The sequence below is a fragment of the Paramisgurnus dabryanus genome, chromosome 20, assembly GCF_030506205.2.
Source record: "Paramisgurnus dabryanus chromosome 20, PD_genome_1.1, whole genome shotgun sequence".
In the NCBI taxonomy this organism is placed as follows: Eukaryota; Metazoa; Chordata; class Actinopteri; order Cypriniformes; family Cobitidae; genus Paramisgurnus; species Paramisgurnus dabryanus.
This window is the reverse complement of record NC_133356.1, coordinates 10,037,110-10,157,568: the sequence shown is the minus strand read 5'-3', so window position 1 is coordinate 10,157,568 and position 120,459 is coordinate 10,037,110. Positions and strand designations below refer to the sequence as shown.

Sequence of the window (120,459 nt, the reverse complement as noted above, 5' to 3'; positions counted from 1 at the left end):
GAGAGGGAGACCACAGGAATTCAGATCTGGAGTGAGGTCTTCCTGGTGGACAAACCAGATGGTAGCAAGGTAACATAAGCAACTAACATTTCTGTATAAACATGCATTTTTAAATTATATTGGGTAATTGTATTTCGGTTCTCTACACTAAGCAATTTAGTGAGGATATCACCAGTGTGTGTAGTAGTCATGCGTTTCTTCTTTTCACCTGTAGGTGGCAGTGTTGCTAATGGACACACAAGGGACCTTTGATAGCCAATCCACTCTCCGTGACTCAGCTACTGTATTTGCTCTCAGTACCATGATCAGCTCAATGCAGGTAGTAAATACACAACACATCCCAAAAACCTGTTATCTCAAAAAACTTCATTCACCATGGTAACAACATATAAAACCCTAGCATATTTTATAGTAAACATTTACATTTATGCATTTGGCAGGTGCTTTTACCCTAAACGACTTATGGTGTATTCAGCCTATGCATTTTTTTGTATGTGTGGTCCTGGGGATTGAACCCACGACCTTTGCGCTGCTAACGCAATGATCTACCAATTCAGGTACATATAAACATCTCTTATCTTCTCTTCTAGGTGTATAATATCTCTCAAAATGTTCAGGAAGATGATCTTCAGCACCTGCAGGTATGGAGTGGGTCCTTTCTTTATTGTCTCCATTTTATAAAGCAGTAAAAGCAGAGACTGTGTGTTATATAAGTGTACTTCCACTGTATCAATTCAGTTTCAATGCATTGACAGATGCTTCGAGTACATCTGCACTTATGTTTCTGTTGATCTGTGTAGCTTTTCACTGAATATGGAAGACTGGCCATGGAAGAAACATGTCTCAAACCATTTCAGGTATTTGCAGTATTAGTTATTACATTCATAGCTAAAGTCAGTTTGTTACTTCAGGATTGTGTAGTTTTATTCTGTAATGTACAGTCAACCCCCCTAGGAGATTTTAAAGGAGACATATCATGAAAATCTGACTTTTAACGTGTTTAAGTGCTATAATTGGGTCCCCAGTGTTTCTGTCAACCTAGAAAATGTGAAAAAGATCAACTCAGTAAATTTGGCTCCCCTTGTGATGTCAGAAGGGGAAAATACTGCCCCTTAATCTGTACTATTCAACCACAGCACTGCCATTTAGTGCAGAGATCAGCTCATTTGCATTTTAAAGGATACATCAAAAATGGCACATTTTGCTCACTCCTAAAAAAGTGTCAATTTTAACATGCTATAATAAATTGTCTATATGGTATTTTGAGCTAAAAACTTCACATACGTATTCTGGGGACACCAAAAATTTATTTTACATCTTAAAAAAGTCTTGTGACATGGCCCCTTTAAGTAAATATTTCAATAATTTAATAGCACATTTGTATGTTTATATATAACAATAAATATTTTTGTTATCAAGTGTTTTATTTAGATCTTTTATTTTAAAATTATTTAATTGTAATTTTTTTTACAATTACAATATTTTTTCATCAACTAACGAACCCCCTGCAATTCTATCCCAAACCGCTAAGGGTTCCTGAACCTGATGTACGTTATTTTTATGAAGTCCGTATTGATAAATATATGTTACTTATCATATCTGGTGTTATTTCAAAAGTCCTTGATCTTTCTTGTGCGGGACTGGAGTTTTCCATACGAGTTTCCCTACGGACAGGAAGGAGGAATGAAGTTCCTGGAGAAAAGATTAAAGGTAAGAGGCCTTAAACTATGACGTAACGGAAATTAATCTTTTTAAAACAAAGAAAAACGGCGCTAAGACGTCTACCTCTACGCAGATCTCAGAGAACCAACATGAAGAGCTACAAAACGTGAGGAAACACATCCATTCCTGCTTCACCAACATCAACTGTTTCCTTATGCCACACCCAGGGCTTAAGGTGGCCACAAACCCACACTTTGATGGCAGATTGAGCCGTACGTTCACAGGCCCACACTAAACAACAGATTGTAGCTACAATGCAAGATACTGAGAAGTATAAATGTTTAAATTCATTATATTTGGTTTTCAATCAGTGTGATGTGTGTCTTTTAGAGGTCGATCAAGACTTCATCAATAATCTTCAGGTACTTGTGCCGTGGTTGCTGCGCCCTAAAAACCTGGACGTGAAAGAGATCAACGGAAGTAAAATCACTTGCCGTGGACTCGTTGAGTACTTCAAAGTAAGAATTGAACATGAAAATAATTTAGTAAGCAGACGGCTCCAGGCCGGATCTGCACCGGAGCCGCTGACTTAGGCGAGGATCCGATGCGGATCCGGCCCAGAGTCATCTTCTGTCTAGGTTAACAAAACCCTAGCATTGTGTTCACAAGCATTATGTAGCGTTGTATATACATACAGATATGTATCCGATTTAGGACAACGTATGAGTACTTCAAAGTAAGAACTGAACACAAAATTAGTTTAGTTAGCAGACGGCTCCAGGCCAGATCCGCACCGGAGCCGCTGACTTAGGCGAGGATCCGGTGCGGATCCGGTCCAGAGTCATCTGCTGTCTATGTTAACAAAACCCTAGCATTGTGTGCACAAATTGCGCATGAGCAAGCACCTCAACTAGCTTTGTCCTTCACTTTTTTATACAGTTTACATTTTTCTATCAGTCTTGGGCTATGCTCACACTGCATGCGAAAGTGGCCCAAATCTGACCCATTTCTGATTTCCTTATGACAGCAAAAATCTGATTTTTTTCAAACCAGACCAAGGCCACTTTTATATGTGGTCCCAAATCGGATACATCTCTGATGTATTGCAATGCGACTTCAGTCTGAACAGCCATGTCGCAATTTATCCGACTTTTACGTCATTGAAATGCGATAGATGTCACAATTTTCCGCTGAAGGAGGCGGGAAGATGACGTCACGTCGTCTTCTGCGCATACAGGTTAGAGCTGTAATCGGGCCTTAAAAGTTAGGCCCGAAATGTCCGGAGCCCGACAGAATGCAGCCCGAACCCGAACGTACATTTAGATTGACAGCTATTTAAAAGCCCTAACCCGTTTACAGCCCGACATTATTTAAATGTGCGCACACACACAGCTTTTCTCAAGAATGAGAAATTTACACAGGTTTTAACATTATTTATTCATGACTAATAATCTACACGCCACTTGGAAGTTGAAACAAAGAAATAAAATAAGTCATCTGTAACATTGCAACATCTCATTTTAAATAGGCTTATGCAATACACTATAAATATGCCAATAAAATTATTATTTCTTAACGAATTAAATTAAGATAATACATTCTGAAATAAGATGGGTATTTGGCAATAACGAAATTAAGAGAAAGGCTCCGCGGGATTTGCGTCGGCACTTCTCTCCATTACTGCCAACATTAGTCTATATCCTCTGTCTAAATTATGTATTTAAGACTCGATTCATATTTAGTTATACATTGAAAAACCTACTCACCAAGATTAGGCTACATGTTTTTGATGAGGAAAATCATTAAATCCAATCCACTGTAAATGAATTCAGCGCGATCCTGCGCTACTGATTGAACTTGACCGCTCATTTACCTCACAAAGCCGGAGCGCAAGCCCGAGCCCGCCCCGAGCCCGTGTAAAATGTTAGAAAGGAAGCCCGAACCCGCCCGAGCCCGTCGGGTCCCGACGGGTCCCGTCGGGTTCGGGCAAAGATCTTCAGCTCTAATACAGGTCACTTGAGGGCCATATACGGTTCACACAAGATTTAAGTGATAATGTGCAAAACAGTCAGATTTCTGCAAAAAGATCCGAACTGTGCTTTAAAGGTGCAGTGTGTAAATTTTAGCAGCATCTAGTGGTGAGGTTGCGAATTGCAACCAACGGCTCAGTCCACTGCCCAGCCCTTGTTTTGAAACGCATAGAGAAGCTACGGTAGCCGCCACCGAAAAAACATGTCATCTTCGGAGACAACTTAGCAAAAAAGTGTGTTCGTTAAGGGCTTCTGTAGAAACATGGCGGCACAAAATGGCGACTTCCATGTAAGGGGACCCTCAGTGTATGTAGATAAAAACGTCTTATTTTAAGGTAATAAAAACATAACGGTTCATTATAAAAAAAGGTCTTCATACACCTCTGATAATATAGTTTTGTATATTATTTTGCATTTCTGTCAAGAGATCCTTCTAAAAAGTACACACTGCACCTTTAAGACCTTCAGTGTGAACTAAGGCTTGGAAATTTGAATTAAGCAGCTGTTTATGATTATAGGCATATATCAAAATTTACCAGGGGGAGGAGCTGCCACACCCAAAATCCATGTTACAGGTATGAACCCTTTACCAAATACATTCCACATCTCAGTTGGGATCCACTAGGTGACATTTTTATGCTGTGCGTATGTGTGTACAGGCCACAGCAGAAGCGAATAATTTGGCTGCAGTGGCTGCCGCTAAAGATCTCTACAACAGGAAAATGGAGGAGGTGAGTGTGCATTTATCTCATCCATATCTGCTTATATTTTTTAGCTCTTACATCCACTTTCTCTTCATCAGGTGAGTGGAGGAGATCGCCCGTTCCTTGCACCGAGCGTGCTGCAGGCGCGTCACCTGGAAATCCGAGAGGAAGCGTTGACGGTATTCCGTACGGTGAAGAAAATGGGTGGGGAAGAGTTCAGCCGGCGTTACCTGCTGCAGCTGGAGGCGGAGATCGACGAGCTGTTTGTGCAGTACATCAAACACAACGATTCCAAAAACATCTTTCATGCGGCACGCACGCCCGCGACGCTGTTCGTGGTCATCTTCGTAATGTACGTGGCCGCAGGGATCACCGGGTTTGTGGGCGTCGACGTCATCGCAAGCATCTGCAACATGGTGCTGGGCTTCGCGCTCATCACTTTGTGCACCTGGGCTTACATCCGCTACTCAGGAGAATACAGAGAACTTGGTGCGGTCATCGACCAGGTGGCCGGAGCTCTGTGGGATCAGGTAAAACACAGCTGCTGACCACCTCTAATGCATTTCTATATGCAAATAGTTTGTTGTCAATTGCAAGCCGTTAACGGTTTTCCTTTTCTTTGTGTTGTAGGGAAGCACAAATGAGGTGAGGGTTTAGTCTGCACAAACTTTAATATACATCAACAAAGTTTTTTTCGGATTAAACTGTGATTTTAACCTTGCTCTCTCTCTCCATCTCAGGCTCTGTATAAGCTGTACAGCGTAGCAGCAAACCACAGGCAGTTGTATAACCACGCTTTTCCCGGACACCAAACCGCCCAACAGCCTGAAGAGAACAAGAAACACAACTGACTGCATGCCATTTCACACAGGCGCACTGTGGACAGTGACAGTGGAGCGTACAGTCAGAGAGAGAAAGAGACGGGCGACGATGCTGTACTGCTACGAATGCAGCATATAGCCAAAAACACTCACCACAACATCACCCTGCATTCAAGCTCAGACCCACAGACGCCAGAGAGGTCAAAACATTGCACATCAGAATCCGACTTCGCCTGGAATGCCTTGAGTGATTCGGTTTGAACCTGCTGTAGAAATTCACTGTATTAGTTTTGGCATTCATGTCTGGATCATTTCACGGTCCGTTCAGTGTAAATAATACTGTTTCTCTCTCTGACATACACGTGAAAGAAGTCTGTTCTTATTTTGTAATGGATGTCGTATGTTCAGTGCTATTTATAAGGGAATAAAATACTACATGTTTAAAAATACAGTATGGTGTTATTGGTATCTTCCGCTGTACTGAAAGAAGAGAATGCGTGAAGACTCGTGTGATATAGCGTTCCAGTAATAGTGCTTCCGGACAGTTATTTAGGCATGCCTGTAAAGACAGTATACAAATATACACATATCAGGGTTCCCCACGGGTCATGGAATTTCTGGAATATCATGACATTTTTAAAAGTCTATTCCAGATGTTGAAAGTCAGGGATTTTTTTTTTCATTGAATTTTTGAAAAATCATGAAATTTTAAAAAGTCTATTCCAGACATTGAAAGTCAGGGAATTTCTACATTTTGTCTTCATGGAATTTTTGAAAAATCATGAAATTTTAAAAAGTCTATTCCAGACGTTGAAAGTCAGGGAATTGTTTTATTTTTTTGTCATGGAATTTTTGGAATATCATGAAATTTTAAAAAGTCTATTCCAGACATTGAGAGTCTGGGAATTTAAAAAAAAATTTTCATGGAATTTTTGGAATATCATGAAATTTTAACTCTGGAGAACCCAGGAACCCTTCTCTTACCATCAATTAACATTGGCCAAATTTGACATGTGGGTTCTCCAGGGTTAAAAAGTCTATTCCAGACATTGAAAGTCATTGAATTTTTGGAATATCATGAAATAAAAAAAGTCTAATCTAGACATTAAAAGTCAGGGATTTTTTTTTTAATTCATGCAATTTTTGGCATATCATGAAATTTTAACAATGGAGAACCCAAGAACCCTTCTCTTAACATCAATTAACATTGGCCAAATTTGACCCATGGGTTCTCCAGGATTAAAAAGTCTAGTCCAGATCTTGAAAGTCAGGGAATTTTTTTTGTCATGGAATTTTTGGAATATCATGAATTTGTAAAAAGTTTATTCCAGACAATGAAAGTCAGGGATTTTTTTTTTTTTTGTCATGAATTTTTTGGAAAATCATGAACTTTTAAAAAGTCTATTCCAGACGTTGAAAGTCAGGGAATTGTTTTATTTTTTTGGTCATTGAATTTTTGGAATATTATGAAATTTTAACCCTGGAGAACCCAAGAACCCTTCTCAGCATCAATTAACATTGGCCAAATTTGACCCGTGGGGTCTCCAGGGTTAAAAAGTTTATTCCAGAACTTGAAAGTCAGGGAATTTTTTATTAAATTTTTTTGTCATGGAATTTTTGGAATATCATAAAATGTTAAAAAGTTTATTCTAGACATTGAAAGTCATGGAATTTTTGTAATATCATGACATTTTAAAAAGTCTATTGCAGATGTTGAAAGTCAGGGATTTTTTTTCCATTGAATTTTTGAAAAATCATGAAATTTTAAAAAGTCTATTCCAGACATTGAAAGTCAGGGAATTTCTACATTTTGTCTTCATGGAATTTTTGAAAAATCATGAAATTTTAAAAAGTCTATTCCAGACGTTGAAAGTCAGGGAATTGTTTTATTTTTTTGTCATGGAATTTTTGGAATATCATGAAATTTTAAAAAGTCTATTCCAGACATTGAGAGTCTGGGAATTTAAAAAAAAATGTTCATGGAATTTTTGGAATATCATGAAATTTTAACTCTGGAGAACCCAAGAACCCTTCTCTTAGCATCAATTAACATTGGCCAAATTTAACATGTGGGTTCTCCAGGGTTAAAAAGTCTATTCCAGACATTGAAAGTCATTGAATTTTTGGAATATCATGAAATAAAAAAAAGTCTAATCTAGACATTAAAAGTCAGGGATTTTTTTTTAAATTCATGGAATTTTTGGAATATCATGAAATTTTAACAATGGAGAACCCAAGAACCCTTCTCTTAACATCAATTAACATTGGCCAAATTTGACACTTGGGGTCTCCAGGGTTAAAAAGTTTATTCCAGACCTTGAAAGTCAGGGAATTTTTTATAAAAAAAATTTGTCATGGAATTTTTGGAATATCATAAAATGTTAAAAAGTTTATTCTAGACATTGAAAGTCATGGAATTTCTGGAATATCATGACAATTTAAAAAGTATATTGCAGATGTTGAAAGTCAGGGATTTTTTTGACCAAGTCATAAAATATCAGGGATTTTTTGTAACTTTAAATTTTAGTTCAAAATGTAATCTGCTTGACATTAGCAATGCCTTTTCCAAGCCTCCACTGATTTCAAGTGAGACTACAATCTAAACAGTCGTTTATTCATTTCACACATTTAAGCATTTTTTAATAAACTCACAAATGAACACTATTAACACATCATGGCAGCTCTGACATAGGTCATGAAAATTCTGCTTTTTAGTCACCAAAGGTCAGGGAAAAGTCAGGAAATTTGACATTTGGCTTAGAGTGGGAACCCTGACATATAAAAGCATACTTTTTATTAATGGCACAATATGTAAGATTTTTGTAATGAAATATCCAGAAACCACTGTGTGATATATTTCATGCAGTTTTACACTTACATTATCCCAGAAGTTCCTAAGGATTTGTAAATCCAGAGAAATTCCTATTTTAAATAATGGTTCGTCCCTTGTCTTTGTCGCATATGAATAACGTGATATCCACGCTATCCTTGGTTTCCGCTTGGAAATTTCTGGATGGTGAGAACAATATCTCCGATCATCTTCACCTTCATTATTTTTTTAAAATGCGGTAAAAACTTATGTTGTATATATTGTGCCCTTAATTTCAAATTCCCCAAAAAAATCCAAGCACATGGTAATGACTTCTTTTCCCAGCCTATGTTAAGTTTTGCTATGGATTTTAGGGCTGTGCAATGAATTGTTTTGGATTTTCAATTTCAATTTTTGATTCAAACTTTTGAGGCAAAACAATTATTGTGTGATTAAAATATTAATTGCGTGGTGCTAGACTGATGTAAGGTACTTTCGAATGCATCCTTGCTTTGACACATGTAGCCTATTGCAACACTTAATAAAAAGGTTAAATTATTTCATGTTTTCAGTCACAGAATAATCATATTAAATAAAAAAAAGCGAATTGAAAGCGATTTGATGGACATCTCTCACAAATACAATATAAGGTCCTGGTTTATTTGGGGTTGATGCTCATAAAAGATTTTACAAACTTTTATCCATAATTTTTATAAACTGTAACTGAAAAATACACTTAAACAAACCAAAATGCCACAAATGACTTTATCTTAAATCCATGGAAGATTAATCTTTAAATAAAGAAGACAATACCTTAAAGGAATCCACCAACCTTAAAAGGTAAATCTCACAAACATCTGGGTCATATTTCACCCAAAGAAAAAGTTTTCTATAGATGATGAAGCCTTAGATATCCTTGATATATTTAGGACCTTTACGATTTTTTATTATGTTTTCATGATAAATAAGTTTAGCATAGTATTTATTTTATGGCTATTATTTTCTGCTAACCAGTATGCATTGTGTACAGTATGAATAATGTGTGTCATGAAAATTCACAGTGCAAAAAATCCTAAAAGTGCTAAACCTTAAGACTTCAAACTTGATATTTTGTGAGACTCCCAAAACTAAACCAATGAGGCGAACCGGACTCGTATTAAACGCACAACATTTATAACTGTTGATCGAGACTGTCTATAAAGAGTCCCAACATCACCCGCCACTTGCAGGCCAGCATAGGCAAACACACAATCGCATGCAAACAACACACACAGCTGTACAAAGGCTGAAATCTACAAATGAGTCTTCAGTTCCCATCAGGCCTTTATGTAGCATATCTTTGGGCTCATGTTTTAAGCTGAAAAAATAAACTGCATAGGCATAGATAACGCTAAAGGTGCGTCTCTCACATCGAGTCACATGTTCTGAGGAAAGTTTTTGGTTGGCTGTTGTTGAGCATACCACTGCTGGCGCTGTTTGCGCGTGTCGAGTTCAGAGAGCAGCGCTTGCCGATATGCTTCGTAGGATTTGACAATACATTCCAGCTCCTTCATAAAGAGCAGCTTTAGCATCCCCTGATAAGTGTCCAAATCCATCAACTGGAACAGCTCCCACTTCAGGATGTGGTCATACCTGAGACAAAACAAACACATTATTATAATACAGCTGAAGGTTAGTGCTACTGGCCTTTAAACCACTGTGATGGCTTCCAGGAACCTAACAAGTTAAAACTTTCAAAGGGACACTCCACTTTTTTTGAAAATATGCTAATTTTCCCACTCCCCTAGAGTTAAACATTTGATTTTTACCGTTTTGGAATCCAATCAGCTGATCTCTGGGTCTGGCGCTAGCACTTTTAGCATATCTTAGCATAATCCATTGAATCTGATTAGACCATTAGCATCATGCTAAAAAAATGACCATTATATTTTTCAATATTTTTCCAATTTAAAACTTGACTCTTCTGTAGTTAGTGCCCGAAAATAGACCCCTGGCATTGAAAGTTACTAAGGGGACTATTTTCGGGCAGTTTGTAATATCATTGCGCCTCTTGCAGCCATGTTACCGGAGGTAAGTCCTTGATTATTACGCCAGAATGAGAGTATAGTTCCTTATCATATTTGCCTAGAAAATCGCAACTTTATTTTCTGTCGCTCTTAGTACACAATGTAACTACAGAAGAGTCAAGTTTTAAATAGGAAAAATATCCAAACTCTTTGGTTATTTTTTAACGCAATGCTAATGGACTAATCAGATTCAATGAATTATGCTAAGCTATGCTTAAAGTGATATCGATAAATGCGATATTAAAAATAAAAGTGATATTTTTGCATTTCTTTGTCATACTTGCAGTAAAAACACATCCATCTATGGGTGTGGCACTCACTTTAATGGGGCTCTGGCATACACCTGCAGCCAGTCTGGGATCTCAGCTGTGTGATATGGGTTTGCTGGTACCAGTACAGCTTGGTTTCGTTCTGGTGGGCGGGGCTGATAAGTGACTGGCGGAGGAGGAGGCTGGTCATAACGTGGAACACTGAGATTGAGAGAGAGCAAGAGTTGGAATCTGTTTATGATCTCATATAGTGTTAAAATGACCTTCAAACATAAGACTCTCTCACCTGGGTGCGCAAGGATGTCTGTACTGGGCACGTTTGTTGATATGATCAACGTAGTACACTCCAAACTCGGCTGACTCCACTCTCTCCCAACCTGGTGGAAGCCCCTCCCTCTCCAGTGGATGGCTCCAGTGAGTAGTGTTTGTGTTGTGATCAATGAAATACTTCCTGCCTCGAATTGTCCAATCAACAGTCCAGCCAGGAGGAAGGACCGCCTCATCCCCGCTCATAGTCGTCAGATTGCCAAGAGATTTAGCTGGCACACGCCCAATTGCTACATGAACACATCAACAGAGATTAGGTAAGAAATTCACATTAGAAGCAGACGTAATATTTAGTATGAAATTCCAACTGTAAAAGTAAAGGAAGTCTTAGAACAAATATAAAAAGGATCACAAGTAAAACACACACAATGAGAGTTTCTCTCAGGGTAAAGCAAATTGCAACCATGAAAAATCTACATTCCTCTCGCTCTCACACATAATGAGAAATACTGCAACATAGTGACAGCCAAGAATGTGTGTGGGTGTACCGAACAAAAAAATGCATATATAGCAGAAAATAATGTAGAAAGTATGCGTTTGAGGAAAAACTGTGTGTTTGTTAAGCTGGAATGTGTGGTGACGTGAAGGAACCCATTCAATCTCTTCGTCTGCTCTTAAATATCAAGGATAAATTCTAGATAGGGTTGTACAAACTAGCTGACTAGTGACAAGTTTCCAGCAACAAGTCCTTTGTCTGTCTATGTTGACAAAAGTCTATATCAAATGGTAGAGTATTGAATTAGCAGCGCAAAAGGTCACAGGTTCGATCCCACCAAACACACTTGCTGATATGGCATAAATGCTAGGGGTGCACCGATAAATGCAGATATACACTAATAATACGTGGCCGATAACTATTCTGAATCGCACAGCCGATGTTATTCACAGCTATTCATGTACTACGGCTTTTAATCAGTAAGTCCTTATCGATCTGAAATCACTGTTAGTTTGAATCGTATATATATATATATATGCATTAAAAAAAAACACTCATCAAACAATCATTATAAATATAAATATTTATCTTGAAAATACCTGAAAAAGTTTGAAGAACAGCAATATAAATATATCCTTAAGCAATTTCCTGGAGCTGCGTGTCACAGCTGCGTGTGTATGGTTCTTCGTCTGCAGCGCATATTTATATATTAGTGCACCCCTAATAAATGTGTTGTAAGTGTCTGCCAAATCCATACATTTAAATGAACTACTTCCCCGCCATTGAGGATTTAACTCGTCAATTAAGAGAAAAAAACGCTTTCCTGCCAATGACGAGTATTTCCGGCTTTCTGCAATACCACAACTTATAAAACCTGGAAGTATCGCCCTAGGGCAAATAGCTGTATGTCAGTGTAAGTTTTGAGGAACGCTCTGCATCTGATCTCTATCAAAAGTCTTTCACAAAAATGGATTTATATTTTTGATCAAAATTTGGTGTTTTCTGAAGAAACCTACCCATATTTGAGAGGTTATAAAAAGAGGACTAGTAGGATGAAACTTGTGTGTTTGAAAACAGAGGGTCTGTTCTTTCATTTGATATATTGTATGTTTATATATTTTAAGAAGAACATTAAACTTTTGTGAAAATGCTGGCTAAAAACTTTTTTAAAAAACACTGGCGGGGAAAGAGTTACGTCTGCATAAAGATTATTCGCAACTAATCGTTTGCAGAATAAAAGTTTTTGTTTACATAATTTGTGTGTGTTTACTGTGTATGGGTGATTCTCACGAAACCATTGAAACACCACGGCACTAATGATTTTAGCTATAAAATGTGTAATATAGTAATATATTAAAAAGCATCAGAATTAACACAATACTGTGTTCTACCTTGCACAATGTGTGATTTCAACATAAGAATTTATAATTTGTCAATTTTATCTCATTTTCTGCTGAAATTCTCATTACCGCAATGTGTCCGGCTGTGTTTGAACATGCGTTATGCTGTAATTTAAACATATTAACACAAAAATATTTAGAAAAAAAATAAATGGATGTTTTCCTAGACTACTTTAGATTACAGAAAAAATATTTACTGAATATTCATGTATAATAATAATGAAGAAAAATTAGGAAAATGATGTGTCCATGCCTGATGTTCTCATCCTCCGCAACACTTTTTGAGAACAGTTTAAGCACACATACAGAATTTTAATAAAGTTTGATTTTGAGTGACGTGCGTCTGTTGAAACCGTCTATATATAAATATAAATACTTAATATATTTTTTATTTATGCATGTGTGTTTATTTATATATATACATAATTATTATACAGAGTACAGACACATATATGATGTAAACAAAAACTTTCATTTAGCGATTAATCGTTATGCAGCCCTAATTTAAATGTGAAAATTGTGCATGACACTACACAGCCAACCAGAGCCAATCAGAACAGTTTGATGTTCTAATATACAGAAACACGGATCCTATCCATCACAATGGCACAAAAAGAAGCTAAGCAAACATCAATGTGTCCTGTTTGGATAAACATAAACATGGGGCGGAAAACAGGATCTTCTCACTGCAGCTGTGTACTCTTGCCTATGACTCATGGGATCGCAATACTGACAGGAGCGATTCTCCCACGCATTGACCTAACATGCTACAGTACCACATACTTGCTGTCTGCGGCCTTCACTTGTGTGTGTCACACCATATGGTGTCCAATTTGTCATTTTAGGTTTCGGTCGGGTGCCTCCCTTTATTGCCACTATGCTCATTTTGTTTATGAGGGATGAACAAAACACACAGATGTACTTTCTAGTAGTGTATTTATAGTAAATATTCTCAGAACTTATTGTCATGTCTGCCATTCTACGGTGGACCCCATTATAGTACGAATGAGTAACTGGGGCATGTGAATCTGAAAATAAATCGGAGCTCACTGGATGATGTGGTACTCACCCGGAGGTGGGCGACTGTGAGGCTGGGGCGTCTGGGACTGTGGAGGGTTTCGTGGGTAATTAAGGTCATTATGCTCATAGTATCTGTAGTTTTCATTAAAATGGTCCGGCCTGTGCGATCGTCTGGCTTGGTTATTGTAGTATGGCTCAGGTGGGTAGTAATACGGACCACCGTCTCCGTTTTCTGTTACCGAAGCAGTATCGCTAATGTATGAGGGCGATGAAGGTGTGTAATCGTGATGAAAATGTGGTGGGGCAGAAAGACGATTACTCTCTCTACGTGAGACCTCGAGGGCCGTTCGGGTCGGTGCATTGCGCAGGAAGCTTTTGGGGCCACTGACATCCCCTACAGAAGCGGAGGAATATGGGCCTGCACCGGACGGAACCACAGGCGGAACCGGCTCCACTAATGGTGCTTCACGCCGAAGAAATGTTGGATGCCGGATAAATGAGGGCATCAAATCTGAGGATAAAATGAAACAAGGTGTAAATAGATGGAAGTCAAAACTATTCAGTATGGAATGAATGTTTAGGATAAAGCTCAGAAATACATTATGCCTATGGCTCAAGGGTAGAGCACTGTGTTAACAATGCAAAGGTCATGGGTTCGAGTTCCTGGGGACACACGTACCAAAAATAAATAAATAAACATACATAGACTTTGTATAAAAATGTTAACCTAAAATTATGTCGTTCTGGCAAATAGAAACACACAAAGTTGTTTGTTTATTTATTCACGTGATGCAAAAAAAGTTGCTTCAGCGGTGCACAAATAAAGCCCCTTAGGACATTTATAACCAAAGCCTGTTGAAAACTGTCCAGAAACTGGTAGTCTTTAAATCTATATGACTTAATTTTGTTTGTTTTATAGTCCAGAATTTAGTTTGGCATGTTGACAAAAGTTACTCACTTCTTAGCAGCGGGGACGTTTCTTTCTTCACATATTTGCCCTGAACTTCGGCTGGTTTGGACGCTTCGTTTTTACTCTTCTTTCTGGAGAGCATCGTTAATCGATTCTGCACCGATTCGACTTCGGTTCCATCCTGAAATCCGAACCAAGCTTCGCAATGACACGCAAAACCAAGTCCATTTCGCTGCGTTTAGCGCGACAGCTAATTTGGAGTAATCATGGCTACAGTCTGAAAACAAAAACACCACAAAGGCGATTCGTTTTAGTTTGTTTTTAGCGCTGCTTTTAGAACATTGCGAACTTTATACGATAGATTCGCGTTGTTTAAGTTTAAAGCGCACGAAAAACTTTTAAGTTACCAGTTGAATCCGTCCAGCCCAACCCAACCTTCAACATTTTCCCTGATCCCAGATCAGAGCTCACTGGATTGGTAACGCCTCTCTCTGCCTGATCCTATATGGGCTTCTCTGGACACGTAGGTATTTAATTGCCTCACTCAACTGTATTTTCATATGCAAGAAATTTGATTGGCATCGCAAAAAAGCACATATTGTCACCTAATAAAAAATATCAGCGCACAAATAATCATTTTGTACAACTATGCTCGACTTCATGCCACGATGCGCAGTTCGATCTCCTTATGACACCTAAGTACCGCGAGAGCGAATCGAGTCATGCTATGCTCTCGCGGTATTTTGAAGTCACCTGTCGATTGTTCTGCGCAGCGGCGCACGAAGTGACTGGATTTCTCTATTTCTGCTTTCGCCTGATCCCAGATCCCCTCTCTGAATGCAGCCTGATCCCAGATCAGATCCCTTTCTCAGCTTTGTTGTACTCAGTTCCAAGTTAGCAAAGCATTATGGGAAATTTTGCGACGCTTGCTTGAAGTCCTATGACTTCTTTGTCATTCAGTGAGCTATGTGATGGATCAATTTACGTGAATTATTTCTAACTTATATATACTAACTAATAGTACATATATAAGTATTATATATACATAAGTAATATATATTAGTTAGTATATATAATTCACGTACAAAATATATATATAATATATAAAAAATAAAATTGTATTAGTTAGTATATATAATTCACGTAAAAAATAATTATATATATATATATATATATATATATTATATATATATATATAAAAAATGAAAACTCGTACTCAGCGTTGTCTAAAACTACTTATTTATTTTGTTTGAAGAGAAAAATAGTTTTATTTTAACAACGATGTGTTACATAATTAACACTTTCAAGTATGTTATTTACATAACAAATAGTGGTAAAGCATAGTTCATACTTCACCTAAGGCTGCATTGCAATCCTGAAAATGTAAGGGCACATATTTTAAGCAATTTTCAAATCTTAAATGTCTGTAATTCTCAGTGCGTTCCTCCAAAGCATCAAAACTTGTAAACAGGGCCCAAAGTGAGAGGCGCCTGCCGTGAAACTTCATAACCAGTCATTTTCCTCTCCACATACAAATTATAGAGTATTTACCATGATGCTGACGTCTCTGAACTCTCGGGGTCTGCTTTACTTCACATAAATATTTTAACAGCCTCCCTATTGTCCATATTCACAGTGCTCATTACATACAGTATAATACAGAACATAAATGAAAAATACATCAAATAAATAAACCAAACAAAATTATAATAAAACTTAAGAGATTATGTAATGTGCAATAAAAAATAAAACACTGATTGAAAGACAACAACAACTACAAAAGACAAAATAAACAGTGGGGTATTTACTCTGATAACAGGGCTTAAATTAAAGTTACTTACAGTTTAACAGTAATATTCTGGCCTAATCTTATAAAAACTATAAAAGAAAACTATTTAAAAACAGATTTAATTAAAATAGTCACCAAATGACTATTTAAGCTACGGTCTTGCTTAAAAATCGAAATATAGCACATAAGTCTTTTACAGTCTTTGTATGTCCCTGAAATTAGTGTTCACTATTTTTCATTGTATGGAAAAGGAGCCATTAATACTTCATCCCTGACGTGTTAGATTTGGATCTCTTACTACTTGCAGAGGTAGATGTCATAACATCAAAAAGCATAATTTTGTTGCTCTTGTGCAAATCATCTGCCAAAAAAAAAAATCAAAAAATGTATCTCCGGCAATCTAATTAATGGAAAGAAATGTCAAATTTGGGGTATACACAAACAAAATGTGAAGTTGACAGTTTGTGATATCTTACATAACACTTAGTAAACAGTGCTGCATTAGGAGCGTGTAAAGTGGTAGGGCGCAGGGGTCAGTGGGGAAGGGCCAAGGTCACGGACAATCTTATTGAGGCTGGATATTTTCTCCTCAAGGAGGAAGTTCTTCTTCTCTGCTACTTTCTGACGCTGTTCGGTCTTCTCCAGGGCTTTAAGGAGCTGAGCATTCTCCACGTACAGGTCTTTGATCAAGACGTCTGCTTCGCTGTTTCTGGTTAACTATAGAGGTGAAAAGAACCGAATGGAAGAGTTAGGAAATTTGATGTGGTCAACCATAAACAAATACATTTAATCAAATAAAAATAAATGCTGAAAAGCAGGGAGGCTTAACATTTTAGGTACCTGTTCTTTCAACTGAGAGACTTTTTCCTGAAGCAACAGTTTGAGGTTCCTGAGTGTGACCTCCACTTCTCTCATCCTCCCCTCCATATGTAATAACGCTACTTCCCGCTCGTCCTGGAGGTCATACAGAGCAAAAATCAGATTCATGACACACTACGAGGAATCAAGATGCTCTTTTAGAATTAAGTAAATAAAATGTTATTTGTCGAACCTCCTGGCTTTAAAAACTAAAGTCATTACTATGCATCACCATACACTAAAATAAATTATATGTGAAAAAGAAGATAAGAACTAAAATACACAAGGCACAATATTTACACTCAATTCTTTATTTAGTCTCAGTTTTACGTTTAAAAATAAGAACCACATACACATCAACAAGTCACGGTGCAGATGTAAACAAAGTAAAAAACTTTAAAATCAAACTAATAAAATAAACAATAAATAAAACAGAAATAAATAAACATTATTCATTATTTATAAATAACTACATAACTGAATAAAATGTATAATTCAGCACAAACAGAGGTAGATAATGTAATTGAGATGTGATCGTTATAAATAAAATAAAATAAAATTAAGTAACAAAAATAAAGCAACGTTTATTTTAAAGCATCTATATCAAAACAATTATTCTTAACTGTGATGCCATAAACACAATACTGCTTATTTCACACAAAATGCATGGAGTTCTCAGAACAAATTCATGGCTATAGATTTTACCGCTCTCGAATGCCACAGGTTTTTAGTTTCAGTCAAAATCTTGGCTTGTTTTATCTTACAGCATGGCAGCAAGAGGACCACTCAGCTATGCAGCACACTGCCACCTTGTGGCACATTTAAGTGTTTATAGCAGTCAAGCTAAGTTACATGCTAACTCAGACAAAAACATTCACCACCTAAGAGTTGACCAGCAGCTCAAACACAACAAACAGCAAAAGGTTCATGATTGGGGACACAAAGTAAAGGTCAGAGTTCAAAGTGGCAGTGATGTCACAGGTTGTCATTCTCTTGTGGCAGTCGATAATGATGTCACACCTGCAGAGAAAACACATGCACACTGCTATATATACGCATGGCTTACTCTATATCCAAATGTACAGTGTAAAAACACCTGAATAACACTTAACCGGTATAAATACATGACCATTTGGACATTCACAGAACCCGCATGCAACACCTTTTACATCAACGTTGTAGGGGACGCTCTAAGACTGCTCAGCAACACCCAGCATACACACAAACACACAACCCAGTGGTGCACCACATGCCTCCTATAGTGTGAAAGCAACCAGAAGCACCTCACAGGTACAAGAATGTTTTCTAGATCAGAGACACAGACGATCCCAAGTCACCAAGGGAAACCTGAACCTGAGACCAGCACAGTAAAAGTTCCCCAGAGAGAAGTGTGCCATATAAATACCCCATGACAGCACCTCCACTGATCCATGGAGAAATCCAGTGTGAGATGAAACAGTGCGTTACCTGCATGTTGAAGTCTGGGCAATCACTATGGTGCTGGCCTCGCTGTTCCCCAGGCAACTGTAGAGGAGATGAAGGCAAGACTGCAGCCAGCTGAGCCTATTGGATCAGAGAAAGCATTTTTTTAGAGAAAGAAATCATTTCTTTTGTGAATGCATACTTTGAAACAATTTTAATGCATGTTTAGACATCATTGTGTATAATGACAGTTTAAATTACCTTGCTTCGTGTTAACACCAGCTGTGAATGAAGAGCCTCCAGTTCTCGTTTCAAGGCCGATTTGTCTTGATCTGCGCTTTTCACCATTCCCCTCTGTTTCAGACTCAAGGCCTCCAACTGACAGATCTAAAAAAAAAAAAAGGATCATCAAATTTTTGCACACACACTTCATGGTTGCCATGATATCTGGGTTGAACCTGCTCTGACCTTCTCTTTCGCCGTCTGGAGATCCGAGCTCATCTCGTTCATCTGTCTCTTGAGTCGCTGGTTCTCGTCCATTAGAGAGGCATGCTCCGCCTCCATCAGCCCAGAAAGCTCCGCCCATATTCGCCTCCCTTGCTGCTGACCAGCAGACACAACGGAGACCTCCAACAACTGGTGTTGAGGGTGAGAGGAAGGAAGAAATTATGTTTAACACTGCAAGGTTTCTTCCAAAATATGCAAAAAGCTGTGAAAATTGATTTTTGTAAAGGACTTTTGTTAGAGATCAGATTCAGAACAATAATCAAAACATACACAGTTTTTACTGTTTTTGGATCAGTGGATGCTTCAGTGTTTTATAAGTTGTGTAAGAGTGCCACCTAGTGGATAATATCAGATAAGAAATATGGATGGCAAGGAAGCGTTTTCTCTTATTTGACTAAATAACTCATCAATGGTGGGGAAAGAGTTAAGTGTCCACACCAAACTAAAAATGCCACATACTCATGTCCTGACTTCTTACCTGCTCATTAGCAGATTGCAATTGTTTGTGAAGTGAAATCACTTCCTGCTTGAGGGCATCTCTTTCCTGTTGTGTGATGCGTAGGTCAGATTTGAGATGAGAGTTCTGTTGAGTAAGGGTCTGTAATGATGACTCCAGCGACATGATCTGACAGAGAACGGAGAAATGTAATGCATCTAAAATTTGGAGCCCAATCCACATCAATTTCAATGCATTTCCAACCCCCAATAATGTGGACTTGTTTGTGTTTTTGTACCTTTTCTATGCACCGCGTCAGTTCAGCTCTAAGCAGCTCCTTCTCTGTTCGGGATACAAAGTCTTCCCGATCAAACAACTGGAACAACTGCTTAAAGTGAGCAAGATGTCAAATAAGATAAATGTTATAATGTTTCTAAATGCTTTGCAAACTCTGTGCTTATTATGTTAAAGTTTAAACCTTTAAACCCTACCCCACTCTTCTCACTGGCTGGGCTGTGATCATTGTGACGCCTCACTTCCTGGCTAAAATGTCGATGATCTGCATTCAGTTGTAATAAGGCATTTTCTTCCTCTAGCTGTTGCCCCATGCGCCGTGGCTCAGAGAGCTTAAGACAATAAAGTGTTTATTCAAATGTGAATCATAGATTTTTAGTTGATATAAACTTTTTGATAATGGAACCAAATCTCACCTGTCGTCTTAGAGCTTGGGCCGCTCTCTTCCCTTGCTTCATGTGCTGCAGTCTGGAGAGAGACTGGTCATGTCATTTAATGTCTCTAAAACAGGACATTTAGGCTTTGACAAGTTTTTGCCTTACCGCAGGTTCTCATGGTTCTCTCTCAGGTCCTCCTCCCTTACTGTTGAGATCCTGTGCTTCAGAATGAAGTTTTCTTTAGCCAGGCGACAAACTTCACTCCTAAACACAGAATAAATAGTTAAATCTGTTGGGTTCACCAAACTGCATACTTAACTGACTTAAAGGTTTTTAATTATATGATTAGGGGTTAATAACCATCACTCCCATCAAGGTCTTTTCACACCAAGTCCAAATATGACAAGCAACTTTTAAGAAACAAAACAATGCATCACTATTGACACAAGAGTCCAAGTATTGTCCAAGTAATAAAAATAAAGGTAGTAAAAACAGAATCTTATACACAATCATATTGGGGTTGTTTGAACAATCTATTAGTCTGTTAAGCCTACAAGACGCTCCGTGTTTATTTGCACTAGCAAGCATGAATATGCATTGTGGAAGCAAGGGTTGGTTCAAAGCAGGTACACAACAGACACAACTGGAGTAGAGTTTGGGGCATTATGAGGGTAGGTGTGGCTCTATCTTTACATGTGGCAGGGTCTGAATCAAGCACTTAGCATTAACTGTGACCAGCAGGGAGAAACTGGGATGAGGAGGGTGCCACACTTTAAACCATCACAGTACCTCCGTTCTTGCATTTGTTTCTGAATCCTGACAGATTTGCCCTGCAGATCAGCAAGTTCTCGACGTAATCCAGAGTTCTGCTCCTCAATTTCTATACTAATTAACTCCTGTTCTGGCATTGCAGCAATCCTCTCCTTCAGTTGGGTGTTGAGCTCGTTTGAAGAATCTGAAATGTCAGAATCCCACTCTTTGAGCATCTCATCTTTTTTGAGTTCCTGCAGCGTCTTTGGTTTACAATTCTTAGCTCCCACTAGAGCAGACTCCTTCAGGACAGATGCCTGCTGCTTGTGGAGGTCCTGGATTATGTGCATCTTGCCCTCCAGACTCTTGACTCTCCTATCCAGTTCTCTGTTGGACTCTGCTAGCTGCAGATTTTCACAGATGCTCTGCTCAAAGGAATTCTTTAACTCAAGAAGTTCCACAACTGTGTCCAAGGATGCTTTTAGCTCACAGGGTTTTGGTTGCACATATGACCATGTGATATTTTGTCCTCTCTGAAGGTCCTGCAGTCGGAAGCTGATGCGGTCTGCAGCCCTACTGTACAGCATCACCAATTCCTGAAGATCCAGTATTTCCTGCCTGCACATACTTCTCATATCAGCAACCTTGTCCACCTCCATGTCCACTAATGTTAGTGCACAAACCTCTCCCACAAAATCCTCAAACTGAATCTCATGTCTTGCAATGCTGCTATCATCCTGTGGTTTATCCCGTTCATCAGGTTCAGCTGTAAGTTTACTGCTATATTTGGTGTGTGCACCTGGAGATTTTTGGTGCTGCAAGCTCTTCTGGTTGTAAGAAGCATCAGCCTCTGCTGAGATGGGAGTTTCTAAAATACCAGGAATGTTAACTTTTGACTCTTCATGCTTACCAGCTGATGCACTGTCAATGCCTTCTGTTATTTCAAAGGCAACACCACAGATTCTTGTGACATCCAATAAAACGTCCTCAGTCATTTTTAAAGTGTCGTCACATTCAGAAACTTGAATACTACAGATTTTTGCCCTTTCAAACTCTACTGTAGTCTTGTCTTTGATGTTCTTTAACTTTGTAAGATCCTTACAATCAATTTCATCTAGAGCTTTTGTGCCATTTCCCTCTACATTTTCAGACTCTTTGTTTAATACATGAATCAAACATTCATCCAGTTCATTTTCTTTCTTTTTTTCTGAAAGACTGGCACAGTCAGAGCTTTCGTTGTCTTTCCTGGTTGATTCTACATCATCTGTGTCATTTCTTATCAAAGGTTTATCATCTCCGCAAGAGTCTGAAATGGTAACTTCTATAACTCTAATCTCTGGGCAAACTTCATCCATTTTACCTGCTGCTTCATCATTGTCAATGGCCACAAAATCCTCTTCAGCACAACAAAATCTAAAATCAAAGTGCATTTCTGTGGTGTTTTTTGTAATATCATCAATGCTATTAAAGTTCTTACTAGTGAATGAGTGTGTTCTTGTTTCTTCTTGGATCTCTTCTTTATCAGTGGATTCTTTGTTGGTTTCTTGGGTAGGTTCATCAGAGAGTACTAAAATTGTTTCTTTAATGGTTTCTTCTTTGGTATCTGCAGAGACTTCTACAGGCGTCACTGTGCAAGGTTTTGAGAAATTAGTACAGAAGTCTTTAGAGGTTCCTGTCAATAACGCCAACATTTCCTCCAATTGCACCACTCTTAATGCTAACATGTCTTTTTCATCAAGCAGAGCCATTTTCTCCTCCTCCTTTGCCATCACCAAAGAGAAGCTCTCGTTTAATTTCCCTTTCAGGTCGAGACGTTTATTTCTTAAGTCTTCCGCTGCCTGAAGGAGGAGGTCCTTACCCTCCTGGATTCTGCTTTTTAGCTCCATACTCTCAGAGAGTGAAAGTCCTTTACCTCGCCTGCTCTCCAAAGCCGACAGACTCTTCTGTAGCTCCATTCTCTCTTGGAGGAAGTCTTCCACGACCTGCTGCATCATTGCCTCCAGCTCAGCAGCTTTGTGCTCGGCTTGTGCCATCAATAGATCTTTAGCCTCCATGCTCTCCTCCAGGTGGTCGTGCAGCTTGTTGAGTTGGCTGCTAAGCTCTATTTCTTTGGATTGAGCAGCAATGATACAAGTCTCCAGCTCAGCCTTAAGTTGCAAATTTTTGCGTGTTAGAGATTTAAATTCTTGGGCGTACGTGAATTCAAGTTGCTGATGCTCCATTTTAAGCTTCTCCTGCTTGATGTCCAGCATCTCTTTTAACAGATTCCACTGTTGCTCCGCCTCCTGGGCGGCAGCTTCTGACTCCTCTGCCCGGTGGACAAGGTCTGCAGCATGCTGTTGCTTAAGTGCTGCGATCTCTCCTTGATAGTGTTGCTCCAGATTATATACATCAAGCTGAAAACGTTCAGACGCTGCCTCCTGGTCAGCACAGAAACGGGCCTCCGCCTCTTTCAATCGCTGAGAGAATTGTTTCTCCAAATCTCTCCTGCACAACAGTTTATAACATTTACCTGAAAGAAATACTCACCCACGTATATGGCACATTTATAGCAAGAAATCTAAACATTTCTCTTCTATTGTAAGGGCCTACCTTGTGATACCCACTTAGATGTAGGTTAAGGTTAGTAGTTTATCCATTTACACCTATGCATTTGGCAGACACTTATCCAAAGTAACTTACAGTGCATTACAGGGTATACATTTTAGCAGTAATTGTGTTCCTTGGGACTCGAACCCACAACCTTTTATACAATGCTCTACTTATTAAGCTACCCATATGGACATAAAAACAAATTTAACATGCTTTACCTCTCCTGTGCAATATCTGTGCGTAGATTCTCCAGAAGGCCGCCGAGTCTCTCCCTCTCCTCACTGTGTTTGGCACTAAGCTCTAGCATGGCCTGCCTGTGCACCTCCTCCATCCGGCATTGCTCCTCTTTCAGCACCTTCTGCCACCTTCTCTCCTGCTCCTCTCTTTCTCCTTGCAGTCTTTTTCTCTCCTGTTCCAAACAGACCTGTAGCGCCTCCTCATGCCGTTTCTCCAGCTGAGCTCTTTCTCTCTCCCAGTGCTCCATCATCATGTTCTCAGTCTCCTCCTGCTGTGCATGAAAGCATTCTTTTTCCTCCTCCAATCGCTGTAGGAGCACATCATGATGTTCCTTCTCTAAACGCTCATTCTCCTTATCCCACTCTTGCCCAAGCCTCCTCTCTCTCTCCATCCTCTCCTCCAACACAGCCTGCAGTGCCTCTTTACTGACCTCCTCTAACTCCTGCTTCTCCCGTTTCCACTCCTCCCTTAGCCTCCTCTCTCTCTCCTCCAGCATGGCCTGCAATGCCTCCTCACTACTCTTTTCTAATGCTTGCCTCTCCTGTTCCCACTCCTCCTTGAGCCTCTTTTCCAGCTCAGTGCACTCTTGTTGTTTTCTCTGCTGCACCTCCTCAAGCTTAGCCAATAACTCCTCCTCATGTCTCTTCTGCAAACACTCCTGCTCTAGTTTCCACTGCTCTGTAAGCCTCTTCTCCTGCATTTCCCTATCTTCTTGCAGTCTCTCTCTTTGCTCCTGCAGACAGGTCTCTTGCATCTGCTGGTGCTTTAATTCCATCAGGCTAATCTCGTCAGCATGTCTTCTGCTTTGCTCTTCATAAGCAGTCTGTTTCTTCTCCAGAACCTCCACTTGTTCCTCTAGCTGCACTGCACGGCTTCTGGCATCCTGAGTCGCCTGGGTGAGAAAGCTGATCTCCTGCCGATGGAGCGCATGGACAGCAGACAGTTCCTTCTCAAGCGTGTGCACTCTTTCTAACTCGCTTGCAATCTTCTCCCTCAAAACCTGCATTTCCTGTTGGTGCTGCAGGGAGAGATGACTTCTTTCTTCTTCTGCTCGGCACTGTTCTTCGTATACCTACAGATCGGATCATAGAAAAACCTTTATAACCTAACCCGAATGCAAAGACACTATAAGGCCTCTCCCTATGAAAGCATTCATAGACTGCAGTTTAAACTATTTATTTTTACGTTTTTGTGTGCATCCCTTACCATGGCCCTGACGCTTTCGATCTCTCTTTGGTTCTGCTCTAATAACATCTCCGTCTCAAGACTCATGTTTAATGGCTCCTGCTGTAGAGGAACTACACATACAAATACACAAAAAACAGCAATGCTAAATGCACGTAAAAAGAAATCACAACAGTAAGAGTGCTATCCATACGTGTGTGTGCATGTTACCTGGGTCAGGGTTTGTGTTGGCCAGTTCCTCAGACAGACTTTGTCCTTGAAGTGTTGAGGGAGTATGACCTAAAGTCTGATATTCCTCTAGCTGTGCCTCCAACTCATCTATACGATCCTGCAACTCCTACAATATACCATATGCGTGAACGTAAGACTCAGTGAAAAACATGCAGAATGCAGAAACGGAGAGGTTACTAACCCTGCATTGTTCCTCATAGCTTCTGCGTAATTGCCTCAGGCGGGTTTCCTGCTGGAAGAACTCAGCGCTGTCTAAATCCAAATCACCAAACTATACACACAAATAAATGAAGCTCATAACAAATCCAGCACTGTGTATATGCTTATGTTTGTACTGATCAATTTGTCTGTGCTTATGTCATTACCCTCTCTTTCAAAACACCATCCAAGTTTTTTTGCAGTTTGTTTATCTGGTTTTCAGCATCCACCAGTTTCTCTGTGCTATCGATCAGCTCTGCCTCCATACGGCTATTCTCCTACACAACATCAAGGGTTCAGACCAAAATATACATTTATGATTCATTGTGATTCAAAGGTGATACAACACGTTAAATACAGTACGAACAGTTAGAGTTTAGCACAACAAATTTTAAAGCTGAAAGGGTTTTTTGCGAACTTCCCAAATATGACAACCTACATATGAAACATTGTCACATCAGTTCCAGTTATTAAAAAAATATGCAAAGAAAACTTACTTAACCTTTTAACTGGCGCAGCCCTTTTTTGAGTGGTGGGGGGTAAAAAGGTAATGTACACCTTCAAATTAATAACTCTTGGGATTTTTTTTGCTCTAGAAGCCTAATTTTAACGTTTTTTTTTTTACGGAAAGTATCTGGAGGTGAAAATATAATTGTTTATAGCGGTTTAAATTTATTTGTAATTAATAAAAATGCAATATAGTATTATTATTTTATACATAAAATTATCAAAAAACTGAGGTTTGTGTTGGTTTCTGCTTACTCGTGTCACAAATGAATAAATTACTGCATTATTATTACTGAATACTGATAAAGGGTTTTGAAATATGAAGACTACATTCTTAGACCTTTCCAACAACATATAGTTTGTCGTGATAGATTAAAGGCTCTCTAAGCGAATATGTTCGACGTCACTTGTTGTTGATATTTGAACTGTATTCAAACAAACGGAGCGTAGCTAACTCCTCCCCCTCCATTCCGTGAACGCGACCAACTCCCACCCCCAAATCCTTCTTGGCGTTTATTGGCTGTAAAACTTCGTTTTGTTTCGTGGTGCAGGTTTGGCCACTGTGTGTATATTGAAGTTTGTAGAGCCTGGGCTGTCTACAGAGATCGCGTTTTTTTACAGTTTGATCAGCGGTCAGGTAGCAAGCAGATAGTGAGGAGATGTGTGCTGTATGTAACAAAAAATGTTTTATGGTCTAAAATGCGTGAATTCGCTTAGAGACATTTAACATTTACATGAAAAACATTGAAGTAAACTTAGGTGTGTCGCTCACGGGACAGCACCAGTTACGGGTTAAATGTATTATCAAGATGAGATGCTCCAACTATCTGGGCAAACTATCCATATGCATGAAATCTTACAGTATTCAGTGAAAAGTGCAAATTACTTTAATAGTGAGAGTTAGCTTCTCTCGTAGGAAGTTCTCATCTTCTTTCATCTTTCCAATTTCTTGTTCCAGCTCTTCTCGTTGCTGATTGGCTTGCTGCTGCACAAGCTCCACCTCTTTACCTAACTCCGACCTCAGAGTGGTCATACTTTCTTTATATTCTTGCTCCAACTTCCTGTGCACAAACATGACAAACGTATGACTATATGTAATCTCACATATGCACCTTCAATACCAGAACAACCATTCTGTGTCACTGCAGGTACATAATACATTACATTACAGATGTAAGCGGTCTAGCTGGCCAGATGAGAGTCAAGGTGAGAGGTCATTCAAATAATGTGGGTTTTTGCGAGTTCAGTTACATATAAGGAATGTGCAAGTGACTAAAAGCAAAAGGTTACCGTAGATTGTGCTCATTATTGCGTTCAATAGCAGCATGATGGTCATCGACTTCGGAAGCCAGCTGAGATTTGAGCTTTTCTGCGGTCTCCAGATCAAAGCGAATCCTCTGCTTCTCGCGCCTTTCCAGTTCAACACACTCACTTTAACACAAAGAATTATGATATTGTAAGAAGGCTTCGGTTCTGATGGTTGTAGAATCATTTAGAATAAAGGGCCATTTACACAACAGTGTTTTAAACCGAAAGGTTTGGCTGTTCATTTAGATTAAGTTACCTCATCGTCTGTCTAAACAAAACTGTTTGATACTTTACCAGCTTGATTGTTCGTATTTATCGCTCTGTAGAAGAATGTGTATATGTGCAGGTGTGTAGTGTTTTTTTAAGTAATTAAAGTAGCGTTCGTTAGTTGGTTGGAATAATAACCTAGACTGAGATGACGCGAGTCTGAATAATGGCCCAGACTCATCTGGAGTGAAACGGAATAATCATCTAGAGTCTAGACTGATCTGGAGTGGGTCTGAGTACTAACCTAGACTGATCTGAAGTGAGTCTGAATAATAAACTAGACTAAATGAATATTAAATATACAGTCTGAAATGACTCACATTTACAATAATTTAATGATTACTTATTCATGCATGTTTGAAGACGTGACGACGTGAAGGGGGAGCATATTTATATGTGTGTCAGATTTAGTTGATAAAAAACTTCCGCATAGGAAACACTTGACTTGTAACCTCGCTCAGGATTCCTCAGGAAGCTTCCCAACTCCTGGTTCCTTGCGGTGCTATAAACCCATTTGTGCCTGATGCTACTCGCCAAAACATTACATCTACCGCCGGTTACTGCATTGCACAACTCTCAAACCTCCTACCGGCTGCTGCGTGGCACAGCATTTTGTATTCGCCATCTTTTTAATTAATTTGAGAATGTTTTTAAAAAAGTGTGTGTGCCAAGAGAGCATGTTTTAATAATAAAACCTGAGATTCTTACCTTTAAAATGCATTTTATTTCATGTTTCTAAGTGCTACAGAGGGTTAGATATTACGTTTTTTTGTATACGTGGACAATTCTTAGTATTTTTTCTGAAAACCCTCAGGAGATAAAGGTATTTATCCTAGAAAAAGATAGGTTTTTATAGGCGTTTTTAGCAGGCATTTAGGAGTAAATGGGTAAAATAATTGAGATGTCCTACAAGGAAGCGAATCTTGATCGGTTTTCGTGTCATAGGATGTAGGAGCAGGAACAACGACGAAGCATATTGAGAAGCACCCCTTTAGTGAGTTTTAAGAGTTAAAATGAGCATTCAAGTTATCAGATACTCACAGCAGATATCTGATTTCTGCCTTAAAGCTCACTAGCGCCGCCTGGTGGATTGAATTCTTGGTGCTCAGCAGCTCGTTTTCAAGAGCAACAGTCAGCTCAGACAGATTCACTTTATCCTCTACTAAATCCAAAGCCTACAGACAGACACACAAATGCTTGTCACCAATATCCATGATTAAGCATTAACGGTGTTTCGAAACTCTGTGTAATTTGTGTTTGTGAGACCTGCAGGATCTCCGAGCTATTGTCCACTCCCTCTTCCATCCACCTGTACAGCAAAGTTTCCACAGGTACATGCCCCGATCCATCATCCAAAACCGAAAACAGCTGGAGACCGATTGTACTGCTCAGAGCACATGATATTCTGCGGCCTGACTCATCAAACTTAAAATAGAGAGAGAAGGAAGTTATTAAACTATGTTTAGCGTGCAGGCTATTTCGGTGTGTATGTATGCATATAGTTCTCTATACTTTGAAACCAATTTGTTCCTAAAAGTGAGGGAAATCTGACAATATGCCATTTGGGGACTTTGGCATTTCCTCATTTGTAAAAACGAATACAGTTTGCGTTTTCTGTTATGGTTAATGTATAGTTATTAACATTAGCCGTAAATAAAAACAGTTGAAAGCCCCATTCAGACAGATAGCCAAGCGTGTGTCTGTGTTACCTGAGTGGAGTGGTGTCTCTTTAAATTTCTGTATGGCGTGGATGCTGATGGTGTGGGTGGTTTGTTGTGGTTTATAATGTATGACACAAACTCCTGTACATCCATTGTACTTCCATCAGCACACTGCGCAAGATCCTCACCCAACTAAGAAAAACACAGACAAAACTGTATGTTAAGCAGCTCCTTAACCACATCTACTAACCTCTAGATCTTTGATCTCCTCTCAGAGTGCATGTACCTCAATGCCTATGTGCTGGCAGAGCGCGTGAAGCTGTTGAAGTGTGGCTGTACCATTTGTAGGTAGAGAAAGCTCATGACAAGCATTCTGTAAACGCTCCTCCAGGTCACTGAGCGGAAATGCATTGCTGCAGGGTGTGCTGGGTTCATCTGGGTTCCAGAGGTGCATCTGACCTGCGTGCACATGCACACCTGTATAAATCTCAGGCATGAAGGTAAGGTGTTTTGGGATCTTAACGGTATGTCAAGTATAAACTCACCTTCTGCTTCAAACTCTTCAGAAATGCTCAGGTCAGCATTCCAGCGCTAACATAAAATAAACACAAAAGGCACAAATGAAAACCTATTTAGACAAGGTACTGTTTTTATGTATGGTATACTGAATATTTATTTGTATAAATATTTTTATTTTATAAATATTTTATATATTTTTCAAATAGTAAAAAGGTAGTTTAAAGGATTAGTCCATTTTCTTAAAAAAAATTCAGATTTACTCACCACCATGTCATCCAAAATGTTGATGTCTTTCTTTGTTCAGTCGAGAATAAATTATGTTTTTTGAGGAAAACATTCCAGGATTTTTCAAATTTTAATGGACTTCAATGGACCCCAACACTTAACAGTTTAAATGCAGTTTAAAATTGCAGTTTCAAGGACTCTAAACGATCCCAAACGAGGCATAAGGGTCTTATCTAGCGAAACGATTGTCATTTTTTTTCTTGTCAAAAATGACAATCATTTCACTAGATAAGACCCTAATGCCTCGTTTGGGATCGTTTATAGTCCTTTGAAACTCCGTTGAAAAAAACTGTTAAGTGTTGAGTTAAGTATTAAATGTTGGGCTCTATTAAAGTCCATTAAAATGAGAAAAATCCTGCAATGTTTTTCTCAAAAAACATAATTTCTACTCGACTGAACAAAGAAAGACATCAACATTTTGGATGACATGGTGGTGAGTAAATTATCTGGATTTTTCTTTTAAGAAAATGGAATATTCCTTTAAGTGTTGGGGTCCATTAAAGTCTGTTAAAATGAGAAAAATCCTGGAATGTTTTACAAAAAAAAACAAAAAAAAAACTTAATTTCTTCTTGACTGAACAAAGAAAGACATCAACAATTTGGGATGACATGGTAGTGAGTAAATTATTAAGAAAATGGACTAATCCTTTAAATATGGTTTTCTAAAAATATTTAAAATGTAAAACTAATTGACAAATAACATTTCTGACATATTTACACTTCAAACAGCCTTTTTACAACCTATACTAATGCTGCGGTGTACACACAAGAAGTGAATTTAATTATATGAACAAGTAGACTACTTAAAAGTTAATGCAAAGATGCGAATACATATGAAATTGCACCATGTGATGCAAATTACACGAATTGGGCGGCGCCAATTGAGCTGTGTTTCGCTTTTGGTCTGTACACAGCATAATGCTGGGCAATATACTAAAGTATTAAAGGCGGGGTGCGTGATTTTTGAAAAACACTTTGGAAAGGGAGTTGGGCCAACTACCACAACAAACTTTTAGCCAATCAGCAGTAAAGGGCGTGTCTACTAACCAACATCAATGCCTGGGTTGCGCATGTGTGGGGTGGGTCTATAAAAAGAAGGTCCAGATTCAAATATTTCTCCTCTAAACATTGTGAATGTTTCACCAAATAATGATACAAATACAGAGGAACAAAAAGCAAAACAGAGATATATATACTTCAACATCGAGCTATGTCGTGTACCGGCAATATTTAGAAAGATAATGAAAGATGAAGAAAATTTTGGTTACACATACTGTATCAACATCTTGAATCTGCAACAACCTTGCATGCTTTGCCGCAAGGCTACAAGACTAAAAAGAAACCCAAATCAACTTTTTGTCTATTGTTGGGTCTGCTTCAGCATGTGTGTGTGTTCATATGTGCACAGAGTCAATTTCTGGGGGTGCAGGGAGCAGATGGAGAATACGTGCAATGGAATTCAAGGGGTGGGGAGGGGTCATTGTTCATCGTTGACCCTCCCATCACCTCCAAACCCATCACCCACACATCTGCTGCTTAGAAAGCAAAGGACTCTTCACACATTAGACTATCCGCGCAGCAAGGAGTATTAATGTGCACCTGCTGGAAAGCGTGGCCAGAGATGCACACAAAAGCTCAGGCCCACGTCAATTCAATAACAATCTTTTCAGCACAAGCAGTCATAGGCCGATGCATTGAGTGCTTTAAAGCCACTGGGAGACTCTGAAATCTCATTAACTCAGTGACACACTTAAACTCTGTCAGTGGAAAGGGCAAAAACACACACGTCCACATTAAGAAGAAGAGTCTGTCTGGTTCAGAATTTGCAAGGGACATAGTTTGAATTTTTTCTGAAGGAAACCTTCAGCATTATCTATATGTTCTGATATAAATGATTCCACCAATACCACTAACAGAGAAGAATGTGTCCTAAGACCACATGAATGACCTCCGTGAGTCTTTGTGTGTTTATTACCTCACGTTTCCTAGGTACAGTCCTGTCATCACCTTCTTCTCTATCTTCATCCTTCTCATCTTCATCTTCAGCCTGCGTATCCAGATCAGTGTGGGCGTGTATAAACTCTGGAGCAGAACGACGCCCGTAGCGCTTGCCACCCTGCACAAACCGTGGCTGGACTTCTGGGGAATCTGGGAAAAGTCATCTTGTCATCTTTTTGTTTTTAATGTACCATGCTTACCTGTGATTAAGAATTTATGGAGTACAGATGAAATATGAATGCCATGTTTTGCTTGCTGACCCAAGGTCACATGTTGTGTAAATGTTGTTGACAAAATGCTGTTTTTAAAGCAGATGAGAGAGATGAGATCAAGTGCTTGGAAAAGAAGTGTTTTTAAGAAAAAACATTTGGAGTTTTGTTCAAATTCCTAATCCTAAATAATAAATTATGAGGCATAACTTCTGTGTTATGCTGTGGACATGGAATGGTGGAGAATACAACACCAGTAGAAAACAATCCAATAAATTTAGGAAGGACCCAAGCCATATTTGGGGACCAGAATCCTATTGAAACTTGTCTGAGGGCTCTATTGATTTGGGTCAATAAGCAGTAACTAGCAACCACCAAATAAACCCTAGCAACCACATAACAATGTGCCCTGTGCAACCACCCATAACAAGTTAGCATTGTGGTGGTGTTTTGCACAGACAAGTAATTTTCTTTATATAATTTTCAGGTGGTTTCCTGGACAGGGATTACCTTAAAGGGATAGTTCACCCAAAAATTAAAATAATGTCATTATTGACTCGTAAGACCTCCGTTCATCTTCGAAAACACAGTTGAAGATGTTTTACATTTAGTCTGAGAGCTTTTTGACCCTTTATTGAAAATCTACGTACGGTAAGATCTACGTCCATGTCCAGAAAGGTAATAAAAACATCATCAAAGTAGCCCATGTGACATCAGTGGGTCAGTTAGAATGTGTTGAAGCATTTTTTTTAAACTTACAGCGTGCGTCTCCCTCAGACTGTAAACGAAGCCTGGGCACACAAAAACAAACAAACAAACAGCGGGGGCGCACCAGATAACACGTCAGTCGCGTCACTGCAGTCACATGACTTTAGTCTCACGCATGCGCTTCACAACAGACCCAGAAAAGAAGAATAAAAAAAAAGTGACTTTATTCAGCATTTATTGTTGGACCAAAATGTATTTTCCATGCTTCAACACATTCTAACTGACCCACTAATGTCACATGGACTACTTTGATGATGTTTTTATTACCTTTCTGGATATGGACAGTATACCGTACGTAGATGAACGGAGGTCTTACGAGTTTGGAACGACATGAGGGTGAGTCATCATTAATGACATTATTTTCATTTTTTGGTGAACTATCCCTTTAAGCTAGGACAAGACCTTAGTTTAATTAGGAAATATAACTAGTTTTCGGCAAAACAAAGAGCACTGATGTATTTAAAGATATGTAAATGCAAGTTGTTTTCAGTTTGGACAGCTCTTGCATTTATTTTAGTCTAGGACTACTCTAATCCCTGTCCGAGAAACCGCACCATAATTTATTAAATATTTCATATTTGTTCCCAACAAAATTATGGAAGTTTTATTCTGTCGTGAATTGATCCATAAAGTGAGTGATTCATTATTAATGGTTGTCATAATGAGGAAGAAGGGGGTTTTCATTTTCACTCTTACTGTTTCCAGAATAATCCTCCTTAATCCAGATTTAACATCATGTCCTTCCTTCACTCCCTAAGCTCATGCTTTCTTGCTTTTAATACATTTATTTCTTACATCAGGATTTCTAAATGCAGAGAAGCACTATCTGATCAAACCAAAGTCTCTCCTGGTATTATATGTTGATGATTTTATCATCTTTACCTGGTTGTTCAGGACATTTCTGTGGCTCTTCTGTGTTTGTATTTGACAATACAAGGATCAGCGCATCTCTAAATTGCTCAAAATCAACCTGAAAAAAATAAATGAGTATAGAATCAAAAAAGTAAATGAGGGAAACAATTAGCGTCTGACGTCTGTGCATCTCTTACCCGAGCGCTGAGCTGGTCCTGTAGCAGTGCATGTAAGAGCGCATTCAGTGCATTGTCCTCTAGCTGAAGGGCACGACAGAGATCGGTCAGTTCTTCAGAACACAGAGATCCCGAACCGCTGCCATCAAAACTCTCAAACACCTCTTTTAATTGTTCCTCATACTGATCCCTCGCTCCATCCATCAGCCTTTCCTACAGAAGTACAGAGAGCAAGAAATTCAGGTATTACCCCCTACAGATTTAGCTTATTTAGGTAGATTCAGCATTATGCTTACAAACAACTATCAATGCACAAACAACCATCCGACAGCAGAGTCAAATGACAGACGAGAGCAACTATGAGCATTAAAACGAGAGCACACACACATCAGTGACTTTACCCAGAGAGGCTGTGTTGGCTTTAAGCCATTAAAGGACCAAAGATTTTAAGATTTATAAGTGTGTTTCTGTACTAGTACTTGAACCAGAACATGACACCATGTTTGTAGGATAAATTTTCAGCAAACACAAATGGTTAATCTTTACATAAATCCAATGCAATTCCCTTAAGATATAAGTGTCTGTCAATTTTTCTATGACATTTGTAAACCAGACTGACAAAAGATTAATTTAATAAAAAAAGGACATCTAATTAAATATTTCTGAGTAGGACATACCTACAAAAAAAATGTAGATATGGCTTAAGTTAAAACTAAATTTTCCTTGCTTTTCCATGTATAAAACAATGTATTTCCTTATATTTCTAAGTTTTCAATAACCATGAGCATTTTACAATAGAATTTGCATAGCAAAGATGAAAACACAAAAAGGAGAGCACGTTCAATACTAATGCACTATTCCTGACTCACACAATCCCCACTGAAGAGGAGATCTGCAGTCTAAATGAAGACACAGATGAAAGAGGCCATCATGAGGTCACACAAGCTATGATGACTGAGATGAACACAATCAAACGCATGGGTAGTTAACAAATAAACCATAAATGTGTCATATGGTGTGAGACAGCAAATATTGAAGACAAAACTCTCTCAACTCTAACATTAAGATAAATCTCTCTCAAGCTATTTGTATATCATGAGTTTTATTCCCTAAATTTTTGCTATGTCACACCATGTGACACATTTACATGTCAACTACCCACGTGCACACAAGCTGCTGCAGGTGTCTTTTGTCTCAAGGTGCTCGGATACGTCTTAAAGGCTTACAAACATGTATAAGTGTGCATCTGTGACTATAAGTTTCATTCTTTAGTGGATGGTGCACACGCACACAAAAGAAAGAGGGAGGAGTTTAATATCCATCTGCTCCTTGTCAATGACATCACCAGCAGCACTTTAGAAGGACGTCTGAGTGGACAGGTGTCTCTTTATTCAGTGAGAAAACAAGCACAGATCTAGAGTCACTTACAAATATGGATGAGGTAATATTGTCTAGCTCATGCAACTGATTTTTAGGGGACCTTGACCCTTTGTGAGGGCAATTTGATGGCTGTATAAAAAAGTGTGCCATTGATTTATGAGTTTAATCAATTAACTTAAACAAAAAATGTCTAAATAATCATGACTGATGTATTAAAAAAAAAAATCAATGTAAAAGACAAAAAATTGTGTTTTAAAGATTCTTGGGTCCATTAATTTCTATAGCATCTTACACTGTAAAAATTCCTTGTTGCACTTTAAAGTTTAATCAACTTATTTATCAAATCAACATATATATTTATTCTACTTTAACTTAAAAATTAAGTAAAACAATTTCAACAGTTATTAGAAGTTATGTCACCTATTCACAGGTCAAAACTCAAATAGTATGTTATAGAATTGACTTGCAAAAAAAAAAAACAAGTTGTTTTAACTTGATGAACGTGATTATTACTGGAAAAAAATTACAAAAATATTTTTTATGAAAATAACAGAGACAAAGAGCAATTTCAAACCAATGAAATTTGTTTTTGGCAAGCATAAAATATTTTTTTTTACTTTAGGACTCTTTTCAAGAGTGGAAATCACATTTTGAAGTAACCTGATATTTCCTCAATTACTTAAAAAAACCCACCAGAAAACATTTTAAAAGTATGCAACACTTAGTTAACACCTACATATACTTAAAAAAACATATATAATATAAATATGTGAATAATATGCTTTTTCTACCACAATGTTTAATATGTTAGGCATTTTTGTTAGTTTCTGTGGCATTATCATCTCCAGCCCTGTGTAGTTTAACATGACAAATTCACACTTTATGGGGTGGTTTCCCGGACAGGGATTATCTTAAGCAAAGACTAGACCTTAGTTTAATTAGGAAATATAACTAGATTTAACAAACATGCCTCACTAAAAACATCAATTGTGGGCATTTTGAGGCAAAACAAAGGGCACTGATATATTTTAAGATATTTCAGTGCAAGTCTTTTTCAGTTTGGACAGCTCTTACATTTATTTTAGTCTAGGACTAGTCTAATCCCTGTCTGAGAAACCGCCCCTTTATAATGCTACATTTCTCCATCACTACTCAGCTAGTATACGGAGACAATAAACAGCATACAATAATAGTAAAATACTCGATAGAAGCTACACAAAACTCCAGCAGTGAGAAGGTTATGCCAGCAGGCTGATACACAAAGAGCCTGTCAGTAGATTGATAGTAAGATGCATATTAAAATGAACAGATGGTTTCATTCAGCGACAGACACAACATTCATTCCAATACAGTCGTGCCTTGCTAGTTTTGCTCAACCATTATAAAACACTTCCACAACCTGTTGAAAACTCAAACTACTTCCCTCTTCACATGACCACAGTTCTGCAATCTTAGGTCAGCAGTCTGAAACTGTGACTTAGCAACACATACACAGAGCAACATTTAATACATCAACACAACATATCACACACAGTTAACTTACACAGACCAGTGTCACGTTTTAAAGCCTACCCTGCTTGACAAAAAATACAAATGATAATGATTTCCATTAAAAGTACCATATTCTTTATTCGGCACGTTTTGAGTCTTATTCCAGTTCCTCTCCTCCAGACAACATCCCACCCACAGAACCCAACACAGATGTAGACATACACCATCATTATAGTTTTCATTAAACCAATACAAATCCATAGTAACCAATAAATCCAATAAAATTTCTGTGGTGGTTGTCATTGTTTTCTCTTTTTAATGGTATGACTAAAACGTACCCTTATAACCCCTCCCTCTCAGATGTTTGCGGTATTGTGTGTATTAAAAAAGGAAGGAAATAATAAATAATCACAAACAATGTAACGTTAGCGCGCTGACATAAAAGTTGTGCTCGACTTTCAGCTTTGTCAGATCAAATCACCACACAAACGCCAACAACTAAAACCAAAGACAATTTTTGATGAGCTCATAAATGGGTCAAATGGATGCGACTGATGTGTGGTAAAGTTAAAGTTGAACCCGTTAGAACATACCAGGCAGTATCACTGATGCACGCGCTCACTCTCCGTTATTCAGCTCTCAGTCCATGTGTTAGATCGCTCGCGTTGAACCGGACCTGCAGGTTTGTTTGGATCTAATGTCGGAGCTGAATCTCTGGATCTGTAATCTAACCGCTGAGCGCCCTGGTCACAGTGTGCATGAAGTTCTAATGGGTTGGTCACTGAGATTTTGAAAGGCCCTGGAGGAGGAAGAGGAGGAGACGAGGAGATGCGGAGTGCGCAACAGCGACACCTGTTGATGAGAAATCTCTCATCACTAAAAGATTTGTTGGCCTGACCAATGACAATTTTTTTTAGATATTGAAACATAAAATTCAACAAGACAAGACATCTAAAAAGATAACACATTTAAGAAAGTTGGTTTACATTACACGGAGAAATTTAAATAAAATAAAAAATAAAATATAGTCAAATAGAAATAAATCAAAAAAAGAGAGACAGCATATCAGTTTAATTTTCTTTGGTGTATAAAAGTGTATCTGTAGATCATACAAACCTTCAAACAGGGTTTAGAATAATTTCTATTACTTTAATAAATATGACATTTTCCAGATAAAATCATAAAATTCATCATAAAATTGACAGACGATTTTTTTATTCAAAATAAAAGATAACTTCTTTGTTGTCTTCTGTTGAAAATGTATATATAAATCTTCCCAGAATTCTTTGGAATGAAAACATTAAAAAAGATGTAAAATTCTTTCAGGCGGATCTGAACGAAATTAACATTTTTCATCAATATCCATACATTTTGATAAAGTATAGTTGCTAACATAAATATTATGAAGAACTTTCAGATGCATTTGCCGAAGTTTTTTTAGATATACAAAATCAAAAGGGAAGTAGGAAAGTTTTTCCAAATATTCTCTGGAAAACAACTGTCCTATAAAAAATTCTGACCAATGACAAGTATTGAGAGTGCAGTATTACCAGTCGTTGCTGCGCAGACCGAACTGCGTATGATGACACCAAAGTACCGCGAGAGCAAATCAAAAGCACAAAGCTCGCGGTAATTTGATGTCATGCGCTACTTTAAGTCAAAAATGTTTCCAAGACATGTTGTTTTATGAGTAAATATGTTATTTTATTTCAGCCCACTGTTGAATACACTAATAAATACAATGCCAATTTATAATGCGCTCCATTACAAACACCCTTAAAACCATTACAAAATTCTTATATGGAGTATATTTTAGCCAGTAAAAGCCAACACGTCAGAGACCATTAAACAATTACTCAAAATTTCAGTACATCTTTTCTCTATTGACATTTTAAGTAACTGCTTGAAATGATTAATATGCCTTTTATAACAGATAAAACATTTTATTTTCACGTTCATGCAAATTGGGTAGCCTACAATTGTATCATGTATTACTTAGTTCTTTGCCTCCCATCTATTTTAATTTTATCTCATTTTTATTTTTTACTACTTTATAATTATCAATATACAAACAATACAGAAACAACTGACTTTCAAGTTAAATTAAGCATTTATTTGTAGATTATTGTCATTTTTTTGTTTAATGCATTACTTAGTCAAGCAAGAATGTGAACGTTTACAGAAGAAAACAAAACAGGGTCTCCATGCTAGGTAACTGCTGTAACAAGATCTCATGATCCTTCAATACAACTGATATGCGTTTAGATCTTGCGTAGGGCACGGGCCGTTTCCTCCAGAGCTTCACGTGGTTCACTGGGAGGAGGAATCTTCAGGTCTGTAGGCTCCACCCCCCAGATCTCAGTGGCGTACTCTTTAATGGTGCGGTCACTGGAGAACTTTCCAGATGCTGCAATGTTCCTAATTACCATCCGAGTCCATTCTTTCTGATCCTGACCGGAAAAGTAAGAGATGTCTTATAATACTCCCACATTAAAAGTAATAGTTCCAAAAGTAATTTTGCTACATGCATGTTTACCTTATACAGAGCGCTGACTCTCTCTTGACATTTGACATAAGACTCATAGTCTGCGAAAACCTTAAACCTGAAGAAATTTTTCAGAAGATAAGAGTCTGTAAAAATTTAAGAGAGAAATGTGTGCATACAGTATGCGCATATTACCGATCATGATGGAACAGCATGTTGATAAGGTCACTGAACATCTCGGGATGTTGTGGTGAGTAAAAGCCACTTTTAATCTGATCCATGGCCTGTTTCAGCTCTGGAAGACTCTGATAATATTTCAAGGCGTCATAGCTATGCAAAAAATATACAGTTTATTTTTTCACACAAGTACAAAGTAAGTGCATAGTAAAATATCACTACATGCATTTATTCAGTCTCTCATTACCCTTCTCTATCCATCTCGGCTACATCCTCCACCCTCATGCCAAATATAAAGAGGTTTTCCTCTCCAGCTTCTTCTGCCATCTCGACATTGGCACCATCCATAGTACCAATGGTCAAGGCCCCATTCAACATGAACTTCATATTTCCTGTTCCGGATGCTTCCGTACCCGCAGTCGAAATCTGCTCGGAAAGGTCGGTAGCTGGGATGACTGCACACCAAAAATAAATACCCAGAAATGTAAGACTTTTAGCCACAAACATTTGTGAGAGTTTATGAAAATGTTATTTTGTTTAACCTTTTTCTGCTAGTGATACCCTGTAGTTCTCCAGGTAAATGACTTTTAGTTTACGGCCAATAACAGGATCGTTATTGACGACATCAGCGACAGAGGTGATCAACTTAATGATCATCTTTGCCATGTGATATCCGGGAGCAGCCTGCATGCACACATATACAGTAAACACACATACTGTAAAGTAAAAAAAGAGCCGTTTATGTGTTCAGAATATTGTTTTGTTTTACCTTGCCACCAATGATCACAGTCCGTGGTACGAACGATTTGTTGGGGTTTCTTTTGATCCCTGTGTGTAAAAAAGGAATTATGTTGTTTACAACCTTTGCATTTATGCATTTTGCAGATGCTTTACCACAGCGATTTAAACTATGCAGTTTATTATCATACAGTATACATGCCACGGGATCGAATACATAAAAAAAAATAAGTGTTTGCATTTCAGTATATTTTCGTTTTGGTGTACGTACGGTTGTACATAGTGATGATGTGGAGGCAGTTGAGCAGCTGTCGTTTATATTCATGGATTCTTTTCACATGGACGTCAAACAGGGATGAAGGATTTATGTCCACTTTGTACACCTTCTCCAAGTACTGTGCAAACTTCAGCTTGTTATCCTGTCCAAACACAAACAAATGTCTAGAAGATATTGTGAAAAATGTTAACCAAAAATATCTGGGGCACCAGATCTGATTGGTTACAAACATTCTTTGGAATATCTTCATTTGTATTCAGCAAAACAATAAAATTTAAAAAGTAAATGAGTGAATTTTCATTTTTTTTGTGAACTATCCCTTTAAATGTTTTTTTAAAAACCTCCTAAAAAAATTATAAGACATAAAAAAATGACAGAACTTGCACCCCCCAGAGTAAATGTGTTTTATTATAAGTTATGATATTTTGATTTCAAACCTAATGTACTGGAACTCAAACATTGCAATCTTCCAATGCAATCAGTATGACCACAGGAAACCCAGCAGTGAACATTTATATGATGAAATTGATGGTGTGTTTTCAAACCTGTTTGACTTTGGAAACATCTCTGATGAAAGTATCATCATCAACTAAATTATTCAAGTTCTGCAGTAGATTCAGATCCTTCACAAATTCTTCACCGATAGCCTACAAACACACGACACACACAAATAAAACATAAAATGAAACTATGGATGTGTTATGAAAAGAGATTAAATTTGACTGTGCCTGACCTCTGCGATCAGATCAGCGAGTCCAGGGTTGCAGAGGAGCAGCCAGCGTCGTGGTGTGATCCCGTTTGTTTTATTCTGAAACTTCTCTGGTTCCAGCTCACAAAAGTCTCGGAATCTAAACGATTAAATGCAATTTTAAGATCACTCCTTTTGCATTATTTTTTTTTAAATTTTTGTTTTCATAAATTCTGTACATCGTTTTGAACAAATTATATTTTGTTCTACTAAAATGAAAATGCAACACAAATTTACAGAGAGAGGTGTAGCCTACACATCTTTTTTGATGATTTCGGAGTGAATCTCTGCGACTCCATTGACTTTGTGTGACCCCACAATGCAGAGATGAGCCATGTTTACCCTCTTCCCCCCTCCTTCCTCAATCAAAGACATCCTGGAGATCCGAGCCAGATCATCTGGAAACAGAGATGCTATATGCTACAAACACACAGACACACACACACACACACACACACATGCATGTTAATGTGGTGTGTGCTATACATTATATGAGATCATAAGCATTTGTGAGTGTATACAAACTGAATGGATAATCTAACTTAAGAGATTTTTTCGATTTTTTTTTTATTATGAAAATGTTAAACATGTGCTTTTTCCTCACATCCAGATGTATTTGGTTGATCTTGTATATGATCTGCAGGTGTCGGGGTAAAAGTGTCTCCATGAGTTCAACTGGCCAGCGCTCCAGAGCTTCAGGAAGAACTGTGTGGTTGGTGTATGCGAACGTTCGCCTAGTAATATCCCAGGCCTAAACACATACACAGAAAACGTTTTCATTACTTTAAATACTTTTACTGAGCGTACTGAACATTAAATAAATATCAGACAATTTCAACTTACAACAAGTGCATCATTATGTCTTTTGTATTCTTTTTATTGTGCTAATAGAAATGCACGCGTTTAGTGATACTATAACATAATTCATAAATCTTACAGTGTCCCAGTCCAGCTTCTCAATGTCCACAAAAATCCTCATGAGCTCAGGAATGGCCATAGCAGGATGAGTATCATTCAGCTGAATGGCAACCTGACACACACACATACAATCGCACACATATTGATTCATATACATTCCCTCCTTAAAGTTTATTCTGTAATGAAGAGCACTATTGTATTGACTAGTGTGAATGAAAAGTGCCTTTCACATTTATATTTCGCTCTGAAGTGACCAAAATACATTGTGGAACAGCAATTCTGCAATGTTTAGTGCGCAGTGCTAGTATTTAGTATGCAGTAAAGAGTAGACCTTATCAGGAAAGCTGTCAAATGACAGCGGTGTAGAGCTGCTCCTCTTTGAAGTCTTAAAGCGTCGGATCACATCCTGTAAAGTCGCTGCCACTGCAAAATATTCCTGCTTCAGACGCAGCTCCTTGCCTTCAAAAAACTACAGAACCCAGAAATACCAGAGTCATAAAACTACAAAAGAAAAAATTTCAGCATAAATTTAAACAGACATAAAAAACATACATTGTCATTGGGATAGAGGACACGGGAAATGTTCTCAGCCAAGTTTCGGTCCAGAACTGCCTGAATATAATCACCTACATTAACTGTGAGAAAGGGAAATGCATCATTATTCAAAATTCACATATAAACTCCAGTAACACTCATAAACTATTCTTTGACTTTATAGTGATTTAATAGAAGAAGAACTTGCTAATTACTTTTAATCCTACAATACACAGATGTAAAAAGCAAATGGCACTGGATTGATAAGCCACTGTGAATGACTCACAGTCTCGCAGGTTGAAGTCATTGGGTGCTCGTGCAGACCACAGACGCATGGTGTTCACAGTGTTGTTCATGTAGCCAGGAATAGGCGTGTCGTATGGCATTGCCAGAATCACCTACAACACAGCCATGCATCACAAATTTGACCACGTGTGTTTGTGTGTCTGTATTATTGTGTATATGGCTACCTGTGTGTCAACCCATTTAGGCTCTGCTCCCTCTTTTTCCTCCACACGGCCGTAGAAATGCACCGGCAGCATGAACTCAGGACGGGCCTTTTCCCATGGGTTACCATACCTCAACCAATCATCTGCCTCCTCAACCTAAAATAAAGGGCATTTAACCAATTACAAGAGAATATCAGGACATGTACATGTTATAGTCAGTGTCAGCTCTATTGACCTAGGATAGGCTAAAGTCTATGCATGTGTGTGTACTGTATTTCACTGCACAAACACACTTGCATTATCTTTGATCTCTATTTGCAAGCAAATTATGCTGCAGTCTTTTATCAACAACATTCCCATTGGTCCAATATTATCAGCTCTACAACAAGCTCACATGCCAAATATGCACTAGGCCAGTGACCACAAATGCAATGGACTCCTGGCCTACATGCATTGATTTTTAACCAAATACTGACCTATAAAGTGCTGCAACCTGTCTGAATATATTTTGAACTATACTGTGCAATGCAAAGTGAATAGAAAATCTGAATCTGAAAGACATTTTATGTTTTTATGTTTTTCACCCCTCATTTTAATTATAAAAAAAGTTTTGTGCATGCGTTTTCTTCACATCCAGATGTACAGTATTTGGTTGATCCTAAGTGTTGGGACAATAAGAGAACAATTACTATAGATCATGCATTAAATTCACCTGCCAGCCATCTTTGATTTTCTGGTTAAAGATTCCATACTCATAACGGATCCCATATCCATAAGCAGCCAGACCCAGAGTCGCCATAGAGTCCAGAAAACAAGCTGTGGATCAGTGATACAAACACATTCACAGTTAATACCACTGAGTTATAAAAAACAATTCTGGTCCAGAGTATTTTACTTGTCTGGAGGTATTTCTCTGGTTGATGCAGAGTATGTGTACATGTGAGTGTGCAAAGAGACCTGCTAGTCTTCCCAGCCCTCCATTTCCCAAACCAGCATCCTCTTCCATATCCTCTAAATCCTCCATATCCAACCCCAACTATGCAAAAAAAAAAAAAATGTATCAGTCGATGTATAAATGTATAGACAGATGGATAAATTTGGTGTCTTCTCTCACCTGATAAACAGCCTCATCACAGGCATTCTGCAGCCCCAGGTTAACCATGGTGTTCTGGAGCGCTCTACCCATGTAGAATTCCAGGGACAAGTAATATACACGCTAAAAAAAAACACATTTCACAAGTTTCTGTTTTTCCTTATGTGTCTACTACCTGCACTAATAATGTTTGTATTTAGTGTAAAGCTGTGTTGCAACAAAGCAAAATTGCACAGGGATATACAGCATACAACATTAAAAAAGGTAACAACACTCATCCTCTATAAAGAAACTGAATTTTCATTTTTATTCATATGCATTGGTGATTAGGATCTGGATAAATAAATAAATATATACATGCTGGGATTGGGAAACCATGTGCAACAACGAATAAAAAAGTAATAAATAAATAAACAAACAAATAAAATATAATTTTATTTTTTAAATTCCTTGTTGCACAAAGGGGTGATTTCCCAGACATGGATAAGCTTAAACCAGGAATAGGCCTTAGTTTAATTATGAAATATAACTAGTTTTAATAAACATGCCTTACTAAAAACATTACTGGTGTGCATTTTGAGGCAAAATAAAGGGCACTGATGTGTTTTAAGATATGTCAGTCAGTGCAAGTTGTTTTCAGTTTGGACAGCTCTTACATTTATTTTAGTCTAGGGCTAGTCGAAACCATCCCTGATTTTTTTTCTTTTTTCAATTTAATCCGTTTGAAATTATCATTAATTTAAACTTTCTTGACTACTGAGGAGATGCTATAAATTGTTAAATAAAGTCTTAGCTTTTCAAGCTAATTCAACTTTATTTTTATAATTTATAGCGACCTACTAGTCAAGAAAGTTGAAATAAATAGCAAATTTCAGTTAATTATTAAAATTATTAATTAAAAAAAAAATGTGCAACAAGGATTTTTTATATACGGGGAGGTTTAATTTGTATAATGGCTGTGAATCAATGAGTTGTGGATCACTGTTATTTAACCCAAATCTGTTGTTGACAGTTTATTTATTCGATACTATTTATTGCGTCTATATTTCACAACTATACTATTTAAACACGCCTAATAAAAATATAAATTCTCTAAATTGTTGCCAATTCAGAAATGTCAAACAACAACAAAACGATCATTCAACTCGAGTCCTCGTGAATCTGCGTAGTAGGGCTTCAGAGACCTGCGTCATGTAAAACTCTGTGTTGACAGTCGCAGCCCTTTTGAATATATTAGGAAGTTTTATTTTGTTGCCAGTCCTGTAACGTTTGTTTCGGACTCACCTTCGGGTCGGCCTCATAATAAAATTGTTGTGTCCGGATCCAGCGTCCGACTAGGTGATCACGCACTGTGTGCGCGAGCGCGAAATAATAATCGCGTGGTGTGGCGACGTTTCTATCCTTCACGAGGGTGAAGTGCAGGTGTCGGTTAAAGCCTTTTTTCAACTCCGCCACATTTTCCACGCCGACAATTCCTCTGATGCTGATCTGTTTGCGTTTCTCCTGGTCCGTCAGAGGCTTCGACATATTGATAATCACCCTTTAAAACCAGCGAGCGGTGCAACGACACCAAGCGCTTTATAGGAGAAACCGAGGGAGGGGCAGAATTCTCTATCTCTCTCTTCTTTTGGACTTTTTGACCGTGACTTTTAACCATTGGCCAAGTCAGAAAAATAAAATAAAAACGTTTTTCTACATTCTAACAGTTTAAATGGTATAATTATATTGGTTTAAATGACTTTGTGGGTCTTTAATGTGTTGGGTCCTGTTGGTGGGATTTTATACACTGCAAAAAATGACTTTCTTACTTAGTATTTTTGTCTTGTTTTCAGTAGAAATATCTAAAAATTCTTAAATCAAGATGTATTTTCTTGATGAGCAAAATGACCTAAGAAAATAATACTAGTTTTTAGACAAAAAATATACAATTTAAGTATTTGTGCTTAAAACAAAGCAAAAATATCTGCCAATGGGGTGAGAAAATTTTACTTGAATTAAGTGTTTAAGAAAAAAGAAATCTTATTTCACAATTTTTTTTTCTCACCCCATTGGCAGATAATTTAGCTTGTTTTAAGGACAATTTCACTTTAATTGTATATTATTTGTCTTAAAACTATACTTATTAACTTAGGTCGTTTTGCTCATCAAGAATTTTTAGATATTTCTACTGAAAACAAGACAAAAATACCTAGTAAGAAAGTCATTTTTTGCAGTGTTTGACAGTCAGTAAAATACTTTTCAGCAACTTGTAGACTTGTATTGGAAAATGTATTAAATAACATGTTGTAATGGTAAACAGCAGATGGTTAATAATGCCACATATAGGTAAATAGAAAAGTTTTTGCAGGGTAATGTTTTTGTCACGTGAACAACAGACAATTGTATGTTTTACCTAATCCAGTTTATTGAGATAGAACTTTACAGATAACAACAATTCAGACACATAATAATAACAATAATAATACATTTTATTTCTTATATTGGGAATAATTTATGAAAAAATACAATTGATTTACAAATGGGTGAAATTTATCCCAAACATTCAGATGTTTGTTGAGCATTTAACTACTGTTGACCAACAAACATATACTAGAGTACAGCACCTGCCCCTTATTTTAACCCCACCAGTGGGATCATTTTAAATATCTGTTAATGCAAAAGTACATCCTTTATGTAAACTAATAGCCAATGCTTCAAGCAGCTACGCTGTATTCTGTATCATATAAAGTTCTTTCTTTTGGATTTGCAGCTATGCTGTTTCATATTGCAACATTTTCTGACATTGATAGTAAGCAGCACCAGTTATTTATTTAGCATTTGCGTTTAGCTTTGAGACAGCAAATGAAATATATAATACAAAGTGAACAACAAAAGTTTATTCATTCTCATCTCTGCATAATATGCTATCCAAAGACAAGGAAATGGCTGTGTGTGATTATGGCCGAAATTGTGTCCTCAATCTGTTCAACAAACAACAAATTCAGTTCATGCTGGCAATGTCCCATATGGCCCATTTTGTATCTGTGTTGTTCCTCCAATGTAGTATGCAGACAGTATCAGTGGGATCTCAAATTGCAATCCATAACTTTATTAAGGAACACCAATGGTCCGATTCACGATCTTACATTTTCTTTGATGTGTAAGTGTGTGTTAACAATATGCAAAAGGTACAAACCCCAAAGTAAACAATGACGCGAGTAATCGTCTCCAATGTAAATCTCTTTTCTTGGACTACAACAAACACACGGATTGTAGGCAACAGTTTACTTCCTGGGATTGGTGATGTAGACAAGACCGACATTATCATCATTCCTCCCGTTTGGACTCATAGCCTGTAGGTTAACTCCTGTTAGGATTGCATTGTGCACGAATCTTTCGAACATCGTAAAGAGCGTCCCATTGACGTCAGAGGTATTCAGGCCAATTACAATGTACAGATTAGCTGGCCAATCAGGGACACAGAGCTTTTCAAATGCGTGTGTTTCAGGAAAAGAATGAAATCTGGAGCTACAAAAATGTACGGTATGTGGAAAATTTAAATTTAAATAAATTTAAAAAATGTTTTTTAAACCATAAACCACGCAAACACATTGCATTATACCAAATACACAAAATAACATTGTTTTTAGCAATTACATAGGTGCTCTTTAAGATAAGTAAAGTAACTCTGTTTCAAACAGAGATGGCGATAGAGAGTCAAAAGTTACAGTTTGCAGTTTTAAAGGGATAGTTCATCCAAAAATGAAAAACAAATACTTTGAAAGTCAGTGAGTAACGTTAACTAACTGTGTGCTTACCATCATTTATCAAAATATCTTTTTTTGTGTTTAACAGAATAAAGAAACTCATGCAGGTTTAGATCAGTGTGTAGGTGAACTATCCATAAGGCGTATGAGTCTGATAAGGGTTGGGTTTTGGTACGTGTTTCAACCGGTTTGAACCATGATTTGGCACAGGTAGGATTTGTGTTTGGAGAAGTTTTGAGATAGGGCTTGAATTTAGATTCAAAGGGTTTTAGGAGTACGCATTTGCAGCATTAGACAAACTCAAATATAGATTCTGTCCGCACTTCTATTGGTTCAAGACACCACCATGACACCTTGCAATAAAATTCTGTGTAATGTAAAAATTAAGGTTTAGCACACCAGTAACTTATTTCTTAGCTTAACTTCACACAGAAGATTTTCTCATAAAACAACAGACAAATCTGTTAAGATCCAGTAAGCTCAGAGTTCACATCCATGAGCACCTTTTTCATAAAAACAACAACAACAACATCATCAATAATAATAATAATAATAATAATATCTAGAAAAGAGTAACAAAAACATGAAAGAATTTTAATATTAATTTACCTCACACACATCAGGATCAGAGTTAAGCTTAATTTAGGGTTTGGTTAATCCTGAACCTCACATATATACCAGGTCCAGTTACATTTCACAATTCTCAGACCTATTAATGACTGTCAGCAGCGATTCCCCCACCAAGCACTCACTGTATCTGTGTGTGTGTGCCTGTCTGTGCGTGTGTGTGTGTGTTCTTATATAAATGTGTATCAGCTTTGTGTTTGCACTCTTTAGCAAACTGATCCTGCAGGATCAGACTCTCCCGGTGTATAAAAATCTGGAATAGGCAGCCCAGAATGAAGAGTCACCTATTAAAAGAAACACACACATAAATCCCTTTAAGGAAATAATCCACACTTTACAACATTTAAAGCTCCTCCCCCAGACAAACTTACATTTTTATTGACTGACGATCGGCAGTTTTACCACAATAAGGTGGGACTTTCATTACTAGACCATTGTAACAGAAAAGCCCTTTTAAGTAAAGAACCAGTTACCTGAACGTTGCGGTTGAGGCTTATGGCTGGGTAGTACATGCCCTCCAGTGTGTTAAAGGCAACGGGTCCTTGTTGCTCATCATTAATCAAAAACAACAAAATCCCACGAGAGAAATCCAGCAACACACCCACAGTCGCTCCTTTGCCTATTCCACCATCCGTACTGAAAAACGAAGAAGAGAATCATAGAGTTGAAATATGATGCACTTATTCAATAATCTGTAACACTTCTATGCATTTATGTCATACTGAATATTTCCACTGAAACAAGAAGTTATGGCAGGACATATTGAGTGGCTCCTCCTCCTTTTAAAATAGCCAATAGCGTTTAGTTTACCTCACAGCCTGGAATCTGATAAGAAGCTGAAGTGCAGTATGTGTCATAAAAATCACTGATCTGTAGTGGCTGAAGTGAAAGATTGTAAGTTTTGAATGCCTATAACTGTCAGTGTTTTGGTTCACAAGTTTAAAGGTATCCCTAAGATTAACATATTCATACTTAAAGCCAGAAAACGTTTAATTTTGATTTTATGGAGACATTCAACCTGCAGATCTGTTACTCTTCACCTCTCCTCACTACATTGTGAATATCATTAACCAGCAGCAGATGGCAGTAATGTAGTGCTGACTCTGTCATCTATTTGTATGTGCCTTGCTTAAAGGCACACTCCACTTTTTTGAATGATGATTTTTACCTTTTTGGAATCCATTCATCTGATCTAATCCATTGAGTCTGATTAGACCATTAGCATCACGCTCAAAAAGACCAGAGAGTTTCAATATTTTTCCTATTTAAAACTTGACTCTTCTAGTAGTTACATCGTGTACTAAGACGGACAGAAAATTTAAAGTTGCAATTTTCTAGATAGATATGGCTAGGAATTAGTTGTAATAATCAAGGACTTTGCTGCTGTAACATGGCTGCAGCAGGCGTAGTGATATTACGTACTGCCCGAAAATAGTCCCCTGCCATTGAAAGTTACTAAGGGGACTATTTTCGGCTGCTGCGTAATATCATTGTGCCTCCTGCAGCCATGTTACAGCAGCAAAGTCCTTGATTATTACGCCAGAATGAGAGTATAGTTCCTAGCCATATCTGCCTAGAAAATTTCAACTTTTTATTTTCTCTCGGTCTTAGTACACAATGTAACTACAGAAAAATCAAGTTTTAAATAAGAAAATATCGAAACTCTTTGGTTATTTTTTAGCGCGATGGGTGACCAGATTTTTAAAATGAAAACAGGGGACATTTCCTAGTTAAATGGTCAAAATATCATTAAAATCTCATTTGTTGTTATCTATAATTAAAAAATGGGGACAAAATGTTTTTTGAAAGTTTTCTTCTTTTTATTGTTGTGGGTTCACTGCAAAAAATGACTTCTTACTTAATTGTATTTTTGTCTTATTTTCAGTACAAATATCTAAAAAATCTTAAATCAACATGCATTTTCTTGATAAGCAAAATCCCCTAAGAAAAATCTAGCTTTAAGACAAAAAAAATTTTTAGTGAATTTGTGCTTAAAACATGCAAAAAAATATTTTTCTTGATTTAAGTAGTGGTAGATTTTTTTTTTTGCTTGTTTTAAGCACAAATTTGATATTTTGGTCTATAAATTAGACTTATATTCTTAGGTAATTTTGCCCATCAAGAAAATACATCTTGACTTAAGAATTTTTTATATTTGTACTGAAAACAAGAGAAAAATACTAATAAGAAAGTCATTTTTTGCAGTGTTTCTAATTCAATTAATTGAACAATTTCTGTATCCTAAAAATCAATTTTTTCCCGTTTTTTTACAAAAGAGACATACCCCATCAAAAATTACTTGTAAGGTACTACTTCAGCTGATTTCATAACATTGTAAACGTGAAGAACAGAAGGAATAGTGCAAAATGTAAACATATTTAGCCTACAAAAAAAAAAATGCTCCGTAACATACTGTGATCAGTTCACCTCATTGGTTTATTATTTTAATTTAACATGAGTATTTAGTACCTTAAGCCACCATAACTTTAACTGTTTTCATATCTTATGATAACTTGATTGATGATAACAAAGAGTATAATGACGCTTTCTCGTGTGTCTCGTAGTAAATTCTTCATTGCTAAATCAGTGGCGTGTGCAAGTAATATAGCTCGCGGCCCCCTCTGCTGGTGAAAATAATCATTACATGATTGCTCCGGTCTGGTACTACAAACGCTATGTTGATCGGGTTTTTCAGTGTATTTGCTGGTTGTTTTGGACATGCTGTAAAACGGGGACATTTCCGGGGACAGCTTCAGTCGGGGACAGAACACCAAAAAACGGGACTGTCCCCGGAAAACGGGGACGTCTGGTCACCTTATGCTAATGGACTAATCATACTCAATGGATTGTGCTAAGCTATGCTAAAAGTGTTAGCGCCAGAGACAGAGATTGGCTGAATGGATTCCTAAACAGTAAAAATCAAATGTTTAACTCTAGGGGAGCTGGAAAATTTTCAGAAAAAGTGGAGTGTGCCTTTAAAGATGATGCATCCAATTTCTAGTGCACTAGACTTAGCCAGTTTTGGAGATAAGACTTTTGGTGTAATTCATAGGCCATTTCTTAAACTGAAGGCTGCATCCTTCGAAGGTCGCATATTTAGGCTCCATACATCATTAAGCTTGGTTTATTTTTAGTTACCTGAGCATTACATTCGTAAGTCATAGGCATATTACAACAATTTACTTTTAACTTAAGTATAATAGTAAACTTTATAATTCTGAAATTAGTCTTTATGATGTATACCCTCCAAATGCAGCCTACAAAGGATGCAGCCTTGCGTTTGAGAAACGGCCTATGAATTATACCAAACGTCTTATCTCCAAAACTCCACCCTAGAAAGTCATGTTAGGCCATCAAAGCTGAGCACAGGCCAATGATTATTATGCAGAGAGCATATCTGATTAAAAAAGTGTGGGTTGCTGCCTGACTCTTCATAGCTGTTTACCGTGCCCAAGGCTGTCGCAGTGACAGGTATGATATCTCAGGACACCTATTTCAGTAACATCTGTCAAAAGGCCTTTTATGCCCTCCGAAGCTTTGAAAACAACGTTCAGACCACCACGCCATCTGAAGACATTGAATGTAGGAGTATTTCAAAGACAAACAGAATGAAATAAAGTGCATGTTTACTGCAACTGTGTGGGTATAGCTGTTATATTGCTTGCTGATGGTGTAACTATGATGTGATTTATGAAACTGTAGCGAGCGTTGTATTTTCTATGCTCAAGAGCAGTGACGGCACTCGACTTTTGATAAATGATCAGTGGTATATCTCCACTAGGAATGCTTTCAACAGACGATCATGAGTCTTCTATAAGACACACTTTTAATTATTCATTATAGATTAAAAAGTAGTTTCTAAAGAGTCATTGTGCAAACAATGTGAATAAAATCTATTACAGCAAGGAATACTTATTTATTCTAGCATCTGTGGCTATATTCATGGCGCAAACTGGTTTATCTACAGTATACACAGTCAGTCTACACACAGGTTGGGGAAAGACAATTTGGCATCTCCAATTTCCTAACCTGCTGTCTTTGGACTGTGGGAGGAAACAGGAATAGCCAGATTAAGCCCACGTTGACAACGTGACAATGGGAGAACATGCAAGCTCCACACAGAGAGGCAATTCAATGCTCAAACTAGGGACCTTCTTGCTGTGAGGCAACAGTGCTACCCACTGAGCCTCTGTTCCGCCCCTCAAGGGATATTATTTATTATATAAGCGATATGAAGTGATTAAGACAATTAACTTGCTTCATTTGAGATTTAAATAGCATCCATTTTGTAACGAAGGGCAATAAGACCCATAAAATGGTCTCAGCCAAATACTAAAATTACCCAATGATCTAGTCACCCTCAAGCAATCCAAGATTCTTATATCCATCATCTTTCAGACAAACACATTTGGAGTTATTTTAGTAAATCCCCTTGCTCTTCCAAGCTTTATAATGGTAGAAAACAGGGATCAGGAGTGAGCATTTGTTGCCATGGGTACGTTGCATAGTGACTCCAAGATAGTAGCTAGCTAGTTATTATAGTTTATAAAGTTTTAAAATATTTATTTTTACAATAACCTATAAGTCCTTTATTAACGCATTAGAGCCGTGTGGATTACTTCTGTGAAGGATGGATGCACTTTTTTGGGCTTCAAAGTCAGAGTTGTTCCCTAATCCATGTTTGCTCCCATTATAAGCTTGGAAAAGCAAGAACATTTACTAAAATAACAAAAAAATTTGTTTGTCTGAAGATGATGGACATATGCATCTTGGATTGCTTGAGGGTGAGTACTTCATGGATAATTGACCTATGGCCAAGCCACGCCCCCAAACACGATGAGCCAATCATAGTGCACATAGCTAACCCAATACACTCAGACATTCTCTGCTTACACGTCTATTGAAATGCATTGCCGTTGGTCAGTTTTCATTCGTTTTTATATGTTTTTTTCTTGTAATTTTAAGTTTAAAATGGTCAAATGTTGTGCATGGGGTACATGCAACTCCGACACTAGGTATCCCGAGAGGCTGGGCAACGTTGTGTATTTTTTACCCTTTCCCAAGCCACATTTCAACCGAGATAACGTTAAGTGTCTTCTCTGGATTAAGTTATGTGGTAGACCACTACACCAGGATGTCTACATCTGTTCTGAGCTAAGTCAACAACGTATTTGAACATTATCTTCAACATCTCTAACGTAACGTTAGCCTAACATTAGAAAACGTTAACGTTAGCTTCTAGCTGCGTTGTACATCATGTCACTTAGCTTCATTAACGTTTCTGTAAATAACCGAGATAACAAATGTTATTTGTAATAGCAATGTTGTGCTGAATGATTCATGTAAATACTGTAGCACCAAACTAAGAGAGAGGAACTCTTGGTAAAGATGGTAAAAGAAACGTATGCAACTTAAGGGGGTCGCACACCGGACGCGCAGCTCAGCGCTGCGGCGTTCTAAAAAAAATCGAACACATTGTTTTCTATGAATATACGCACACTGGTGCCGACATGTGGCGCCTGTACGCGCACCCAGCTACAACTCAGGAAGTTGCTCAAATCCCTTTCATGCCACAGAGCGCCACTTACATAGTTTAACAATAAATAACATCATATTTGTCCCAAATCATTTACGATTACCATTGGCTGCTAACGTATATTTTGCATTTTGAAGTAGACGCTTTCTGACTAAGCTTGAGCTATTTACTGTAATGTGCACTTTCCAGTGTACAATACCTCCGAGTTGTCCTAGACGTGACTCGACGCGGCGCTAAGTTGCGTGTCCGGTGTGCGACCCCCTTTAGACATGTACATTTTTATTTAGTTTATCGCGTTTAACTTTAAAGTTTTTCATCGACCTTCTCAACAATACAATTATAAATATAACCCTCCAATGCATAGGTAAGGCCCTTTTGGTGATTTTGAGATGATATATAGTCTTTCTGTCTCCAAAAATCATCAATCGCCTCCTGTGAGCGCCTATCACCGAATGTTGATTGTTTGTCCGAGTGAGTGGAGGGGCGTGGCTTAGCCATAGGTCAATTGTGATATTTGGCTGGAGTATCGCTTTAAAGAAATCCCAAAACAAAAAAATGTATGCATTTTAAAGGGCACCTATTATGCAAATCCACTTTTACAAGGTGTTTGAACATAATGTGTGTTGACAACCACCCCACGATGAAAAAAATCCACCCGCTCCTTGTTTTTTAATCCCCATTAAACCAAAGCAGTCTCATTAGACATGCCGTTTTGATTCCCTTATCAATGTGAGGTCACATTGATTAAGCACCGCCCACAGTCCTGCATTACCATAGTTTCCACCCTCAGCCAGTTGTACTCTGTCTACTAGATACTATTGTCTCAGACTGTATTATTCAGATCTATTTTAAATGTTTGTAAGGAAGTGAGGAGGTGTATCTCATTTGCATTTAAAGGTACAGAGATTAAAACAGCACGTTTTTGTTCCCACCCTAATAGGGGCATTTTGGACATGCTAATAAATTATATGTGGGGATTTTGAGCTGAAACTTCACGGACACATTCTGAGCACATCTGAGACTTATATTACATCTTGTAAAAAGGCCATAACAGGTGCCCTTTAACGAGTAACTGTGAACCTAAAAGTGACCTGCATGATAAATGTATAATGTCTGCTTTTGTGCTTTTTATAGAAAAAAACCTCAAGCGCAAAAAAACAATCTGGCTATCCATACCGGTTGGTGTGTGAGTTGTTATGCATGAACCAAGAGCGGTTGTTGTCCACATACATGGCCCATGCTTTATCATCCTTCCCCAGCATCACGTCCTTCATGACATCGCCTCGGGCGATTCCAAACGCAGGGTCAGGGTGGTTGTCATAGCGATCGATGGTCATCTCCCAATAGTGCACACCACGGGAGAACCCAGTGTTGCCCATGACGACACGGTCATCGTAACTATTGCACGTCACCGTGAGGTTATCGTTGGACAAGATGATGTCAGGGTGGGCAGATGCAGAGTCAAAGGTGAACCAGGCAACTGTAGAGAGAATGCAGACATATACTATACAATTATTAAGACTCAACGGACTGTACTTCACTGTAAGTATACAAATCCACAATATCTCTTATACTCATAAGCAAACACATTACAAGCAGAAAGAAAAGTCTCCTTTAGGTTAAATAGATTGATCAGACATTCAGGCATTCATACCTGCAGCCACAGTTTGACTACAATATGAAGGTAGTCTCACTGAAATGAAGAGATAGAGGGAAGAAAGAGAGAAGGTGGAAAAGACAGAAAAAATGGAGAACAGAAAACAGTGATGAAGAGAAGGAGGGGAAAAAGAGAGTAACAGAATTGGGTACTGAAAGAGAGGAATGAAAGCAGTAGATGGATTTATTTAGCGCTCACAGTCTTATTTATTATAGCATCAGTCATGCAACAATGCTCATAAGTATCTCACTGCAGCAGATTTTTACTGTGATAGGTCTGGAAAAAGTTTTGCAGTATAATTTTTACTGACATGCTCAAGCTTCCCTGTGCATAAAGAGTGATAACATTCAAAAGTAAAATTTCTGAATATATATAACATCTCTTACTCTCCGATGTCTGCATCACAAGGGTTTTGCTGTACTGGCCGACTCCGCTGGAGTTAAATGCTTTAACACGAGATTTGTAAGTGCTGTGGAAGTGCAGACCGTCCACGGTGCAGATCGTCTCTGTGCCAACATATACTTCCTGTAGAATGCACACTTCATTTAGTAAACATGCATAATATTTTCAGTGTTAAAAGGGACACTACACTTTTTTTGAAAATAGGCTAATTTTCCAGCTCCCCTAGAGTTAAACATTTGATTTTTACCGTTTTGGAATCCATTCAGCTGATCTCTGGGTCTGGCGGTACCACTTTATAGCACAATTCATTGAATCTGATTAGACCATAAGCATCGCACTCAAAAATGAATAAAGAGTTTTGATATTTTTCCTATTTGGGTGATTCTCACGAAACCATTGAAACACCACGGCACTAATGATTTTTGCTATAAAATGTGTATTATAGTAATATTAAAAAGCATCAGAATTAACACAATACTGTGTTCTACCTTGAACAATGTGTGATTTCAACGTAAGAATTTATAATTTGTCAATTTTATCTCATTTTCTGCTGAAATTCTCATTGCCGCAATGTGTCCGGCTGTGTTTGAACATGCGTTATGTTGTAATTTAATCAAATTAACACAAAAATATTTAGAAAAAAAATAAATGGATGTTTTGCTAGACTACTTTAGAAAAAATAGAAAAAATATTTACTGAATATTCATGTATAATAATAATGAAGAAAAATTAGGAAAATGATGTGTCCATGCCTGATGTTCTCATCCTCCACAACACTTTTTGAGAACAGTTTAAGCACACATACAGAATTTTAATAAAGTTTGACTTTGAGTGACCAAGCACATGGACCAGTTACTTCAAGATGGCTACCAGGTTAGATCATTTTTTTACAGTTAATTTGAAATATTGTCTTGTCAGAATGCTTACACGACATTTTGATAATCATTACCGCAACAGATGCTTATTAAATGTTAATTTAATTAATAGAAGCATAATACTTTGATTTTAAATGCATGTGCAGAATCTCCAAATTATGTTCTTTCAGGTTTGTCATGTCTTTTTGAAAATATGTCAGTGTTGATGTTTTCTGACTGTTGCGGTAATGAGATTTTTTAGGACTAATTTTTTAAATTATGTTACAAAAAGTGTTAAATGATAAGTAAAAGTGTTTAAATTAATGTTCCCGTTTACTCCAGACTTTGTTTTTCAATGTCTGGTGGGAAAAAAGTAAATTTAAGCAATTTTTACATTTTCATGCTTGACATTTTTAAAAACCAAGTTTTCGTGAGAATCACCCATTTAAAACTTGATGATATTAGAGAAAATAGTCCATTTGATAACTTTCAAAAGCAGGGGACTATTTTCGGGCACTGCTTAATATCACTACGCCTGCTGCAGCCATGGTATGGCAGCAAAGTGTTTGATTATTACGCTACGATGAGAGTATAGTTCCTAGCCATATCTGCCTAGAAAATCACAACTTTTTAAAAATATTGAAACTCTTTGCTCATTTTTGAGCGCAATGCTAATGGTCCAACCAGATTCAATGGATTATGCTAAGCTATGCTAAAAGTGGTACCGCCAGACCCGGAGATCGACTGAATGGACTCCAAAACAGTAAAAATCAAATGTTTAATTCTAGGGGAGTTAGAGTTTAAAAAAAGTGGAGTGTCCCTTTAACAAGCATTAATAAATGCTAATTAAGTTAACTGGCAAGTTAACACTGACGCATAAGTAAAACACGGTGTGATATTATTGTCAATAATCTGTCAGAAAATAGAGCATGAGAACCCATGAATCTTTCTAAAGAGTATGGCCTGTTTAAAGTCTTTATGTGAACGACAATGCATGTGTGACATTGTGTTATTGAATGTGTGTGTGTGTGTGTGTTATTGAATGTGTGTGTCTGTGTGTGGTTATAGCCCATATACACCTGGTAACTGAAGTAGTAGACAGTCACCAAATAAGAGACCCTGGCCTTTATGAAATCCAATCACATGTGTTCCTGTAGCTCAACTGGTAGAGGTAAAGATCATGGGTTCTATCTCACACACATACTGCTAAAAAAGTACATTTTTTTTTTAGAGAAACCCCAATATATCATCCAATAATCAGTATCGGTCGATAAAAGCTATTTTTCCATCGGCCAATAGTTTAAAAACAGCAGATACTCATGGCCGATATATCCTGTCAATCAAAAGAGTTCAGGAAAATGCAATGAATTTGAGCTCTGTGTATAGAAAATGTAAAGAAACATCAGTAGTTTAATGTTCAATGTTAATGTTTAATATATAGATGAATAACATCCAGAAAATTTTATCTTCAGAATTTAGTTAATGCAAGTTAATATAACCACAAAACTATTGGTACTGGCAGATATCTGTCTGAATAATCGGATATTGGTGGAAAAAATTTGTGCATCTCTAGTTTAAATGCATCGTAAGTCAATTGTGATAAAAGCGTCAAATGCATAAATGTGAATCCTGCCATATATATATATAAATAGAATTCCGCAGTGCGAGGAATGAATCATCTTTGGACAGTAAGATGACACACTGTTTTTGTGCACTTGACTTGATCTAATGTCGACAAATAAGCGTTTTGCCGCATTCATGCAACACTCACTCTGAACTGGCCTCCAGTCCCATCATCCAGCTCTAAAATGTATCCATCCACAGCGATGGTGGAAAGGGGAGGCTGCTTCCACGATAAAGTTGCACTGTTGCTTTGAGTGCAACACTCTTCTAACTGAAGAATAGGAGCAGCTGGGACTACACAAGGACACACAAAACCACAGTCAAACGCATAGACGGACAAAGTTATTTTGAGTCCAGTGTTCTTTCTTACTGTGTCATTAAGCAGAGACATGCAGAAATAAAACGGACACAATTGCACAAACGTACCCTTCATTTGGACGAAGTCTAACTGATGTATGGTCTGTAGCAAAGGTCCACTGTCCAGGGTCAAGTCAAAGTCACTGCTCATGCGAGGGGTCAAAGAACCTTTACCCCACTGATTCTCAGTCATATGGACCCTTCTTATCAGAGCATCTGAGATCTACACACACACACACACACACACACACACACACACACACACACACACACACACACACACACACACACACACACACACACAGAGAGAGACACATACCGCGAGTCAGAATACATTAGACTAAATTATGTTAAATTAATGAAGTGTTGACATTATGTAAATGCATGACCTTGTGTTAATTTAAGAAAAGTCCCCAGGGCAGGATTAAAGTTTTGGAAGGCAAAGTGTCAATGAGCACAAGTGTTTGATTTTTGACTAGTTTTCACAAGTTTTACCACCTTTTTCATTTACTATTACTGGACAAGGTTTTTTAAGTAATCATTTTTCAGACATTGCTGAACTGAGACAACACAGCAAAATCACTGGTGTTAAAATAACACCCAGGGTGTCAAATTTAACACTGGAAAAGTGTGTATATGTGTCCACACTACACTGTGTTAATTTAGTCAAAAGTGTAGTGTTAATTTAACAACACTCATATGTTAATTTAACACTCAATATTGTTAAATTTTACACTTTGTTCAACACTATTCATTGTTGTTTCCACACTACACTGGTGTTGGCACAGAAATACAGTGTTAAAAATTAACACTCCTAATTTAAAGTCAACACCGGTGTAATGTGAATTCAACAATGTTAAGTGTTAAAATACTGATTAATAGCCACTTTTGTTGCTAATGGGTTGTTTCTATAAAAGACAAATGACAAGAAATATTGCAAAACCTCTTTTTATTAAAGTACATCACATTTAATATTTACATTGATACACACAACACTTTGCATTTAACACTGCTTATTTAAATACCTCAGCTACAATTAGAAACAGAATACAGTATGGAATAATGAAAGTTATCTTAAACCACAGCGCAGTGACATGAAAACCACTTATTATAAGGTCTTTAATAAATCAAATGAGAGTTAAAAAAAATTAGCCACCCTACTCAAAACTTGAACATTAAAATACACTGCAATTACCTTACTGGCAGGCAGAAATGCTTATCCTTCACAATACTAAAGATTTTTTCATAACAAAACAGACATTTCAATTCAAAAGACGTTTCATTTTTCTTAAATACGTTCCAACCTGGTATTTAGTTCTGTAGTTGTTTTACTCATGTAGTGGAAGGCTGCATCAGTGGTCTTCATCATGGAGGGAATGGCTTTTTGGTCCAGAATGATGCAAAAATTCTGGATGCAACTTCTGTTCCCAATGCAGTGCAGGCAGGGCTGTGCTGATCCATCCACCTCAAAGCATGGATTGATGCTCATCACCTAAGTGTTTAAAAAAAAGAGTGTATTTGATGAATGTATTTGATGTGTATTTATGAACTTGTATGTATTTACATGGGGTGAACAATGCAAGCAAACTAACTGCTGAATAAATAACTAGAACAAAATACTAAAAAACTTACACAGCACAATCAGTAGCTTCAGTTGCACATTGACCCTCTTTCTTCTTTCTTCCTTTCACAAATGAAAGGCAAGAGGTGAATGAGCCAGGGAAGAGCTGCCACATCACTGTCCCGTCCTAGCAAAACGGAATTTAAACACCATGAGTATACAGTTAAACTTTAAAACCGTAAAAGTAGCAAACCCATATACACTTACCATATTTAAACTCCTGTTGACCAGACAGAGGGTCATCCATATTGTTGTATGTTGGCTATTTTGCAATACATCACCTCAGCATATTTCTGCAGATTTTCAAAGACAAAAAGAGTCAAGAAAATACCAAAAAGGGTGCAGTTTTAACAGTTATTTGAATCAAAATCATCTCAGTATAATAAATCATGTTAGAGACAGTGTACAGTACAAATGTAATGTGTGTACTCACATAACTAGTTGGTAAGCTCTTATCCTCCAAACTGGGTTAAGGAACAACAGTTCCAGAATTCATGGGTATGCCGTATTCAAATATAGTCTGGTAGGGTCCTATCACAAAAAAAGACAATAAAGACTCTGAAAACTCAACATTCTTTTTATATTAAAAACAGCACTCAAGACAATATGAATCTTCATTTATACATTTTCAAAATAGTAATCAATTTGATTGCTATTTAATATGACATCAATAGCAAAACGATGTATGAGAAGATAATATATTTTTATTAAAGTTGGCAGCAGGTCATGTGAGTTTCTTTCCAGATTAATAATAATAATAATAATAATAATAAGTACAAAACTACATATACTTAAAAGATTGGTCAACTGTTCAGTTATGTCAAATAAAATGATTTATATGTATAAATATATAAACTTACCTTCTGTAATGAATTTATATAAGTATTAGCAGTCGTTTCTCATTGGAAGTCATCCATGTCAGGTCTTCTTTAATAAACTGCCCTAAAAACAGCATCTCTTTTGAATGATTTGAAGCACTCAGTGTGAACTTTCACCAAACTAGCATCTATAATGACAGAAAAAGCAAATGTTCGCCATACACGTTTTACACTTCCGTATGTATTTGCCATTTGCAGCTGTCTGACATCTAGCGCCACGAAAAGCTTACAACAATGCATCCAATCCAGCAATCTGTGCATACAAATGATGATATATTGTGAGGTTTTGGTCAAATTAATTGTTGGTATGGCGATATTTCCCCTGTTTGCATACATCTTAGAAAAACACATGACGATGCGGTTGCGGTTTTCTCCGTGTTTTTCAGTAATTTGAATAATTAACCGATATCCGTGCACTCACGTGCATGTAAACGACCTCGTTAACTCACGGTATCTAGCCTATATGATTACCTTATAACGAGCATCATATGGTGAATAAACGAGCTTTCATTTAACTTAATTTCATACCTTCAATTTGTAGTGCATGTCGCGTTTTATCATGGTTCAATTCGTTCATATCTCCTGTTAATATTATCCTTCTTGGTTAAAACTTTTAGCTAGCAGTTTAACTTTATACTAAACTAACAAGGGAACAACACAACACAAGGTAGCTCTGATTAAACTGAACCAAATAACGAACAAAGGGGAAATAAAATGGGAAAAATATCTTATTTAGGTTTTTTGGCATATGGCTGCGTAGAGTCAGACAGAGAAATAACAGTTTAATTTAGCTAAACCATGTGAATATTATGAGACTGATTTACCTGATCTCTTCAGTCCTCCTCTGAAAGAAAATGGCGGTAAAATCCCTGACAGGATATGTTTAGTGGAGGCGTGGCTTGATTTACACCACTCAGAGTGAAATCTGATAACACCCTTGTTTAACACTGACACTGTTGTGGATATAACACTGGCCTAGCAATGGCAGTGTTATTTTATTACCAGATAGTGTTAAAACAGCATCAACACTGTGTATTTAACACCATCCCTGAAAATTTAACACTGGTGATTTTGCTGTGAAGTTGTATATGTCATGTATTTTAACAGATTTAAATGATTAGTTTACATTTATTAGTGTAAAAATCTAAAAAAAAATCCTTAAAGGAAAACACCAACATTTTGTAATATTTTACTATGTTCTTACCTCAACTTAGACAAATTAATACATACCTATCATTTATCAAGGTGTGCACTTTATCTTTGCACAGCACGTCGTGAATGTGTTAGCATTTAGCCTAGCTCCATTCATTCCTTAGGATCCAAACAGGGATGAATTTAGAAGCCACCAAACACTTCCATGTTTTCCCTATTTAAAACTGTTACATGAGTAAGTATGGTGGCACAAAACAAAACATGGCGATTTTTTAAGCAGATAAAAATGAGAACTATATTGTATGGCGGAAGAGCACTTAGTTTGCAGCACTTCGACCTCAGCGCGCAGTTACTACAATATAGTTCTTATTTTTTATCCACTTAAAAAATCTCCACATTTTATATTGTGCCACTCGTGTAACTACTCATGTAACAGTCTTTAAATAGTCTTTAACAGTCTTTAAATAGGGAAAACATGGAAGTGTTTGGTGGCTTCTAAATTAATCCCTGTTTGGATCCTAAGGAATGAATGAGGCTAGGCTAAATGCTAACATATTCACAATGCGCTGTACAAAGATTAAGTGCATGCATTGAAAAAAGATAGGTATGTATTAATTCGTCTAAGTTGAGGTATGATCATAGTAAAATATTGAAAAACGATAGTGTTTTCCCTAAGTTTATTTTGGCTAGAAGTGGGTTACTCATAGCCTGGCTATATCCAGCCTATTGTTAACATTCACTGTGTGTAATGAAGGCTATATTGCATGCTGGGATCATTCTGCTTCTCATCAGATTCCAAACTGTGAGATAAACTAAACACACTACGTCAATGCGTTGAATAAAGCAGCAAATGTCAAACCACTTCAATGGGTCTTTAACAAACAGACTGATACACTCTCAGAATAAATACAAAAGCTTTCACTAGAACAGTACCCTTTCAAAAAGTACATCTAATGAGCGCATATTAGTACCCCAGAGGTACATATTGGTACCAAATATATACATATCTTTACCTAAATGGTACATATTAGGATCTTTTAAAAGAGTAAAATTCCAGTGATAGCTTTTGTAAAAAAAAAATTCTGAGACTGTATTAACATGCAATTAGAACTCACGAAACATTAAACAAATACATGTTCATATATATTAAAAGATCCATCAGAGCTTTGTATAGTGTGTAAGCTGAAATCACAAGATCATGAGTATCTCATTTAGGGTCAATGACCTGCAGGAAGCCACTCGGATCATTCTCCTTGATGACCTCCAGACAGTATTCCATCAGTCCAGTGGTCTGCCTTAACTTCACCGTGCAGTGGGATATCTGGTCACGAACCACCTGACACAAAAGGAAGAAAGGGAGAAAGAATGAGAATAAATCCTGTATAACTCTACTGTGGCTGTGTTGCTAAGCAACAGTAGGACCAATTGTTATATGAGCAGGCAACACATCACTGACCTTTTCCCAAAAAACAAAACATCCCAAAATCACTTCATTTATGCATAGTCTAGTGGATGAATGTATGTGTGTGTTTGTGAGTCACAGTTTTTCCGCAAGCATAGTTCAACCTCAAACATTGTGTGGACAGGCCATCATGTGCGTATCTCTCCTCATTAAACCTACCGTCTATGTCCCATTTAAATGATGTACACGTGTGTGCACATACACAACTGCTTTATTAAGATGTAGACCGACAGAGCTTTACAATGCCAACAACAAATCATACATATGAACATTTTCCGAAACCAGATCCAGACAGAACCTGACAAAACAGATCAGAATAAAAGCATCGTAGCTCTCTGTCTCATCTCAGCAAAGCCACTGGACAACACTAGAACCCCAACATCTTTGTAACCATGGGAACAAGCTTGTAGCACCATGGAGACAAGAGGCAAGAGAGGCTTTCATAGGATGTCAGCAAAAGCAACAATTCTTACACAACACAACTAAAGTGCACTCAAGGATTTTTTCATAACTAACAAATCACTATAGACAAAGTAACGATCGCCCCCTAAAAGGGGCATAAATTATACGATTTGGGAGTATTGATACGGTTTACTTTCATCCACAAACTCTTTTTGTGATCCACATTCATTAAAGGTGCAGTGTGTAATTTTTAGAAGGATCTCTTCACAAAAATGCAAAATAATATACGTAACTATTTTATCAGGGGTGTATAAAGACCTTTATATAATGAACTGTTATGTTTTTTTTACCTTAGAATGAGACGTTTTTATCTACATACACCGAGGGTCCCCTTACGTGGAAGTCGCCATTTTGTGCCGCCATGTTTCTACAGAAGCCCTTAACGGACAAACCTTTTTTACTAAGTTGTCTCCGTCAATTACATGTTTTTCCAGTGGCGGCTACCAAAGCTTCTCTATGCGTTTCAAAACGAGGGGTGAGCAGTGGACTGAGCTGTTGGTTGCAATGCGCAACCTCACCACTGGGTACCGCTAAAATTTACACACTGCACCTTTAAGAAAGTCATATGTTTTTGGAAACAAACGGCCCCTTTAGAGGGGAAATTTTGCAAGACTTTTTAAAAGATTTCAAATAAATCTTTGGTGTCTTCAAAGTACGCATGTGACGTTTCAGCTCAAAATATCATATAGATAATTTATTATGACATGTTTGCCACTTTGTTGGTGTGAGCAAAAATGTGCCGTTTTTGGTTGTGTCCATTAAAATGCAAATGAGTTGATCTCTGCACTAAATTGCAGTGCAGTGGTTGGATAGTGCAGATGAAGGGGCGCATTTTCCCCTTCTGACATCACAAGAGCAGCCAAATTTCAATGACCTATTTTTTCACATGCTTGCAGAGAATGGTTCGCCAAAACTAAGTTACTGGGTTGATCTATTTCACATTTTATGGGGACCCAATTATAGCACTTAAACATGGAAAATGTCAGATTTTAATGATATGTCCCCTTTAAGTTTCTATAAAAGCACACTGATTTTAAAGTTTTAAAAAAGTGCAGCACACTAAGTACAGGCAGAGTCCCACTGCAGCAACCTAGAATCTTGTTCCAGGACACAATGACTCAGGGTTAAATATGTTAATAGCCCAGATCTTCATTCATTAAAACACTCTCAACTTCATAAAATCTTCTATATGTATAGCATAAACCCTTAGATTAGGAACAGTAATTTCGAAAAACTAGCCATACAGTAGCTGCTGATTTTTGCTGTGTAAAGCATAAATCTATTTTCAGAACTTAAGAATCTCAACCCGCAGTGACCTGTTTGTCTTACTATTAAAGGGAGGTGGGGGATTTAAAGCTATTTCATGCATTCTGACTTAATAATACTGTTTAAGAGTTGATTTCCTTATGCTAAACATAAGCAAAGTGTCAAAAAAGTACTTCTGTGCTGAATGCACTTCGCAAGAGTTCGTACAAGTTTCTGAAAGTTTTTCCAGAACATGAAAGATTCATACTTAACAATTTTGCATTATTTCCTTTAAGGGCAATTTCAGTGCAGGAAGTACAGTGGAAGTCCTTATATGGGCACTTCACCCAGAATAGCACACGCACACACCAACCAAGAGCTGGCATGAAATCAATGTCACCAAAGAAGTGTGCTGTTGAGGAAAATTTAAGCTTGTTTATCTTCCCAAAGAACCCAGCCTTATGGAAACAATAGATATAGTATGTTCATCCGGGGTAACGGCAGAGTTGTGCGTGTGTGTTTGTTTAAAGCTGTATTTGGTTGAAATGGGGCGGTCCCAACCGGGTCATGAGTCACAGGCGGTAAGTAAATCTGCATCAAATGTCTGTGTTTTGCATATAATGTAAACGAAACAAACATGTAGTGAATCATAATTTATCCAGAGATAGTGGGATAATGTTTTGTGTGTTTTGCTTGCTCGTGACTCGTTCCACCCGTGCCGTGGTACACATCCAGAAGCTCTGGCTTATTTGCAAAGTATTGGTACAGCTTGTCTGTCTTTTATAAATCTGACAAAACTAAAGACTCTTTGGATATATAAATGTTGAAATAATACTCTATATAGGTACTCAAGATTAACGTGTGTTATGTGAACTTTAAAATAAGAAGTGATGTGCATAAAATGCGCCACCGTTTAAGATGAACACTTTTAAACACACATGCACTGCAACATACCACCCTGTGTATTTGGTTCTAAAGCTACTAAAAGATTCATTAAAAATTTCCCCTTAAAACACATGAATAAAATATTATTTATTCATCACTTCTGTAAACACATACTAAATACCTTTAAGGTGGCAGTCATTAAAGAATCAAATTGGGACTTAAGTAATTATCACCAAATCTAAATGTCTGAAACCTTCCTCTTTGGCCATTTTGCAGTTATATTAGAGACTTAATATTTGGAATTGTGTTAAAACTGAAGTATGTATTTTATTTCATGCTTCTGTAGTGCAGACATTGCAAGACATTACTTTGGTTTTAATGCTATACTGCATGCTGCCCATCCACTGATGATGTTTACTCATAAAATAACATATTATGCCATGCAGACTAAATAAATGCTGTTAACTGTGTTGCGGCAGCCTCCGAGACATCAAACACTTTATCAATATACCATTCAATGTTATAGGCTTAAAGATTTGTATGCGGCCCTCCTCCCCAATTGTTAATGTGTGTGACTAAAGTCATAATTGGCAATTTACCTAATGGGATCTATTAGCTTTCCAAAGGGTATCGGAGCACATTCATCACAGAGCTAATCAGAGACAAACTGCTTCTTTTCATTAAGTTGGGAGTGATTTAAATAATCAGGTACTTACTGAAAGTTTGTGTTCGTGTTCTTTGGTTACTCTGCTGAGCAGCTGGGCTTTCCTGCGATTGAGAGCTTCGATCAGAGCGTCACACTGAGCAACCAAACACGCTTCGAATTCAACTCCATTCTCCTAAATCAGTAACACAGAGACACAGCAAGGAATGAGATCATAATACAGGTTTGAACATTTAAGATGCTAGGGCTGGGCTTTAAAGGGACACTCCACTTTTAAAAAAAAAAAATATGCTAATTTTCCAGCTCCTCTGGAGTTAAACATTAGATTTGTACCATTTTGGAATCCATTCAGCTGATCGCTGGTTCTGGCGGTACCACTTTTAGCATAGCTTAGCATGATCCATTGAATCTGATTAGACCATTAGCATTGCGCAAAAAAATACAGAACAATATTTCCCTATTTAAAACTTGACTTTTCTGTAGTTACATTGTGTACTAAGACCGATGGAAAATAAAAAGTTGCGTTTTCTAGGCCAATATGGCTAGGAACTATACTTTCATTCTGGCGTAATAATCAAGGACTTTGCTGCCATAACATGACTGTTTTTGGGCATTGCGTAATATCACTATGCCTGCTGGAGCCATGTCCTTAATTTTCCGCAATATCAGCCTAAAAAAACATTTTATTTTCCGTCTGTCTTAGTACACGATGTAAATACAGAAGAGTCAAGTTTTAAATAGGAAAAATATCGAAACTCTTTGGTTATTTTTGAGCGCGATGCTAATGGTCTAATCAGATTCAATGGATTATGCTAGGCTATGCTAAAAGTGGTACCGCCAGACCATGTAGATCAGCTGAATGGATTCCAAAACGTTAAAAATTAAACGTTTAACTCTAGGGGAGCTGGAAAATGAGAATATTTTCAAAAAAAGTGGAGTGGCCCTTTAAGGGCATAATACACAAATGTTTTAGTAAAATTGTTTATTGTCTTGTGACAATTAAAGTAATTTAGAGATACAATAATACACAATTGAACCCTTAGAAAAAAAGGTACAAGAAGGTACCAACGCTTTTTTTTTAAAAGTACACTTTTGTACTTTAAAGGTGCATATTGGTGCCTCAAAGGTACACATTGGTACCTCACAGTTAAATACTGGTTCCTCAAAGGGTCATATCCGCACCAACTTGTGACAACTTGTGTACCTTATCTTTATTTGACAGTGACTATGAGGTTCATCTTTTCACACTGAGGACAATCAAAAGACAAATTCTAATTTTCAAAAAATTTCTTTTTCCAGATTCTGCATGGTGTACATTTTTTATCACAACTGTTAACGTGAGCATGTGTGTACCTGTATATGTTGTACCATGTTTCTGAGCTGCACCAGGAACTCTTTTGCCTCTGTGGCCCGATCAGACAGAACATTCAATGCTTGAGAAAGCTGACCCTGAAAAGATAAAGAGACAAACAATATAATATAAATATATAAGAATTAACTGTAGGTCTTTATTTTTAAATGTACTGTAAAATAAAGTTTGCTGTGGTTATGCAGCTGTTTGCCCGTAAATTACTGTAGATTTAAACTTATGTTATTTACCGGCAAGAGTTTGTTCAAAGTTAAATGAACATTAAACATGAACACATCTTTGTCTTTACAGAATAAAACTGTAAAATAACCGCCTCATTCAAAGCATGGGAACCAGAAATCCTCATTAACCTTTTGCAGTTTTTCCTTCAAATTTTGGTTCCCAGAATGCTTTGCATGAGGCTGTTATTTTAGTTTTACTCCGTAAAAGTGCAGACTTGTTAATGTTTAATGTTCATTTAACTTACAACAAACTGTTGCCAGTAAATAACAAACATTTTAATCTACAGTAAGTTACTGGCAAACAGCTTCTAGTAATACTGTAATTTCTACAGACATTTTTAACAATGTACAGTATATCTGAAGTACATATCCATATTCAAACTTGGTGACTGACGTTCAAATCTTTAATGCAATGTTTTACACACTATTCATAACATCACTAAAAGTGGATAAATGTTGCATAAATTTAGCAATGAACTCCCTCAAATACAGGGACGTAAAATAAATAAGTTTGTAAAATCATATCTGCTTGTTATTTGTAGTCTTATCTGTAGTCTTTAAAAAAGTATGTTTCTGAAAATATACTATTTCTGATCTCACTGATCTTAATTTACGAAGTAGCGATGATTTATTGTTTTATTTAGACTTGACATTTTGAAAGCGGTACATTTCAAACCACACAGCAGATACCGTATTTCAGTAATATATACACTAAGTTTACCTCAACAAGGAATTAGTAATATGCGCAAATTGTATGAAGTGATATTTGAGAGAGGAAATGACGTGATTTGTGGGAGGTTAGACATTAAATCTGTCATTTCAGGAGTGGGTGAGAGATTAGGAAGAGGAGTGAATGTGCGTGTGTGCGTCAGGCACTGTTCAATGATGTTGCTTTAGAGTGGGAAAAATATCCCATTATAAATGTTCTCACATTGCCATGACAACCATCCATCAGGAGACCTACGCTTTCATTTTGGATCTGTTCTCAAATGAAGGCAAAAAATTAGAGAAGGAACGAAACACAGCGCTCCAAATTTTACTCCATGGCCTATATACTACATTGTAGCTTTATACACTATTGTAGTGCACTACACACTAGAGTCTCAAACACTACACTCTCACAACATTAAACACTTGAGCACTATATACTCTACTACAAACAAATACAGAACAGAGCCCTACATATCATAATATTACACAGCAGAATACCACAAAGTCACAGTGCTATAACAAGTTTGTACACCACTACAGGGGAGCAATATGGCCGCTTTGACAACGGATGTCCCACCTTTGAGTTAAAAAAAAACACTTATCAATCGATAAATATACTTTCGATTGTCAGGAGTAGGGACTCTATAAAGAGTCATGTGAGGAGATTGCCAACCTGTTTGCATGCGCAGTAGCTAAAACCACCCTGAAAATGTTTTTTTTAGCATAATTTAAGCTTGAGAAACAAAGTTATGATACAGTTGATGTCAGGTTTAACTGTTGGTCAGAAATATGTTGTTTAACTGTGACTTTAGCATGCATTTTTAGAGACATCTGTCTGTATTCAAGTAGACAGGACTATAGTCTTGCATGACTGAAATAACTACCTGGAGGCGTTGCAACGATGGCCGCCTAGCAGTGGCGGCTGGTGACTGCTCTTCCAAAGGGTGCGCAAATTCAAAATATCTGTTTGTTGCGTCATGTGAACCATGTGCATCACGTGTTTTGTCAAAATAAGTGCCTGCTGCACACGCGTCAAAACTGGTTTATGATAAAAGAGACGCTCACGTTCACAAAATACACGCAAGACACTCCCTTAACAGTAAATTTGATTATGCATGAGATTATGCAAACGCAAGCATTTCTTTTATCATAAACCCTTTAGACGTGTCTGCAGCAGGCACTTATGTTGACAAAACACATGATACACATAGGATCACTCGACACGCAGAACACATATTTTGAAATGACGAACCACACACATGATGGGCTACATACATGTTTTGACGAACTTTACATCGAGCGCCCTCGACAAAAGAAGTCGCTGGCCGCCACTGCCATAGATATGTATAAAGGCTAGATGTCTCGTCACGCTGCTGGCCAATTGAGTGGAACGTCCGCATTTTGGCGGCCATCTTACCACAGGGCGCTCACTCATCATAGCTTTGAGTTTTAATGATGCAGGTACTTTTAATTGACCATAACTTGCTTAATTTTTTACCGATTTTCAAACGGTTTGGTTTGTTATAAACGTCAAAGATGTACCTATGACACTGCATACCTATACTAAAAATAAATAAAAAAATTCATGAAACATGTTAAAGCATCCAGAATTATAGCCACGTTAATAACGTTTGTAAAAAAACAAACCTTTTGAAAATCGGTAGAAAATTGAGCAAGTTATGGTCATTTAAAAGTATCTGCACCATTAAACTCAATGCTACAATCGAGCGAGCGCCCTGTGGTAAGATGGCCGCCAGGTGATGCCGTTAGGGACTCGGCGGTAAGACATCTAGCCTTTATACATATCTATGGCCACTGCCGCCTACTAGGTGGCCTCCCTATAGGGACTTTGGCTAAACACTACAATGCTACATACTAAAACCGAACAACAGCTACAATGTTCCATACATTTCATATTAAATCTAATTGTTGCAATCAAAGTCTGACGCCACCAATGGCACAAGTTTGGGGTAGGACACTTAATGTGTATAATCAGGTGTATATCATGTAATTGACAACATCAATGGTTGCTCAGCTTCTTATGTAAGTGTTTGTGACACAGAGAAAAAGTGAAATGGCAAAAGAAAGGCAAGCATATGGTGCCCCCAAGCTATAGCAAAACTACAATCTGTTCACTGAATGACGAGCAAGTGTCTGCAGTGCAGAATGAGGCCATTTCTATCTAAATTTCTAATATGAGGCCAGATCGCCTGTGTTCAGTATAACAGCTACAGATGGTACTGTGGTAGAGGACACTGATCCAAGATCTGCACTCTCTCTCTCTCTCTATCTCTCTGTGTCCCAGGTGCTAAATAGGAGAAGCCATATTTGGGTCTGCCGTTATGTTGCTGTCCCAATTCAAACTGAAACAAATATGCGGCCATCCATATACACAGAGTACTGTAAATGAACGCACAGTATGATACAAATCAACACACATGGAGTAACAAAAATAATGTAATTAAAAAAAACAGATTAATTAATGTTGCTGAACACAAAGTATAATGCAAAACATATCTGGTAATATTACTGTTATTTATTTACTGACGCCATTCCAGCATCTATGGCTATATCGATGGCGAGAACCAGTTAATCTACACACAAGTTAATCTATTCACAACTTTGAGAAAGACAATTTGGCATCTCCAATACACCTAACCTGCATGTTTTTGGCCTGTTTGGCCAAACTCCACACAGAAAGGCCTCTTGACCCGGATGGTGCTTAAACCAGGACCTTTTTGGTGTGAGGCAACATAAGACTACCCACTGAGCTACAACAGTCATGTTACTAAACACAAAGTTTATGCAAATCAACACACATGAAGTCATGTTATTGAACACAAATAATGCAAATTAACACACAGTAATGTTACTGAACATAATAAACAATGCAAATCAGTACACATCAAGTCATGCTAGTAAACACAAATAAGAAAAATCACTACGTATTACACTCTTAAAAATAATGGTCATTAATAATGGCTAAATTTGGCTAAAAAGTTCCTTAAAGAACCTTTAACATCCGAAGAACCTTTCATAAAAAGGTTCTTCTGATGGTTCTTTGAGGAACCAAAAATGGTTCTTATACTTCTTTTTTCTATGGCATCACTGTTAAGAACCTTCTAAGCACCTTAATTTTTAAGAGTGTACACTCAAAAACAAATGCTGGGTTATTTTCAACCCAGCTTTGAGTTAAACAAGGATGAACCCAAAACGTTGTTTCAACCCAAAATGGAGGGCTATTTTAACCCATTGTTGGGTCAAACATAAACATTTTCTTGATAAATTCAACCCAACGGTTGGGTTTGTCACTTTTTGACCCAAAGCCTGGTTGAAAATAACCCAGCAGACGACTCCGCATCCGCATACCGCGCCGAAGTCACCAGCTCCAGTGCTGATGGGGTGCAGATCTGGCCCGGAGTCGTCTACCGTCTGGTTATTAAACACACAAAATAGCAAATCAAAACACAAGTCATATAGCTGAACAAAGAAAATATAATTAACAGATATGAAGTTATGCTACTGAACACAAAGCCTTTAATAACGCAAATAAACTTGGACATTATGTGTGTGGTTTAAAAGATGTTTAGCATGTTCTTTCTGTTTTATCTCTCTGTCTGTTCATGCTTGTCCAGCCCATCGCTGTTTAACTGCTAAATTAATGTACTCAAAATTTGACACTCATGATGTAGTATGTTGAGCATGTGTGTGTACCTGGTAATTATCACGTTGTGGGGACCAATTGTCCCCACAAAGATAGGAATACCAGTGTTTTTGTGACCTTGTGGGGACATTTTGATGTCCCCATGAGGAAACAAGCTTATAAATCAAACAAGATGATGTTTATTAAAAATGTAAGGTACAAGAAAGGTTTTTGTGATGGTTGGGGTTAGGGAATGGGGCAGGTAAGGGGAATAGAATATACAGTTTTTATGGTATAAAATGCATTACGTCTATGGAATGTCCCCACAAAACATGGAAACCAGAATGTGTGTGTGTGTGTGTGTGTGTGTGTGTGTGTGAGAGAGAGACAGAAAGAGAGAGAGTGAAAGAGACAGAGGGGATTCTTCTCTCGGTCTTTGCCTGTCCTTTTCATACATTATTTTCCCTTTCACACACGCATACACAAAGACACACTATAAATCAGCTCTCTGTCTCATGTTGCCAACAACAGGCCACAATCACTGCAGTTTTACACTGTTCCCCAGGAACGGACAAATTACCACAGACATGTTTATGATGAGAAAACATCCCTAAGAAACCCACCCTTTAAAACGGCCACACTCTTTAAAATAAAGGTGCTTATAGCGGTGCAACAGCAGAACCATTTAAGGTTCCCCAAATAACCTTTCAGTCAAAGGTTCTTAAAAGAACCATTTCTTTCTTATCTGTTTATGGTGTGTAGAAGCCTTCCCTTAAACAAAACCTTTTGTGCTACTTAAAGGTTTCAATCTAACTTAAAAACGGTGCGCAATTGGTATGAATCGTGGCTGTGTCGTGCGCTGTGTTTATATGGAACCCGAGCTCATCTCAACACGCACTATTATAGATCAGATATGTTAAGAGCAAGGCACTGCGTTAGACCCAATGCTTTTTAAACAGCCTCAAACAATTCCCCCACCTTATGTAGTTTCCACATGGCCCCCAGCGCTTTGACTTCATGAGTGGAGTGTTTGCCGTCCTCCAGACACTGGTAACACACTGGGGTCTTACACTGGACGCAGTACATACTCAGGTTCTCCAGCTCGTGCTCGGTGCAGGTGGATATCTTGCGTGGGCTCGCGCGCCGGCTAATCCTCCCCTGCGCCGGTGGCACGAGCCGGTGCTTGGCAAGCGGACCCCGGGGCGGGTGGCACCGGAGGCGGCACGGGTCGCAGTAAAACACATCGCACTGCTCGCACATAACCGTCGCCTCGCGTGGGTTCTTCTCGCACAGCTGACACTTGAGCGCGGCCGCTTTGCTCTGCTGATACCTGTCCACCACCCCCTCCAGCACGCGGTTCTTCGGGAAGCCTCGGAGTCCCCGGTCGTCAAGCGTCAGGCTGCGGTGGCACTGCGGGCAGGTGAGGCACGAATTGCGCGGGACCGGCGGGAGGACGCCGGTGTGCGGCAGCAGGTGATGGTGCGCTGGCGGAGGCACGGAGGGAGGGAAAACGCGTACCCCGTTGGGGGACTTTTGGCACGGGGTGGTCGGCGCGCTCACGAACCCGCCGTAAGAGCCGTAGCCGCTGTCCGCCTCGCTGTACAGACTCATCTTATCCAGGTCCAAGTAATCATAATCGGACACGCCGGAGCCGGACGCGCGGCTGCTCTGTGGGGACTCGGCGTCGGGCGTTTGCACCAGGATGTTGCGAGCGCAGGCCAGGCAGATATTATGTGAGCACGGCAGGATGATGGGCTCACGGAAAAACGATCCGCAAACCGGACATTTTAATTCCTCTTCCATTTCATCCATCTTGTTCATCGAGGTGGATGCGGAGACGGACTCCCTGTGACCGAAAGCAATAAATTCCGGATGCGGATACTTCTCCTTCCCGTTCTCCATCCTATGCACAAGATGATAGCGAAGGGGGCGGTATAAAATCGGGGGCGTAGGCTGACATCAGCATTGGTGCATGTGGGGCAACGGCTAGTGCACGAAATCTCTGTCAGTCCACGTGATGAGCGTCTGAAACCCAATCAGGGGGATGATGCTTCACTGTCAACAAAGGATGGCGGAGCTGCTTGAGCAATGAGACGCGACCAATGTTTGTTTTATTGCACCTGCTGTAACAGAGCACCTTCATCCATCACCTGTTAAGATGTGTGGGAACAGGTCAGACACAAGCTACAAGAGATAGCATTTGACAGATGAAAATGTGAGAGGTAGATGTGAAATCCTCTCTTAATTCCTGGAGGATGATAATTGCCTCCAGCAGCATTGCCATGGTAACAAGAGAGAGAGAGAGAGAGAGAGAGAGAGAGAGAGAGAGAGAGAGAGAGAGAGAGAGAGAGAGAGAGAGAGAGATGGAGGAGAATTTTTTCGAGAGTAAAGGCAATCTGTCCAACACTTTGCACCGGGTGTGTGATACATTTTAAATATTAAAATGGTTTTCAGAAAAAGTGGGGCATTTACAATTTTTTACCTAAGGTTCCAAAAGGTTTTTGCAGCCATGCCTACTCAAAAAAAAAAAAATCGTTTGTAATCATATAGTGGAACCACGTTAAGTGCTTTATAGCACCTATGTAGCAATACAAAGCTTCTGTATTACTGTAAAATTTAGATTAAGGGATGATCTTATAGTAATGATATTTTTTGCATTATAGCTCACATACATGAACACATTGGGGTGCTTTTAATAAATAAATAAAAAACAGATAGACATAAGTGATTTTGACAAAATGTCCAACCCATGTATATTGAAATGACCAAAGTTTTGACCTTGTATTCTTCTGTGTTATTTGCTATAAACACGTGTAAGCATTTGAAACATGAGTGTTATTAAAGGAGTTCAGGAGAGCATGTGTGGGTGTTTTTATGTTGTTGTGGAGGTGAGTGTGTACATGTGTACACGTGTGTGTGTGTGCGTATGTGGGGAGGGCTGTGGGTTGAGAGCCATGTGATTTTTCTCCATATGCCTCTCTTGTGGATATCTGTGTGAGATTTGGTGGTGGGGATTTAATTGCTTAATTACTTTTTATTATTATGACAGTAACTGGGTCACAGAGCAGGTTTTAAACTGGGACCTGTATGTATTGAGAGTATGCGAGTAGAGATCAGACATGTTTGCATGTAGTTCTTCAACGTTTGCATAGATCTAAACTTCTTATGATTAAAATATTGAACGTGCACATTTTTTTTTTGTCTATATATATTTCTATATGATAATATTTTTCTGATCTATAAAATTCAGCACTTTTATCCCTGGTATCACAGCAGGAACAGAGATTGTACTCTCAGCTGTACTGTAGATTTACAGAAGCTCTGAATCTGCTCTTTGGCACTTTGCTTCATTCTGTCCATCTGGAGCTCTGGTGGTGGTGGTGAAGAAAGTGATATTAAGTCTGTTGAAAGATTTTGGAAACTTTAAATCTCCATGCTGAGGGAGTTGAAGTCATGGAAGTTGGCCCGTACTGTGTCCTTAGATTACTCCACATCCTCTGAAGATTCGTGTTCTGCGTCAGAGAGGAATCAGTCAGAAAGGCTGGGCGTGTGTTTCTTTCTGGGTCTGGATTTTGTGCTCATTTCTAAAATTTCCATGTGATGCACAAGCTGTTCAGCCCCCATTTGTAAAAGCTGTGATGCAATCTAATGAAAATAAAACATACTCCTCTTTAATGGTTTTTATGCATGGTCATTTGCATATGTTTGTGACAGTAGTAGTCATTATTCACAAAAAGAATTTATTTTTGGCAGGTCTGGAAATGAACATGCTCTTCTATCTTTTCTATGATACTGAGAGTAGGCAGTGTCTTGCATAACAGGTAAAAGCATGTTTCAAAAAGAGGATGAGAAGGGGCAAACGTGAAAACACAGGGAAAAGCCAATTTTTCTATCCACCTACTTCTATTCAAGCTGTCTCTGGCGTTTTCTCTCCTCCCACGTGCATCCTGTGATGTGCCAATGTATGTGTGTATGGACGTCAGTTGGAATAGTTTCTACGCAGCGCTCCGTAAATGGATGTAACCGGATGAAATGTAAAAATTGAGAATTAGAAAATATATAAAGATATGGAAGAAAAATATTAATACATGTGGAGGTGTGAGCCTCCTGAACGTTCTGTGTGATTCAGCACACAACTGATATATCTATGTATTCAACTACGGTCACATTTTCATCCAGAGGCTGATAACTGTTTTTACCTTTTCTGTTTTATAAAGATATAGACCATTTTGCAACAGTGTATAAAATCAAAATTGTTCTTTCAACAAAGATAATTAAGTAAATTGAACAAAGATTTTTTTTAGGTCAATTTATTATTTTGTGTTACTGAATGAAATAAGCAAAATCATCCAGCTAAAAATATAATTTTGTTTACTGGACTTAGATATGTAAGTGTTTGTCCTACTTGCCAAACTGAGTAATCTGAACAAACAATAAAAAAAAACAATGATCTGAATGGTACCCAGCATGCATTGCGACATGTTCACTTCTTTGGTTAATATTTATTAAAAAGATGACTGTTTTAAGGTTTGCTGGCTTTATATGTTGTTATGTTTGTTGTCAGACAAAGACTTTGTTCAGTAAATATTTATGGAGTTTGCATGTTCTCTCTGTGACATTGTGGGTTCACTCCCACAGCCCAAAACGTGCAGGTTAACATATTAAGGTATTGGATATACTAAATTGCCCTTTACCCAGCTTGTTTGTGGATAACTTTATAGATAGATAATGGAATGGTGTTCATACTGTTGTAATCTTAGTTGAGAGGACTTAAGTCTACTTGATTAAACTCAGACATTTGCTTATGACAAGTAGGCATTACTCAGTAAATTGAGTTAGGTGAACTACATCACCCAAGAGTTATTCGTTTGATAAACATAAATATTTATGTTGTGACAACTTGTGAAGTTAACACAATTTTTTAAGTTGCAATAAGTTGCCTAAAATTTGTTAAGTCTACTCAACTTTTTTATGTGAAAATGTAAACAACACTGGTGCAGAAGCACTTTATGTTTTAGTTTTTTAACACCACATAAATGTTGGGATAAAATACAACCAACAGAACATATAGAACGGAATCAAAAATTTAAACAAAATTTTTTTAAATGTATGTGAAATAAAGAAAACATTTACAAACAGGAAGTGTTTCTGGACCAGTGTTGTTTAAATCTTACAAAATGTTCTATTGGAAACTTCATACCTTATTTTCATCATTTATTTCAACTAAATTTAATTTTGTCCTTTAGACCCAATATTTAGATCTTGACTATAAATCTGCCAGAAAAATAATTTTTTATTTTCTATCTTACAGCAATTGAAGAAAAAAATTATTTAACGCTATCTAAACATACATTTTCTTAGCCTGTCTCTGTACTAAACCTAACACTTATTAATAAATACATTTAGACAATTACATTAAATCTACAAAAACATCAGATTTGCATTTTAAAATATTCACTGCGACAGCAATTATCACATCACTGCTGTCATTAGCACTCATTTAGTGTCAGCAGAGAATGACTAATAACAACATCCTCTGAGGTGTGTGTGTGTGTGTGTGTGTGTGTGTGTGTGTGTGTGTGTGTGTGTCCTTCTTTAAGCATCTTTATTCATTGTTTTGCAAAAGTACACACGCACGCACGCACGCACCCACACACCCACACACCCACACACACAAATCTCAAGGAGGTTTGCTAGCTTTGCCATCACAGGAATCGATTAATAATAATTGGTTCTTTTTGATTATTTTTTATTTTAAACATGAATACTTTTGTTTTAAGATTTTGACTTAAGAGATTCACAGAATCAGAACAAGCTCAATCCCAAAACACAATCCTAGGAAAATGTATAGGAGTTATACGCAAGAAAGAGTTTATAGCGCCACCTTGTGGTGTTGGATAGAATATACACAATGTAAATTTTTTTGCTGCTTTACATTTTTTTGTTTAGTCAACTACGATTTACAAGTCATACTATTATTTATCTTGAAAAGAGATGAGTGGCTACAACTTATAAAATGAAGTTGACATGTTTCAACTATATTTTATAAGTTATAACAACTCATCTCTAGTCAAGATAAGTAAAAGGCCATTAAAATGACTTTAAATCTGAGTTGATTAAACAAAAAAATTAAGGCAACAAAGATTTTTTTACAGTGCACTTAAAATTCACGCACACAAATTATTTATTATTTAACATGTACACACACACTACATATATTTGCTTGAATAATCTAGATTAATTTAACTCTAAAAATAATTTTTTAAATATTGTGAATTTGACCATACAAGCATATCAAATGCATATTTTCTTTGTATATATATATTTTAATTACAGTAATGTATTTTAATTACAGTTTTAAATCATTTCTGTATAACACTCGTGTCGTGTGCATTATTTTCGAAGTTCGTGCTTCACTCATTTATTTCAAAAATATGTTTTAAAATCTTCTAATGAACGAAAATAATATATTTCTCAAAAAGTAATTTCAAACATTTAAACAACATACATCTTCATGTTACTGTTAAAGATTTTAAGGTCATGGGAAACATTTAGCTTAACCATAGTTTGACTGTTAGGTTAAATGACTAGAAAAAAAATCTAGAAAATGTCCACATTTGGCCCAACCATTTGGTATACATTTTCTGGTATACAAACACACACAGACCGCCAAATGGATTAATCGTTCAAAAATTGGTAAAAAAAAGTTTTTTAATGACCATTCAGGATACTGTGCGTGAAAACGTCATTGACGCTTACCGCCAATCAGCATCACGTGTTTCAGAGCGAAGGCGGAAGCGGAAGTGAGGCAGCGGCTGCAGAAACTGCAGAAACATGGCGTGCACATACACACACGCGCACAGAGGAATGACAGGTGTTATGTGGATGTTTACTGCGCTTATAATCGCACATGTTATCCTGCAGCCCGCATCGGCCAAGCCGGACAATTTAAGAGTAATCACTGATGCAAACTGGGAGGACATCCTGACGGGAGAATGGATGATCGAGTTGTAAGTTATGCGTTTTAAGTTCTCCAAAGTACCTGTGTTAGTTTTTTTGCATAAACAATAGTGTAATTTACAAGTCTAAATCACTGTCTAGTCATAGGTCATTCATTTATCGTTTGCCGCACTGTACTTGTCACTGGTTTTGGTTAGCGGAAGTTCTGTGGAAGTGAAGGCACTCTGCTAAATAACTACTTCCCTTACCAAAATTAACCATGGTTTTACACATTTCCTCTAGAGCTTATCGAACAAAGGGGTTGTGTTTAAAAAGATCTAATATAATAAATAATAAAATAAACCTCAGTGTTTGAGGATCTATTCTGGATGACATCTTCTTTATTATTGGATTAACCAGTGTGTTTATCTCCTGCAGTTTTGCTCCATGGTGTCCAGCCTGCCAGCAGCTGCAGCCCGTGTGGAATGAGTTTGCAGAATGGGGTGAAGATTTGGGAGTATATATTGCCAAAGTGGATGTGACAGAGCAACCAGGTATGTCCTTATGCACATGCATCCTCTTCTGTTTCATACACGTCTGACATTTGGCTGGTTCTCTGTGCTGCAGGTTTAAGCGGGAGGTTTATCATCACAGCTCTTCCAACTATTTATCAGTGAGTTTCTTTCTATTTACACAGATCTTGCATTTATATACATGAGCTCTCATGGCAAAAAGTATGATCTACAGTTTGGTGTAGCAAAAAATGTTAAATTAACTTTTAAACTGTACTTTTAACTGTTAAAAGTGTATTTGTATGAAATAAGTTTCTGCATATAGTTTATGGAGATGCCGTTTGTGTGCATTTCAGCTGTAAAGATGGTGTGTTTAGGCGATACCAGGGTGCCCGGTCTAAAGATGACTTCCTGAGTTTCATTGAAGAGAAGAAATGGCAGAGTATAGAGCCGATCTCTTCCTGGTTTGGCCCCTCATCCTTCCTGTAAGCATGTACTCTGTGAGGGGATGTTGCTGTTGGTTTTATATATTGTGATAATGCAAAATGCCCTTAAGGTTTGGATAATATGTTTAGATCATTTCTTTACGACATCAGGGTGGGTGTGGAAAACATCTCCAGAAAGGAAAAACACATTTGAGTTAATGTGTCTTATTGATTACTACATTATATTTTATTTTATTTTAGGCCATTTACACATTCAGTTCATCACTGATTGACAGCTGAGAGTTTTTTTTTGCTTTTTTTGCTCAGAATGAACGCAATGTCGGCCCTCTTCAAGTTATCCATGTTTATCAGGGTGAGTGTTGATCTTTTTTCATAACTGCTGGTTAATTTTTTTGAACAGTAGATACACATTTTCCATTTATTTGAGTTTTTGAATCCGTTTTTTTTTTTTTTTAAGTTTTGTGTAAAACAACAATTCGGCTTTTTATAGAAAATATAATTTCCTAGTAATTGTGTGTTATAATGGGTATTACTATTGTGTTTCAGCATTGCCATAATTATTTAACGGAGCAACTTGGGGTCCCAGTTTGGGGGTCATATGGAATATTTGCTCTGGCAACACTTTTCTCAGGATTGGCCCTCGGATTGGTAAGAGTATAAATATGCTTAAAAGAAAACTCCACAGTTTTTCGATATTTTACTATGTTTTTACTTCAGCTTAGACAAATTAATACATACCTATCTTTTTTCAATAGGTGCACTTCATCTTTGTACAGCGTGTCGTGAATGTGTTAGCATTTAGCCTAGCTCCATTCATTCCTTAGGATCCAAACAAGGAGGATTTTAGAAGCCACCAAACACTTCCATGTTTTCCCTATTTAAAGACTGTTACATGAGGAGTTACACAAGTAAGTATGGTGTTACTGCGTGCTGAAGTGCTGCGAACTAAGTGCTCTTCCGCCATACAATATAGTTCTCATTTTTATCCACTTAAAAAATCGCCACGTTTTATTTTGTGCCAACATATTTACTCGTGCAAATACTCGAGTAAGAGTCTTTAAATAGGGAAAACATGGAGTGTTTGGTGGCTTCTAAACTCATCCCTGTTTGGATCCTAAGGAATGAATGGGGCTAGGCTAAATGCTAACACCTTCACGATGCGCTGTGCAAAGATGAAGTGCACGCATTGAAAAAAGATAGGTATGTATTAATATGTCTACGTTGAGGTAAGAACATAGTAAAATATTGAAAAACAGTGTTGTTTTCCTTTAATAAAGTATCAGAGTTGTTTTATTGTCATTTTGGCCGTATACAGTTTGTACAAAGTGACAAAAACAATGTTCCTCCAGCAATATGGACAAGACAAGTAATACATAAGAAAATTATAATAAATAGACAATAAAAGTCTATGTAGGTTTTTTTTTGTTCATATCCTTGAATCATTTCTCTCAGGTGCTGGTTTTCATAGCGGACTTTGCGTTTCCCTCACGGCGGTTTTCGCCAGAATATCACCACAGTAAGCATAAACCTATCTGTGTAATTACAGGACCATTTAGTGCGCCAGAAACATACGATTTAGAATAGTAAGATATTGTGCAATTGTGTAATTTTTAGGAAAGCAGCCCAGTGCGCAGGCACGTCTCCGGCAGCAGTCAGAAGATGAGCAGGAAGCAGATGGAGAGGAAGAGGATGATGAAGACGAATATGGAGGAAAGGCCGAAGAGTGGACGGAAATGGACGGAGCCGATGCTCTAAGGAAAAGAGGCGTAAGGGTGACAGAGGAGGACACCTAGAGGACTGGAGGGAAACCGATTCTCATACTGTGCACAAAACGACCACACAAACCACATTGTTTTGGCAATGTCTATATGTGCTGCCTTGGCAATGCTGTACCACATGATTTCACATGTGATGTCATAGCTCCCTCTCAAAGATTCAGTCACTATTGACTGAAAAACCTGATGTGGTTGTGCTTCTTTCTCACTCCTGGCGCTGGGTTGTGTGTTTTTTCTTTTGATGTCCAGTTTTAATTATAACACTCCTTGCTATGCAGTATCTCAAGGGTGTGTGTGTGCGTGTTAAAAATGATGGCCTACTTTTAAGAATTTCACAAATCACATTATACAAATAACACTTAGCAGACAACCAAGATCAAGCATCAACCTCACTGTGACTCTGAAGTTAGTTGTAAATGCAGTATTTGGGAATTTGGAAGTTTTGGCGCTTAATTTGTAAATATTTTATTAGTTGAGCTTTTTGAAAGGCTGTTATAAAAAGCTGGAATGTTGAATTTACTATTGTTTTTAGTTTAACAGTTTATTATTTCCCATCATGTTTAACTTCATATTGTTTGCTTTTGATTTTGGTGCTGCAGTTTTGAAAAACATGGAAAGATCATTATTAACACTTTTTTTTGATACCGATTTGTGTGTGAGTAGGTTTTTTGATGTAAATTAACCTCTGGGAAGAGTGATCAGATCATTTTATATTCATCCCTAAAGGGATCGCTAAGGGAATACATTTCTGTTTTGTTTCATTAACCCTCAACATTCTGTTGCATCTGGTGCATACCTGTAGCACATAGTCAACTTGTTATGCACAGCTTCTGGTGTGTTTCTTTAATGCAGTTCATTTTAAAGTTTGCAGTTTGTCCAAAATTTTCTGGTTTTTTACTCATGTTACTTTCAATAATTTCTAAAGCATCAAAAATGTATTTTGTTGCTTCTGTTTTTGCTCACCTTTGAACTTTGACTCCTGACTCTTGACTAACCCTGACCGATCATCTAGAATTTAAAATGTTCTGGTTGGTTGTTTAAAGCAACAGATACTGAAGTGTGAATGTCTGCACCTACAACTCCATTCCTTAAAGTGTGTATGAGTGATGTTTCTGTATTTGAAATGGTGTGAATCAGGACTGGTAATAAACAACTGATCGGATGCATAAATATTATTTTTTGCGAGTTTTGGTTTCAGATCTGTAGTGGTCCCTAAAAGCCACACAATTTTTGTCATTGCGTTAGAAAATGTGACCCTGTCTGTAAAATCCAGTCTTTGGATAAAAGCGTTTGCCAAAATGTAGTCAATGAAATTTGAAGTATAAAAGTTTGATTTCAATCTTTGACATGACCTTACTTGGTCAATAAATTAGGGTTAAATTAAACAAATTTTCTTTACATTATGTAAGATGATTTGATGTAGAAAACGGTGAATCACAAAAATAAAGACTAGCTGGGTTTTTACAGACTGGCTCACAAAAAATAAAAACAGTTTTAACAATTTCTGCTTCTTGTGGAAAATAGTAGTCCATATATCTCATGAGCTAGATTACAGTGGTTCCCAAACTTTTTGTGACAAAAAACTGTTCTAAAACACAACATTTTAATACAAAAACATTAAATTATACAAAAAAGTAGTGTTTTTGGTTAGTAGCCTTATTTTTTTTAGGTTTAATTACACAGAATTCATGATAAATTAATGTATTTCATAAAATGTAATAAAACTGCAGCCCCCCTGGCACCATCTCGCGGCCCCCAGTTTCAAAACCACTGAACCAGAAAAGTGGTTTACTCATCTGGAGATTTCAATTTACAAAAAATGACTTGTTGGTTAGGAGAGAAGTGAAGTTTAATTAAGAAAAAGGTCAACCATATTTGGTTATGCTGTGTGATTTAATATTTTGATATATTATTTTGCTTTGTTATAATGTAGTGACATTCAGACAATACATGTTACGTTTGTGTCCAAATTATTCAGGGCAGTTGTTCTCAATTTTTTGTGTGTAGGGTGCATCACTTTAAGCCCCCCGAAAGAAAATTCATGACATAAAAAATCTCAAATTTAGAATTTGAATTAAACAAAACAATAATTTTTGAATGTTGTTCCGTTTGCTTAGTAGCCTTATTTTTCTGAGGTTTAATTACACAAAATTTATGATAAATTAATGTATTTCATAAAATCTAATAAAATTGGTACTTCGGCACCATCTCACGCCCCCCATTTTGAGAACCACAGGGAAACTGCATGATATTGGTGTGGGTTCCCAGACAGGGTTAAGACAAATCAAAGACCAGGTCTTAATTATATTAAGACATTTAAGTAGTTTTTACAAACAAACCTTACAAAAAGAATACTGGTGTGCATCTTGAGACAAAACAATGCTACTGATATGTTTTAAGATAAGTCTTAGACCACAACCACCAGCTTTGTAATTTTAGAAGTTTTAATGTCCATCCATATTTATTTTTCACTCTTCACTGCAAAAAATTATTTTCAAAAAAAATTTTTTTTTAGTATTTTTGTCTTGTTTTCAGTAAGAAAAATAATTTTAAGAAAAATCTAAAAATTCTTAAATTAAGATGCTTTTTCTTGATGAGCCAAACGACCCAAGAAAATAAGTCTATTTTTTAGACCAAAAATATCAAATTTAAGTGATTTTGTGCATAAAACAAGCAAAAAAATCTGCCAATGGGGTAAGCAAATTTTTCTTGAATTTTTCTTGACTTTAGTGTTTAAGAAAAATGTTCAAGATTTTTTGCTTACCCCATTGGCCGATTTTTTGCTTGTTTTATGCACAAAATCACTTAAATTTGATATTTTTGGTCTAAAAACTAGACTTATTTTCTTGGGTCGTGTGGCTTATCAAAAAAAGCATCTTAATTTAAGAATTTTTAGATATTTTTACTGAAAACAAGACAAAAATACTAAGAACATTTTTTCTTGAAAATCGTTTTTTTGCAGTGTTTTTATTAAGGGCAGCTTATACACTGCAAAAAATGACTTTCTTAGTTAGTATTTTTGTCTTGTTTTAAGCACAAATATATAAAAATTCTCATGTCAAGATGCGTTTTTTTGATTAACAGAAATAACCTAAGAAAATAAGTCTAGTTTTAAGACAAAAATATCAAATTTAAGTGAATTTGTGAATTAAACAAGCAAAAAAATCTGCCATTGGGGTGAGCAAAAAAAAGTGTTTTTCTTAAACACTTAATTCAAGAAAAATTTGCTTACTCCATTGGCAGATTTTTTTTTTGCTGGTTTTATCCACAAATTCACCTAAATTTGATATATTACATCTTGATTTAAGAATTTTTATGTGTACTGAAAACAAGACAAAAATACTAAGAAAGACATTTTTTTTAAACTTGTACAACCAGAAAATACAGAAAATATCTACATAAAATTAAAATAAAAACCAATTTTCAGAACTAAATGTCTTCTTCAGGCATCAGTCAGTCAGTGTGTCATCTCTTGGCACGAAACACATCTTGAGCCTTTTTTGAGGAGACAGAATGCCGTAAGTCATTTGATTAAAAACTAGGATTTCATTTAATTTAAGAGATCCTGCAGTTGCCATCTATTGCTCAAGCAGAAAGGGGATTTACCCAAAATACTTGACACTTCAGCAAATACTTTTATGCTTTTTTTAATACAAATTTTTAATTGTATTCTAATATAGAAACTGAGAAATAATTATATATATTATCACTATACTATCAAATCTATAATGCTGGCATGGTGGCCTAAGACTTTTGCACAGTACTATGTCAAATTGTCAATACAAGGTGTTTTTAAATGAAGGCAGCTCAAACATACATTTTAGTTTGAGACAAGAAGAAGCCCTGTCTGGGAAACTGCCCCATTGTGTTTATGTTGAACTGGACTAAGCTGCAGCATTTTTGTCAAATCAACATATATTTTTATGTTATTTTAACTTAAAAAATTAAGGTAAACAATTTTAACTTGATTTTATAATTTATGTCAAATTATCACAGTTAAAAACTTAAAATAGTAGGTTGAATTGACTTGCAAAACCAAGTTGTTTTAACTCCATGAAGTATGTGATGCTTAAACATCTGTAGAGGGCAGTATTTTGTACAACTCCACATTTGACCGCTTTCTCACTTTACAGCTCTTTTTTGGGCTTACAGTTTCTGTGAGTTTTTCAGTTGTGTGTAGGGTGCAAACTTCACACAGCCCTTCCGTATAATCTTTTGGAAAAGTATGTGACGTTTGTGAAATGGTTACTTTTTTAAACATGTACCAATTGACAATTCACAAAGAACCTTAAACCGATTATATTTACAGAGTTGATTAAGCAGATAAACTCATTTTTTGTGCTGTTGTGAAGTACTGCAGAGCGTCTGTGGATGTTCAGGGATTGTCCAAACATCATGTGTTTATCAGGGCTGGGTGGCGCACGCTCACTGGTCCAGAACTAACATCTGGAAAGTTCTTTCTCTTTTCTTGTATAAAACACACATGCGCTCTTCTCACTGCTCCAGAGACACAGCTGTTAAAGCTGGAAACTTCACACATGCTGACACTTTTAACATGTTATACATACATCTGATGCTTTTTCAAACCCACCGCCCAAATTCTGATATCGTTAGAGAATTATGTTCCACCTAAACTCTTTAACCTGGCATGTTAGTGTCATGTGTTGAATATAGTTTCATTTTTATGCCCATGTAATTCGCCTCAAATGCTTTTCAGTGGGTTTACAGACCAGGCTATAATAAATATGCTCCATATTTTTATTTACCCACTGTCAGTTAGTGTTATTCAGGCTTGATGATGAAATTCAAAAGAAGTGTTAAATTATCAGATACACATGAACACATTGCTGGAGGGTATATTTGCCATTAACTTCTTTATAAAGTTGCAACCATTCACAGATATTGAATCTCTCTCTCTCTCTCTCTCTCTCTCTCTCTCTCTCTCTCTCTCTCTCTCTCTCTCTCTCTCTCTCTCTCTTTACACTAAAACACACACACACGCACGCACGCACGCACGCACGCACGCACGCACGCACGCACGCACGCACGCACGCACGCACGCACGCACGCACGCACACACACACACACACACACACACACACACACACACACACACACACACACACACACACACAAAGAAGAGCTCTCTGTGCCTGATATCCTTCCCTTATGTCCTCGGGGATGTGCTAACCTCCTTTTCACATGCTCCACTTTGATAATGCCTCCAGCCTTGTTTGTATTCATATGAGTGGTGTTCACAATCTTTAAAACATTGGGACAACCTTGAAATTCCAGCAAAATACTGACAACCATCACTCATGGGTAGGCTTAACATGCCTAACACCACGAAAATAATGTTATTTTTCTGTAGATTTTTCTAATTTAAATGTGTAATATGTCTTATGTTTCATTCCAACACTTTCCCCAGTTTACCATCTGTTGTAGATTATGTTACAACATCTATAAAACAAAACAAAAGAGAAATTAAAAACACTTTTTGAGTAACAAAGGCTATTAGATTGAATAAAGAACACTGTGTTTATATTTTTGCCATATATGTTTACCGCAAAATGTAGTGTGCACTTGTGTGTGAAATGATCATAAGTATTTTACATAAATTAATAGTACAGTAAAAGTAATAGATCTATTATTTAATATAATATATTTTCTGTAATGCAGTCTTGGATATTGTGCATGTTAGCAGGTTTTAAACAAAGTGAGAATATCTGATATACCACTGAAATATTTTAGGGTGATCTTAAGCTCTCAGAGAGACTCATGTGTGTTGTTTATAAGGACGGTTCTCGTTTGAGTGGACTGTCATTAGATGTAATTACTGTAATTGTGAGTATGCACCACCGCTGTGCAGAGCAACATGGGGCGGTGCAAAGATATCCTGAACTTGTGAAGGGAAATAAGATTTTTGCTGCGTATTGTCTTGTAGTGTTCTACAGCGCTTTATGATCAAAATCTGCAAAGCATCAGTTTTGCAATTCTGTGTGTGCATGTGAAGCTAATCTGTTGCCTTGTGTTTTGCAGGAGGCCGAGGACATGATTTAACCAGCAGGTGCGGAAGTCAAAATGTTCCTGAATGGAATGCAGTTGTGTCTAATTTATTTCCCATGAACTTTAACTCCTAAAAACATGATTTTTTTTGCTTCACAGACCAATGAAACCACTCCAACTCGCACAATACAAATATTAATCTCTATACAAAGTTTATCTCCAAGATGTGGTGCAGTTGTAGTCATGAGGGCTTTTAATATCTTAATGACATTACGGATTTAACATTTGTGGTTATTGGAGGAAATACGTTGCTAATGTGATGCTGCACATGGCTTCATCTCTAATTCTATGTTTAGACAGTCTGGTTGCCATGGGGTTCACATAGAGAGATGCTGTTTAGATAAAAGCCTATTCATAACAAACTTATGCTAAAACCAAATTTAGTTTAAACAAATTTAGGTCTCAGTTATGTTTAAATGGATATTTCTTCCATTCAGTCATAAGAGGAAATAAAAACAGTATGGTCTTATGAAAAGCACAGTTTAGGATATTGTTGAGATCCCCTGTGAAACTCTAGAGGAAGCAGATGTGAAATACCTCAAGTTTTTCTCTTCTAAAACCCAGTTTGCTCTCTATTTAATCTAACTTTTGTGAAAGAAATAAACATATATTAAACAGATTATGAACTCATTAGCATTTCCCCCAAAGGCACAGAAATATAAAACATATCACCTTATATATAAATACTTCTTAAAATAGAGCTTGGCTTCACTTCTCTATGCATATTGTTTACGAATTGAGTCAAAGACAGATTACATTGTGCATTTCAGTGCCCAATTTAGAATTTTTCTGTCTCTCAAACCCCATATTACCACCCCACCCAAACCCATTTCCTATGTGGCTCTCACAATACACACACACACTGAACACGTAATGTCTTGTAATTTTTACTTTGTAAAAGAAATTTAAAGTGAAAGGAGCACTAACACTGGAATTTTATGTATAGAAAACATACAATTACAAAACACAACTGACCATCAAACATACAACAAACCCAAACAGCATAGAATCCTCTATTCTCATAAAGTATAGATGTCATTACTTAGTGTGAGCACATTGTGCATATGCAAATTCCTATTAGCTGAACGAATGCATTAAATAAAGCTATACTATTCTGCGAAGAAAAGGTTCTTGTAAAGTTTGTGTTAGGGTTCTCTTTAGGGCTAGCGGTCTCCTGTTACAAACGGGCAAGAACATCTGGATGTATTTAACAGAGTGATGCTGTTTTGCTCGGTCACAGTGTTTCACAGCCCAGCAGTGTTCAAGTTTAAAGTAAAGGTTTTTATAATGTATTTCTTTTTTAATATGATCTGTAAAAGGTGATTGACAAATCAGGATTTTCAAAATGAAGAAAGAAAGAAAACATTCTTTGCCAGCCATTTTTTGAAAAGTTGCCCGCCAGCATTTTTTTTTTTTTTTTGATTTTCACAAAAGTTTCACAAAATGCCTTCCAGGAAAATATTCTTCTAAAAATATATAAACATACAAATATATCAAATGAAAGAACAGACCCTCTGCTTTCAAACAAACAATAAAAAAAACAAACAAACAAACAAAACAGTATTTTTCTTTAAAAAATTATTTTTTACACTGTCAAAAATAAAGGTACAAAAGCTGTCACTTTTTAAAAAGGCCTAATATGTACCCTTTAGGTACAAATATGTATCTTTGAACTATACTTTGAAGTACTAATATGCACTCTTTGGGTACAAAGGTGTACCTTTTAGAAAGGGTACTGTCCCAGTGACAAATTTTGTACTTTTTATTTCTGAGAGTGTAGCCAAGCCAAAATCAGAAATATTCATTTTTGTAAAGGAATTTTGTGAGAGATCAGATTTAGAACAATTATCAAAAAGATTCAGTTTTTTTTCAATTGGGAAAATGTGGATGTGGATAATTGCGGTATTGCAGATTAACATAAAAATTCATCAGGAACACTTTTTTTTAATGCAAATGTTTTCTCTTAATTAACGACATAACTCGTCAATGGCGGGGAAAGAGTTAACAAGTCTAGTTTAAAACACATGTCAGGTTATTTACTGTAAAAATTTGCAACTTTAAAAAGTAAGTTACCTGGTTGCCTTAAAATTTTGAGGTAATTTAATTTAAAAATATTAGTTGACACAAAAACGTTTTTTTTTTTTAGTCAACTAATATATTTTAGGTCAAATTAACTCATTCAACTAACAACATTTAAAGGCAACCAGGTAACTTACTTTTTAAGTTTTTTACATGCAAGAATTATTAAAACATATAATTTTCAATTATTTTCTTCTGTGCTCATGGTACAGCGTTGCGTTAGCACTGTAAAAGGTCTTGTGTTTGAACCCAGGGCACATATACACTTAAAAAATACTTCAATTGGTAATACCTAAAAACTTTAAGTTTATTCAACTGTGAAATTTTTACTTTAAAAACCTTACATTTTGTTAGGTATTACCAAATGAAGTATTTTTTAAGTTGATCCAACTTTTCACTTTTTACAGTGAATGAAAGAGTATGCTAAATGTATTATAATGTTTAAATTGGAAATATATAATAAATAAAACAAGTGTCCTATAATCCTTAAACCAAACCTAAAACATGAAATATTTGCATTTAAGTGTGTCTGATTTTATCAGCACTTAAAGAAAGTATGAAAGGAAGTCCTGGAAAAGGAAGTAGAGTCCTTTTAAAACTTCCCGTGTCTGCTGAAATGTGGGCCATCAGGGTTCTTGTCTTACAGTAGTTATTTTCTGCTGAACCAGCCGTGTCATGGTGGTGGTAACACAGTTCTTGCTTTTGCATTGCTGTGGGCTGCTGGGAGACTGGAGGGTCAAGCTCTCACCGACACAACCTGCCACACTTGTGCACTGTTGAGCTTGTTTGTGAATAAGAAAACTGTTGTGGCTTTGTTAAGAGCAAACAATGATGTTTTCTTTTCTGAGCTTTCACTGTTCTTCGTGGGCCTGGAGCCACAGGGGGAGATAGCAGCACCAGTGTGTCTTAGCATGCTGTGTCATCTCACACACCCTTTTACATTTCCAAAGCTGATGGTCCGGAGTACATCACTGAATGTGTGATTGTAACAGCAGCAACTGATCAGGTGACACCAAATATCCCACTCAGTAGTATACTTCATGCAATTTTTTATGAATGAGATGTGAACATCTTTCAGACCCACATTCAGTATTCTCAACCCTGTGCTGACCTGTCTGTGTATTTTGGTTGGTATTTGAACTATTAAATGAATTTAAATGGGCTTGTGCAAACTACACACAATAAATATCCTCCTCAATAAGTCCTATACAAGAGGCTTACTGACAGATATAGAGTTAAAAAAAACTTAATAGACCTCTCCAGTAATATAAAAATGTATTCATGACAACACAGACTGACTTACTTTCTATTCTAAATTCACCAGATTCATGTGTTCTTGAAGCTTAAGTGGAAGAGCATTGAACTTGCAACACAAAGGTCATGGGTTTGATCATAGGGAACACATATACTGATAAACAAATGTGTAGCTTGAATGAACGTAAGTCACTTTAGGTAAAAGTGTCTGCAAAATGTATAAAAGCTTTTAAAAAGTATGGATTTTGATTCCTTGCTTTGCTCAAAATAAACATTTTGCAAAATAGCAGTATTATTAATATTATGTGATATGTGTGAATTAGCCCATACAGCAAAAAAAAGTATTTTTTTAAATATAATTTTAAATATGTTTCAAAATATAAAAAATTGCCAGAATATTAGAAATATGTTTACAAAACTTTCTTTTTCACCAATATATTTTTTGGCCATTTTTTTTATATTTTGAAATATATTAAAAAATAAATATATTTTAAAGCATTTATATTCACATCACACTGGAAGAAAAATTTGTTTATGTTACAAACCTATAAACATAAAAGGTTTGAAAAAGGGTTTGAAAAGGATAAAAGTATAAATAGAAATATAAACTTCTATATTTTGGCATGGAAAAAAATATTTTTTCCTTATGGGTTGTAAAATTAGAAATGTATTTTGTTGCCCTGAAATACATTTTGAAATATTTGTTGATATATGAAGGTTAAAATTAAACATTTTGTCAAATTAAGAAATATATTTAATTTAGATTTACTTTCTGCAAAATGTATTTAACATATATTTAAAACACATTTTTGGCCAAAGATTTTTTTGCTGTATGGGACAAATTTGCAAAAACCTCCCTGATGCTAATGATTAAAGAAGACTTTGCATTTTAACAATTATTTAAAGGATTAGTTGCAATATTAGACAGAGATCTTAATGAGAAAAAAATCCTAAATAAAAAATATCAGGTTTAACTTTCAGGGACAAATTTGTTCTCAATGGATTGTTAAATAGATTCTGTACATATATACACATGCATACAAGTCAATGAAAAATGAGAAACTTGGTTTAATCCAGCTCATCAGTGATGACACAAACACACAGGAATTCAGGTCACGCGTACTGTACACACACGATTTTAATCTTGGGCTTTAGACAGTTGATAGGCATCTACAATTGATAGGCATTTGTCTAAGCAGGTTATGGGCAACATAAGGCTAAACAAAACATTTTAAGACTAGTAGCAAATTAATTTGGATTGATAGTATAGGCTACCCATGTAAACAGAAATGACCAAAACCAAGCACTCATTGTTTTGTGTCTTTGACCTTCACATGTGTGTGACTACTGTACGCTTTGTCTTCACTGAAACTGAATATGAAGCTTTTATTCTTTTGCCGTGACTCTGGACTATGGACTGCACACAGAAACCCAAACAAGATCAAATATTTACTTAAATCTTCTCTGGTTTTCCTCTGCAGCACAAACAACAACATCACTCCCATTTTCCCACATGGACTCAGTATAGCCTACCTGAAAAACTTATGAACCTTGTGTTTACCAGCATACCAGACAGACTCTCATAAAAATTATGAGAAAACAAAGACACATGCAATAAGAGACAACACAACAAAATAGCTTTATAATATTTGTATGATCCTCCTAACATGTAAAGCTGGTAAACCCTGTAACTCAGTGGTTCTCAAACTGGGGGCCTTTTATAACATCATTAATTCAAATCATAAATTCTGTGTATTAAACCTAAAAAAATTAAGGCACCTAACCAACAGCACTAATTTGTATACTTTAATATGTTTTGTCTAAATAAAATGTTACATTTTAAAACAAATTTGTATGAAATTTTAATTGGGGGGGAATTAATGCACCGTCCACTAACATTAATTATGCATCACCAGATGTTCTTTAACCTAAAACAGTGGTTCTCAAACTGGGGGCCCCGAGATTGTGCCAGGGGGGCCCCAGTTTTATGATATTTATAAAATACATTAATTTATGAATTCTGTGTAGTTAAACCTCAGAAAAATAAGTAGACTAACCAACAGCACTATATTGTTTATTTTAATAAGTTTTGTTTAATTCAGATTTGATGTTTTAGAATGTTTTATGTCATAAATTTATTTGGGGGGGGGGCACAAAGGGCAGAAGCTGGGGCGAAAAAGTTGAACCACTGACATTAGCCACACCTGAGAGGAATCTCATAACATGTTGTACACAGGATGAGAACAAAAACAGACTTCAGCAGGGAGTTTGTGTATTCTCACACTGTTGTGAATCTCACATACGGTCATGACCTGAAACCATCTCCATTTGGTCTTTTTTTAGTTTCTCCATCTCCACTCTCACCAAGCGAGGTGTATATTAACTCTAACGTAAATAATTAACACTGCAATCCTAACCTGAACACTTGACTAGCCCTATGCTCAAAACACCAATCGTCAAAACTAGTACTATGGCCAAAACAAAAGCCATCAAATCCATTTTATGTGCCTGAGAGACATAAATGATGAAATGATGACAAAATTGTGGAAAAATAAATGCAGGATGACAAACATACAGTAATAAGTGAATCATTCAATGGGCATCGGAACACTATGCGCGCTTATGATTTGGCAATTGCATTCCCAATTTCCGCTGTTTGCGCAAAGCGCAAGTTTGTACTATGAAGAAGGCTTGGCTTGTGAATATTAATTACGCATCATGACGTTCACCAAATAGGTCTATCTGATTGGCTAAAAGCATTACGAACAACTCAGCTGGCGAATCCCACCATGGAAAAGGCTTGGCTCATGAATATCAATTAAACCACGTGACTGAAGGTTACCAAGCAACGTCTGCCTGAACTAATCAATATTCATAAGCTATGTCCATGCAGTTATACTGGGATTCGTCATTTCTCCTGCAGGCTGAGGTAAAGGCATGTCGGGCAGCCGTGGACGCTACCAACGTCTGCTTCAGAGGGGTGGGCTTTCTCACACGCTTGGTTAACTGTAAACACATCGACGGGGCAAATATAGCACAGTCGCTCCGTTGCGTTTAAAATTTGAGGGAAAGCGATACAGTTTAGCAGACGCCTTTCCGGACCCATTCCTCTGCTGTTCGTCACCCCTCCTACACAAGGTTGGGAAATTCCCTCCACAAGTATAGTGGTTTGTGAGTTTTGGGGAGCCCGATGGGGTTGAGTTCGCAGCTCGGGATTATGTGCTAGATTGGCGAGCACGGAAAAATATTCAGTTACATGGAAGGTGTGTTTGGGAATATTCCACGAATACGAGGAGTTATCGTCACCAAGAAGGTGAGTTTTATCATTATAACTATATTATTTCATCAATACATGCCCAGGGTTTAGAGAGAGTTTGGTCTCCTTGCATTTCTCAAATAACTTATTCTACGTGGCATCGCCGGCCCGCAAAAACACGCGCGCGCGCACACACACACAAGCACAAACGGGTAAAAGAGAGGATGGAGCTTATTCACAAAATCACAGGACTGGTTTGTATTCCGCAGAGTTGCAAAAATCTACCACAGTGTACACCAAAATGCTTAACGTTACTTGAGTTAATACAGGTAACGTTACTATCATAATACTGTGGTAACTTGTTATTACACAACACTTTCATCACACAAAGTAAATAATAATAATAACAGAAGGATGTTTGAAATGTCCAAAACTGTTTTCAGAAGATTCCATATTCATTTTTATTTTAAAGACACAACAACTATACTGTATCCACATGGTGTCCTAGGTGAAACTTATGGTTACCATGGTAATCTAATAATATAAGGCGTGTGTGCTTTAGTTCTTAAATAAATCGTTTTAAGTCATAAATCTACTTTTATTGTCACATTACTACATTCACTTGCTATTTTTGGAGTAATGTGTTGGTACTTTGGTTGGTGGTATAGCACCTAGTAAGCTCAATGGCCTACATAACCCTAGGGTTATATGGGGTCTGTCCATCTGCAGTAAGGAGACACACTGGCTGGGTTTCAAAACAACCAGATGACATTTTTAACCATAATGGTTGCCAAAACATTTCAGCATGCAATGTTTAGAAGGTCCACTATGAAATTGATAAATGTATTTGTGGTTGATTCTCCAGTTATGAAATGTGAGCAAATCAAATTTGGTTTTAAAGCACTCCTGCTTGTCTTTTTGAAGTTGTCATTGGTGTATTGTTCTGTTATTGTGTTCTTCCTGAGATCAAAGTGACCCAGAACAGAAGCAGCGTACGCTTGTTTTGTGGTTAAACAGGCGGGCGATAAAAGGATGAAAATTATGGGTGTAATTAAGTCAGTGTAACATACTTAAAAATGTAAAATAAAAATGAAACAATTATTTTTAATTTGTACATTTACAGCATAAGGGTCTCTCGGACCCTCCTATTACAAAGGAAGTTATTTCAGTCTCAACAGAACATGTGCCTCATCTTAATCAGAGTATAACACGAATCGGAAAAGATTCATTATTATTCTCTCTCTCTTTCTCTCTGTTTGTCTGTCTCTCTCTTTCTGTCCCCTTCTAGATTCAGGAATGTTCAGTATTTCCTTTTCGCGGTCAGGGCGGGTTTAATATTAGCGCAGTGGAACTCTATACTAACCTGTGTGAGGGTCACACGTTTGTCCTGCCTACTATTACGTTGATTTTTTTTGTTAGGGTTTGAAAGATTAAAATTTAGGTGTCAGAATGTTTATCCCCCTTTACATAGCCCCTAGGTATTATATGTAGAGAAATACAACGATGAGTTTGCTCAGAATAGACGTCTAGTGTTTATTTAGATGCAGGCTGCAGTCTGAGTCTGTCTGTAGTCACATCCTGTGTCAGTGTTATTATTGTTGTGTAATATTGTTCTCTCTCCTGAGGTGACGAATGAGGTGTAGATCTGCATTGGATAATGTTAAATTTGCTTGGTGTCTGTGTGTTTGTGTTATTGTTTGTGGTGCCAGGAAGCATTTTGTGCTCTGCTTTGTTTCCTTTCTTTTTTTTAACCTCAGGATGTTTTCTTTACTGAGCTGCCCTTCATTTGTGTGTGTTTGTGGGTGTGTTGTTTGTAAAAGCTTGGTTGCCTTAAGGGCAACTAGAATAGATGCTCAAAAATGATTTTCCCGAGAGGCTAAAGATTTTTTCCCATTTCTGGGCTAACTGTGTGTGAAAGCTGTGTGGTGAGGAGAAAAAAGGAACATTACTTTACTTTGACATTGAAGTGTCTCTTTATGAGAAACTTTATGAGCGCTTAATGATTAAGGATCCAAGGTGTCAGGTCAGAGAGGTTAAATCTGGATCCTAAAGACTGGTGTATAGTCAGTTTTTTTTATGTGTACGCAAACGAATGTGCAAGGTCGAATGCACAGCCTTGCAAAGTATAGTTGATTTGACTCATATGTGTACACGGAAGTTTGACGCATGCACATTGCGACAAAATGCTACATAATACATACATTCTTCTGTAGGCGCATGTATGACGTAAGCGTACAATTTACGCGGTGTTTCAAGAATCTATTATTATGACGAAAATGTCTTCATGTACACTGTATGCGGTAGAGGTAGACCGATTTTTCGGTTTTGCCGATTAAGTGGCACCGATAGTTCAATGGTGTAAAAAATAGGGTATCGGCAAAAAATCCATGCAGATTAGGAATCCATAACAATTAATCGCAATTAATCTATAGCAGAATAAAGGTTTTTGTTTACATCATATATGTGTGTGAACTGTGTATAATAATTATGTATATATACATATGCACACATGCATGTATAATTTTAAGAAAAATATATATTTATATATTAAGTATTTATATTTGTATATAATATTAATTATACAAATGTATATACACGTAAACATTTCTTAAATAAATACATGCATGTGTGTTCATTTATCTCTACAAAGTTATTATACACAGTTTACACACATATATGATGTAAACAAAAACTTTTATTCTGCTATAGATTAATCGCGATTAATTGTTATGCATACCTAATGCAGATAGTTTTTCCGAGTGCGTCTGTTGCTAGTTATCGGCAAGCAGGAACCAACTTCGTTATCTGTATCGGTAAAATCCACTATCAGTCGACCTCTAGTACGTGGACCCTCACAAAGTGGAACGTACTTCGGCCTTAAAAAGTGCCCATGAGCAAGATACTGAACCTTTTCTAATAAACCCAAGGTATTGCTCCAGTGGGACTTAACTGGGCAGCTAAATACATAAAATGTGTTTGATGTACAGTTTGATTTTGAACCATGAAGTCTCTATAAACCTGTGTGAGTGTAAACTGATCTTGGTTCTTGTCATAGACATATACACTAGATGTTGCCTTGGGGTTCTAAGCATGCGTCAAAACCGCCGCCATCTTGGAACAGGGGTCTTGTCATTGGAAGTAGCTAGGTAAAGCTGCTATCTCCGCCTGTACTTCGAATTCATGGGTGATGCCGGACTTTTGTGCTGCATATGGATGTTCGGCCTAGTATGCATTATATATTTAGAAAAAGTAGATTTTCATAATATCAAAACTAAAAATAAATTTTTTTTCTGGACTCAATGCTAAATACATTTCCGACTGTTAAAACGAACCAAAAGAAAACCAAGAAAATCGCATTCATGACGATTTATTGTTATTTCATTTTCGTTACACCATTGCTTACAATGACGCTGATGCAGGGCTACCCTGTTTCAAGATGGCAGCTCTATTTGACGCATTCGGTCCAATGAACTGCCGTAGCCAAGGCAACATTTCGTGTACATATCTATGGGTTGTTGTGGACTACCATGGGATTGAAAAAACAGTATCTCTAACCCGACATATGTTTTGGTGTTGCTCTTTAACATTTAAAAGAAACCGTGTCTCAGTGACAGCAGGAGTGGTAGGTTAGATGGATCAGTTTCATGGCTCACTTTAATATGTAGTAAACTTATACTTGGTTACAATGTTGTCCATGCATTCTTAAAATGTTGGGTTATTTTCAACCCAGCGTTGGGTCAAAAAGTGACAAACCCAACTGTTGGGTTAAATTCCAATTAACCTAGAAAATGTTATATTTGACACAGCCATTTGTTAACACAACCCAGCATAGGCTAATTTATATCCCAATGGATTTGGACCTAACAATGGGTTGAAAATAACCCAGCTTGCAGTTCCGTGTGTTACCTTATCATTTTACCCATGTTTTAGTTGTCTTTGTGTTCGCATGTTTTCTCAACACATTGCCTGACAGCCATATTGAATAGACAAAGGGAGAATATAAAAAGCCTCTTTTTAGTTTGTGTAAATAATGTGCTTGAACGTCGTGGTAATGTATTAAAAACAATGTTGATCATAAAGGTTGTACAGTACTTTGTGGAGACTAACTTAGCAGGAATATAATTTAGGATAAAGATTGACATTATAGATGAGGGATCTAAACTCGCATTATTGTTTAGATGTGTTAAGTACGTCCCAGCAGGTGGAACCTCAAGGTTGTGGATTATATAGATTTTAATAACAGGTGTAAAGATGCTTTCAGAGGATCAGAATTCAGAACGGCTCACTGTACAGCTACATGAAAGACTTCAGTCCATGTGAAGCCTCACAAGCACATTAAATAACTGGAAACCAGCAGTATCTGAGCATGTTTGGGCATGCAGTTTCCACCTATCAGTGGCATTTCCTTACCTCTCGTTCTTCACTGTTACTTGTTTTCTTCTCTTAAACTATGGATAAATCTCTCCACTCGTTCTACATTTCTGGCTGCTTTAGTTGTCTGCGTAGGTTTCCAGATGTTTCAGCTTGGGAGGTAAAAGGACATTGAAACTTGTTGTAAGGCAGTAAAAACTAAACCCCAGCACTTCAACTAAGATACGGTAAGATTTGATCCCTGAAGGCAAGATGTTGACAGCTGTCACATAGACTTTAATACTGTATAAATTATAACAGTCTCCGGCTGTGTATGTATATGGATGACTTTTGTCTCGATAAATAATTCAGGAAGTTTCACAATTTTTCCAACAAAGGAATGTCACACATAACGTCATACAAACAAGTCATGCAACCATCTCCTCTGCGCTGGTTCCATCCTGCTAGCCCCTATAATGGCCTCAAAATATCATGTCATAGATTTAAATGATTTAAAACAGCCCCTTTGAGCTGATTGCCCGTTTTCCTTTAACGGTCTAATGCATAGTTTTCATAAAAACTAAAAAACTTTACATGTCTATCCCTAATTAACTACAAACCGAAACATGAAAGCCAAGATGTCATTGTCATCTAATGTATTAATGTTATGCATGTGTAGTGCATGTGTGTGTGTGTGTGAAAGTATCAAAGACCTTCATTGTTTAAATGAGAAGCAGATGTTGGGTGGAAATCTCCTGACTGCTGCAAAATTTCCTTCTCGATTTCTCTCTCAAACTGATTTGTCGTTATACTCCATTTTACATGATATCTGCTTTGTTTGTCCAAAATGTGCTTTCTTTTTATTATTATTTGTATAGTTTATGGTTTGTTAGACTGCACATTAAACCATTACAGGAGATGATTTCTAAAGTACTGATTGAACTGCTGCCCTTACTCTAGTGGTGCGTTCACACCAAAAACGAATTAGGGGCAGTTCACATTTCGTGTCTTTTACGCACGCAACTACCTTATTTTGAATGTAGACACTCAAATAGAGAGTTGAAAATACTCTTTTCATAATGCCGCGATGGAAAGGAGGAAAGCGTCCCAGTCAAGTTTTCCCCACTGTTTTAGATGCAAAATGTGAACCGCCCCTTAAACTATTTAGGTGAAATGGCATACAAAAGTCGCTTTTTCATTATGTGGTATGACACGGCTTGACTTCTCTTCTTGGTATGACACGGCTTGCCTCTCGCCTAATTTGATTGGACAATGGAAAGCGTGAATGACGCTTTTCCCCTCTCAGCGTTCTTTCAAAAACATGTGCTGCAGCAGGCGGCAAAAACTCTAGGCGTTCGGCGTGCATAAACAGCGCAAATGGAAATCATTCAAAAAAGGTGCCTGCAACTGCCATAAATGTGTTTGGTGTGAACGACCCCTTATGGTTACATGTGCCGCCACTACTGCTGTGACATCATCATAAATGCAATACAAACAAATGCTTAACACGGGACCAACTGAGCTTATCGATGGAATGTTGTTTTGATTTTCGGCATGTTAAAATTTTTTTGCCACTAAAAGGGAGTTTGGAAACTTGTAAAACAAAGCGCAGCTGACAACATTACTTGTTGCCCGAAGAAAGTCAGCAGATTTTCTCTGACCAATCAGTGATCTGCAGTGTCACATTTTCGCATCAGTATGGCTCACTTGGAACCTCAACCAAGGTGGTACTAAAAAAAGTATAAGCAGGGTTCCCACGGGTTCTTGAATTCCTTGAAAGTTTCTGAATCTGGGAGAAAACAATTCAAGGCCCTGGGAAGTTTTTAAAAATATTTATATACATAGATACAGGTCATTGAAAGTGCTTGAATCTATTTTATGCAAGAAGTTTTCTAAAAAAGTGTGGTGTAAGATAATATCATAAAATTCTAGACTTTTTAAGCACACGTGCTAAACTGTTCGCTTTAAATGCTTATATCTTCTGTATGCGAATGTTGATTCATACCAAAATGCTTTTTTGCATAGTTGTGTTTGACACATGAAAACGTCTCGGGTTAGTATGTAACTGTTGTTCCCTGAGAAGGGAACGAGACACTGCGTCTGCCTTGCCATACTTCCTGCTTCCCTGTAACACCGTCTTTGAAAATATTTCAGATATGCTTCCTAGCTCCCGCATCACCCTGTCTTTGTGGTAAAGCCTCACCATTGGTTAAATTTGATATACACATCGAAACGGAACTGTATTTAAACCAATGTATTTAAAAGGTTGATGTAACCTTGCTCTCATTTGAAATGAGTCCCCACATTTAGTCCTTGAATTTGAATTGGACCTGAAGAGTCCTTGAAAGGTCCTTAAATTTGAAGTTTACTAAGGTGTGGGAACCCTGTACAAGGTACTATACAAAATGGAAAATCCCCCAAAATTGAGCAGTACAGAGCCATACCGGGCCGTATTATCCAATGGAATAGTCAATGCAAGGACGCAAATTGATGTCATTTTGCATTGCTTACACATATGATATTCTCAATTGCATTGCACCTCCCGCTAAAGTAAAAAATTTCAACTAGATTGATAAATTGTTTAAAAAGTGGTCACGCATGCCAATCGGCAAAATGCTGATTGCCATGTCCCATTTGACACATCAGTTTATTATAATATACAGGTACGTTAATCTATGTAGTCTTTTCTAAATAATATAGTAGCGCGGTTTTGTTGTTTTAAAAATGCTAATTCAGCTGGTGCCAGTCATCTGGGGTCTTATTTATTAAACTAAAATCCTTACTAAAAGTCTACGTACGCACAAAACCTTCCGGTAAATAAATACCTTCCGGTAGCGCCGCCATCTTAGACTCCTCTGTATTCAGGAGAGAGTATTAGCGTAGTGATGCACTTTTCTTAGTGACGTATGACAAATTCGGAGGGCGGGGGCACAGAGCAGCAGCAGAGTAGCCTCCGTAGGCTGCGTAAGCTCTCATCCTGAATGCGGACGCGACTAAGATGGCAGCGCTACCGGAAGGTATTTATTTACATTAATAAAGTTTTAAATATGGATATTTCTACAACAACACCACATGGATTACCCTCAGAAGACCTTTGTTTATCATCCTGAAGCCGTTTGGATTTAATTAGTGAAGGATGGACGCACTTTTTTTGGACTTGAAGGTCGTGGACCCTGTAACATTACATTTAATCAACTGAAAGATCTAAAACATTTTCTAAAATATCCAAAAATGTGTTTGTCTGAAAAACGATGGACATATGCAACTCGGACAGCTTGGGGGTGAGTAAATCATGGGTTTAATATCATTTTTGGCCGAACTATCCCTTTAATGCTTAAAGCAGCAGACTGAGGATGATCAGCATAAAAGACCCCAGAAAACACACACAGTCAACAGCCGCTGAAACCTTTTAGCAACAAATACATTTTACACTTGAATTAAATACAGAATAGCTATACTTTTATATTATTATTTTATATAGAGATTTAACTTGTTAGCATGTTTTTGTGTGTTGCTTTGGTACCGAAATTGATGTTATATTCTCTGATATTCTGGTACCTAAATAAAGTTCATGTCACTCTCAAAGATAAGTCAATTGCGTAGTCTGTACTGGTTGTCCAAACAATGGTAATAAGTGTTTTTGTTAATAAGCTTGTTTAAATCACCATTATTATTTTTGCTGTATTGGAATGTTTGGCATAATAATTATCATTTGTGCAGGATTCCCTCTTTATGACAGGAAAGGCAAGTTTTTTTTTTGTAACACTTGCTTTATTGTTTTCTTTTTCTGACTCAAACAGTGATACAGAGTACAGACAGAGAGAAATGTATCCAATGTTTCAGATCTTATACAACTATGTCTTGCTTGTCTGTGCAAGCAGATTTCTATGATTTCAATATCTGATATCAATGATTTAAATTATGACACAAAATTACATTTGGGGGACAAAATGTAAACACGCGAGATGTTATATAACCAAAATTAAGAAACAAATAGTTGTGGTCTTAACTGATAGTTGTGGTCATCCCCTGTGGTTTGTTAATTATTTCACTGTGCAGCACCCTTAGATGATCTCTGTTTTTGTTGCATAACAGCATTCTTTTACTGCATCTTCTGATGGAAGGATGGCATACAATGTTTTTATGTGCTTAATATTGTATTATATTTTATTGTAATAGTTCTATCCAATCAAAAACACCCAAGGTGGCATTATATTGTGAACAGTGTCCTTCAGCTGTGACTATATACAGAACATATAATAGCCTCTTATACCTTATTGCTTGAATAACCACTATCAAATACAACTGTTTTTGAGTCCCTGAATGCCCCCTTGTCTTGTAGCTGTCTTTTTCTGGGGACAATAAATCTAATGTTGCTTACGCATTTCTCTTGTATTTCCTTCAAAAGCCATCTATTATGCAAATGTTAACACATGTTCTTGTCAAACCATCAAACACATTTCTTGCTTCTTTTATGCAGCATTTAACAAATGCATTTCACTGTTATAATTTTTCGGTCTGTTAATCATTGTGTAGTATATTTATTTGTCTTTCTGTCTTTTTCAGAGCCTGGCACTGGGACTCCTGTGTGTTTGAAGAAACTGTATCTTCGAAACGGATGTGGATGAGCTGGAGTTTCTCTTGTCAAAGAGTAAAATTGTGTGCGTGTTTATATGTGTGTCTAAGAGTTATCTAATCCCATCATAAGTGGGAGGTGCTCAGGAGCGGAGCTCCAGCGAGGGGCAGAAATCTGCAGGCTGCAGCCTCTCAAACATGAGCAAACTGACGTTCCACAATAACAAGACGATGCAGGACCGTCGGTGTGTGTGTGTGTTCCTCCCCAATGATGAAACACTCAATGTAATTGTCAGTGTGAGTACTACTGTTACACCCAGACACAATCTCACACAAACACACTGCTTCTCTTCTTTTTTTTTTTTTTACAGTTTTCTCTCTGTCTTCTCTCAGGTTAAGACTTTATGTCAAGAGTTGTTGGTGCAGATATGTGATCTGCTCAGGTTAAAGGACTGTCACCTGTTCGGACTCAGTGTTATTCAGAGTAAGACACTTACTGTATAAATCAACTTAAATAGCCTCATAATATGACAACATAAAATACTTTACATGGCTCTCTGTTATTGTATTTAGGTTTATGATCTGCTTTGTTAAAATCTGACGATGTCAAATGTGTTTTAACTGTGCATTTTCTCCTAGACAATGAACACATATACATGGAACTGGGACAAAAACTGTCTAAATATTGTCCAAAAGAATGGAAACGAGAGGCCAGCAAGGTATGACACACAGACCATTTACATTTACACATTTATTCAACATGATTTTCCATGCGGGGTCCATTCAACACAATTGGGAACACAATTGGCCAGATTTTGGGGACCCTCATTACTTTTATGTTGCACATGTTGAGTGAATACTTACCAAGTATGTATTTCAATTGTAGGGAATTGATCAGTTTGGACCTCCGATGATAGTTCACTTTAGAGCACAGTATTATGTGGAAAACGGAAGACTTATCAGGTGAAATTTCTATTTTTTTATTTGTCACATGCACACTGGTTTCTATGTTTTACTCACCTAAAAGATTATTAGGAACACCTGTTCAATTTCTCATTAATGCAATGGTGTAATGGTGTGGGGGCTGTTTTCTTGGCACACTTTAGGCCCCTTAGTGCTAATTGGGCATCATTTAAATGCCACGGCCTACCTGATCATTGTTTCTGACCACGTCCTACTTCCAGCAGGATAATGCACAATGTCATAAAGCGCAAATCATTTCAAATTGGTTTCTTGAACATGACAATGAGTTCACTGTACTAAAATGGTCCCAACAGTCACCAGATCTCAACCCCATAGAGCATCTTTGGGATGTGGTGGAACAGGAGTTTTGTGCCCTGGATGTGCATCCCACAAATCTCCATCAACTGCAAGATGCTGTCCTATCAATATGGGCCAATATTTCTAAAGAATGCTTTCAGCACCTTGTTGAATCAATGCCACGTAGAATTAAGGCAATTCTGAAGGTGAAAGGGGGTCAAACACGGTATTAGTATGGTGTTCCTAATAATCCTTTAGGTGTATGTGTTGCTAAGGACTTCATTTGGATAACTTTATTTTATCAATATATTTAGATTATTCTGCAGTCTTAGATTCAAGATTTCAATATAGTTGTATGTATCTCGGCTAAATATAGTAATATCTTAACAAACCATACATCAATGAAAAGCTTATTTATTCAACTCAATTGTAATATTTTTTATTACATATTTTTTATATTAGCTTGGCTTCTTTTATGTATGTTATCATTTTAAACAATAATGAGACATATAAACAAGTAAAATAAAATCAACAAGTAAAACAAAAAAGTTTTTGAGTAGACTATATAAAAATGTAGCCCTTCAGATTGTTTTATCCATTGTGGTAGCCCTTGCTCACAAAAAGGTTGGAGACCCCTGACTGTTTTTGTGGTCCAGGGTCACATTTAATAAATACATGCTAATGCACTGAACAAAGGTGTCAAAAAATGACTGACAATCTTTTTCTTTGTCTGCTCTTCTATTTCCTTTTGTTTTAGTGATCGCGTGGCACGTTATTATTACTATTGGCACTTGAGGAAGCAGGTCGTGCAGTCTCAGTGTATTCAGAGAGAGGAGGCTTATTTCCTGCTTGCTGCATTCGCTCTGCAGGCTGACCTGGGAAACTTCAAACGTAACAAACACTTTGGTGCCTATTTCCAGCCAGAAGCTTATTTTCCCTCCTGGGTAAGTCTGCACAGCATCACCCATTAAAGCTCTCTGACGAATCATTGTTCTGATTAGGCCCGTAAAACGTGTGCATTCGCCCTCTGCGTGTGAGGTTTATGGGGCGCAGTGTGCCGCCCCAGAATACTTCAGCAACACAGAACAGGCTCTTTGCCGAAAAGAAACTTCACATCAATGCACTTTGTGAATTGAGTTTAAAAATAGTTAAGAGGTCTAATAGAAAATCTGGGTACATTAGCTACAGGCATCCAGAGCTGTGCTGTCATCTGGATACATATGGGATACATACAACTTATCTTCTGCAGTTTTATTTTAAGATACAGTCATAAATAGGATTATTATAAAACCAACTTTGGATCAATGCAATGCTTTGAATAATAACAATAATCAGCATATATTCACAGTATATTTTATTATACATATTGTAAGTACTTTTTGTCTTCATCTTTTTGTTTTAGGTTATTGCGAAAAGAGGTTGTGACTATATTCTCCGTCACATTCCAAACATGCACAAAGAGCAATTCGCTCTCACTGCATCTGAAGCCCAGCTGAAGTACATTAAGGAAGCAGCGCTCCTGGATGACGTGGCTGTTCATTACTATCGTCTTTACAAGGTCAGTGAAGGACTCTTCTTGTATTGCTTGCTTGTGTGTGCGTGAGCATTTAGAATTTGAGCATTGTTTGAATTATTGTTTTGGTCAGGATAAGAAAGAACTGGAAGCCTCTTTAACTCTGGGACTCACCTTACGCGGGATTCAGGTTTTTCAGGTATGTTTTTTCAAACACCACTATAAAGCTTTATTAGTGTGTCATCTTGAATTTCTTTGATGTAATCATTTCTGTTTGTTGTTCAGAATGTGGGAACTGTCAGGCAACTCTTGTATGATTTTCCCTGGACCAACGTGGGAAAACTGGTGTTTGTGGTCAGTATACAGTGTTTCCCACAGATCTGAAATTTACTTGTGGTGGTAGCTGGTGAAAAGGGCAATCATTATTATCCACCGACAAAAAATGGTCTACTATACATGTAACAAAGAACTAATAATGTGTGACACAACACAATACTTTGATTTATAAAACATTCATATTAATTTCACATTATAGTTCATTAATCTAACCACCCCAAACTTTTTTTGCCATAAACAAAGCTGACACTGTTTGTCAAAGCACCACGAAAAAACTTGATGTTTTTGCACTGATATATGAAGCAATTTGATGACCCCTTTTATCAAACTCAATTATATACAATACTATGTATACTATAGCCTATATAGACAGTGCAGGTCTATAGATTATAAATGTGACTGATGTTATAATGGTAATAACTTCTATAAGATAGGCACTTTTACTGCTTTCTATTTCTCTTTTGCCGATTAAAAAAAGCTTAATCCACTAATTATTTCAGATTTAAAAGTCTACTTGCTGTGCTGTCCCGATGACAGACTTTACATTACAGCTTTGCGTTTTTTATATCCTGAGTCAGCTAGAGCTTTGCTCATTCAGTATTAGCACTGCTTTTTGCTACAATCTCTGTGCAAACTGTTTAGATTTTAGTAAAGATATTGTCTATTAATAGTAAGACTATTAAAAAATGGGATAAAGAAAATGAAGCGGCGCGTGGTCGTGACAAGAGCCAGTTGCTATCGCCATAGAAACCGGAGGCACGCTAAAACAGCACTCGAGCTTTAGCACGGTAGCGCTCACGGCCGTTCTCCGATCGACTCGGGTTTTACACACAATATTAATCAGACTTGGGACCCGAAGTAATGAACTAGGACCGACCCGGACCCATCTGACCATTTAAAATATAAACCCGGAACCGTACGGGTCCCGCGTCCTCAGTGAAGAAAGACCTCTAATGGTAAAACTCTGCTCAAGTTCAGAAACATGAAAGGATACAATGTGACACTGAGGTTGCTTCGCGTCGCGCCCAATTCATTGAGAAACAGAGAGCAAGTGAACGGACACTCAACCGGAGAGACACAACGTGCTTGCACGCAAAATGAAGCCAACTTAGATGCTATAAACACATATGCACATAAGCATATGCGACCATTTTGGTCGCAGTGTGTTCCCTGGCTGCTCCGTATGTGCTGCTGCAGTTGATCCAGTTTGCCGCGCTGGATGATGAGTTTATGACGCGTGCATCATCTTCACGGTCACCCGACCCCCACCTCTCTCTCGCGCTCTCTCTCTCGCGCTCTCTCTCTCGCGCTCCAAAACACGGGTCATCCAGTCGAGTTCAGAAATACGGAAATTCGTAAAGTGATTTTTTTTACTTGGGCGGGTCGCAATTTACCTGGGCGCAGCGCCCAAGTAGAGCCTATGTATGGGAAACACTGGTATAATAGAAAACATGCATAGCACTTTACAAAATCTTAAAGTTTGTTAATACGTTAGCTAATATGAACTAAAAAAAAAGGAAGGAAAGATGACAAAATAACTTTAAAACTTTTTTTTGCTTTTTTTATACTGACCAGATACAATACTGATTTTGGTGGTAACTATTTTTTTTAAATGCCGTTTATCGCATTTTGGAACCAAACCCTTAATATGTGGTTGTCAATTGTTTGTTCATGCTAGTTTATTGTGTATAATCTAGTGTTAACAGATACTTTGTTTAAAAATGTATTAGTTAATGTTGCAGTTAACATAAACTTAGATTAATAAATGTTGTACAAGTATTGTTTATTGTTAAAGGAGTAGTCCACTTTATAGATTGGGCCCATTGACTTACCATAGTATTTTTTTTCCTACTATAAAAAGTCAATGGACCCCATGTTTAAAGTGGACTACTCCTTTAATTTATGTTAACCAATGTAATTACCAATGTTAGCAAATGGAACCCTATGATAAAGTGTTATCCATGCATTAAGTTTCATAAACATTTACAATCCGTAAGTGGTGCTGCTGTAGCATGACTATAGCACCGTATCGTTCTACATAGGTGTAATATAGCACTTAAAGGGATAGACACTCAAAAAAGAAAAATCTGTCATCATTTCCTCACCCTCATGATGTTTAAAACCTGTATAAATTTCTTTATTCTTTTAAAAACAAAAGAAGATATTTTGATAAATACTGGTAACCACACAGTTGACGATACCCATTGCCTTCCATAGTAGGAAAAACAAATACTATGGAAAGTCAATGGGTACTGTCAACTGTGCTTACCATCTATGATCAAAATATCTTCTTTTACTATACAATTTCCTCTTAAGATTCTTAAAATAAAGCTCGATAGGTCTGCATAGAGCAGAATGATTATGAAGGATAAAATGCCTCATTGATGCAGATGCTCCTCACCTGACCCGCAACATTCACCCATTTGGTTTCCCAGGGCAAGAAGTTTGAGATTCTTCCTGATGGCTTGCCATCCGCTAGGAAGCTCATCTATTACACCGGCTGTCCTTTGAGGTCACGACATCTTCTACAGTTACTCAGCAACAGTCATCGACTGTACATGAACCTACAACCTGTGCTGAAACAGGTTCGACGTCTGGAAGAAAATGAAGGTAAATAAATAAGAGAGTATTTGCAAAAGGTGAACAGTCATCCATTGTTGTGAGGTCAACAACATACATCAGTTTAAGAAGATATGCATGTTCTTACTTCTTATATAATTATTTTTATTGAATGGCTAAAATTAAAATAATTAAGAAACATTGTGTTAAATATGTAAATATTTAAGGAATAATGACTGCAGAATTATCAGACAACTAGCACAGTTATGTAGGAAATTGGATCAACTATACAGTTTTGGAGTCATTACACACAAATATTTTCCCTTAAACAGGACAGTAGGGAATAGGGACAGGAAACAGGATCAGGAAGTGATCTCAAGCCATGACTTCAACTTAGGACACCTGTAAAGCTTTGCCGCATGTTGAATCACTACCCACAAGACCGCAGTACACTCTGACCAATAGAATAAAGTTAAACATACTAAACTTGAAACATCTATGTTGTGTGTTCTCAGAAAAGAAGCAGTATAGGGAGTCATACATCAGTTATGGTCTGGAGGCCGACATGGATAACCTAGACCAGCGTTCAAGGGCCAGCGGGAGCAGCGCAGGCAGTACATCACGTCCCAATCCCTTTTCACGACACTCCACCACGAGTCACGGCAGCTCCCGCACGTCGGGCGTCGACACCGACAGTTTCCGAACTCCAACAAACACGCCGCACAGACCACTGAGAACACACTCGTCCTCCAACACCAGCCACGCCAGCACGCACACGTCTGGCATCGAGAGCAGCAGCAAGGAGCACTGCTTGGATGAAGATGGTGAGACACATTCATGCACACAGAGAAAGCTTGCATGTGCCATTTATTTCTAGTAGTAACCTGTTGCTAACTTGATGTATTCTGGTCTACTCCTAAGCTTATTAGTAGATATATCTACAGTCAAAATTACAAATAACATGTACATGTAGGGCTGCAGAGTATTGAAAAAAAGTGACCCTGTCTGTGAAACCAAGTCATTTTTTGTGATTCACTGTTTTCTACATAGAATCATCCTTTGAACAGATAACCTTAATATCTTTAATATTGACTGAGTAAGGCCATGTCAGAGGAAAAAAGTCTAAATGCAGTGATGCTCCAAATCTCATAATTGGATTGAGACTTTAGTCTAGATTTCATAGACAGGGTCACATACAGTGCCTGAATATAGTCCTCTTGGTAACTTTCAATAGCTGAGGACTATTTTCGGGCACTGCGTAATATCATTGCACCTCCTGCAGCCATGTTACGGCAGCAAAGTCCTTGATTATTACGCCAGAATGAGAGTATAGTTCCTAGCCATATCGGCCTAGAAAATTGCAACTTTTAATTTTCCGTCGGTCTTGGTACACGATGTAAATACAAAAGAGTCAAGTTTTAAATAGGAAAAATATCAAAACTCTTTGTTTATTTTTGAGCGCAATGCTAATGGTCTAATCAGATTCAATGGATTATGCTAAGCTATGCTAAAAGTGGTAGCGCCAGACCCAGAGATCGGCTGAACGGATTTCAAAAAGGTAAAAATCTAATGTTTAACTCTAGAGGAGCAGGAAAATTAGCATATTTTTTTTTTAAAGTGGAGTGTCCCTTTACAACCCAATCTTACAACCCTAGCATGTATTATTTTAGTAGCTGTCAGTGCTAAGCCTCTGTGCATGTTTGTGTGTTGTTAGAGATCGAGATGTTGGTCGATGATCCAAAAAGCTGTGAAGATCTTGATGACTTAGACCTCCACCAGGAGCTGTGTATCCACATCACAGAAGAAATGCTGACATCAGCGCAGAACAACGGCTGCTCAGGTACGTTCATGAATGGTACAGGGATAGTTCACCGAAAAAATAAAAAATTCATCCTCACCCTTTAGTTGTTACAAACCTGTAAATATTTTTTGTTCTGATGAATACAAATGAAGATATTTTGAAATACAACCGATCTGGGGCACCATTTACTTCCATAAGGGATGCTAAACAATTAATCGCATTTAATCGTTAGTAGAATAAAAGTTTTTGTTTACATCACATATGTGTGTAAACTGTGTATAATAAATATGTATGTATATATATATATGAACACATTCATGTATAATTTTAAGAAAAAAAAATGTATATATTAAGTATTTATATTTATATATAATATAAATTATACATAAATATACAAATGTATATACACATGTAAACATTTCTAAAACATATACATGCATGTGTGTACATTTATTTATAAAAAGTTATTATACACAGTTCACACACATATATGATGTAAACAAAAACGATTATTCGCGATAAATCGTTAAGCATCCCTAACTTCCATAATATTATTTTTTCCAACTATGGAAGTCAATGGTGCCCCAGATCTTCTTAGTTACAAATATTCTTTAAAATATATTTCATTGTTTCCAGCAGGACAAAAAAGAATGTATACAAGTTTGTAACAACTTGAAGGTACAAGAAACAATGACAGAATTTCGATTTTTCGATGAACTATCCCTTTAAGAACATTTCCCCCCTGAATGCACAGAAATTAAATCATTATTGAGAATTTGACTATTTATCATCATTAGCCTGACGTTGTCATACTCAATTCTAGTCAAAATTTGAGTCTGATACCGCTCCATTGGGCTATGATTATGAGGCGTGTCTCAACCGAAAAATGCTTCTGCACTCAATTGGATAGACTTATGACCAATCAGAACAACGGAGTGTGTGATGTATGTTGAAATGACGTCTCTTGCAGCCTGACCGAACTGCTAGTTATTTCGCTACAAAGACACTAACATTGTGATTATACTAAGGCTGCGTCCGAAACCGCATACTGTATAGTACTGAATAAGATGAAGTACCTACTTACTTGCCGATAAAACAGTAGGTACTGTATAGTATGAATCCTGGTAGTATGAATGAGATTTGGACGTACTACATCCGCCATGTTGCTACATCAAGTGACATACGTTGTCATCACGTCATGTCATTCCAGCACGAAAACAGCTGCATGCCTCTTCTTCTTCGTTGGATAACTCCTCTGCCAGGGCATCATGGGATAGTGAAGTGTCATAGCGAACGTACATCAACACCTACTGTGTTTACAACATTTCAGTTATATCACAACATTAAGTATTTACTAAGTCATACAGTCTCACTATCTCTTACCATTTGTACATTAGGTGAACTTCATCCACGACGATAACCATTACGTTGGCTTGAAAAATATCGGAGCCTAGCATGTCCCTCCACTTATCCAGCAGCCACGATTCCGGGGTTCCGAAAAGAAGCTGGCAACGACCGCTAATTATATCCATCTCGTCGTGCACACTAGTTGCATCGCCGCCATACCCATTTCAGTTGCTTCTTTAACTTAGTCCTCCATAAGTGAGACCAACTTTTGCCGAATCCTGTAGGAAGGACGGCAAAAACATCTTTCTGAATAACAAATGCCTTGATCGCGTTTCTCTGTTCCTCTTTTAAAATCAATGCTCTGTCGATATCTTTTAGAACGGACATTTTGTTGTAAATAGATTCAACACACGCGCTCTTTGGTGACATTTGTGATTACGTTACTGTTACTGTTGATCATCTGTCCATCATAAAGCCCGGCCTGACAATTTGATTGGTCGACCAGCTTTGGATCTAGCATAGTAGCTCCTCAACGGAGAAACTCCAGACCGATCTTCCGTCCTCAAAATGTTGTGGGCGGGGCTAAGATCGGCTGGCACCCAGGCTATATCATCATAGCAACATTTGTTGAAGTTTCCTAATAGACCAAGAAAATATGCACTGATATATGTAGATAAAATATATGTAGACAAACATGAGAAGTGCATGAAGTCATATATTTGTGTTCTGTTAGTAATTATAACTTGGATGCGATTTAGAAAATGTGTTTTTTTTATCTATCTGTGTTTAGGTTTAGTGGTAAAGGAAGTCAGTTCTTCCACATCCAGCTCATCAGAGACGGTTGTGAGAATGAGAGGCCAAAGCATCGAATGTCTTCCCCAGGTGACAAACAATCACACACAGCTGGCACCTAAACACAAACCTTTAACACAAACGCACACGTTTGTATAGTTTTCAACAGCTGTTAATTTGCATGGCCTTAACCAATGTAGGTTAAAGAGCTGCGTAACACTGATGTGCTGGACGACGTCGACCTGTTACATTCTTCTGTTCAGTAATCCTGTAATCTCTTTTAACAGTGCTGGTAACCCCACTTCCTCTTAACAGTATTTGTTTAGGGCAGCCTTACCCTACACCCAACAGCATTGTCGTTTCTCATCAGTGAATTCATGTGAGTGCACAGCTAACCGCTCTTAGAGATTTTAGGGTTAGTCGAGAGTTAGTGTAGCATGTTAGTGAATGCAGCATGTTCGTTTCAAATGTGCTAAATTCAGTTTGGTTGTCTTTGTCTCGCTAGACGGCAATGGGCAGGAAGGGGCAGAACTCTACAGATCGACACAGCCAATCACTGGATGATGTTCGTCTCTTCCAGAGGAACTGTCAAGAGTGGGCGGAGCTTTGCCAGGACACCGCACACAGTTATACGTTCGGCTGCGAACCCGACCTCGGGGACACCGTCGGCTGTGGGTACCAGGGACTTGCGGACCAGTGTGCCGGTATCCGGAATAACCAGAACGCATTTCCCATTAAGAGAACCAGCAAGTATTTTTCTCTGGATCTTGACAGAGAGGATCTGACCATAGGGCACCTGACCACTGAAGCAGAACCAGAGTTTGTGGTGTGAGGAAGACAAACAAAAGGAATAGTTCACTGAAAATTATGTCATAATTTATTCACCCTCATGTCGTTTAAAATCTGTATGATTTTCTTTCTTCTCTAGACTTAATATAAAACTATACATTTTCAATGTAATTTAGCTGTTAAACCAGTGGGTTTCCTATGAGAAGTGGATTTGCATGCTAGTCATCTGATAGCTTTGGGCTGACAGACAGACTTAAAATTTAGTTTTAAGTCTCTTCTGCAGCTTAAATATGCCCATAAAATTTGGTTCATACCATTTTTGAGCCCCTGGTCATTCATTATATAGAGAAGAGTTGTTGGAAAGAAAGCAAATCATACAGCGTTCGAATGACACAATCATTTGAGTAATGACAGTATTTAGATTTAGTTTGAACTCTTCCTAATACTACATTAATGTGTGTGCGCGAACAAGCAAGAAATTCTGCACCATCTTAATGCCAAAATATTAAAATTGCTTTACCAAAGGATTCAGAAGTGTGTCGGTGCTGGCTGCCCTAACCCATAGTGCCTTGAATACACTATGCAGGTTCTCGAATTAAATTTTCTGCACTCCTGTTTACCACCCTCATCTTCAAGGAAACACCCCACTCTCGTCTCCAAGAATAACACTAAACCTAATGAGCTTTTTGGGATTGTGGGAACCGAATCATGCGAGCATCATAATCAGAGGGTCAGAGTCGGGCGTGCCGCTGCATGCGGTGGAAGAGCGACTGATGGGATTTTATGCCAGTGTGGCTTTTGTACACAGCCAATACTGGAGCTGCTCAAGGGGTAAAACAGCTTGACTTCATGTCTTCCATAGACTTTTGTTCAGACTTTTCCAGTTTTTGTGTCCAACTGGAACTCAAATGTGTGCAGTTGCTTGGTTATTTCTTTGTTATGTAGGTTCATGTAACTGCTGTGTGTTTTTATGGTGTGTTGCCTGTCAGTATTAAGCTGTTAATGGGAGACAGTATTAGAAACCTTGTGTAAGGGTTACACGATGCATTTCTTCCATATAAATGATAAAGAGAGAGTGTAGACTTTGGTTCAAAGGAAGGTAGAAACGAAATATAATGAAGCATATCTGATCCGAGTGTGTTACAATGAAACCCACCTTTTATTCATTTACATGCTTCTTACTTTCCAGATTGCTGTTTGGAGGTCTTCGGATGAACGGCACTTAAAAGCTCATGTGCATGTGGGCCTTTGTGCCATGTGACTTATGCTGAATACTAATATAGTAGCTATAGAGTACCCACAAACTGTTTTCTCATTCATCTGTCTTTTACCCAAACACCCTTTGAAACACGGCAGTGAATTCAAAATGCCCCAATATCCAGATTTTGTGCTATGTAACTGAATTTTCCTACACCTAGATGATTCGTGGAAAGCTTGGAATTGTTTTTGGAGTTGAATCAGATTTTTTGGCACATGAATTCGTTCTGATGAAAGCCAATCATACATGAACTCCATGTACTGTTTACCCTTTGTTTCTGCAGCTTGACTTTGTCCTTTCTGTGAAAGGAATTCCCTTTGTGAAAATGAAATGAGATTTTTCCCAGTTTGTTTGGAGACCCATACAAATCTGTTCCCACATTACAGTGTATTCTGTGCCTTGCAGGTGCCAAAGTCCTCAAATGTTTGCAATAAAAGGTACCTTCATTTGTACGTATATCTACTGGATTGTTTTGTCTCCAGTTCTTTGAAAGTAGAAATCTGCTTTATTAGGGATCACAGATTCATTGTAATGGATAAAAGCAAGTGTGAAATGCATAAACACAATCCAAATATGACGGATGTTTTCCGGTTTTACCTATAAATTGGCAATTATTAGAAGACAATAGTAATTGAAGGACCACTTGAATGAATGCATATCTTTATTCTTGCACAAATTATGCATTTATATTACTAAAATATTCCTGATGATGATGACGACGTATGCTTCGTTGCTCACTTGATAAAATCAAGACTTTTATTATTATCAAAATATAGCGTATCATAAAGTGACAAAGTAAATTAGATGAAATTTTTTTTTTTACTATTGAATTGATTGTATACTGTATGCCACTTCTACACATGTATAAAGAATATTATTGTGTAGTGTGAATTTTCTGTTATGTTGTGGCCCATAGAGTGCCACAGGGATGACGTATTTTTGTATGCCAACCGGAAGTCAGCGGAACCTTGGCATAAAGCCCATTCATTTTTCCCATAGACTTTTGGATTATCGCAAAAAAATAAACACAGTGTTTAACAAAAGTTAAAGACATATGTTTGTCTGACAAGTTAATCTTCACAGATGAATAAAAATTTTAAAGTATAAATGCGTTTAAATTACTAGAAATATAGCAGGGCTCTCAAGTTTTAACAAAAGTTTGGAGTGAGATTACATCGGTCATGGGGGTATTTGCGACAGCGACCCCTCGGCCCCACCCAATTCTCAAGTTTCTGCTAAGTTTAATTTTACCTAATGTTTTGTAAACAAATCGTTAATGAGCCCCATTGACTTCAATAGTATTATTTTTCCGAATTTAACAACGTGAGAGTGAGAAAATGATGACAGAATTCTATTTTTGGGTGAACCTTTAAAGTGCCCTATTTTCACACACTACAAAACTAATTTTTTAGTACTTAAGATAATTTTAAAAACAAAGGTCCTAATCGGTGTTATTTTGAGATGTCATGAATATGAACTGAAATGCTTTTAACATACTATCTCGTGTTACAATAATGTATACACTTGAAGTAAACTTGTACTCATCTTTCATACAAAGGTCTTTCACGGTAAATGTGAGACTTGAGAGCCCTGAAAAAAGACGAACTTGTTTTCAAAATTCATGAAAGTTGTGTTCATCTGTGAAAATTATATTGTTGGACAAAACGTAAGTGTCAAACTTATGTTAAACCAGATCTTATTGTTCTTAATGTAGGGGTGCACCAATATATTGGCCGATGATGCTTGCTATGCTTCTCAATGAATTATGGTGAAATGCCGCTACATCCAAAAGCCAGGGGGCGCTCTCGTGCAGAAACTCACGCAGCTATGATGACACGCAGCTCCAGGAAATGGCTTAAGGATATATTTATATTTATATTGCTGTTCTTCAAAACTTTTCAGGTATTTTCATGATAATAAAGAATATGTATAATGACTATGTTTGACAAGTGCCATAGTACATGAAACGGCTGTGAATAATATCGGCTGTGCGATTTGGATATATCGGTCACGTATTATTAGTGTATATCGGCATTTATCGGTGCACCCCTATCTTAATGTTTTTTTTTTTTTTTCGAGGGAACCAGTGCCCGCTTCCGGGATAGCCTACAAAAATACGTCATCCACGCAGCACTGTTCACTGCTTCCCTGCAGTAAAGTTCACTGTATTAAACATACATTCACAGTACTACTTTCCTGAGCCATATCTGATCCACAAATCCATTTAGCCTGTTGTCTGGCCAAAAATGCTACCCTTCATCAACAACAGTTCCTGTTTTGCATGCTAACATCACTGGTAAATTAAAGATGGTGAGTGTTTATGATTGATAGAAACGCCATTTGTCACAGTTTTACATTTAAACTGTAAAAATTCTTTGTTGCACTTAAAATGTTAAGTTGACAATTAATATCAACTTTTTTGAATACCGAGGAGTTGCTATAAATGATATAAAATAAAGTTAAAATAACTAAAGCTAATTCAATATTATTTTATAATATATAACGTTAGCAAATCATCACAAGCCTAAAAAGCTCCAATTAATCGTAAATTCAAGATGATAAAGCTAACTAACCCTAACAAGGAATTGTTAAATATGTATAAGCTTCTGTTCAAGCAGAATTGGATAAAAATACTGAAATCCAGTTCAGGCTTGTGATGTACCTTTGGAGCCATCATATCTTTTTGGATAGAGACATAAAAACATTCAAATCCAAGGCTATGATAGGATAATTTCTGTTTTGGTGACGCATTCATCTCCGAGGAATTTAGACCTTGAGTGGGAGGCAAAAAACAACAACACTAAAATATATCAAAACACTTAGAACTTCTTAAACGCCAATGTCAGGGCATTTTATTTAATACAAGACAAAACAATTTTGAAATTAAAAAATCCAGTTAAAATAAGTTTTCTAGGCAACCAGAAGGGGGCGGCAATGCTCTCCAATGGTCTTTAGATCGTAAATGTAGTACGGCTGTGCAGTAAATGGATGTTTGTATAATAAAAAAAAAATGTTCTTGCTATCAGAAATTTAATAAAATTGTAAAAATGACATGTTATTTACAAACTATATATTTTTTGAAAGGTCTGAGGTCTCTCTTTTATAAAAATAAATAATAATTACACCCCCCCCGCCTTCGAAAGTGATTAAAGTTATGATAAATTATTCCTCAGATAAACTAAAATAAGTTATATAATAGTTTTATCTTAAAAAAAATCTAAAAGTAAAGATGGCTGAAAGTTATACAGTATGACAAAGAAAAATACGTCGAAATTGAGCACATTTTAATATCTTTTCTTTGTTTAAGAAAGTGCAAACAGATTGATAATGAGTTTTCTTTTGCGCATGCTGGAGCTCAAAGTCTGTTTGCTTACCTTATTAAATCTGAATAATAACAAAGCCTGTAATTAGCAGTAATGAGTATGAAATAATCTTATTTAACAAAAATGTTATTATCATAATACCACAGAGAGACAGTGTGAGAGTTTGAGTTAACTTTTTGTTTCATTTAAATTTGGGTGAATTAATATAATCAATCGTTTTGATTATTATAGTTGTCACAATTGTCTTTCCCTTAAACACTGCTTATTTGTTTGTTGTGCACATTTAGGCCAGATGCCTTTTGTGTACCTGTTCGTGCATTGCTAAGTGACTCTTAATGTACAAATGGTTTCTGGAAATTGTGTTTTCGCTTAGTATTAACAAAATCAATGGTACCGTGAGTGTCTTAATGGTGACTCACTTACAGTTTAGTTCTCGGAATGACCAGGAGGTGGCGATGGTGTTTTGTACTGACCATTAAATACATGACATTTATTACAAAAAGTTTATTGTACTTTTTGTCCCACACTTACACTGACTGGACAAAAACACAATAGAAATAAAGCATACATAAAATACATTTGAATGTTTTTCGTCATCTACCATCTGTTTGTTTGTTATTCTCTCTCTAATGGTGATGATTATTTCTAATACCTGTTTTATTATCACAACAAGTGCATCTGGAGAGAAAATAACTTTCTGTTTCAGCTTAGTATGTGACTCTGTCTGTGAAATACAGTCCAAAATCTAGCCTAAATGTGATATTAGGAGCATTAAAGTTTGATTTCAATCATTCGTTTCACTTTAATTCTTTAATAAATCTTTTAGATTTCAAGGTTATTTTTCACAAAACATACTTTACATTATGTAGGATGATTTTATGTAAATGACAAAATATGACTTTAGCTGGTTTTCACAGACTAGGTCACATAGGGCTCTAAATTTG

The 120,459-nt window shown here is 37.2% G+C and overlaps 7 protein-coding genes and 1 long non-coding RNA gene across 20 annotated transcripts in view; 3 read left to right on the top strand and 5 right to left on the bottom strand.

Annotated features, from left to right (window-relative positions):
* Nucleotides 1-5,666, top strand: part of atl1 (atlastin GTPase 1) — a 9,430-nt gene extending 3,764 nt beyond the window's left edge. The window contains exons 3-14 of the mRNA XM_065296334.1: nt 1-69; nt 215-319; nt 591-641; nt 801-857; nt 1,618-1,710; nt 1,796-1,934; nt 2,053-2,180; nt 4,211-4,267; nt 4,352-4,423; nt 4,495-4,926; nt 5,027-5,041; nt 5,137-5,666. The exon at nt 1-69 is cut by the window's left edge and continues 66 nt beyond it. Of these exons, the coding sequence (XP_065152406.1) occupies nt 1-69; nt 215-319; nt 591-641; nt 801-857; nt 1,618-1,710; nt 1,796-1,934; nt 2,053-2,180; nt 4,211-4,267; nt 4,352-4,423; nt 4,495-4,926; nt 5,027-5,041; nt 5,137-5,247 (1,329 nt within the window). The 3' untranslated portion in view covers nt 5,248-5,666. The remainder of the gene's footprint in view (nt 70-214; nt 320-590; nt 642-800; nt 858-1,617; nt 1,711-1,795; nt 1,935-2,052; nt 2,181-4,210; nt 4,268-4,351; nt 4,424-4,494; nt 4,927-5,026; nt 5,042-5,136) is intronic.
* Nucleotides 5,667-8,665: 2,999 nt separating this feature from the next.
* Nucleotides 8,666-14,914, bottom strand: sav1 (salvador family WW domain containing protein 1). Its single transcript, XM_065296328.2, has 5 exons — nt 14,503-14,914; nt 13,594-14,055; nt 10,648-10,918; nt 10,413-10,562; nt 8,666-9,658 (listed from the first exon to the last, which is right to left on the bottom strand). Exons 1-5 carry the CDS (start codon nt 14,594-14,596, stop codon nt 9,442-9,444), a joined length of 1,194 nt encoding a protein of 397 aa, XP_065152400.1. The 5' UTR covers nt 14,597-14,914; the 3' UTR covers nt 8,666-9,441.
* Nucleotides 14,915-15,676: 762 nt separating this feature from the next.
* Nucleotides 15,677-37,646, bottom strand: nin (ninein (GSK3B interacting protein)). The gene is made up of 27 exons (XM_073812876.1): nt 37,345-37,646; nt 33,902-34,093; nt 33,735-33,822; nt 31,853-32,025; nt 29,619-29,664; nt 29,360-29,532; nt 29,122-29,265; nt 28,679-28,837; nt 28,454-28,587; nt 27,128-27,268; nt 26,724-26,898; nt 25,498-25,608; nt 25,314-25,403; nt 25,112-25,238; nt 24,923-25,014; nt 23,698-24,788; nt 20,927-23,374; nt 20,303-20,401; nt 20,177-20,228; nt 19,958-20,092; nt 19,765-19,854; nt 19,509-19,655; nt 18,992-19,159; nt 18,785-18,910; nt 18,569-18,664; nt 17,084-17,197; nt 15,677-16,960 (listed from the first exon to the last, which is right to left on the bottom strand). The coding sequence occupies exons 2-27, from the start codon at nt 34,082-34,084 to the stop codon at nt 16,745-16,747; spliced, it is 6,618 nt and encodes a 2,205-aa protein (XP_073668977.1). The 5' UTR covers nt 34,085-34,093; nt 37,345-37,646; the 3' UTR covers nt 15,677-16,744.
* Nucleotides 37,647-38,430: 784 nt separating this feature from the next.
* Nucleotides 38,431-45,767, bottom strand: pygl (phosphorylase, glycogen, liver). Its single transcript, XM_065296326.2, has 20 exons — nt 45,455-45,767; nt 44,192-44,293; nt 44,035-44,113; nt 43,790-43,893; nt 43,099-43,233; nt 42,915-43,026; nt 42,647-42,729; nt 42,426-42,563; nt 42,114-42,206; nt 41,781-41,927; nt 41,433-41,596; nt 41,162-41,276; nt 40,974-41,075; nt 40,423-40,570; nt 40,183-40,241; nt 39,956-40,097; nt 39,661-39,868; nt 39,432-39,566; nt 39,288-39,354; nt 38,431-39,201 (listed from the first exon to the last, which is right to left on the bottom strand). Exons 1-20 carry the CDS (start codon nt 45,695-45,697, stop codon nt 39,013-39,015), a joined length of 2,565 nt encoding a protein of 854 aa, XP_065152398.1. The 5' UTR covers nt 45,698-45,767; the 3' UTR covers nt 38,431-39,012.
* Nucleotides 45,768-47,743: 1,976 nt separating this feature from the next.
* On the bottom strand, nt 47,744-76,017 carry trim9 (tripartite motif containing 9). 10 transcript variants are annotated; one of them, XM_065296319.2, is made up of 13 exons: nt 74,264-76,017; nt 73,012-73,074; nt 69,863-69,910; nt 68,695-68,790; nt 67,394-67,516; nt 63,849-63,959; nt 59,042-59,195; nt 58,764-58,909; nt 56,123-56,261; nt 55,734-55,772; nt 55,310-55,559; nt 49,017-49,179; nt 47,744-48,827 (listed from the first exon to the last, which is right to left on the bottom strand). In XM_065296319.2, the coding sequence occupies exons 1-13, from the start codon at nt 75,185-75,187 to the stop codon at nt 48,750-48,752; spliced, it is 2,334 nt and encodes a 777-aa protein (XP_065152391.1). In that variant the 5' UTR covers nt 75,188-76,017; the 3' UTR covers nt 47,744-48,749. The 10 variants fall into 10 exon arrangements, with proteins under 10 accessions (XP_065152391.1, XP_065152387.1, XP_065152393.1 ...); XM_065296315.2 differs by having other exon boundaries at nt 55,256-55,559; nt 74,264-76,014; XM_065296321.2 differs by lacking the exon at nt 55,734-55,772 and having other exon boundaries at nt 74,264-76,015.
* LOC135787548 (uncharacterized) lies at nt 59,680-62,553 on the bottom strand. Its single transcript, XR_010547096.2, has 5 exons — nt 61,454-62,553; nt 61,027-61,124; nt 60,801-60,886; nt 60,605-60,720; nt 59,680-60,464 (listed from the first exon to the last, which is right to left on the bottom strand). It is a non-coding gene; the product is annotated as an uncharacterized lncRNA (long non-coding RNA).
* A 4,051-nt stretch (nt 76,018-80,068) lies between the features above and the next one.
* Nucleotides 80,069-84,128, top strand: tmx1 (thioredoxin-related transmembrane protein 1). Its single transcript, XM_065296314.1, has 8 exons — nt 80,069-80,295; nt 80,663-80,778; nt 80,852-80,897; nt 81,093-81,221; nt 81,489-81,534; nt 81,729-81,830; nt 82,635-82,698; nt 82,797-84,128. Exons 1-8 carry the CDS (start codon nt 80,120-80,122, stop codon nt 82,973-82,975), a joined length of 858 nt encoding a protein of 285 aa, XP_065152386.1. The 5' UTR covers nt 80,069-80,119; the 3' UTR covers nt 82,976-84,128.
* Nucleotides 84,129-95,260: 11,132 nt separating this feature from the next.
* Nucleotides 95,261-116,654, top strand: frmd6 (FERM domain containing 6). 4 transcript variants are annotated; one of them, XR_010546995.2, is made up of 15 exons: nt 95,261-95,669; nt 104,529-104,834; nt 104,931-105,021; nt 105,177-105,256; nt 105,424-105,500; nt 106,555-106,741; nt 107,200-107,355; nt 107,444-107,509; nt 107,596-107,664; nt 110,082-110,256; nt 110,721-111,029; nt 111,920-112,045; nt 114,144-114,235; nt 114,433-114,524; nt 114,651-114,694. XR_010546995.2 is itself a non-coding variant. In XM_065296309.2 (15 exons), the coding sequence occupies exons 2-15, from the start codon at nt 104,736-104,738 to the stop codon at nt 114,707-114,709; spliced, it is 1,650 nt and encodes a 549-aa protein (XP_065152381.1). In that variant the 5' UTR covers nt 95,261-95,669; nt 104,529-104,735; the 3' UTR covers nt 114,710-114,844. The 4 variants fall into 4 exon arrangements, 3 of the variants coding, with proteins under 3 accessions (XP_065152381.1, XP_065152379.1, XP_065152380.1); XM_065296309.2 differs by having other exon boundaries at nt 114,461-114,524; nt 114,651-114,844; XM_065296307.1 differs by lacking the exon at nt 114,433-114,524 and having other exon boundaries at nt 114,651-116,654.
* Nucleotides 116,655-120,459: the final 3,805 nt, after the last annotated feature.

Bases quoted from the DNA above. Each gene is read 5' to 3' on its own strand.
- pygl (XM_065296326.2), bottom strand. From the start codon at position 45,697: ATGTCGAAGCCTCTGACGGACCAGGAGAAACGCAAACAGATCAGCATC. The intron at 44,294-45,454 runs GTGAGTCCGAAA...GTTTTTTTTTAG, and splicing joins ATTATGAGGCCGACCCGAAG to CGTGTATATTACTTGTCCCT. The intron at 40,571-40,973 runs GTTTGAAAACAC...GTGTTTGGACAG, and splicing joins ATGTTTCCAAAGTCAAACAG to GATAACAAGCTGAAGTTTGC.
- tmx1 (XM_065296314.1), top strand. From the start codon at position 80,120: ATGGCGTGCACATACACACACGCGCACAGAGGAATGACAGGTGTTATG. The intron at 80,296-80,662 runs GTAAGTTATGCG...TATCTCCTGCAG, and splicing joins GGAGAATGGATGATCGAGTT to TTTTGCTCCATGGTGTCCAG. The intron at 81,222-81,488 runs GTAAGCATGTAC...TTTTTTGCTCAG, and splicing joins TTTGGCCCCTCATCCTTCCT to AATGAACGCAATGTCGGCCC.
- frmd6 (XM_065296307.1), top strand. From the start codon at position 104,736: ATGAGCAAACTGACGTTCCACAATAACAAGACGATGCAGGACCGTCGG. The intron at 111,030-111,919 runs GTGAGACACATT...GTGTGTTGTTAG, and splicing joins GCACTGCTTGGATGAAGATG to AGATCGAGATGTTGGTCGAT. The intron at 112,046-114,143 runs GTACGTTCATGA...ATCTGTGTTTAG, and splicing joins GCAGAACAACGGCTGCTCAG to GTTTAGTGGTAAAGGAAGTC.
- nin (XM_073812876.1), bottom strand. From the start codon at position 34,084: ATGGATGGAGCGAGGGATCAGTATGAGGAACAATTAAAAGAGGTGTTT. The intron at 20,093-20,176 runs GTGAGATTTGGT...TATTGTCTTAAG, and splicing joins CCCAAGCTCTAAGACGACAG to CTCTCTGAGCCACGGCGCAT. The intron at 19,160-19,508 runs GTAAGAAGTCAG...CCTCAACACCAG, and splicing joins TGCAATCTGCTAATGAGCAG to TTGTTGGAGGTCTCCGTTGT.
- sav1 (XM_065296328.2), bottom strand. From the start codon at position 14,596: ATGCTCTCCAGAAAGAAGAGTAAAAACGAAGCGTCCAAACCAGCCGAA. The intron at 10,919-13,593 runs GTGAGTACCACA...GTGTTCATGTAG, and splicing joins TCACAGTCGCCCACCTCCGG to CAATTGGGCGTGTGCCAGCT. The intron at 9,659-10,412 runs GTGAGTGCCACA...GTTTTGTCTCAG, and splicing joins TATGCCAGAGCCCCATTAAA to GTATGACCACATCCTGAAGT.
- trim9 (XM_065296315.2), bottom strand. From the start codon at position 75,187: ATGGAGAACGGGAAGGAGAAGTATCCGCATCCGGAATTTATTGCTTTC. The intron at 63,960-67,393 runs GTAAGTACCTGA...CTTTTGTGTCAG, and splicing joins AACACGAACACAAACTTTCA to GTGGTTCGTGACCAGATATC. The intron at 59,196-63,848 runs GTCATTGACCCT...GTGTGTGTGTAG, and splicing joins ATCCGAGTGGCTTCCTGCAG to ATCTCAGATGCTCTGATAAG.